Source organism: Vipera berus (assembly GCF_964194415.1).
Source record: "Vipera berus genome assembly, chromosome: W".
In the NCBI taxonomy this organism is placed as follows: Eukaryota; Metazoa; Chordata; class Lepidosauria; order Squamata; family Viperidae; genus Vipera; species Vipera berus.
Window position 1 is genome coordinate 60152326 of NC_138210.1, and position 110208 is coordinate 60262533.

A 110208-nucleotide genomic window follows, 5' to 3' on the forward strand; every position below is an offset into this window, starting at 1 on the left:
AGGGAGGCTCAGCCAATCTCAATGTATACATGGTTGTACTTTGACAACAAAGGTTCATTCATTCATCAGCAGTGTCCCAAGATCATGGGATAACCATTTGGAATCTTCCCAGCCAGCTTTCAACAAGCAAAGTCAATGGGGGAAGTTGGATTTACTTAATACAATTTGATTCACTCAATAGCTACAGCAATTCACATAACAATCAAGGCAAAAAGGTAGTAAAATCAGGCATGATTTGCTTAAGAACCACCTTGCTTAGCAATAGAAACTCTGATCTTAATTGTGGTTGTAAGCTAAGTAGTACCAATATCACGATGTACTTTTCCATCATTTCTATCATTCTGCAGAGCTTCAAAACCAGGTTGTTTCATTCTATTCCAGTGGATTCAAAAAGAAGTAAAAGAACCAGTGGTGGGATTCAGCCAGTTCGCACCACTTCGGCAGAACCGGTAGCTAATTTTTTGTTGCCCAGGCCCAGAATGGACTTCTGGAAGCGGAATCCACACAGAGAACCAATTGTTCACATATTTGAATCCTACCAATGAAAAGAACTACTACTTTCTTTAAAGCAGATGACATCATTTCATCATGGAAGGACACACTCACTACTCTCTTGATCTTAGCACTTAGCACTTCTTAGACTTACTGTATATACTACTTCCACAGTGCTTTACAGCCCTCTCTAAGCAGTTTACAGAATCAGCATATTGCCCTCAATAATCTGGGTCCTCATTTTATCAACCTCAGTGTGGTGTACTGGGTTCTTTTCTTGAAGGAAGAAACGAGGTGAGTGAATTCAGGCAGGAACATGCTTTTATTGAACATCAGGAACTGAATTGAGAAAAACAGGGCTGTGATGCAGCTATTTATACACTGGCCTCTAGGTGGCGGCCAATAGGTTTAAAGCAACCTATTGCCACCCTAGAGGCAGCCAATGGCAGCTCCGGAGATGAGTTGTTTGAGGAGCTGGGAGCCGTTAGCCAGCTTCTAGCTTAAGCAACCTTCCAGCATTTAAAACTAACGTGGTACACTCAGTAAAACAAGGCCCAATACATTACAGTCAGAAAGATGGAAGGCTGAGTCAACCTTGAGCCAGTGTGAATTGAACTGCCAAACTGCTGGCAATCGGCAGTCAGCAGAATTAGCTTGCAATCCTGTATTCTAACCCCTGTGCCATCATGGCTGTACTTGGTCAACCACTACTATAAATAAGCTAAACCAAACTATGATCAAAAAATCTTATATAAAAGCCATGAGAATTTTACATACTTTCTCAGGCTTCAGAAAATTAAAGTGTGGCATATATAAAAATAATTTTATTGTATGATATGTATAGATTCTTGTGATAGGATGTGCTTCTTTTGTTTTACATAGGTTAAAAATCATGCATTTTATTTGTTACAGTCAGAGATCAGTTTATTATACATGCTAGGCCTCAATTTTGACATGTTTCTGTCACAACAAATGATTATTTCTCTACATATTTCTCACTCCAAAATTAGGAGAGAGAAAGGATCTTCCAAACACAATCACCTAGATGTTCAGAGACCATTAATACTGTCCTTTGCATTACATAAACGACCTTTAAATGTCTCTTGAATTGGCCAGCTGCACAGAAAAACCACAATCATGTGTTGGTTGACAACTTCTTTCAATCAATATTCAGTCAGTTAATATGACTTTTAAAAATAATGAAAATAATTGTCTATAAGCATGTAGAAAGTTGGCAGAAAAAAAACAGACAAAGTGATTTTTTAACTCATGGCTGTATAATATGTATTTTCCATAACAGAACCATCCTTGCATGAACAGGGAGAGAAGGTGGGGTGGGAACAGACAACAAAAATTAGGATGGGGGAGAAGCATTAAATTATTGTGGAAAGGGAAAATTCCTACATATAATTGTGTTTTATGAGTCTTGTTTATTAATATCTAATAATGCATGTTGCTTTAGGACATGATTTGCATTTAAAGAGCCAAAGTATCCAATGCCCTCGTCCTATCAGAGGCTAAAAGAATCAAAAGAGAAAATGCTAAGTGAAAAAATGTTAATTATATATTTATTATAGTATATTGAAACGGCAACTCAGAACTCTTTCCTAACTTAGCGAATGGCCTTTGTTGTGACCTTGTTTACCTGAATGTTACTCTCACTATTTAGTGCCAACTCCCAAAGTGGCTTCTCCCAATAGCACATTCCAAGTCAAGATCCTGCAATTAGCTATAATTGAGAAGCAGATGCAACCAGGTACTCAATTATATCTTGAGTCAGACTTACAAAGTAAGTTTGGATTGAACTTTGACAAGGAGTTGATTAGTAGCCCAGAGACCAATTCTCAATTCCCTTGTCCACAGCTGTTCCCTCTCTTGCTTTGCTGTTTAATGAAAGCAATAAGCAAATATCAAGCTGCTGTCAGAAGAGACACAGAAGTGTTGTGCACAAAATTATTATGTACAAAGGTAAAGCATAGTTCAGTTTAACTTATACGCACGCACACACCTACCAACACAATGCAGGCCAGTGTAATCAGTTCTGCATTGCACACTTATGTGTTCTGACCAATCTAGGCATGGGGCAAACATCAGATTTTAGTGCAACTTAATTTTATGAAAGAGTGTATTTTTAATCAGTAATGTTCCTTGGTAATACCCATAAAGCAGAGGAATTTTCCTCTCAGAATACATTTCTTTAGATGTCAAAGACCTGAAAAGCTTTTTTCTAGTGTTGGTCAGCTTCTGTTTGTATTATGTCTACATATAAACACACAGTAAATGCATACACTGTACTATAATGAATACTAAGCAAGAACCCATTTTCTTAGGGATGTTTCTCAACATTATCTTAACATTTATTCTTCCAGTTCCTGACTTGGACATATATTTTAAGCTACACTGCCCCACTGGTTAGGCCCTGTTCTGCCTCAATGATGACACCATCCTTACAGTTTTAGTATGGGAGAATTCAAGGGCAGCAATTAATGAATTCTTCCACTGCAATTCCCCTTTGGCCCAGTGATACCTGCTAGGAGAAAAAAACCAACTAGTTTTAAAAGCATAGTGGGCCATATTGAGTGACTATGTGTGGGACAGGTACCTAGGAGAGAGGTTTATCTATCCTAAGTAATAGTTCATCCTAATGTACTCATATGAACAGGTGCAACGTTTTGCACACTGCTGGTGACCTCTCATTTGGGCAATTTCTGCACATAGATCTACTATTCTTCTGAGCTGGATCTGTTTAAGGACATGAACAGCACTCTTCTGGAAATGCATTAAATCCATACCAAAAAATATTAGCCCAGCTGATAGGTTGCATACCCAGCAGTAGGAATGCAGACTGAAGAATGAGGGAGTTGCCTCTCAAGTTCTTTCCCATTTCATTGAGTACCCTTTCATTTATGGACCTGACCTAGCTGTTTTTTGTTAACACAAGTTTAGCACTCTATATGTGTCAGACAAGCACTATATATGTGTCAGAAGTAGCTCAACTGATAGATTACAGGGGAAATATTTGCTGCATACAATGCAGGAAGTATGGGCCTAAACAGAAAAGAACAATTAGCAAACATTGCCAAGGAATAGATGTGCTGGCAATAAGTGGCCTTGGCCAAAACACCCAATTCATCTCATGACCTTTGGCTGCACCTGTCATTTGTCACTTGGATTACAAAGAGGAAAGTGCATTGCTTTGTCCGTTCCACTTTCCATTTATCCCAAACTGGTAAATGCTGAAAGAGAATGGCAATGAGTGGTCACAACTAGCAGCAGCTGGCAGCAACCCATAGAGAAATCAAAATTATGTTGAAGCAAGCAAAATGGCATACATACACGTCCTCCAAAAAATACTACCATGTGAAACCTTTGCTGGCGAAAGCAGTAGAAAATCTGTATATAAAACACTGCATATAACACAAGACAAAACTAAACAATTCTTAACTAAAGCATCCAATCCCGTCCTCTTTTCAAAAAAAGAGAAGTCTAATGCTCCTTTAAATAAATGCTAAATATATTATCTAAAAAATGTATTGTACAACTTTTCAATAAAAATAAATAAATAAATAAATAAATAAATGCTAAATATATATTTAAAAATAGCTTTTTAAAATTTTCTTTTGTTTATTAAATTTATATGCTGCCCATCTCGCAGATTAAGGTAACTCCACATGGTATACTGTCAGAATACATATCAGCTCCATATAGATAAGAATCTTATGTAATGCCTGTCAGGCATTTCATGGACAGATGATATCCACTAGAGCCAATTATTTGGTTTCTTCAGTTGCCTATGCCAAAATGGTCATGGAGCACAATGACCAAGAGAGCATGCCTGCAGCACCTAAAATGGGCAATATAAATTAGGCATATCCTAGTCCCTGATCAAATAATCCATGCTGTCTGAGGAATTCTGGAACAACTAAATACAGCCCTAGGTTTCCTCTGTGGTAGGTTCAGGATGAATTGAAGATAAGATGAGAGCAGAGCCTCTAAAATCAGCACAGCATATACACACTCTGGTTAGCAATATACAAGGTGAGCCCAAGGAGACTTCTACTTTTTCTTGTTAGCCTGGAGTCTTCCTGTCGTACCAATTTTGAATTTTAGATTTCTGGCAGACCGTTTCTCTAAATAATTCCTATGTTTGCAGATTTTTGTCCATGTGCTTCCTTTTTTCTGCCTCTTGCAAAGTTTTCTCATTCTTCCCCTTTCATGTTATAAAATTCTGACATTGCATTTTAAGTTGTAACCAATCAACAGTCATGATTATTTGTGAATATCTGTTATTTTGGCACTTCCTAGCATTTGTCCCACATAGTTTCAAGGTCTCCTTCTTTTTGCACTACTCATAGTGTCAAGGAGGAAACTTTGGCAGTTTTGTGCCTCTGCAGTTCAACTTGCCTTTAGATTAAGGGGGGGAGGTGTTATTTTCAAGTGGGTTAGATGGAGAAATAAAATGTCTACAATTCAGCTGAAGACCATGACAGTCTGAAACCTTTTCAAGGGTACCAGACCAGGTGTGGATTTGAAGCAGATGGCTCCCATAACAAAGTGAACTTATAAGACATTGGGGGTTTGGCTGGGAAAATTATTGTTTAAGTCCATGAATTGGAGTTGGAACCTCAGAGTTAGTTTTGCTTCGACATACCCACACAATGTATCCAATAAACAGTAAGATTTTCAGAGACAGAATGAACCTGGAGTTTTATTTGGTTTCTCAAGCTGGATGTTGACTCATAGTCACTCATGCCTTAGGTACCTCCAAACTGAACTGTTGCAATGCACTTTACATGGGGCTGCTCTTGTAGAGTATCCAGAAACTTCAACTGATCCAGGATGCAGTGATGTGGACAGTTATGTATGTTCTCTGAAGAGCACATAGTACACCTCTACTTTGTGGGTAGAGTAGATAGAGTAGAGTAGAGTAGAACAGAACAGAACCTTGGAGATCTTCTAGTCCAGCCCCCTGCTGAAGCAGGAGAACCTATACCATTTCACACAAGTGACTGTCTAGTCTCTTCTTGCTGCTGCCAACTTGCTTCTGGATCCAATTCAAGGTGCTGATTTTACTCTTTAAAGCCCTTCATGACATGCATTAGCTTCCCAATTACATTTGCCTATCCCATTAGATCTGGCTGGGAACCCATATTATTGGTACTCTCTTCCATGAACCTATATTCAGTGGGTCCCATAAGACAGGAATTCTCTGCCATGGCATCTGCCCCATGGACTATTTCCCCTTCCCAAAATCAGGTTAGCCCCAGCCCTGCAATCATGCTGGAAATTCCTGAAGAATTTGCTATAGCAAATGGCCCAGGAGTCCCAGGGAACCAGAGACATTCTTAGTTGGCTCCATTGTGGTTGATCTCCTGTTCTTTCAGTGGGGTTTTTATATTTTAAATTTGTTATTTATTTTTAATGACTTATAATTTTACAATCATTGGCTTTAAATCTGTTCTTATTGTTTGTTATACACTACCCAGAATCACTTCTTGTGAGATGGCTGGCTATATAAATTTGATATATTAATATATTATATTTATATTATTATATGATGCATTAGAATTAGTAATATTAGCATTATTTGATGTACCATTTCTGTATATTATGAGCAATTTGCAGTATTAATCTAATAAGATTAACAAGCATCAGTTAATGGAGCTATAATCAATAAATCTGATGTGCCATATTTGAGAATAGCATGCTCCTCCCTACTCATCCGCAAACAGGTATGTAGAGGAAGGAAGGAAGGAAGGAAGGAAGGAAGGAAGGAAGGAAGGAAGGAAGGAAGGAAGGAAGGAAGGAAGGAAGGAAGGAAGGAAGAGTTGTAGCTGATTTCTTTGCAGGAAACATACATTACCAAGAATCAAAAATAGAGAGTTATTGTAATTATTACTGTAAGACCACAAAAACCTACCCTGAATGCCTTTTCTTAAAAAAATCCACTTTTTTTAAAAAAAATAGGCCTTTACATTACACTTAAAAAAACAAAATAAGTATTACTAATGGAGGTCCCCAGGTTATGGTTAAAAGTCTTCATTTCACCTACAAGCAATCTAATTTATTTTTTTCTGGGCTTCTTTTCATTATTATTATTATTAATTATTATTAATTTAATTTCTATACCGCCCTTCTCCCGAAGGACTCAGGGCGGTGTACAGGGCAATAAAAATACAATAAAAGTACAAAATACAAAAGTTAAAAATAAGATTAAATAGAACTAGCCCATTACAATAAATAATTACAAATTACAAATTAAAATACCCCAAACCCATTAGACCAGGCCGGCTTGTTCAAATAGGTGAGTTTTCAGATCACGGCGGAAGGAGCGAAGGTCAGGAGCCATCCGGAGTTCAACCGGTAGCTGATTCCAAAGGGCTGGCACGCCCACAGAGAATGCTCTCCCCCTGGGGGCCGCCAGCCGACACTCTCTGACCAACAGCACCCTGAGGAGGCCCTCTCTGTGGGAGCGCACAGGACGAAGGGAAGTGGACGCCAGCAGCAGGTGCTCCCGTAAGTAATCTGGACCCATGCCATTTAGGGCTTTATAGGTAATCACCAGCACCTTGACTTTGTACTAAAATCAGATTATGTGTATCAAGTTCTGCACCATGAAGGAAGCTCCAGACAAACCTACTTCTCAATTTACTAGATTACAATTATCACAAATCTCCTTTATTCTTGTCCTAGTTCGTCTACTATTGACAAAATGCTCAGCAGTTTTTCCCAGCCACTGTCACAAAAGGTGTTTCAATCAACTGCTTCCAGGCATTTGAATATAGTTTTCAAAACACTGGAGTGCAGCTTTAGGCTTTCTTCCCTAATATTAATTTCGTGTGAGTTTACAATGACCTTACAAAGATGAAAAATATATCTGTATTGTAAACCAAGTGGTGCATTTTCCCTTCTCTCGTGTAGGACAATGTGCTCTGTATTACAAAAATCTGAATGACTAGAAGATATAGGAAACTCTCTTTGCTACAATTCAGTGATTATCACATTTTTTGCAGCATAGCTCTGGTAGCCTCAATAAATAGGTGGTTTAAGTTAAGATGATGTTTTAAACAAAGTTCACTTGTACGCCAATTGAAAAAAATGGTTTACATCTTTATTATTTTATATTTTTAATTTAATCCTTCAAGATTCAGTATAGCAGATTTTTGAGAACAGTTGGCTTTGTTGTGCTATGTTTTATTTATGCATTATATATAAGGGAGGGGACCTGGTCCAGGCATGGCAATACAAGTGTTAATATCTTTTTTCATCCATAGTTGCCATTCCAATTGCTTCCTGGAAACACATATCCAGAAATCTAAAAGGGATCTGCATATTACTCCATTCAATCTGCCTTTCATCTCTTGCACTATGAAAAGCAGATAATCTAACTAGAGATCTGATTTTGTCTAGTAGTTGGCACTAGGCTAGAAATCAGGAGACTGTGAGTTCTAGGTCCACTTGAGGAATGAAAACCTGGCTGGGTAAAATGGGAGGAAGAAAGAGTATAAAGTACGTCCATTGTCTTGAGTTATTTATAAAAATAATAAAACCGGGATAAAAAGGCAGGCATTCACATTCAAAAGTATGTTTTTCACAGTGTAAGAGATGAAAGGTAGATAGAATAGAGGAACAGGTAAACCCTAATCTAGATAAATTTAGATTGTGGATTTAGATTTTCTATAACCTAAATTATATTAGCTAGATTTAGATTAGCTAAATTAGGCTAGATAAAACAGATGAATATTCTTCTAATGTACTAGCCACCCTGGTATCCATTTAGCTGCATCTCCAGATATCTTGATCTGAACTCCAGGTGATATTGGAATTTCCTCACTGTATGGGGTATTAAGCTTCCTGTAATTTTTCTCAGAGAAAATTATGACATTCCTGTACAGTAATAACTCAGTCTAACCCAATTAAACCCATCATGTGAAACACCTGCCATTTATTAAAGCAAACAAAAGCCCTTCTCCTAAACTTTGGATGTAGTTCCAGAGGACTTTCCAAAATTCTCACTGAATTGCAATTTCTATTTAATAGAAAGGAGAAAGGGAAAATATTAAATGCACTGGAATAACATTATGCCCCTCTACCTTTATTGAGGTAGGCAAGAAAACATTGGGACACCAAGATCTCTTCTGAGCTATTCATATTCCTGATCACATTTGAGAAGATTAACTACTTATTCAGCTACATTCAAAAAGGCTGATAAACCAAAATTCCTCAGAAATCTGGATTTTTGTGATCAAACCTCAATATCTTGTTAGCAATTTGTTTATTTAATCTAGGTGAAATAAACTTAAATCTATTTTATTCCTATAGCAGTAAGCAATATAAACCTGAACCATTCACACACACACAAACAAACAAACAAACAATCCCCAGAACAGGGTCTAGGTAGGACAACTCACTGCAGACAACTCACTGCAGCCAAATCACTGTAGGACAACTCACTGCAGGACAAAAGTTATACAATATTGAAGAAATGGTGGAATAGAATCAGTAAAGAAAGGATACAAAACAATAGACAAAATGAAATGTGAATGACAAAAATAATAAAAAAATATTTTAAATAATTAAATAGAACTGTTGAATTGTCTCATGGCAAGTTGGCCAAGGTGAGTTGTCCTATTCCACCCGGAACATGGGCTGGGAGCTGTGGCAGCCAAAAAGAACTGGTGCATTTATTCCTCCTGCTGCTCATAAGAACAACCTTGTTTCTTACACAGTGTTATCTCTCCCCCCCACATATATAAGCTTTAGTAGTATCTTAACACAAATATTGTACACAGATAAAACTTTAAATGGCTTAAGCTTTTTGAAGCTTTTTCTCTCTGTACTATGAACCTGGCTGGTATTTGGCTACCATGGGGATACGTTATACCTTTATACACCACAAACATGCTCTCAAATGGAAAAAGCTGAGAACTTTTAAAGGTTTTTTTTCATCCCTTATCTTAGTCTCTTGTTCCCAAGGGCTATCAATTCCTATGGAACATCCATAGACAGCTTTTCTACGATGAACACCTATACAGACTCTAGATATCTACAGATCTCTGTAAAGAGGTGACAGGAAAAATTTGCTAATGAGGACCATCAGGACAAAATGCAGCTAGAGCAGAAAATAGAAACATGTCAGCTATAAAAATAGTAAATTTTCCTCATTCTCTTTGGTACTTTAGTAAGAATTTTTGAGAGAAATTAACCCAAGTCTATTTTTCCCATAAAATTTACTCATCCATTACTTTGATTTCCTTTGTTTATATGATTGCCAATCAAAGCAATCAGTCTCTCATTTCTTCCTTTTGAAGGTAGCATAGGTTTGTTTAGCCCTTAAGGGTGACAACATCAGAGGTAAGTGATTTCATTCTACTTTCTTGGCTGGTATTTGGATATCCAATAAAAATAACTGGACTTCTTTTTTTTTAAGGATATGCAATGGTAGAATGATATCACTTCAAATAAATAGATAGAAGATAGAGATTTGTAACAATTTGTGGCACGTTCCTCTGTGGCATATGATTTTGTTTAATCTTACATAATTCTAGATACTAGAGGCTCCAAGTTCTGAGACAAAAAGTGATTCCAGTTCCTAGCACTGTGCATACAGGCTAATTACCTTTCTTGAAAGTTTTTAAGAGTAGGAAAGAAAAGAGAGAAGGAAAACACAAAATAATTGCAATTGGAAAGTGAAGCTGATTGTAAAAACCTCATGAAAGTCCCTGAACAAAGAAGGTAAGTTATATAATTAAAGAAAATCAGGGTACACTTTCATAGCTCATCAATAGGAAGTCAAATGAATTTTGTCCACTTCCAGAGACTAATTTACTGCCAAGATTTACAGCATAGTATAATTCTAAAGTAACAGTGATGATACTAGTGGGAAAGAAATGAAATATATTTGGACTTTAGATGTAGTGCATGCTAGAAGTGCTAGAAATGATTAATTCTGCAAAAATGCACAGCAAAGATACATAGAGTACAATATTATTATTAAATGATTAATGTACCAGACTAGAAAGTGGGAGACCATGAGTTCAAGTGCCGCCTTAGTCATGAAAGACAGCTGACTGAGTTTGGGCCAGTCACTTTCTCTCAGCCCACCCCACCCCACAGGGTTGTTGTGGGGAAAATAGGAGGATGAAGATGTGTTTGTAAAAATAATAAAGGTAGGATACAAATAACATGACATAACAACATAACATAACAATAAATAAATACTGCATTTTTCCTATATTATAAGATGGATATATATTTTTTCATTTTAAAAAGGATACTCTAAAGTTAAAGGCACAGGAAAGACTTCCCTGCTCAAATTAATATTATCCAGTTTTCTTAACATCCTGTGGTGAAAATTTCAGAGGATGCTAAGAGGGGGTTCAGCGAACATAAACATATTACCCTGATCACACTTACATGAACACGCTACTGAAATTAACAAGTTATTACCAATATTATTGATAATTTAAGAAACAATGAAGTTTATTAAAAGGTCCAATGATCTTTACACCAAAAGATGCACAGCATTTCATTTGATCCTAGATACAATTATCTATAAAAAATCTGTATAATAGTACACATTTTTCAATGTCAAAGTGAGGTGGGCACAAAAGCTGATGATTAGGAAATTGAAATTATTGAAATGACTTCTGCATTTTTGTTATTTTCTGACCCAAGATTGCTTCTTGCTTTCCTTCCTGAGGATTTATTCAGGCTAGATTTTATTTGATTTAGCCTATAAAAGTGATTTGGAATTAGATGTGCTGATGAATAAATTTTGTAGGCAACTTCAGTTTCCTATGAAAATATCTTGGAGAAGTGAAGGGATCAAGAACAACATTTCACAACTTGCTGGATTGAAATTCCAAGAATGTCTTAATACCACAGTGGTGAGATAAATGTTGAGAGTTTCAGTCTGACACATCTGAAAATACTAAGTTTTGGAAGGGTAGTTTAAGAGTTTTGATTTTTTAATTAGATAAGAATTCACACTCTCTGAAGTCCTTCTTTTTCACTTCCCTTTGGTCTTTTCTAGATGAATGCTGAGCTGGCCAGGCACTGGGAGAATAAAAGTGCTGTGAATGAGTTTGTTTTACTGGGATTTCGTGAGCACCCCATGCTCTTCTTTGCTGCCTTTCTTGCTATCTATCTGACTGTCATTCTAGGCAATGGCCTTGTTGTGATTGTGACAACAAGAGATCCTGCCCTCCATACCCCTATGTATTTTTTTCTAAGAAGTTTATCAGGACTTGAGGTATGTTACACTTCAGTCACTCTTCCCAAAATGATAGCCAGCCTGGCCACAGGAGACCATTCCATTTCTTTGGAAGCCTGTGCCTCCCAAATGTTCTTCATGCTCTTCCTGGGTGGTGCTGAGTGTTTCTTACTAACTGCCATGGCCTACGATCGCTATCTTGCTATTTGCCTGCCCCTGCAGTATATGACCATAATGAATCAAAGAATGCTCATAGGACTGGTGTCTGGTTCTTTTGTTCTCAGTTTTCCGATGCAGTTGGTACAAATTGGACTCATCTTCTCCCTTCCCTTCTGTGGCCCCAATGAAATGGACCACTTCTTCTGTGATATGCCGGCAGTCCTCAGTCTGGCATGTGCTGATGTCTCCACCAATGAGTTGATAGTATATATGGAGAATGTTATATTTGCTCTGGTTCCTCTAGTTGTCATCTTAACTTCCTACTTCTATATCACCAGGACTATATTGCACATGCCATCATCCATGGGGCGCCAGAAGGCTTTTTCCACTTGTTCATCTCATGTGATTGTGGTCAGTCTTTTCTATGGCTCAGGAATGTTGGTATACCTACATCCCCAAACGACAGATTCTGTTAAGATTGACAAGCTACTTTCCCTGCTCTACACAGTCATCATTCCACTTTGCAACCCCCTTATCTACACTTTGAGGAATAAGGACGTAAAGGCTGCCCTGAGAAGGCTCTTTAGTAATAAATAGTCTTTTGATGTAGGCAAGGATAGTGTTGAAGACATCAGCTGAACACTTCTCTTGCTTTTAGAATCTTCAAAGCCAGCAAGATACTGTATATCTTCTGAAAAAATAAGGCAGACTCCACAGCATGCTTATTTTGCCATAGGTCTTATTTCAGTTCTAAAAATTTAATCAACCCCTTAATTCTACATTACTAGTAAAATTCAATTTGCCCTATAGCTTTAGTGTCAACCAAACATTCTTGCTAAATTAGTTCAGGCTATAGCTGATAGGGTTAGCACTGAAAATGTGCAATTACATGGAATGATAGATGCATGGGAAACTCTCTTGCAGAACCATCAGATTGGTCCAGCAATTTTTAGTGGCATTTTAACATCTGGAATTCTTCTCCTGCTCACTACTGGTTTTTAGGCCAGGATTTAAAATAAAATCTGTTCCATTGAGGCTTCATATATTAGTTGGTGTTGTTAGAGTTAATTAACTGGAGTTTTATCTGTTTTGTTTTTAAATGTTTTCTTGATCAAGGGTAATAAGAAGCAATTGTTTTAAATATGATTGGAGAGGTACCCAACCAATGGCTGGGTTAATATGACATATTAAAGCAACCCAGATACACTTCATCATGGCTTAAAGTGATGGATGAAATCAGATCACAGGAACCCAAGTTTCCATCATCTGAAATGGTATGGCCTGATTTCAGTATAAGATTCCTATGAAAGGATAAAGGTCATCAATCATCTGCTTTTGGTGGTTTCTTTTAACAAAGCAATTTGTCATATTGTAATAGCATTTATGACTTTTGTGGATGTTCCTTGTGATTCTTCATTCAGTATTTTCTCTGGGTAGGCCTCTCCAAGTGGGTTGCTATAACAATGTGTCTCAGATATTTCAAGAAGGTTAACATCTGGTAATACTGAGATGGTGTGCTCCAAAGGATATAGACTAGGGTTTTTCAACCTTGGCAACTTGAAGATGGATGGACTTCAACTCCCACAATTCCCCCAGCCAGCATCTGGGAATTCTGGGTGTTGAGGTACACAGATATTCAAGCTGCCAAGTTTGAGAACCACTGACATAGATGATGAGCAAAGATGGCTGAAATTTATCTCCCCCTCCAGTTCAGGAGATAGCAAGACAGTTTTGTGTGCAAGTCAGAAATGAAAGGTCGACCTTGTAAGAATGAGAAGACATTGGCTGAGTTCATATCTCTTCTTTTCAACCAATCCTGCTATGATAATGCTCTATTGCATATCTATGAACTCACTCCAATTTGTTAATAATGTCTTTTCTTCTAGAGTTTTTTTGTTTTTAAGTTGCAACTAAAATGGCATTTAGTCAAGGGAAAGCTTTAGCATTCTACAGATTTCTTTATCATTCTGGACATTGAATAACAAAACGTGAAACAAGGGGGCAGTAGTGGGAATAGCAAAATTAATGTTGGGATTTTTTCCCCTCAAAGTCTGTAATTAACAACAAGGGTTAGGGTTTCACATCCTTCTTTAATCTTCCATTTACGTCTTGACAACCTCAAGGTCCCTTGATCACATGATGGTGGCCTGATTCTTTTTTTCCTACTCAGTATGTAAAGTCTCATTCCTTTTCTTCTTCCTGAAAATACTGCTGAAAATACTGCTTCTTCCTGAAAATACTGCTTTTTCACACCTAAGCTGATTCCACTAAATTAATAATGTGTGAATTTTTCTTAGTGCTGTTCCATCAAATTTCAGGGTGGTCAATCGACATGATACAAACTGTAGCCCTGTGTCTTGACCAAGTGGGGGATCATCTTACCTTCCCTTGGGTCATTTAGTTCTGGATATACGAGTCATGCTACTGATCAGTAAACTGGAAATATTGGCATATAAGCAATAAAGGAATGAAAATGAAAAGAACTCTTTGGATCTTGCTCAAGAGATCCTTTGGTTTTAATTCAGCAGTGGAAACGTACACAAATAAGCAAAAGGCAATTTTGATTTTCCAAGTATTAAATATCTCTGTTTTGAGATATTTGTTTATTTGGGGTTTCCTTCATTTCCTATTTTCTGAAGAGGTTGGTACAGAAAGCCTGAGTTGACGGTCCTCCTTTCTGGTTGTATGCTGAATCACTTATAGTTCAACCAGCACCTCTTTGCAATTTTTCCCATTGAGGATTTTTTTTGCATCTGAGTAAATATTAAAGCTTGTCAGCAGAGAGCACTGTAGGACATAAAAAAAATACTGTATTATAATTACCATCAGTAAAGGGAAGTTATTGCTCAAATAAAGTAGCAGTTATCTGTCAGTTAAGGTGCTTGGTTTTTTGTTTTGTTTTGTTTTTTGTTTTGTTTTGTTTTTTGCTCCTGAACCATGACTGTAATTTTTATATCTCTGACTAAGTATACCGACAAAAGCCTCCTTCCAGCTCATTAAACTATTGTCAACCAACTTACAGGTAAGTTTATTTTAAAGAAAAATTTAAATATAAGTGTATTGGTATTTTACATTTGTACCCCCTCCTCTTGTCCCCCCACCAGAAGCTCACAATAGTATCCCAGAAAAGTTCCCAGAGTCAAGCTGGGAACTTGCTAAACGAAACATTAACAACTTAACACAAACACCCCCTATATATTGAGCCCATGTTATTTAATGCCAAAATTACAAAGGATTAAGATCAATCTCAGGAATATGCATAGCCTAGTCATGCTTCAAGAAGATTCAAAGTACGGCTATAAGGTTGGTGTTTCCCAAAGTTGAACTTTACTAAGCATCCCTTTTCCAGTGCCCCTGTGAAGCAACTATTTTTTAATAAATATTTTTATTAAAAGAAGATTTTATGTAAGATTAAAAACTGCCGATATATAAAAGGAAAAGTAGAAAAAAGGAGCTATAAAAGAAAAAAAATGAGAAAAAATTATCTGAATGACTTCCAGGCTTCTTTTCAATAGTTACAGAGTAATTTCCACCTCCATCCTCTCTTAATATATATTATAATTCTTTCTTTCCATAAACAAACCTGCTTAACCAATAAATTACAACATCACCTATTCTTTTTTATCCATTTACAACAAAAAGTCCATAAAGGGTTTCCATTCCTTTATATTGTTGTTCTGTCAATAAAAAAGTCAATTTAGCCATTTCTGCAAGCTCTACCATCTTTGCAATCCATTCTTACATTATGGGTATACTTTGTGCCAGAGGATGTGGATCTCCAAAAATGGCAGCATGCAACCTTAAAATTAATTATAATATTTTATTTGAATTAAAGCATCATTCATCTTCCATAGAGCCAGTTGTTCAAACTGTAGTTGAAGGCAAACTCTTTTTTCTCAACCTTTTTTTTAATTATAATTATTAGTGGTGTCTCCAAGATGCAAGTTCTATGTCCTTTCACCAGTCATTCAGGAATTAAAAATGCGTGGTGGTTCTCTCTAAGAATCAAAATGTCCTGTATACTGACTTAAAGCCTAAATATTTCTGATTTATAGCCTTTAATTGAGGTGTATAGCTCATTCCACCAGGAAAATGTCAATTCAGCAGCTCTTTTAACTAAAGCACCATTTTCAGAAATTTGTACAGCAATGACTTGGTTGTCCTTTTACCACATTTGTCAATAATTATATAATTGATAATTATATTAATTATAATAATTATAATAATTATATAATAGGGACGTGGTGGCTCAGTGGGTTAGGACGCTGAGTTTGTCGATCAGAAGGTCGGTAGTTTGGCGGGTCAAACCCCAAGTGCCGCGTAACAGAGTGAGCGCCTGTTACTCGTCCCAGCTTCTGCCAACCCAGCAGTTCGAAAGCACGTAAAAATGCAAGTAGAAAAATAGGGACCACTACGGTGGGAAGGTAACAGCGTTCCGTGCGCCTTTGGCGTCTAGTCATGCCGGCCACATGACCACGGAGACGTCCTCGGACAAGCGCTGGCTCTTTGGCTTTGAAACGGAGATGAGCACCAGCCCCTAGAGTCGGAAATGACTAGCATGCATGTGCGGGGGAACCTTTACCTTTATATAATTGATACATATGCATCTATTGTAACTCCTTTTGTAAAATGAGTTTTACAACATATGGTTTCACCTTATTAAAATAGGTTTGCCTCAAAAAAAGGTATAATTAAAAAATGCCTTAGCAATCATTGGCTCTGGTTCTAACACGTGTGGTTGTCTCCCTTAAAACAAACAGAGAAAAGAACATTAGATACTTAGACTAAAATTTATTTCCAGCTTGCTGTGACAGAAACATATGCCTCCATCTTCGAAGTGTCTGGTGAGGGAAACTCCCCTTGTTCTATTGTTGTTTTATTATGGGGATTTTTCTTCATTTATCTTCTTGTTTTGTCATCTCAAGTATCTTGATAGTTGTGCTTGCCACAGAAGAGGCTGGAAAGAATGAGGAAACAGACTAAAAATATAAGTAGAGTGTAATGTATTGGGCCTGTTTTGCTTGAACTGTACCACGTGTCTTGATTGCTGTTGGAGATTGCTTAATCAGGGAGTTGAGTAACGGTCGCTGGCTCCTCAGACAAACAGTCTCCAGGACCACCATTGGTTGGCTCAAGGGCAGCAATAGGCTCCTTCAACCCTATTGGCTGCTGCCTAGTGGCCAGCACTATAAATAGCTGCATAGAAGCCTTGGTTAACAGTTCAGTTCCTGCATTCAATAAAGCATGTTCCTGCCTGAACTCTCTTGCCTCATCTCCTGCTTGCTGCAAAGAACCCAGTACACAACACCGAGTACCCTGCTTTCCTGAGCAATAAGAGATTAACTAATTCCATTGATGCTTCCTATATTAAACAGGAAGTAGCCTTCATCATAAATATCCAATGTTCCAATCTGTTGCTGTGTTAAATATATTTACCAATCTATTGATATGTGCTTTACATAACTTTACATAACTTTACATAACTTTATAAATAGATTGCTGTTCTTTAGAAGAACAGTAAAGGGAAGAAAAAAGTACACAGGTCCATGAAATCAAGTAGGAATTTCTGATGATTACCTAAAAGTTATTCTCATGTAATGATAGCTTGTTTGGTGACCTTTCAAACTTATTACTGATCCTTGAAATTCCAACCATTGCAGCACCCTTGTGGTCACATGACTGCAATATCACAGTATTCCAAGGTCAAGTGGTATGGAGGAATCTCCAGGTACAATAGGAGAATGAGTGAACAGGCTGGTGAGCTTGCTGAGAACAAACTAAGGCCAGCCGCCTTCCCCCCCACCCCCTGAATTCCTGAAGCCTTTATCTGGCTGTTCCCAAGAGAATGTAGTCAGTCTGGTGAGATTCTTGTAAATAGGTAGGCAACAATAAAAAGCAACTCTGATCAGCTTGCAGTGTTGTTCTGGTTTCTTGTTCCTGTAACTATTTACAAGCTTCTTGACAGTCCCAACTGCCATCTTCTACCTAGAGGTGAAAATTGTGAGAAACATTATAGATCCTGCTGAAGAATTTTTCTCTCTTTAACTCTGTGGTGAGATTACAAAAATGAGAAAGAGGCCAGCTGCAACTTTCCTTGTATTTTATACATGTGGAGAGATGTATATTTAGTTCCACAACAATATTAGGGAGTATCTTATTTTTCTCTTTTCCAAAACTGTTCCACACAAACAGAAATCAACGGTGGATGAGAGAACTGTAAAAGAAATCAACCTAATCCATAATCACACATTCACAGCAAACCAAGGTAGAGGTTACTATGTTGTTTCCATGCTGTCTAAACATGTCCATTATTGGGTAGATGGTAGAAGAGACTCTAAGAATGAGATTTGGGGGCCTAAGGAAGTTACAGGGGTCCTGGCAGACGTGCTCCAGAAGCTTCGGGATGCCAAGAATGGCGACTATGTTCCTAACCTGGAATGTTAATGGAAGAGAAAGAAAGTTTTTCAATATTTAAAACAATTTAAGACTGACGTTATTTGCTTGCAAGAAACGCATATTAGGGTTATGGACCAAAAGTACTTGTTGAATTCAAGGTTGGGTACGCAATTTATTGCTTCTGCAATGAATAAGAAAAATGGAGTGGTTATTTATGTTAAGAATACTCTGACAGCGGAACTAATTGAAGTAGATAAGCAAGGAAGATATGTTATGATAGATTTGCTGTTAGAAGGCAAAAAAACGCTTTTAGTTGGACTGTATGCTCCAAATCAACAAGCTGACTTTTATAGTTCACTACATACAAAGATTACCCAGTTGGATTATAAATCTTTTATTTTTATGGGAGATTGGAATGGTGTCTTGGATGTACAGCTGGACAAATCGGTTTTTTTTAAACATGCCCCGAGTCATGCTAGACTGCCTAAATCTTTTTTTGAAATGAAGGATGATCTGGAATTACGAGACATTTGGCGTGAAACGCATTTATTATACTTTTTTTTCTGATAGACACCAATCTTTTTCTAGGATTGATTTTATATTACTGACTAATGATTTTTTTTCTAGGATTAAGAAGATAAAGATCTGTGCAAGAACTATATCTGACCATAGTCCAGTCTGGTTAGAGATCAATAAGGACAATAGAGATAGGCGCTCCTGGCGCGTAAATGAGAATTTGTTTAGAAATCAGAGAAATGTGGAAGAATGCAAAAAGCAGATGAAAGACTTTTTTGAAATTAATATGAACAAGGATACTTCTATGGACATGGTTTGGGATGCTAGCAAAGCTTATATGAGAGGGGTGTTAATATATAGGAATAATAAATACAGACGTAATATGGAAATTAGGAGGAAAGAACTGGAGAATGAAATTAGGGAAAAAGAAAAGGCCCTAATTTTGAATCCATCGGATGTGAAGATTAAAGAGGTTATTAACTTGTTAAGAGGACAATTTGATAAGTTGATGGCTGATCAGGTGGCAACTAACTTACGGTTTGCTAGGCATAACACTTTTTGCAATGCCAATAAACCAGGTAGGTGGCTAGCTTACAGGTTAAGGAAAAAACAAAGGGCCTCTAACATAGATAAAATTGAATACAAAGGAAAGGTTGTGTTTCAACAGGATCTTATCAAGGAAGCCTTTGTGGATTTTTATTCTAAACTATATGTTAAGGAGAAGATTAATGAAACAGATATTGATGTATATTTGAAGAATGCTAGCATCCCGGTTCTTACACAGGAACAAAAGGAGGAGATTAATCAATTGATAACAGAAGAAGAAATTTTTATAGCAATTAAGGAATTGAAGTTGGATAAAGCGCCAGGTACGGATGGTCTGACTGCGGTCTACTACAAACATCTTCAATTGGAGCTGATAAAGCCATTAAGGGAATTGTTTCAGACAATTCAGAAGGGGGGAAAGGTGCCTCCGTCTTGGAGAACTGCTTTTATTTCTTTGATTCCGAAGGAAGATCAAGATGCTACTCAAGTAAAAAACTACAGACCAATATCACTTTTAAATACAGACTACAAGATATTTGCTAAGGTATTAGCTAATAGATTGATGAGGGTTTTGCAACAGATGATTCATGGGGATCAAACCGGGTTTATTAGTGGTAGACAAATGAAAAATAATGTGAGGCATATAGTTGATGTGGTGGAGTTTTTGGAAAGGAACAACCAGATCCCTGCGGCGCTAATTTTTTTAGATGCTGAAAAAGCTTTTGATCAATTGAATTGGCAATTTTTGATGAAAGTTTTAGATAAAATTAATTTTGGGGATAAATTTTTACAACCAACTAGGGCATTATATCAAAAACAAACTGCCCGAATAATAGTTAACAATAGTCTGACTGAAGTATGCAATATTGAGAAGGGCACAAGACAAGGGTGTCCGTTATCACCTTTATTATTTGTTTTAACATTGGAGATATTATTGATAAAAATATGGAACTCGGAAAAAATTAAGGGTATTCAAATTAGAGATCAGGATTATAGATTGAGGGCGTTTGCAGACGATCTGGTTGTTACGGTGACTCAGCCAGAAAGCTCTGTTGTGGACCTGATGGAGATAATAATGCAATATGGGAAGGTTTCTGGATTTAAGGTTAATGTACAAAAAACAAAAATTTTGGCCAAAAATATGACAATACCGCAAAAGGCCCTTTTAGAAGGATTAACTGGATTTGAGATTGTTAAAAGGGTTAAATATTTGGGGGTGTATCTGTCAGCCTCAAATGCAAAGTTATATAAAAATAATTATGAAAAGTTATGGGGAAAAATTCAAAAAGAATTGGAGAGTTGGGAAAAATTGCAATTGTCTTTACTGGGAAGAATTGCAGCAGTGAAAATGAATGTCCTGCCTAAATTTTTATTTTTATTCCAAATGATACCGATTCTTAAAAAAGATTCTAATTTGGAAGAATGGCAACGGGGTATCAATAAATTTGTGTGGGCAGGGAAAAGGCCACGAATTAAACTTAAGATTATGCAGGATACTCGTGAAAGAGGTGGTCTTAAAATGCCTAATCTTAAATTATATTATTAAGCTGCTGCGTTGTCAGGAATAAGTGATTGGATTAATTTGACACAAAGGAGATTATTAAATCTTGAGGGCCACGACTTGTTATTTGGCTGGCATGCATATTTGTTGTATGATAAGAAGGTAGATAATGTATTTAAAGTGCATATTTTAAGACAGGCATTGTTGAGAGTTTGGAAGAAGTATAGACATAAGTTAGACTGCAAGATGCCGTTGTGGGCAATCCCGAAACATGCAATAGAAAACATAAATGTAGGCTTCAAACATGATGTGACTACGTATAAGGAGATCTTAAGTTTGGAAAGGAACGTCTGGTGTTTGAAGCCGTACAATCTTTTGCGAGATGAGAAGATTGTTCAAACTTGGTTCCAATATACTCAATTACGTGCCAGGTGGAAAGAAGATCAGAAAATTGGTTTCTCAATGACTGATGAAAATTTGATAAAGCAAATTAGAAATCAGGGTCCAGCACATATTAAACGGATTTATCTTGCATTGATAGATATTGACTCAGAAACAGAACTTGTTAAAGACTGTATGATAAAATGGGCCCAGAATATCCAAGAGGTTATTACAATGGATACTTGGGAAAAGATCTGGGTGAGGAACGTAAAATTCACGCAAGCCCAAAACCTAAGAGAGAACTTTTATAAAATGTTTTATAGATGGCATTTAGATCCTAAAAAGCTTGCAAGTATGTATCCGAATTATCAACCTAAATGTTGGAGATATGGTGGTGAAGATGCAACGTATTTTCATATATGGTGGACCTGCAAAAAGGTTAAGGCTTTTTGGATAAAAATTTGGTGGAATATGCAGAAGATCTTTAAGCAAAGGATAAAGTTTTGTCCGCAATTGTTTTTGCTGGGCATAATTACAGATGCTACTGTTGTGGACATTAAGTTGATGTTGAATTTAATTACAGCAGCAAGACTCTTAATAGGTCAATATTGGAAAAAGGAGGAACTGCCGACTATAGAAGAATGGACTCTAAAGGTTTCTGACCTGGCGGAAATGGCAAAGATTTCGGCTTACTTGAAAGATCATTCGCAAGAACGTTATATTATGGAGTGGAAAAAGTGGATTGATTATATTCAGAACAAATATGGGACTAAAAAGTTTCACTTAGCATTTGAATAAGTTTCCTTTTCTTTTTTCTTTTTTTTTCTTTTTATATGTAACATTAGTATTGCTTGTAGTCATTTTATATGAGCTAGAGGGCGATAGAATTAATAGTTTATTGTTTTTAGCATATGGATGTTTATGATTGTTTTTTGTTTTTATACCTTGTACTTAGCTCTGGGAAGTCGGGGGGGGGAGGGGGAATGGGGGGGAGGGATAGGGAGGGTTAGGTAGGGGTGGGGGGAGGGGGGATTGTTAAAGATAAAATGTACTGTAAAACTTTTCAATTAAAAAAAAAGAATGAGATTTGGGGAAGGGGAACATTTTACTCAGAAAGTCCTTATCTCATGGCACCCAGCACTTCTTTTTTGCCTGTAATGATTCAAGGAAACCATCTGAGGGTTTTTTAATATTTTATTTATTATCAAATGTATACCTAAGTCAGAATTCTGAAAATGATTAATAAGAAAGAGGTAACAGGAGGTTAATGTAGTCAGATCTCCAGGAAATTTTCCACTATGCACAGTGGGGGTTATATTTTTGCCTTTGAAACTAGGTATTTTTACATTGTATTTGAATTTCCAACAAATTATAAGTGAACAGCACTTATATGGAAAGTGCTCAGGAGAAAAATTAATAACGAGAAGACAACAGAAGTCCCACTGGGATGAGGGACACCACCACTGGAAGCTGAGTTCTTTTCTATAGTGTGTTGAATCCAGTCCATATAAGAAGTTACTCTGGTGTAGACTCCGGGTCGGTTGGGTTCAGAACAACCTACCCCAAAGCTCACAATGCCAGCTAGAAACCACGTACCATTCACCTTGCAGGCCAGGGGTCCCCCAGAGTCACCCTAAAAAGAAAGACAGGGGTTAACTAGGAACACTCTTCTAGTAAGTAAAATCTAAGGAAATAATGTGCATTTTGAGTTTAAATTTAAGCAGATGAGACAAATGTGGCTATTTACCAGTTCTTCTTAATGTTATTTAGCCAAGCCTTTTCCATTACTGAAAAGCGGGAAATAATAATGGTGGAAACCATCTTGTGGGGAATCAATGTTGTATCTTAAAGGTCTTTGATATGGGTTTGAAGGCTAGCTAAGGATTTTGTCCACATGCTTAGAAGCCTTTGCTGCTCTGCTTTCAGTAATTCATGACATCACTGGAGACATACTGAAGAAAATTTCCTTGCTGCTTTGTTGCACCATCTGCCTCAGAAGGACTATGCAAAACCGAAACTTTGGATAAATTGTTTTATGGGACGAAATACACTGCCATTAAGAATGTACTGCAAGAACAGTACATTCTTTAGACTGAGAAGCTGTAGTTTAATGTCAACCTTCATCACATAACTTATCAAATTTACTTTAGGCTGTCATTATTCTAAGACATGTTATAAATATCAACAGGAAACAAAATGAAACAATTCTGCCATTATCTACTTAGAGGAAGATTGAAATAAAGAAAAATGTTTAAAGTAATTGTTCATTGTTAAAAAAATTTGGAGGGGGAACTAGATTAGTCTCATTTTAAATGGGTAGTTACAAGAATACTGTATATGTGCAAAAATGTGTTATTGTTGTTAAAATCCTCATAGTTTAGGAATTGAATAAATAAACAAAATTATTTAAAAAAATATTGGGGGGAGGAGCAGGTAAAGACTTAATGACCTGAAAGCATGCTCACTGATCACACAACACTATAGACAGGAGGGGAAAAATGGATTGGTGGAATGGATCTAAACAACTAACTTAGTTTTTCTTGTAAATACAGAAAACCTTTTGCTTCTTAATTGTAATAAATTGCTATTTTCATGCATTTAGCCAACTAAGGATCAACAATTGGCCGGTGTAAGCAGCCATTTTTTTTATCAAAGGCCGTATTCAAGAAATAGCTCATTTCTGGGGCCTCACTGAAAGAAATAGGAAGCTTGGCAAAAAAAATGGACAGTTCAGACTGAAATTAATGCTACAGTATCAGTCTTTCAGTTGTATTAAGTTGCTTATTTCTATTTTCATGTCCAGCATTGCTGCTACTTGTCAATTGTTAATTGTCAATCATAGTTACTCATATTACTGGTGAACCCTGACTTACAAACTGAAGACCTGTTTTTATTATGATCGCTATGATTCATGGTCAATATTAAGATTCCAGTGATTTCTTTTCCCATCATATATTACTTGGATAACCAGTTTGGTATAGTGATCAACCTAGAAATTGGGAGACCATGAGTTCTAGTTCTGCTTGCGCAAAAAGCCAGGTGGGTAACCATGGGCCAGTCACTTTCTCTCAGCCCTAGGAAGGAGGTAATTGCAAGCCACTTCTGAAGAACCTTGCCAAGTAAACTGCAGGGACTAATAGGCAGTCTCCAAGAATTGGGCATTATTGAATGGAAGAAAATATTAATTTGCTGGATTCACACATTTCGCTCAGCATGGTTATATAATAAATTACAATGGCCTAGTTCCCAGAACATGCTGTAAGGTAAAGGTAAAGGTTCCCCCGCACATGTGTGCTAGTCGTTTCCAACTCTAGGAGCCGGTGCTCATCTCCATTTCAAAGCCGAAGAACCAGTGCTTGTCCGAGGACGTCTCTGTGGTCATGTGGCCGGCATGACTAGACGCCAAAGGCGCATGGAACGCTGTTACCTTCCCACCGTAGTGATCCCTATTTTTCTACTTGCATTTTTATGTGCTTTTGAACTGCTAGGTTGGCAGAAGCTGGGATGAGTAACAGGTGCTCACTCTGTTACGTGGCACTCGGGATTCAACCTGCCAAACTGCCGACCTTCTGATCGACAAGCTCAGCATCCTAACCCACTGAGCCACCGCGTCCCTTCAAGAACATGCTGTAACTCATGATAAACAAGCAAATTCTATATGTAATATCTGCTACAAGTCATAATTGGTCCATGGCTCTTATCCCCTATTTTTACCTGGCAAGAATCTTTCTTTCCTTCTGGATATCCAGCACAGATCATGTCATCATAGATTAGCCTATAGTCTTTTGGCAGAACTTCAGTATCTGTGTCTGAGCTGCTGGAGTCATTATGGTACATTTCATCACACTTATCAACATCTAGGATTGGCATTTCCAATTTCTGCAAAATCCGAGTGACGAAAGAGGCTGGTGCAAAAAAAAAAGGGAGATTCTGAGACTGAACATCAGCTTCTAAACATTTAAGGGTGGAGTCTTCCTCCATGTGCTTTTAAAGATCAAAGGGGTAAGTGGAAGTATCTGTGATGTTTTGATCTATGAGCCTCATTTTAAATGTCTCCCAACTCCTCCAGTCCATCTACCAAATGTTTGGGCTCCACACCCTTTGCAATAATGTCTTTGCACCAACATCTACATTCTTGATGCCACTAAGTGGCTGATTAAAAAACAAACAAATACTGCAACTGCAAAAATAATGGGTGTAATTAACTATGTTATGAGGACTGTAAGTCATGGGTTACATGTGCCATAGAACTCATTTATTACAGAGCCAGCCAAATCATGGCATCACAATTCACTGTCAAATCACTACTGCAAAAATAATATTTTTACAGCAATAAGCAATAATATAAATGTGTGAACCCTCCATAAAGTTTCACGCAGCTTAATGCCTTCAAAACATGGGGGGGATCCTCCACCCCCAAATGGAGACCACATTCCTTATACCTTGCAGAAGCCTAACTTATGCACTTGATTTAAGAAGACCCCACCTCTTTCTTACCATCTGGATAAAGGTCCCCCCAGCCAGTGACCCAGCATATCATCCCTGCAGGGAAAGGTTCAGGATCAGCAACAGTGGATAAGCAGACAGGCAAGATGGTTCGGGAGAAATGGACAGGCTCCTCTAGTTTCACCAATGCAATATCAGCACTCAGCCCAACTCCAGCATAGTATGGATGTACTACAATCAGGCTTACAGCAGATGAGACCATGGTGGATGCTGGTTTGGGGAGTTCGTACTCCCCCAGATGCACTCGATACTTAGATGTAACTAGTGGCCTATGGGAGCCAAGGGGGAAAAAATCAGTCTTCTATAATCCTTGCTCAGCTTTGAAACTCAACAGGAAATCTGGGGCTCTCAAATGAAGGTGCTTCAGGCAATGTGTTTACCATGTAGTTGCTCTGTCTCGTTCATGGAGCATCATGGAGGGCAACATTTATATATTTATGCCGTCAAATCAAATTTTTATTATGATCAGTGAGCATAAGGAGGGAAGGGTACAGTCAAAGTCGAAATTCAGATTTCTAAGATTGGCCCTTCAAGTCTCAAAATGTATCTCTAATGCCACCGAGACTAGAGACAGGCCTCATGAAAGTAGAGACTAGATGTGAGCAAATGTACTCAAACTATCTTTTTTTTCCCCTTGGCCTTGACCTATGAAGCATGACTTTCAGTCCTCGTGGAAAAAGGCAATGGCCACTAAAATCTCATCCTTGGGCTTCTCCTCAGTCTTCTATTCAGCGTGGGATACAATCAGGCCAAAGCGCTCATTAAACAGTATGTGACAGAAACAGAGCAACAACTGGATTTAGCCAGGTCTCCAACCTTTTATTGTCAATGAATCCAAGGCCTTCCCTATCACATAATTTATTTATTTGTTTGTTTGTTTGTTTGTTTGTTTGTTTGTTTGTTTGTTTGTTTGTTTGATTGACTTCTATACCGCCCTATTTCTGAAGGACTCAGGGCGGTTTACAGGGCAAAGTTAAAAACAGTTAAAACAGTACAAAAGTTAGAATACAGTTAAAATTAAAATAGAATTATATAACGTTAGCCCAAATTTAAAATTTAATTCAACTAGCCTCAAAGAGCCTAACTACTAGAGGCCATTACTTGTCATGCACTTCTCTCAGCTGTCTTTTGAGGCCGATACAGGAAGAGAAACAATGCCCTGTGACTCTGATGATCCTTAAATGAATCTGCACTCATCAAACAAACGCCACAGTCATTAAGTGAATCATATTTTAGCTTTTGATGTATTTTTATGCTTTTTAATTGGCTATATGCCTCCCTCCTGGGTTTTGATCCTAATAAGTATTTGATTATATTCTTGTTATCTTCATATAGCTGCCCGACCAGCTACATACAGTAGCAGGGGAGGAACTAATGCTAATGCTATCTTCATAAGAGCAAGATAAAGTTGGTCCACTGCCAAATTTTTGAACTTAGTTGAATTGCCATTGTTCTCTAGTGCTATAGCTCCGTCTTCAATTACTGATTCCCTTAAAGAAGAGAAATTGGCTGAGATACAGTCTCTTTAATGCAAATCTGCTACTTACCCGTCAAAGCAATGAGCAGCTGTCACCACCCACTGGGAGGAAATGAGGCTTCCACCACACACGTGAAGTCTGTTTTCTCGTATGCTGACCTGCCATGGCCATTCCCCATCTTCAGCATTCTTTCCACCAACAATTCGAGGGGAATGTACTTTGGGGCGCCCACAGACTATAAAAGAAAAAAGAGAAATGTGAGAAGTAGATGAGAACGGTAGGAAATTTTTGAGATCATATTACGGTTGATGCTATTGCTTTTCTATAACCAATACAGCCAATCTTCTCATAATTCAGCAAACATATTATTGTTGTTGTTGTTGTTGTTAATCATTGCACAGTCAGCCAGATGTTCAGACTGGATTTGGCACTTTTGTCTACCTATTTATTTATTTATTTATTTATTGAATTTGTATACCGCCCTATTCCTGTAGGACTCAGGGCGGTTTACAGGGCAGTTAAAACCATAACATACAAAAATTAAAATCAATTAAAACAATTAATTAAATTCAAGCCCCAAAAGTAAATCTAAAACCCAATTAAAATTAAAAACCCCTCAGTCTGGGCCAAACAGCTCGAAGAGCCAAGTTTTCAGGTCCCGGCGAAATGAGCGAAGGTCAGGGGCAGTCCTAAGTTCCGTAGGTAGTTGGTTCCATAGGGCAGGCGCACCCACAGAGAACGCCCTTCCCCTGGGAATAACCCATCGGCATTCATTAACCATCGGTACCCTGAGAAGGCCCTCCCTGTGGGAGCGCACAGGACGATGGGAAGATGATGCTGGCAGCAGGTGTTCCCTTAGATAGTCCAGACCCAAGCCATTTAGGGCTTTATAGGTCATTACCAGCACCTTGAATCTCACCCGGAGGGCAACCGGAAGCCAATGCAGCTCACGGAGAAGAGGTGTTACACGGGAGTATTGGGAAGCTCCCATCACAACTCGCGCGGCTGCATTCTGCACCAGTTGAAGCCTCCGAGTGGTCCTCAAGGGCAGCCCCATGTAGAGGGCATTGCAGTAGTCTAACCGGGAGGTCACGAGCGAATGAGTGACTGTGCGTAGAGCATCTCAGTCCAGATAGGGCCGCAACTGGCGCACCAGGCGAACCTGGGCAAAAGCCCCCCTGGTCACGGCTCCTATATGATCTTCAAAACTGAGCCGTGAATCCAGGAGGACGCCCAAGTTGCGAGCCCTATCAACGGGGGGTAACACCTCACCCCCTATTGTTAATGATGGAAAAAGCTGGTCAGTCCGAGATGCCGGAATGAACAGCCACTCAGTCTTGGCAGGATTGAGACGAAGCCTGTTTCTCCCCATCCAAACCCGGACCGCCTCCAGGCAACGGGACATCACGGCGAGGGCATCACTGGGTTGGGTCCAGTGATGCCCTTGAGTCCTTAGCAAGGACCCCTGGGACAGGCAGATCTTGAAGTTTGATGGTGTTACAGCAGGATGGAAGCTGTTCCTAGTAAGGCCACCTTTTGCAGTTGACTGATGGCAAATTTTCAAATGCCAATGGTGTTCAAGTGGTGCTCCAGTTGTTTTGGGATTGCACCCAAGGTGCCTATTACTATTGGTACCACCCTTGTTTGCCTTTGCCACAGTCTTTCTATTTCTATTTGTAGGTTTTTGTATTTTGTTATCTTCTCCAGTTCTTTCTCGTCTATTCTGCTATCTCCAGGCACTGCCATGTCCACTATCCAGACTTTTTTGTCTTTTTTATTGACAATTGTTAAGTCCAGGGTGTTATGTTGCAGTTGTTGTTGTTGTTGTTGTTATTGATCATTGCACAGTCAGCCAGATGTTCAGACTGGATTTGGCACTTTTGTCTACCTATTGAGTCCTTACCAAGGACCTGGGATAGGCAGATGTGGATGTTTGATGGTATTACAGATATCGTCGCAGGATGGAAGCAGTTCCTAGTAAGCCCACCTTTTGCAATTTACTAATGGCGAATTTGTCAATGCCAATGGTGTTCAAGTAGTGCTCCAGTTGTTTTGGGATTGCACCAAAGGCACCTATTACTATTGGTACTACCCTTGCTTGCCTTTGCCACAGTCATTCTATTTCTATTTGTAGGTCTTTGCATTTTGTTATCTTCTCCAGTTCTTTCTCTTCTCTTCTGCTGTCTCCAGGCACTGCCACATCCACCATCCAGATTTTTTTGTCTTTTTTATCGACAATTGTTAAGTCTGGGGTGTTATGTAGCAGGTGCTTGTCTGTATTGTTGTTGTTGTTGTTGTTGTTGTTGTTGTTATGTGAAGCCACAAGCTATTTGGATGAGTGAAAATAACATATTATAGGTTTCCTTCAAATTCTTATTCTTTTATCCATGATTGATAAATAGATGATATTTTTCACTTTCTGTTTCAAAATATAGCTGGAACAGAAGATCTAAGATTTAGATGCTGAGTGTTTTCATTTCAATTCAATCCTAAAGCATATTATAAAGGTAAAGGTAAAGGTTCCCCCACACATGCGTGCTAGTCGTTTCCGACTTTAGCGGTGCTCATCTCCGTTTCAAAGCCGAAGAGCCAGCATTTGTCCGAGGACATTTCCATGGTCATGTGGCCAGCATGACTAGATACCAAAGGCGCACGGAACACTGTTACCTTCCCACCGTAGTGGTCCCTATTTTTCTACTTGCATTTTTACGTGCTTTCGAACTGCTAGGTGGGCAGAAGCTGGGACGAGTAACAGGCGCTCACTCTGCTACGCGGCACTCGGGATTCGACCTGCCAAACTGCCGACCTTCTGATCGACAAGCTCAGCGTCCTAACCCACTGAGCCACCGCGTCCCACTATTATTATAGGTAAATTTTTATAGGTAAAGCATATTATAGGGAAAGCTTATTCCTGATCATTTCACAGGCACATCCAGACAGTTTTCAGGGGTAAAAATATGAAAATGGATCGCAATTGTCTTTTGCTTTTTTTCATCTTCCCAGTTCCTGACAGTTTTCCATCCAAGTAATAAGCTGGTCCTATTCCACTTAGGTGGACACCCTACATATCATAGTGAATTTGTAATCAGATGGTGGAAGCATGAAATGATTAGAATGAATCAACAAAATTAAAGGATTGTGATTAGTTACAGCATGTGATGGAGTAGTGTCAAGCACCAGAAAAAGCAGGAGATCCAGACATTTCAAATGGGTATAAAGATTTATTATGAGCTTGAGCTCTCTACAAGAATCTGAACTACTAAAGGCCAAGGGAAATTAGCAGGAGATAAGAGTAGAAGGAATTCAAGGTGGGCTGGACTTGGATCCCTTGTGGACATGAAGGGACTCATGACTGATGACACATTTGACTCCTCCCTCAGGCTCAGCCTGGTTATCTCTTACAGGTAGCAAGAGCTAAGGATACTTGTTAGGGTGAGGAAAGATATCCCAGATATATAGATAAGAAAAATGATTACTAGGAAGGCATACGAGAATAGCAGTAGATTAATGAGCACATACAGTAATACAAATATGTTAAATATGTACCTGAATATGTTATCATTTATTGATAATCAGCAGGAAAACCTTTGCTTATAGGTACAAAAGAAAAATAGGGGCTCTCCAATTAATTTTATAATGATAGAATACCTGGGGTCTACACACATCTTTTAAGAAATGGTTAGACACTAATAGACAAACTAATATCTCCTCCAAGATATTTAGACAACTCTTTTAATCACTAGCCATTCCATTAGTTGGGAATGAGGGAAAATATATTTAAAGGGTACCAAATTATCTACTGATATTTAAAAACATTTTGTGTTTGCCTAGCCAGGTGTCATATATTTTCTACTTTAGATGTTGTTGACAACTGCCATACATTTACAGAGTAGGATGAGTCATAACTAAAGGTAATTACATTGAAACAAATTATATCTATTTATTTATTATTTATTTATTAATTTAATTTATATACCGCCCTTCTCTCAAGAGACTCAGGGCGGTGAACAGGGCAATACATAAAAATTAGATACAAAAGTTAAAATTAGATTATTAAAACATAATCTAAAACTAGATAGAAAGAAAGAACTGTAGAAAGAATGTGGGTAGATGGGTGTTGATCAAGCAACAATAAATAGATGGAGGCAGGAACTAAATTTTGCTAATTACAGTTCCTATTATTCCTAATTATCATAGCCAATTATAAGGAATGCTGGAATTTCTGTTGAAATTTCTACTGGAGTTCAGCTATATTCATAGGTTCTATGCCATGCATAATCTACAGAAATGTAAACAGTGGAATTAAATGAAGAGTAGCATTTATACAAGAGAGAAAGGGGGAAGATGTGTATATATGTGTGTGTTATCTACCTAGCTCTCAGGTATGTTTATTAATATGCACAAAAGGCCCATAAAATACACAGCATCCATGCACAACTTGCCTACAGAGGGATTTTTCTCATCCATGTACAACTGATGTGCCCACATGGAAGTCTCCAGGCCCCACGCTACACTGCATTTGCAAGTATGTACATTTTTAATCTCTCTCTTTGTGTGTGTGTGTGTGTGTGTGTGTGTGTGTGTGTGTGTGTGTGTGTATACATATATACATACACACACACACACACACACACACACACACACTCTTCTGTCTCATGACTATTTCTGCACTATATTGAAGCATATGCATTCTATAAATGCTCATCTTGAAAATGAGTAAGTTTTTGCACCAAGTGGAAAAAGGAGGCTCAAATATGTATGGATTTCCTACTAAACTAAAGAAACCTTTATAAACTTCCACACTTTCTAAATTTCCGGGCCATAACCTAAAACTTATGATAAGAAAGAAATATTTTAAAAAGTGTAAATAGAGAAGTGTCCATGTTCAAATTTATATATGTAAGGGTTTATTTATAAGTCTGAAAATTATTCCTTATGTTACATATTATGTTAGCTATGAATACAAAAGAAAGAAAGAAAGAAAGAAAGAAAGAAAGAAAGAAAGAAAGAAAGAAAGAAAGAAAGAAAGAAAGATAACCTTTATTGTCATTTTTTACTGTGGGCACAATTGCACACATTAAAAATGAAATTTAGTTGCTTGCCCTCAAAGTATACACATACATAACACACATTTAAACACACTATATACAAGATATGTATAGACCTACACCCTTACATATAAGCAGTAGTGGGATTCAAATATGTGAACATATTCTCTGTGTGGATGCTGCTTCTGGAAGTCCATTCTGGGCCTGGGCAACAAAAAATTAGCTACTGGTTCTGCCAAAGTGGTGCAAACTGTCTGAATCCCACCACTGCATATAAGTAACATATAAATATTAATCACTGCCATCTTGAATACATAATGGAAGGAGGAAGCTTTAGATATTAAATATGATGCATAAAGTATAATATATTAAAATAAATCATGGGTATAGTGGGGCTATAGTACAACCATATCTAGCCTTTTCCTGAACCCTCTGGGAAACTCACGTTGCTAGAATGTGTGTATTACTGACAACAGAAATCCGGGATATGTGTATGAGTGAATTATTGCTGATGAATACCAAGTGGAATATTAGTGACCATAAGGAATGCAATGGATTGCATTTTTCATGGAGTCATGGAACAGGGAGTAAAAATGTGAAGTTATTGACAAGACCCGGGCAAGATGTACCATACATATGGATTCATAGTAAAAAAGCTGGGTATAAAGAAAAGAGTGGAATGAACCCAGACCCCTGAAGTGTGAGATGACTCTTGTTGGAGCAGGGGACATCCTGAGTCTGTTTCCCAGCCCACTCTAACACGGCCTGATCACCTGTGTGGACAGTGTATGTGAGTATTGTGTGAATGTGTAGCCTACTTGGGCAATAATACTTACAGCAACTTGAGTAGCCTTGTTGGGCATAGTTCTTTGAATAGCCTTGTTGGGCATAGTTAACTGAATAGCCTTGTTGGACACAATAACCTGAATAGCCTTGTTGGGCACAGTAACCTGAAAAGCCTTGTCAGGCGTAGTTATTTGAATATGGGCATAGCTTATTCTAATAAGATAACTTTGAAATTAGACAAGTATGTGTACACATATAAAAGAAATAATTAAGCTTAGTTGCAAACTTGCTTTGCTTTTTGTCTGAATAACACAAGAATAAAACAACTATTGGAAAACTCTATTTTGAGAGGCTTGAACTCAATTTTATGACATTATCCCTTCTTTAGGCTTTCCCTTCCCCATTATTAGGTTGACTATCCTTTACTCGGAGTGTGTTCTTACCTTTTTGAGCATCAGTGTGTTCCACACCTAAAAAACAGAATAAATAAAGTCAAAGAGACGGAATGAAAAACCATTACTATTAGTAGATAGAGATCAGGAGTTAGATTACCAAAAAACACTAGGTCAATATTTTTACTTCCCAGAATACACTATCGACAACAGCAAGGTTGCTATCCTTGTGGGGGGGAAAGAATTATAATCACTTTTATTATAAAACAGCTGAATAATAATTCTTTAGGAGAGTGGTTCTCAACTTTTTCTTCATCACGGACCCCCCCCCCTTAAATACCTTTTGTGGGCACAGGCTATGGTCACAGACCCCAAGACATTGCACATCTTCAGAGGTCCGTGGACCACAGGTTGAGAACCACTGCTTTAGGAGCTATGGCAGCCTGTCTAATAGTTAAACAGGACCACATGTAAAATGTTTAACTGGGTCAGTTAAAGACCTAGTAGTCATAATTATACAAGAAGATAAGGTTAAAGGTAAAGGTAAAGGTTCCCCCGCACATGCGTGCTAGTCGTTTACGACTCTAGGGGCCGGTGCTCATCTCCGTTTCAAAGCCGAAGAGCCAGCGCTTGTCCAAGGATGTCTCCGTGGTCATGTGGCTGGCATGACTACACGCCAAAGGCGCACGGAACGCTGTTACCTTCCCACCGGAGTGGTCCCTATTTTTCTACTTGCATTTTTACGTGCTTTCGAACTGCTAGGTTGGCAGAAGCTGGGACGAGTAACAGGTGCTCACTCTGTTACGCGGCACTCGGGATTTGACCCACCAAACTGCCAACCTTCTGATCGACAAGCTCAGCGTCCCAACCCACTGAGCCACCGCGTCCCTAAGATAAGGTTAGCTAGTGTTAACGTTTGTTTGTTTTTTAGTGGCTTTGGGTTATGAAAACCCAGATTTGGTTAGCTTGTTATGCAAAGCCAGAGAAGTTGTTAAATCTGTAAACAGATTAAGCATCTTCTATGAAGGCTCTCTGCATGTGTAACCAGCTCATCTGTGACATAACACTATGTCGAGCTATTTCTTTGTTAATGAACTCAATTTTTGATTAATTTACATTGTCACTTCTCCTCTTACCATTTCCTTTCTCAACAATATCTGTAGGTATTTCTAATCCATGCTACAAACCTTTTAGTTGTTTTTGATCCAAAAGGCTAACATGAAAGATCAGATGGCATGGGTTTACATTCTATCAAAAGCCTGCAGAGATTTTTCCCAAACTGGATTCCTAGGGATATGTAACTGAGTCTAGGCCTGAAATATGGCACATAAGACCAATTTGGTAAAAGAGATGCTACTAAGAAAATTCCTTGGTCAGTAACTGCAATAGATCTTTCTCTGAAGACTGATAAGCAGCAAATCTGATCTCTCTAACATATTGTCATAGGAATATGGGAAGAGAACAATAGAAATGGGAAGAGAACAATAACCCAAACCTCTTTTGAACCCACATACACACAATCTATTTCAGTCTAGTAATTGGTCAATTGCAAAATACATCAAAGTGATTGTTATGTAATGGCTACAGGGAGACAAAATAAAACCCATCTGCATTCCAAGTGTAGAAATCTAGATATATACGCACATTCCTTACAAAGCTGGATTACTACCTGTATCTGACAATTGAAATACAGCAAAAAATTTTCCTTAACATAATCAGAAGGAAAGCAATACTTGCTAGATGTTTCAGCTTCCATGCTCCAGATTTCCTGGTTCTAATGCACTGCAAGAATCCATGTTTCCCATTTTTCCCAGAAAGCAATGCTTCAAATGTCTCAGGTTTTAAAACTCATCCCACATCCCTTGCTGTAGCTCACCAATTTTTCAGATTTCTCCCAAATATTGTCATCTTTCTCTCCATCTGCTCAGAGAACCTACTGGTTTAGCATCTTTACTTTTCAATAGAGGATTTGGTGGCTCAAATGGAACAGAGGCTGTGTCTGCATTCCCCAACACTAATATATACTACTATACAAAATACCTATACACCCTCTCACACATTCACACAGCGAGAATGATGACTTTCTGTCCTGGCTACCCACCTTTCAGCAACAGAAACAGAAGCACAATCTGGGAGCAACAGAGACACAACATTGTCCAGGACTAGCAGCATTCAGTCATCCAGCCCTAGTGCAGATCAGGTATAGAGGAACAGCACACTGGACTGTGATGTTCAAGTCAAGCACCTTGCAGACTTGCAGAGGACCAAAGGAGCAATCTCTTGAATGTTGCTCAATATCAAGCAGACTGCCAAAGAGACCTAAGCAGGTGTGTATGTCCTTCTCTCACTCCACCCCCAGCTTTTCAGTGGGGCAAGTTGAGCAACCTACTCACAGGCCGGAAATCAAGTATCCTAACTATTCTATCTCCACCTCTGGGTGGAGTGAAATGGTGTAAGTAATTTGGAGTAATATGAACAATTATCTTATAGCAATCTGCTATTGAAGGTAAGATAAAAAGCTGTATCTCTTACAATTTCTACTTCAAGAATTAGTGTTATACTGTTTTCAGGCACCATGGAGGGTGCTGATAACGTTTTTAATTCCTGGAAGATGTAGTCTAGGTGCGCGTAGAACTTGCAAACTCAAAGATGAACAGGATCCAATCTGGGTCAGTCACTAGGACCAGAGGTTTAATCTTCCGAGCTTTTAGACCCGTGCTAGAGCCCATCCTCAGGGGACTTCTATCTCACCAGAAGGTGTGATACACGTGGGACACATATATTTGCCTTAATTTGTTAAAGATGAACAATCTATTCCTAGAAAACCTATCCCTTTTTAAGCTCAAGTCATAATGAGGCATGGTAACATGGCACTAACACCTAATTCAGATATCATACTAAGCAATAATTAGTTGGGACTCTATAATAATTAAGCTATCATTTATAGACCACAAAAACTGAGTTCATACAACCAAGCCAACGTTCCATGAAATATTAAGCTTCTGGTATGTGTTATATGTGTTCCATGAAATATTAAGCTTCTGGTATGTGGGCTAAGCTGGGCTGAAAGAAAATAACTTGACTGAATTTCCTATATCTGTCAGCCCTGTGAGGTAGGCCAGACCTGGAAATAGGCACTTTTTTATTAAAGGGTATAATAACGGAAACTTGCAAACTTGACAAGAGATTCTATCTCCCCCTCTTACACCAATGAAACTCAAGACAGAACAAATCTTGAATTTCCTTCTTAACTCTTCCTCCTTTTCAGTTGATGCTATATAATGCATACCTTCTTCAATGCTATCGCTGTGCTCAATATTACCATGTCAGAGAGTAGATTTGAATTTGGGTCTCTTCAGTCTGTTACCTGCACAAATGTTTTTCCAACTTGGCAACTTTAAGATGTGTGGACTTTCAAATCCTAGAATTCCCCAACCTACCTGTTATAGGAATGTAGCTGAAGGTATCTTTGACCATGAATAGTTGTGTCCTCTTCTTCGTTAAATGGAGGGTAGCAGCTGGCTTGCATATCACAGATTGTCCATAGCTTAAATCTCTCTGTAACTACCAACTCAGTAATGACCTTTTACAAAGCATTATTTTCTCAGCCTCAATTATTTCACTTCAACCCTGTTTGTAATATAATATCCTATAAGCTTTGCTATCAAAGAATTGGATAACCTATTGGAATGAATCTTAATATTCTTTAAATTCAATTATTAGACTTATCATACTCTAGAACAGAGAACAGAGGTAAGCTGAATTTAAGCTTGCTGAATAGATTTCTCTTTATTAGAATACTACAGAAACATAAAATATGAATTAGGTAAGCAAACACAAACTAAGAATCAAGGAACACACTCAAATGATCCTTTGAGTAATTTTTTATCCAGGAATGAGTTTTTGTTTTTGTTTTGAGAACTGAATTCATGGTCTTTTTCTAACACAGAGATCATTTAGTTTTGCTCAGTTGCCAATTATAAAACTTTTATTCATAAAACATGAAACTCAGTCAACTGAACACTCAAATTGACTGGCACTAATGGTTGACACGGGCTGCAGCAAACATCCTAGGTATCAACCAGGTATCTCCTTAAAATGTAAGATGTTCCGAGTAGAGCAGTTTTTTGTAGCTTTGCTGGAGTTATTGCAGGAAGTTGCAATCTCTTGATGTGTTTTGTAAAGTTTTTGGACATGGTTCCCAGTGCCCCGATGACAATGGGTATCACTGTTACGCATTTCATCCATAATCGCGTAGTTTCGATGGCCAGGTCGCGGTATTTCATAATTTTTTTCAGTTCTTTTTCTTCAACTCTGCCATCTCCTGGTACAGCAATATCAATCAGCTGTATGCTTCGGTTCTCTACAACTGTGATATCTGGCGTGTTGTGTTCCAAATGACGATCTGTCTGTATTTGGAAGTCCCACAAGATCTTCACCCTCTCATTCTCGACAACTTTTTCCACCCTATGTTCCCACGACTTTTCAGACATAGGCAAGTCATATTTTTTACACAATGCCCAGTGGATTCGTTTAGCAACTCGGTCATGTCTAGCTTTGTAATCAGTTTGCGCGATTTTGCTGCACTCACATATTAAATGTGAAACAGTTTCAGCTTTGTTGTTGCAAAGTCCGCAATTTGGATTGTCAGTAGATTTTTGTATATTTGCTTTCATGGCATTAGTTTGTAGTGCTTGTTCTTGAGCAGCCAGTATTAAGCCTTCTGTTTCTTTCTTGATGGTTCCCATCTTAAGCCATGCCCATGTCAGGTTATCACATTTTCCTTCAATGTTTTTCAAATGTTGTCCATTCAAAGCTTTGGTTTTCCATCTATTTAATCTATCATCTAGCCGTTTTTCCTTATATTCTGCCTTTGTTTCTGTTATTTTGATAATGCTCTCTGTTTTCACAGACTGCAGCAATTTTTCTCTACTTTGATTCACATAGTCATTCAAACTTCATTTTTCTTCTTCTACAATTTGGTGGATTTGCATTAGCCCTCTGCCCCCTATTCTTCTTGGCAGGTACAATCTGTCGATGTCACTTCGTGGATGTAGAGCATGGTGCATGTTCAAAAGTTTACGTGTTTTCCGGTCTAGGTGTTCCAATTCGGCAAATGTCCAGTTGATAATTCCAGCTGGGTAGCATATCACTGGGACTGCCCATGTATTAATGGCTTTAATTATATTTCCACCATTCAGCTTTGATTTTAGTATTTTGCACTCTTCTGATGTATTCCTTTTGTGTTGACTCTTTGGCTTTTCCATTCAAGATGTTATCTGCTTCCAATATGCCTAGGTATTTGTAACCATCATCCTTTGCTAATGCTTTCATTGTTGTTGTTGTTATTATTGTTGTTGTTGTTATTGTAAAAATAAATTAAGAATAAGAATAAGAATAAGAATAAGAATAAGAATAAGAATAAGAATAAGAATAAGAATAAGAATAAGAATAAGAATAAGAATAAGAATAATAAGAATAAGAATAATAATAATAATAATAATAATAATAAGAAGAAGAAGAAGAAGAAGAAGAAGAAGAAGAAGAAGAAGAAGAAGAAGAAGAAGAAGAAGAAGAAGAAGAAGAAGAAGAAGAAGAAGAAGAAGAAGAAGAAGAAGAAGAAGAAGAAGAAGAAGAAGTTGGAAGGGACCTTGGAGGTCATCTAGTCCAACCCCCTGCTAAGGCAGGAAACCCTATACCATTTCAGGCAAATGGCTGTCCAGTCTCTTCTTAAAAACCTCCAGTGTTGGAGCATTCACCACCTCTGGAGGCAGGTTGTTCCACTGGTTAATTGTTCTAACTGTCAGTAAGTTTCTCCTTAGTTCTAGGTTGCTTTTCTCCTTGACTAGTTTCCATCTGTTGCTTCTTGTCCTGCTTTCAGGTGCTTTGGAGAATAGCTTGACTCCCTCTCCTCTGTGGCAGCCCCTGAGGTATTGGAACACTGCTATCATGTCCCCCCTCACCCTTCTCTTCATTAAACTACACATACCCAACTCCAGCAACCATTCCCGATATGTTTTAGCCTCCAGTCCCCCAATCATCTTTGTTGCTCTTTATTTATAAAAATAAATAAAGCTCTGCTCAGAACGTGACCTGCAAACTACCTAGAATTTCAAACTTGGCTGCTAGTTTACAGTATTGTGGATAAAGCCAGATCAACCAATAAGCAGACTCCTTGATATTACATTTTTAGGTTAGGGTTATGTCATCTCTAACTAAGATCTGAAGGTAATTAGCTGGCTCCTAGGGTTCTGGCTCTGTAGCCTAAAAAATCTAACAATATTTGGTAAAGCAAAACTTTTATTTTTTTCCTTCAAGAAAATAAGACCTTATACCTTAGGAGAAGGTAAATAAACATGCCCCAAATGGCATATTTATATATTATATATTATCCAATAACATATGTCAATCTTCACAGTTCACACCATAATTCATACCAAAAAACAATGGGTTTTTTCTATACCATAATTCATAAAAAGTAGTAATCTTTTAACCACATACTATCTGCCCCTTTCCCCCTTACTTCCTCTGACTCTCAGTTATATTTCTAGACCTTGCTTAAATGACTACTTGAAGCTCAAGAGTTCACTAACAGTTCAATCAATTCAGACCATTCATGACCACTATCTAATTATTATATATGTGGACATTTCCACCCATCCTTTACCAGAATTAGTTTTCTGTTTCTTTCACTTAAATCAACAGCACAGAGTTACTATGCATCATTACCCAAAAACTATCTTGAAATCACTGTTCCTCCAATGCAATGTAAATAAAAATTCAATTTCCATTCTGTTCCCTCCCTATCCTAACTGACCTCCCAGGAGAGCAACCAAAATCCAAAGCACTGGAAGAGCAGGTTTCCCATCAACTGTGCTGCTAATTTGGAACATTAGCACCATGCCGACAGTGCACATTGAAAAGTCTATGAGTCATATCAGCACGCAGCCAAAAACTGTCAGCATACATTATACAGAAAGACATTAACATCCGAGTTGGTTTATGTTCTTGAAACTATATCATTCTTGCGACACATATAATATACTGTTTATATACATTTTCTGTTCAATTTTATTTCAAGGAATGATTTACTCATTTAGGAACATACAAACCCAGTGAGGTTCTAGTAAATGTTTAAGACTTGGCTCTGCCAGCATCATTGCTACTCTGTGTTGTATCATTAGCCATAGGCACGGAAGCTCAGTTCAGCTCTTCTACTGACTCACAAAATTCCAGAAAATTTAACAAATTTAACTCATGATCGGATGCAAACCGACACTGTACCCTCAACAATTTGCATTCTGCGATATCAAAAATCACTGGGCCCTGGCAGAGTGGCCCACAAAACTATAAGAGCCCTGCTGGATAAAACCATTAGTTCATCCAGCCTGTGTAAACATTTAGTAACCACTAATCCCAGCCTTGTAGAGATCTGTCTAGTGCCATTTTAAAACCACTCAAATCAGCTGTCATTACCACAATTATGACTAGCAAATTCCACAGTTTAATTACAGTACTGTAAGTGCTGTGTGAAAAAATATTTTCTTTGTTCAAAAAGCATTTGATTTCAGCTAGATGACCCATGACCCTCTGTGTCATCCTTTCAGGGATACTTCCTTACCTAAACAGAGAAACTAAATGACCACTTGGCAGGCAAAAAAGCAGTGGGGGTAGGAGCAACTTTTGACTTCCTGCAAGTTTTCCCATTGACTTTGTTTATTGGAAGCTGGCAAGAACATCAGAAATCATGATATCTTGAACTGTGGATGACCACAATGATACTGCAGTAGCCACAAGTTTGTGAATACAACTGGTGTGAAGATCCTTGAAATTTCAATTATATGGGAATGGGACCTGGACTTTGTACATATTTAAATCATAGGACTTGAGATATCTTGATTCAAAAATGTTTAAACTACAATTCACTGTTTGGGCTCAAACGACAGGAGAGTTTTGACAGCAGATAGATTTCAGTTGGAAATTCCCAAAAAACCTTAACAATGTTTTGTTGTAGCAATAAAGGAATTGACCACTGTATCTATTACTTTTTAAAGCAATCTTCCCCAACTTTGCTGTACTATGGAAAAGTTCAGTTTTATTCTCCATTAGTCATTGACTATGATGGGCTAAGAATGATGGGAGCAGAAGCCACATTGAAGTCACCAACCTAGGAAAGGGAATTTTATAAACTGTGGTTTGATTTCTAATACCATTCTAGGAATGGATTATAATTATTGAAGTAAGATTTATGGAATAAGCTATTCACACAATATTTAGCCATAAACAAAAGTCAGTTGCTGTCAGGTGGTGCCTAAATTGAAAAAAATAAATACACCAAAAATAAATACACCAATAAATACACCAAGCAAAATAATGTGTTCATAGATATCAAACCATAGTTTGTTTTACTCATTAATTTAATATGGATGAGCTCAGTCAATGGTTTATTCCATTAGTTCAACTTTTGCAGAGCCCTGATTTCAATGTCTCATAGAAAATAGCCAAAGAGAGCTATTATATAATTTGTTTGAGTTTGGCTTAGCATCTTGTGTGAACTTACAGTTTAGTATTTGCAAAACTACACTTTGGTTAAACAGCTGCCTGCCACAGGAAGTAAGATGGTGGTGCAAAAACCTTACTAATCTGGTTTGAAAGCTAAGCATGCCATGTTAAAAGCTAATATCTAAGGAATCTCCTGAGTTTCTATCTGTTTCTTTAGTACTGTCAGTACTTTTAACTACATAATTATTGTAATTTGATGATATTTTTCTCTCCTGCTATAGACTGATTCTGTAATCTTAATCTTGTGGGTTTTATTCTTTACTGGTACACAGCTGCCTTCTAAAACCAATGCTTCAATATCAAAAAGAGCTGATGCACTTTCTCATACGTGTACATTTTAAGCTCACAATCGTACCATGTTTTTATAATAGGGCTGAGAAGAAATTCTGCAGGGACCATACAAATTCATGGGGCTATGATAAACCAGGGCTAGCCCAAAACTGTTGTCACATTAAAGACAAGACAGCATCTTCTTCCATTACAGATACAGAGCCTGATAAACTACTAGCTGAATCCTATTTTAGTGATGGAGAAAGAGGATGCTCAAAACTCAAGAGAAAAGGACATACTCTAATTCAGCTATATTACAATTTTAAAAAGAAAAGAGAAGAGGATGATTAGCAGCAAGGTGGATGCACTTGATTAGAATGGTAATGGGTGTGGAAGATCTCAAGGTCCAAACTGGAAACAGATCATCCTGGAAAAGGTGTATGAGGCTACTAAAAATCAACACCATCTTGAAGTCAATAGTTTAAAAAACAAGGTAGTAGTGGGCACAACAGGTTGAATTTGCACAATCATTAACCTACATATGGTTTCTTTGATTATTAAGATGTTCTATGAGCTATTTTCCAACTGAACTTGCTTACAGTGCCAAACTAATATTAAACCAATTTTATTGACTTTCCTTATTTTGATGACATGTGTGAAGCCTGATTCTATCACACATCTGTACAAATTCTCAAGAATGTTTGATTATGGGAGGCCAGCTTTCATCTAGCATTCTGGCACAATGGTGTAGGTCTTTAGCATCATTAAGGATTCCAAAGGCATCTACATACCATTCTCTATTCTCTCCATGGACCAAGACGCTGACATGACATGGCAACTTTCATCACACATGTCCATCTTATCTCCAGCCCATGAGTTAATGAAGTTCAAATCAGATTTAGTTAAAGTAGCATTTTGTATCAATGTGCAGGATTTTGTATTCAAGGAGGAAAGATGTCAGCAAAATTATTTTATGCTTAAAAATTGAAAGGTTAGACCAGGGGTCAGCAACCTGAAACAGTAAAAGAGCCACTCGGAACCGGTTCCCTCACAAAAGGAAAAACTGGGAGCCGCAAAAAATGTGTGCACATGTGCGTACATGCGCGCATGTGCAGAACAGGGTTTGACTGAAGAGTGGAGCCAAGGCGAGATATGCACCTACCCTGCATATTTGAATTGATTGTTTGAACTTTTTTAGTCCCACTTTTTTTTTGGGACTGCACATGGCAGAGGACTGGGAGCCGCAGGAGATGGCTGAAAGAGCCGCATGCGGCTCCAGAGCCGCGGGTTGCAGACCTGTGGGTTAGACACTTCACACAATGGAGGAATGGTTGATGAAGATGATGGAACTTGCAGAGATGGCAAGAGATAACTTTTTTGATTAAAGAAAAGACAATTCCTGTATTTATGGCTGACTTGGAAACTTCTTGCATGAAACAGGAAAAAAATGCAGTTGTGATTTGATGATTTAAAGTTGGATAACAGAAAAATGTAGGTATTTTGTAGTCATAGAGTAATCACACTTGTATTTGCTGCAAAGGAAATCAGAAACTTCTTGTTTCTTTTTCTTCTTTATCCTTTCTGCACTTTTTTTCTCTCTCTCCTTGTTCTGCTTATTCTGTATCCATTTCTGTTAATTTTTATGTTCTTTATATTAAAAAAAGATGAAAAGATGCTTCAGAACACATCTGTCAGCAACTGTCAGCAACTCCATAAAACCAAAAGTGCCTTTTTCCTGGGATTCCACTGCTACGAAAAATCATGCCATTCTGTAAATGAGGCCACTGCTTTAACAAGTTGCTGACAGACACAACCTGAGTGTCCCTGTCTACTTCCTCGCCCTTCAAATCCAGTGTTGCACAAACCCCTTATTCTTTCACAGTCTAGGTGCATTCTCAAAGTGGGCAAATGTGCTTATTTAAGAAACAAAGAAGGTAACTGTAGTAACTTCATTTATTTATTCAATTTCTGTAGCTTCCCACCTCAATCAATGATTCTGGGTGGCTTAAAATTCAAAAAATATAAAGCTAAAGGCCAAGGTTTCCCTTGTCCAGTTGTGCATGACTCTAGGGAATGGCACTCATCTCCGTTTCTTAGCTGAGAGAGGCAATGTTGCCCAAAGACATTTCCATGGTCATGTAGCCAGAATGATTATACACTGAGGATCATACGATACTGTTACCTTCCCACCAAAGTGGTACCTATTTATCTACTCACGTTCGCCTGCTTTCGAACTGCTAAGTGGGCAGGAGCTGGGGCAAGGACGGGAGTTCAAACCATCGCACAGCATTCAGGTCTCAATCCCAGGCTGTCAGCTTTCCAGCTGATAAGCTCAGCATCTTTAACTGCTGAGCCATCTCACATCCTTCAAAAAAGATATTACAATCCAAATATTAAAACATTTTAAAATAATAAAAATAGAAACATCCAAATAAATATACATAGCAGCCAAGATACTTGGCAAGTTAACAGTACAGCCAGGAAACTGGGCCCTTATCACTTTCAGCACCCCAGGTATGGGAAAATAGTCAGATTTTTAGGCTTACAAAAGACTAACAGGGTTGGGGCCATTCTAATCTCTGAAGCAAGGATGTTCCATAGATCAGGGAACACTCTGGGAAAAGACCATCTTCCAGTCCCTGCCAGTCTACACTCTTTGGCTGACAGGATCTGCAGCATGCCCATCCTGCTAGATGTGTTCGGATGGGTAGACTCTTCAAGAAAGGAGATCCTTCAGATTGCAATTTGAAACAGTTGCAGTCAAGGGAAGACTCAGACTGGTTACTGGACACCAATTGTCATGCTGACTCAGAGATGGTGGAGGCTATGGCCTGCCATATAAAAATAAAAGACTGTAGAAGCAGAAGGGAGGAAGAAAGAGGATGTGGAATTCTAAGCCGCCCAGGGTCATTGATTGAAATGGGTGGCATTCCTGTCTTCATTAAACATCTGTACAGGCAGAAATCAGGGCATAGTTATTTTAGCGCCCAAATTTCATTTTAAAAGGTAAACTCACCTGGGCATTGTGCCTGCTGAAAGATTGAGTTTATCCAGATCTTTGAACTATCCATATTTTTTTGCTGCAAAGTCATGTCCGACCCATTGCGACCCTATGGACAACGTTCCTCCAGGCCTTCCTGTCCTCTACCATCTTCTGGAGTCCATTTAAGCTCACGCCTACTGCCTCAGTGACTCCATCCATCCACCTCATTCTCTGTTGTCCCCTTCTTCTATTGCCCTCAACCTTTCCCAGCATTAGGCAATTCTCCAGTGAGTCCTTCCTTCTCATTAGGTGGCCAAAGGATTTGAGTTTTAGCTTCAGGATCTGGCCTTCTAAAGAGCAGTCAGGGTTGATCTCCTCTAGGACTGACCGGTTTGATCGCCTTGCAGTCCAAGGGACTCACAGGAGTCTTCTCCAGCACCACAGTTCAAAGGCCTCAATTCTTTGGCACTCAGCCTTTTTTATGCTCTTATAGGATACCCGATTTTTGGTCAATTGTAACATATGGGTGAAGTCTGTTCCAACAATAGGTCTGTTGGGGAGCGGAAATATGCCCGGAACAGATTATCCAACTACAGGCATCATTTCAAACATTGTACACAGCAGCATCAGTAGTGGGTTTAGGCAAGCCGAATGTATTATACACAGAAACTCACACCCAACAAGAACTATACAAGTCAAACTGCACCTTCGGTGGATTATTAGCAGATTATCGCGCAGCTACGAAGTTCTGAAAGATCCAGTTCGTGCAAGCGGTAGGCGGGATTAATCTTCCTTCCCCCTTCAGCGAAATTCCTCGCTGAACAAAAACTGAAGTTACAGGACCCACTGCTTGAGGAAGACTGAATCTCCGTTTCGCTCTGGGTAAATAACGTGGTAGATTTTGGGCTTCACCTGCTCCCAAATCCTGACAGCAAAGCCTGTGAATGATTATGGGAGCTGTCATCCAGACGTCTTTGCAGCAGGGCCGAGGATCGTCAAATATGGGAACTGCAGGATATCGGTTGCACGTCTTCCTTACCAAAGCGAGAGGGAGAGAGAGAGAGAATAAGACGCCTCTGGGGAGGTTGCAGAGCCCCTGGAGGAGGAAAAAAAATGGCACAACAGGAATGAATCCAAAAGGGCGGAGGCAGCGACACGACCAAAAGGTCTTCTCCGCTGCTCCATTGGTTCCCGTCACACGCAACTTTCGGACCGAGCAAGGTTAGGATCGCGCTGATTGGAGCTTGCTTGGTCGAAGAATCTACGTATTCTATGGCGTTCTTTAGTGAGAGGAGGCCTTAACGGGGAATTCCCCGGAAAGTTTTACTTTCGCTTTTGCTTCAGGGAAGTGGGACGCGCAGCTTCCCATCTTTGAAGGCAGGTAGGCCAAGCTCCGTTGGAGGAGAGAGTTTCCCTTCCCTTTTCTAACATACCTTTTATTTCTTCCAAGGTTACTTTCTGTCCTGTTGCTTTTGCATTTTGAATCTTTAGAGAACCAAAAGCACATTTGCTTCTCCATCTGTTTGAGGAATTTTTTTTATTGCGCCGTTGCACTTAGGTCAATGGTGTCCTGTTTCCCGAATCACAGCTGACAGCTTTCTTCTCCTACTTTAGGTCCCTTCAATAAACAGGAAAAAAAATAGGCTCTATGCTAAATGTTATTTGTTCCCTACCTGGAAAGATGTGTTAGACTCCATATTTCCAGACAGTGTTGATGGAGATCAGTGCTTTTTTTGTAAAAGAAAAAGGTGCAGGAACTCACACACGTCATAAACCCTCCTTGCCTACCCTACAAGGTTCCATCCAAAAAAGGTGCTGGAACTCCGTTCTGAGAGTTCTATGACAAAAAAAGCCCTGATGGAGATGGTAAAAGTTGTTCTATAGTCCAGCATTCTTGAATCCAGGCTAATTGGGAAAGGGTGTTCTGTATCAATGGCATTGTTACAAACCTTCTAAGGATTTTTGACATAGTGACCCCCACGTAGACATCAGAGGTCCTACCAGATAAGTCAAGAGCCCCATTCATAAAAATAAAAGTGATTGCAGAGCTCTCAGATTTATCCCACTAAGCTTCAGGAGAAAACTACCTGAGCTTGAATAATATATAAAATAATTTTTGATATGGGGGACTTCCGGTGGCTGCGCGGCGCCGGAGACAGCCTTCCCGGGCTGCCCGCGGCTCAGCTGAGTGATTTTCGCCCGAAACAGCGCCGATCAGCTGTTCGGGCGAATTTGAAGCCCCCTCCTCGGGAGAAGAGGAGGGGGTGAGGCCCCAGGTAGGGGTCGAGTTCTCCGGGGCCGCCTGAGCTTGGAGCTTGGGCGGCTGAAGGATTGAACTCCCCCGTAGCCTGGGTTGCTCCCAGCTGGTCAGCGTCTCTGCTCCGGATTTCTTGGAGCAGAGCCAGGCGTCTGCGACCACCCCTGCCTGAAGGAAGGACTATGGATTAATAAGAGCAGGCAGAGCGGTACAAGAGGAAAAGGTGAAGAGGATTATTTTATTTTACTCTCGAGCTTGATGGACTTTTTAAATCTAAAGTGAAAGTGCGTCACAATTGAAAGTAAAAGATGGCGGCTAAACCTCCCCCTAAAACTCTTCGGAGCGGTGGAACGTCTCCGGTGCAACAATCATCATTGCAGGCGTTGCATCCTCCTGATGTATTGACACCGAAGGACTTACGAGATGCTCTTGAAAAACATGCCCAGGTAATTTTGGAATCAATGGGTGATAAATTTGCACAGATGGAGGAGAAATTGGAGAAATTGGAGGAGAGAATGGAAGAGAGGATGGAACAGAAGTTCAGTGTGATGAAGGTAGACATTTTGTCTTCAGTGCATAAAGTGGCGGAATGTGTGGAAGATTTGGATGAAAAAGTGGAAGATTTGACTCAAAAGAATGCCATATTAGAAGCAAAAGTATTGGAGAATGAAGATTTAAGAGACAAAATGGAAACAGAATTGAGTCTTGCTCAATATTACCAGATGCAGTTTGCTGTTAGAATCAGAGGCTTGAAAGAGAATATTAAGGAAGATTTAAAGCAGCTGGTTTCTAAGGCTCTTGAAGTGGTATTGAATCAGCCAGCATCTGAAATAAGAGGAGGTATGGATAAAGTGTTTCGTGTGAATTCATGGATTGCTAGACAGAGAAAGTTGCCTAGAGATGTGGTGGTTTACTTTGCAAAAAGGGAAATTAGAGATGAAGTTATACAAGCTGCCTATGATGCTAAAGTTGTGATTGCTGATCAAGAAGTCTTGGTTCTAAAAGAAATTCCTCCAAAGATTTTAAGGAGAAGGAAGGATTTTACATTTCTTGTGCAAGAGCTCAAGCAACGAGATATAAGGTTCAGATGGGAGATTCCAGTTGGGTTGATGGTGATGCATGAAGGTAAAAGGTACCGGCTGGTTACTGTGAAGCAAGCGCGTGATTTTTACAATAACGTTTTAAAAGCAACCCCATTAACACTTCTGGAAGCTGCAAAGGGATCTGGAGAAGGAGAACATCAAGAGGCTGAAGCAGAGGAAAACGGTGCTGGAGGAGATCAAGCCATAACTTCTTTGGATGATCCTAGAGAGCAAAGGGTAACGCGTGCTGCTTTAAAACGATCAAAAAAAATAAAAGAACAAGACCAGCAAAAGTCTTTGGTACTTCCACAACGTACTTATAGCCAAGCAGTGGGAGGAGCACGGCCTAAAGAAGATAGTCCTATCAAAGCAGTGCTCCAAGAGCTTTGGGAGGATATGCATGGCAACTAAATTTTTAACCTGGAACGTTAATGGACTAAATTCACCACAGAAGAGGAAGAAAGTTTTTCAATATTTAAAACAATTCAAGATAGATGTTATATGTTTGCAAGAAACGCATATTAGGGTTGTGGATCAAAAGTATTTATCGAACTCAAGGTTGGGTACGCAATTTGTTGCTTCTGCAATGAATAAGAAAAATTGAGTGGTTGTTTATGTTAAAAGTGCCTTAACAGCAGACTTAATTGAAGCAGATAAGCATGGAAGATACGTTATGATAGAGCTGCTGCTAGAAGGTAAAAAGACGCTTTTAGTTGGATTATATGCTCCTAATCAACAACAGGCTGACTTTTTTAGTTTACTTCATACAAAGCTTACCCAGTTGGATTATAAATCTTTTATTTTTATGGGGGACTGGAATGGTGTTTTGGATGTACAGATGGACAAGGCTGGAGCTTTTAAGCGCGTCCCAAGTCATGCTAGACTGCCTAAATCCTTTTTTGAAATGAAGGATGACTTGGAACTGCGAGATATTTGGCGCGAGAGACATTTGCAGGAGAAGGATTATACTTTTTATTCTGACAGACATCAATCTTTTTCTAGGATTGATTTTATTTTGTTGACTAATGATTTTTTTTAAGGACTAAAAAGGTGAAGATTTGTGCAAGAACTATCTCTGATCATAGTCCAGTTTGGCTAGAGATTGATAAGGAGAATAGAGACAGGCGCTCGTGGCGCGTAAATGAGAATTTGTTTAGAAATCAGAGAAATGTGGAAGAATGCAAACAGCGGATGAAGGATTTTTTCGAAATTAATATGAATAAGGGTACCTCTATGGATATGGTTTGGGATGCTAGCAAGGCCTACATGAGAGGGGTGTTGATATATATGAATAATAAACATAGACGTGCTGTGGAAGCTAGGAGGAAAGAACTGGAGAATGAAATAAAGGAAAAAGAAAAGGCTTTGATTTTGAATTCAGAGGATGTGAAGACTAAGGAGGCTATTAAACTGTTAAGAGGACAATTTGATAAATTAATGGCTGACCAAGTGGCAACCAATTTGCGGTTTGCCAGGCATAATACTTTTTGCAACGCTAACAAACCAGGTAGATGGTTAGCTTATAGATTGAGGAAAAAACAAAGGGCTTCTAATATAGACAAAATTGAGTATAAAGGAAGGGTTGTGTTTCAACAGGACCTTATCAAGGGTGCTTTTGTGGATTTTTATTCTAAATTATATGCTAAGGAGAAGATTAATGAAAAAGACATTGATATATATTTGGAGAATGCTAGCATCCCGGTTCTTACGCAAGTACAAAAAGAGGAGATTAATCAATTAATTACAGAAGAAGAAATTTTTACAGCAATTAAGGAATTGAAGGTGGATAAAGCACCAGGCACGGATGGTTTGTCTGCGGCTTACTACAAAAATTTACAACTAGAGATGATGAAACCGTTAAAGGAACTGTTCCAGACAATCCAGAGGGGGGGAAAGGTGCCACCGTCTTGGAGAACAGCTTTTATTTCTTTGATTCCGAAGGAAGACCAAGATGCTACTCAAGTTAAAAATTACAGACCAATATCGCTTTTAAATACAGATTACAAGATATTTGCTAAGGTTTTGGCTAATAGATTGATGAGGGTTCTGCAACAGGTGATTCATGGGGACCAAACGGGGTTTATTAGTGGTAGGCAAATGAAAAATAATGTGAGGCATATAGTTGATGTGTTAGAGTTTTTGGAAAGGAACAACCAGATCCCTGCGGCGCTAATTTTTCTAGATGCTGAAAAAGCTTTTGATCAATTGAATTGGCAATTTTTGATGAAAGTTTTAGATAAAATGGATTTTGGGGAAAATTTTCTACAACCGATTAGGGCATTATATCAAAAACAAACTGCCCGAATCATAGTTAATAATAGTCTGACAGAAGTATGTAATATTGAGAAGGGCACAAGGCAAGGGTGTCCGTTATCGCCCTTGTTATTTGTGTTAACATTAGAGATATTATTGGTTAAAATACGGAATTCGGAAAAAATTAAGGGGATACAAATTAGAGATCAGGATTATAGATTGAGAGCATTTGCAGATGATCTGGTTGTTACAGTGACCCAGCCAGAGAACTCTGTTGTGGACCTCATGGAGATAATAACACAATATGGGAAGGTTTCTGGATTTAAAGTTAATATACAGAAAACTAAAATTTTGGCCAAAAATATGACAGTTTCGCAAAAGGCTCTCTTAGAAGGATTAACTGGATTTGAGATTGTTAAAAGGGTTAAATATTTGGGGGTGCTTTTGTCGCCCTCTAATACAAAGTTATATAAAAATAATTATGAAAAATTGTGGGGGAAAATTCAAAAAGAATTGGAGAGTTGGGGAAAATTGCAATTGTCTTTGTTGGGACGGATTGCAGCAGTGAAAATGAATGTCCTGCCTAAATTTTTATTTTTATTTCAAATGATACCGATTCTTAAGAAAGATTCTAATCTGGAGGAATGGCAGCGAGGTATCAATAAATTTGTTTGGGCAGGGAAAAGGCCACGAGTTAAACTTAAGATTATGCAGGATACTCGTGAGAGAGGTGGTCTCAAAATGCCTAATTTTAAACTATATTATGAAGCTGCTGCATTAGTAGGAATAAGTGATTGGATTAATTTGTCACAAGAGAGATTATTAAATCTTGAGGGCCACGATTTGTTGTTTGGCTGGCATGCATATTTGTTGTATGACAAGAAGGTAGACAATGTGTTTAGAGTGCATATTTTAAGACAGGCATTGTTGAGAGTTTGGAAGAAGTATAGACATAAGTTAGACTGCAAGATACCATTGTGGGCAATTCCAAAACACGCAATAGAAAATATACATGCTGGCTTTAAACATGATGTGACTACGTACAAGGAGATCCTAAGCTTGGAAAGAAATGTTTGGTGTTTGAAATCATATAGCCTCTTGCGAGAAGAGAAGGTTGTTCAAAATTGGTTTCAATATACTCAGTTACGGGCCAGGTGGAAAGAAGACCAGAAAAATGGATTTACAATGACTGATGAAAACTTGATAAAGCAAATCAGAAATCAGGGACCAGCACATATTAAACGGATATATCTTGCGTTGATAGAGATTGATTCAGAAACAGAACTTGTTAAGGATTGTATGATAAAATGGGCCCAAAACATCCAGGAAGTTATTACAATGGACACATGGGAAAAGATTTGGGTGAGGAATGTAAAATTTACACAAGCTCAAAATCTAAGAGAGAATTTTTACAAAATGTTTTATAGATGGCATTTAGATCCTAAAAAGCTTGCAAGTATGTATCCGAATTATCAGCCTAAATGTTGGAGGTGCGGTGATGAAGACGCAACATATTTTCACATATGGTGGACTTGTAAAAAGGTTAAGGCCTTTTGGATAAAAGTCTGGTGGAACATGCAGAAGATTTTTAAACAGAGGATAAAGTTTTGTCCGCAACTTTTTTTGTTGGGAATAATTGCAGATGCTACAGTTGTGGACACTAAGTTGATGTTGAATTTAATTACGGCAGCAAGACTTTTGATAGGTCAGTACTGGAAGAAAGAGGAACTGCCGACCATAGAAGAGTGGACTTTAAAGGTTTCCGACCTGGCTGAGATGGCGAAGATTTCGGCCTATTTGAAAGATCACTCGCAAGAACGCTATATTATGGAATGGAGAAAATGGATTGAGTTTATCCAGAACAAGTATAGGGTTAAGAAGTTTCATGTAGCATTTGAATACTGTAAGTCTTCTTTCTTTTCTTCTTTTTCTATTTTTGTTTTTCTATATATATTTAATATATATATATATTATCCTATATAAGCTAGAGAGTGATGGATTTTAGAGTTTATGGATGTTAGTATATGGTTGTTTATGATTGTTTTTTTTTATATACCTTGTATTTAGCTCTGGGAAGTCGGGGGGGGAGGGGGGGAGGGGGGAGAGGTAGGGGGGGAGGGAGAAGGGAGGGGGAGGGGGGATTTTTAAAGGAAAAATTGTATGTTAAAACTTTTTAATAAAAAAAAAATAATTTTTGATATGTTTTGATTCATTCATTGACCATTGATTCATCTGCCTTCATGTATTTTAATTCTTACAATAGACCTGAAATGAGAAAAACCAAATGCTAACTTTTCCTTTCAAATTATGGTGGGGGGTATATTTTGGTATCTATTATCTTTACTTGGCCAAGTTAATAGATCACCATGAATATGTTTAATTGGAATATAAAATAGGCAAGACAATACAATGTTCATTATCTGCAAATCGCGATCTGATCAATAAGGGATGGTGGTGGTCCTCTCATTCTGTTTTCTGGTGGTAAGGAAGGCAAGGAGAAGGAGGAAGTAGAGAAGCCATTTATCCCCCACCCCTTCTTTTGCCAGTCTGGGGAGAAATGCCCTGACTGACAGGCAACTTGGACAGTGGAATGAAACTGGATTAACTAGGAAGCAATTCTTCTCCTACATCCACTACTACTGTGGAAGCTAACTGATCCACTGGGATAAAATGATGGAAGCTACCTAGTGAAACTTTATCTTGCCAACCTGAGGAGAAATGTAGATCAAACAATAGTGTGATGATGACTGAAACAGGAGGAAGTTCTGCCTGTGAATGTCAGATGAGGTACTTTTTTTTACACAAGCCTGGCACTTTTGTGGGAGACCAAGGACCATTTTTTAAAATGCCTTGGTTTCCATTAAGCCTTAGGCAGGAGAGACTCTCCCAGTGTATGGTGCCCAGCACTTTACAAAGTACCCAGCTGACATTACATGGGCAACTGCCTGAGGGCTGATCTCTGCCCAAGTCAAAATCCATAAAGGAAAATCAGCAATGACCAGAGATGAGGGGACATGCCAGCAACAGATGAAAATGGGAAGTGGGCAGGTCCTAGCACCCATAGCATCATCACCAGAGTTGCCACCAAAGTACCAGAAATTTGCATGTCAGGAGAAGAGAAAAACAGTTCTGAATCAGAAATGAAAAAATAACGTTACGTTACCTCAACTGTGGGCTGGAGATGAGATAGACTGCATTATGCAACATGTACTTGAACAAGCAAGGCATCTTCAAACCATACTTGCAGTGACATGTGAATGGCTGCTGCCTCCGTTTAACAATCATTGTACCAAAACAGGTAGGCTTTATATCTCTTCTGCAGTGGTTCGGTGATATTATAGTTGCTTACTTTTCTTCCCTTTAAAATCCTTCAAAAGATATAGCCTGTTTTTTAATTTAGTTTCATATTAAGAAATTTATACAGCCACCCATCCCCCAGCGAGCTCTGGCAATGAACAAGAATAAAAACACAACACTTTCTTTAAAAAAGGATTTTAAGAAAAAACAAGTCCCAACAAAACTATTTTGATTTATCATGATATATGTACAGGGTCAGAAAACTATCCTTTGTTAGCTACCTGATCATTGTTGTTGTTAGCTGTGAAGTCGTGTCCGACCCATCGCGACCCTATGGACAACATTCCTCCAGGCCTTCCTGTCTTCTACCATCTTCTGGAGTCCATTTAAGCTCACGCCTACTGCTTCAGTGACTCCATCCAGCCACCTCATTCTCTGTCGTCCCCTTCTTCTCTTGCCCTCAACCTTTCCCAGCATGAGGCTCTTCTCCAGTGAGTCCTTCCTCCTCATTAGGTGGCCAAAGTATTTGAGTTTTAGCTTCAGGATCTGGCCTTCTAAAGAGCAGTCAGGATTGATCTCCTCTAGGACTGACCGGTTTGATCGCCTTGCAGTCCAAGGGACTCGCAGGAGTCTTCTCCAGCACCATAGTTCAAAGGCCTCAATTCTTTGGCACTCAGCCTTTCTTATGGTCCAACTTTCACTGCCATACATTGCAATACCTGATCATAGATGTGGTATAATGCTGCGTGAAACAGATAGGTTGTTCCTTGTCTTATTTCTAGTTTGTTTTGTGCCTATCAAATCTCTAGCTAAGTGACAGAAATGCAAAACACAAATGGCTATAAATAAAGCAATTTATATCTGGAATTAGCCAGACAAGCTATAAGAAAATTACTCAGCTGAAAACTGTCCCAAAGTCTTTTCTGTCTTCTTCAATAAATTAATCAGAATAAAAAAATAGAATTATATTTTTTGTCTTCTTCAGGTGAATTCTCTCAATATGTGGCCATCAGCTGCACATAGATATGGCTTCCTCACATCCTCTAATGTGCCAGGTAAATTGAGTGTCTATGATTACTGGTTGGTAAACAGCCAGTAGTATTCTGCTTAAAAATGAAATTAAGGTGCTTTCCAGCTATAATTATGAATGTTGAGGTTTGGGGAGAGGAGAATTATGGCTTTAAGGTTTGGGGAGAGGTGTGTACAATGCCTGCAATGAATGTGGACTTGGTATCTTTAGAATTAGCTTTGAGTTCAGTTTTTTTGCTCTAGGCCAGGCTAGATATTTGAATTAACCATCCTCTTTCTGCTATTTCCACACCCCAGTGCCTTTGAAAAGCATTTCTGTGGATGTCATTATACGAGGTTTCGTGGCTGACGTAGTATCAGAACTCCAGTACCAGAATGAGGAAGAGAATCCAGTGGAGGTCACCTTTCTCTTCCCTCTGGATGATGAAGCTGCAGTTTATGCCTTTGAGGGTTTGATTGGTGGAACACGGATTGAGGCCGAGATCCGAGAGAAGAAGCAGGTGCAGAAGACTAAACATTTCAGAATACAGGGGTATAGTTTTGGGAAGGCATAAGAGGCTATATCACTGCACCCAGATTGTGACAAGAAATCTACACATCACAGTCTGCCATGCTAAACAGACTTAAATACATTTCCTTCGGGTTTGATGTATTTTCTTGATGACATTTGTTCCTCTACCATAGTGAAAAGTTAAGTGGTGGTAGGAACAGTGTAACTGCCCAAACATGTGAAAGTGTTTTTCATTTGAAAGGAATACTATCTGGAAAGGTTACTGATGAGTAAGTGCATGCAGTCTTCTTGAGAACATTATGAAAGTGAATTGCCACTGCTGGCTGGGATTATTTTAAAACCCGAAGTCCCAGAGGCTCTTTATTTGTGACCACTCTAATCAGTGATCTTGTCCTCTTTCTCCCTCTTCAACACAGGCAAAGCAAGAATACGACGATGCCTTAAGCGAAGGCCGCCAGGCTTTTCTGCTCGAGAGAGAAGAAAATACCAGTGACATCTTCACATGCAACCTGGGCAATCTTCCTCCTGGTGCGAAGGCCACACTGAAATTGCGCTACGTTCAAGCTCTAGCTATGGAACCAGATGAGGCCGTCCGTTTTGTCCTGCCAGCTGTCCTGAACCCCCGCTATGTTCCTGAAGGTAACCAACTATATTCCTAAATTCAGCATGGAGCCCCCAAAGCAAGGACTCCAATAGGCACCTTCCCTGCCTTCCTTGCTCAATGGTGTCACGCACTGGGACAGTTAACTCAGTTTCATCCTAAAAACCAATAGTTGTGGCTCTATTCATACAAGACATGAAGGCATAATGTACGATACTTGCATAGGAGTCGACGTATTCTGTACATTCTTTGGGGATGTGCAGTTAAGCAGTGTTTCAGTCACATTGTGCAAACACAGCTATAGTTTGCCGTTAGAACAATAAACTCTTGAAGTAAGAAGCTTGAGAAGGAGGCATGCTGCCATTGATCCTTTCCATTTAACTTTACCATTTTCTTTATTTTTATTCATGGATAGAGCTCAAAATGGTGTGTAGTTGCTAGACCAGACTTTTGCAAGATGGTGCCCGCCAAATGAGTATAAGAAGGTGCAAAGAATTCAGAGACCTTCCGTTATCGCATCCTATTATTTTCCTTTCCAAATTAAAAAGAAATACTGATATAAAGTGCTTTTCTTCCCTTCCTCTTCTCACACCATCTTCATGAAGAAGGCTGGGTTTGACTAGGACAAATTCTCCAATTTGAGCAGGATTCCTTGTGACTTCATGGACACTTCCTTTTCTTGGCAGGAGTGATTTCCCATTGGTTTCTTCCATGGTAGCCAAGTAGTAAGCATATCCCTCCCTGCTTAGCTTTGAAGTCCAAGTAAAGCATCTACTGGGATCCAAAATCAGAGTGAGAATTGTGGTCATACAGGGCTCTGAACCTGTCTTGGTCCAGCTCAATAATCCCAGCACCCCAGTCTGGTGGAACATGCAGAAGATTCTTAAACAGAGGATAAAGTTTTGCCCGCAACTTTTTCTGTTGGGAATAATTGCAGACGCTACAGTTGTGGACACCAAGCTGATGTTGAACTTAATTACGGCGGCAAGACTTTTGATAGGTCAATACTGGAAGAAAGAGGAACTGCCGACCATAGAAGAGTGGACTTTAAAGGTTTCCGACCTGGCAGAGATGGCGAAGATTTCGGGCTATTTGAAAGATCATTCGCAAGAACGTAATATTATGGAATGGAGAAAATGGATCGAGTTTATCCAGAACAAGTATAGGGTTAAGAAGTTTTATGTAGCATTCGAATAAGTCTTCTTTCGTTTTCTTTTTTCTTTTTCTATTTTAGTTTTTTATATATATTTAATAATGCTAAGGTTTGTTTTATCCTATATAAGCTAGAGAGTGATGGATTTTAGAATTTATAGTTGTTAGTATATGGTTGTTTATTATTGCTTTTTTTTTATATATACCTGGTATTTAGCTCTGGGAAGTCGGGGGGGGAGGGGGGAGGGGGGGAGGTAGGGGGGAAGGAGGGAGGGGGGGAGGGGGGGTGGCGGGGGGAGGAGGGAGGGGGAAGGGGGGTTTTTTAAAGGAAAACTGTATTTTAAAACTTTTCAATAAAAAAAAAAAAATAATCCCAGCACCCCAGTGCCACTTTCTTGTTTCAGGTGGTGTCCTGCTGCCCCCAGATTCAGGCAGCTATCCCCAGGAATCCCTTATCTCTTATCAGGCTCAGAAGGGGGCACCGTTACCCAGCAGATACCAAGAGTGTCTAGAGAAGCTCTGCCCTACACCCTCAGCCTCAACGCCTATGGCATCATTCGGGTGGATTCAAAATGCAGTCTTATACAAAATATGTCGGAGGATTGCACTGCTGCCCAGGTAAGGCTGCTTAGGACCTAAAGATTTGGATGGGGAGAAACTTTGGGTAAAAAAGTATTTTTCCAGCACCTACACACTTCATACACCTCATCAGTACAGGTGGCCCTCAACGTACGACCACAATTAAGCCCAAAATTTATGTTGCTAAGTGAGAATTTTGCTGAGTTTTGTCCCTTTTTACGACTTTTCTTGCCACATTTGTTAAGTGAATCACTGCAGTTGTTCAATTAGTAACACAGTTGTTAAGTGAGTCTGGTTTCCCATTGACTTTGCTTGTCAGAAGGTTGCAAAAGGTGATCACATGACCCCAGGACACTGCAACCCATCATAAACGTGAGTTGTCAAGCATCCAAATGTAAATCACGTGATCCTCGGGATGCTGCAACAATCATAAGTGTGAAAAATGGCCATAAGTCACTTTTTTCAGTGCCGTTGTAACTTCCAACCGTCACTAAGCGAACTATGGTAAGTCGAGGACTACCTGTAACCTGTATGAACCTAACAGCCAAATGAAATACAGGATTGTTCACACCATTTGAACTGACTTTTAGAAGAAAAAAACAGAAATGGGATGTGGGATTAAGACTGATGCTGAAAAGCAATGGTGCTGCTGCCCCAATAGAGGGCTCTAAATGCTTAGGAGCTGCCAGATGCAGTTCCTTTTAGAACTGCTGAAAAAAAAATGGTCTGCTGAAAAGTAGAGCTACAGATAATCCTCAACTTAATAACTCTTCATTTAATGATGGTTTATAGTTACGGTAGCCTAGAAAAGATGCTTCACAGCCATAAAGCATCTCTGGCCATTGCAAAACCCCAGCAGTCATGTGATCACTGTCTAAGTGCATGACAACCTATTCACAATTACAACCAGTTGCCAAGCACCTTCTAATCATGTACAGTAAGTGTCATTTGCAATCTTCTCTACTAGCTTTCCCAGAAAGTCAGTAGTTGCAAGCTGTTGCATCTGCCCTCTGGTTTATAAGTGCTGGCTGAAAAAACTACATTCTTGCACCCAATCAAAGGATTTCCCTTTCGTGTATCAAGGGGAACTGAACTCCTTTGGCAAACAGTTCTTTCAGCCAGCCCCCAGAGACGAGAGGGCATCAAAATCTAAGCAGAGAGGCTGTGTGGTAAGGCAAAAAGTGTGGGTGCCTGATGGATGGGAGAGGCCCAGCGCAAGCCTTGCACAAACGTCTCTTTCTTCAGGGGCTGAAAATCCTGCTTGGAGTTTGGCAGGAAAGACATTCAACTCCTGAGCCGAGAAGCAGCTTGATAAGAAAAGGAGTGAAGAGTGCCATGGGCAGGACCAGCGCATGCTGCACACAAGTGTGTCTCTGCTGGGATTGTAGTCAATGAGCAAAGCAGTCATATGGGGGTCTTGCTCAATGACTGAGATTATGACCTAATTGTGGTCATAAGTCAAGGGCTACTCATACGTGGTTTCCCAAATAATTATTTGTACATAAATAATACATATTATTTATTTAGAAATAATGAGTAAATCCCTAACTCACTTGCCTTGATGAAGTTATTTACGGCTCCAAGGGCTGACTATACAAGGCCAGAAGATTCCCAGGTGCCTGTTCCCCAATCAGGTAGTCTTTGGATATGTTGTGCTACCATTCCCATCATTCCCAGAAAGCAAGGTTTATGCAAATGGGAGAACACCGGGTTTTGTAAATGGTCTTTCTCGCAAAGAGTAGATGAGCTTGCAAGGATGAACTGGTCCTCTGAAAGTCCTCTTAGAGTGGGCCAAATGGCTAGGGATCTGGGTGATCTGCTCCTATCAGTGCTCCTATCAGAATTAAAAGGGATCCTCTGTTAATGGAAGACTTAAGGCAAGGCAGCATTTATAGCATCTTAGCGACTTAGCATAGCACTTACTTTGAGAATTCATAGCCTGGGCTCCACAGCAGGGTTAGAACTGCAACCTGCAAGCACTTTGGTTTTGCTTATCTTCCCAAAGGTCTCCTTGGCTAAAGGGCACCAATTTGACCGTGATGTGGAACTGCTGATATATTACAAAGATGTTCACAAGACCAGTGCCATTTTGGAGGCTGGGAAATCTGGAGCTGCCCCAGGTGAGCAAAGCTGAAGACAAAGGAGGGAATTTATGCCTCTTCACTATAGTACTCAGCAATCCCTCTTAGCCTGCCTATCAGCAAAGGATGCTGAGAGATGCAATTCAGCAACATATTTCATTTCATTTTATTAAATTTATATGCCGCCCTTCTCCCTGAGGACTCAGGGTGGCTCACAACAATAAAAATTAAAAAACATAGAGTAAAAAATTTAAAAGAAAATTAAACAATAAACACAAAATTACAAAACAATTTAACCCAGTAAAAGCCTAATTAAAAATCGTAGTCAGTCCAGGCCCGCTTGTTGGAACAACCACGTCTTCAGGTCACGGCGGAAGGACCGAAGGTCAGGGGCCATCCACAGCTCCGGAGGCAACATATGGAGGAACACGAGTTCTTCACCTTTGGCATAAGCTATCATGTGGCCGAAGTGGAAGTCCTAAGAATTGGAGAAGCCCTGCCTTGAGTGAAATGCCTACTGACTGCTTTTCTTTCTGCAATATATAGGTTCACTGATGGGGGACCCAGCCCTCCTGCTAAGCCTGTACCCCAAGATTCTACCTGCTAAAGCAGGTCAGCATGTTCCTGGAGAGTTTATCTTCCTACTGGATCGCTCTGGCAGCATGGGTACCATCATGGGTACCAGTTTTGGCTCACTAGCACGCATCGAGAGTGCTAAGGTACTTTAAAGGTGGATAAGTGCATGAATCAATTGGATTGTTGAAGATGGAGAATGAAAAGTGGTCTACAACAGTGGTTCCCAATCTGCTGTCCATGGATCACTGGGGGGCTGCTATGTTATCACAGGGGATTCATGAAGGCTTGAAGAAATGTCATGGTTTAAATCTTGAGTTAAGTCTTGGAGGGTCTATGGCCAAGCTATTTAAAGGGGGTCTTTAGTGAAGAAAAGGTTGAGAACCAATGGTCTACAATATTTATAGGCTACATCTATTGCCTGTGTAGAATTTCCTCAAATCTTTCAAGGTGCTTATGCTACTGTACATGGTCCTTTCCCTTTGACCTTTCAGACCCTTAAAACAACTCTGTAAAGTAAACTGGATTTAGTGTCTAGGGAAGGTCACAAAGTGAGAGCTGTGATGATAATTGGAGCCCAAATCCCTATAACTTACATCCAAACACAACAGTTGACTTTGCAAAGGGAGGACTACAGAAAAGTGGAGGTGATAAACATGGAAACATTTTGAGTCTGAAAGGATGTGCTGGGATATCTAAAGTGACTCCAGATGTTTCTCTCACTCCCCCATTCCATTTCAGGAGACCTTGATTTTCTTGTTAAAGAGTCTGCCTCTGGGATGTTATTTCAACATCTATGGCTTTGGCTTTACTTATGACTCATTTTACCCGTGAGTATTAAAAGATGTCTTTTGTCCATCTTTTTATTTTTTGGTTTCTCCAGCTCCTACTTGTTATGTAAAGAATATTTGGAAAGAATTAAATGGATAATTTGGTTTTAAAAGAAATACAGGGTTAAATAGGAGAAACTCCAAAGTCTTTAAATTAGGAGTAGAAGAAAAAAAAATTACACAATGTCTTGCATGTGCCACTTCCTTGAAATCCCTTTTCTTAACTTGAATATCATATGAAAGCTTTATCATAGACCAGAGGCATGTGGAATTTTCGGATTATAGGGCCCCACTTCACTTTTGAGAGTCTGCAATCCAAAGAGAAATAATGTGAATACAAAAACTAAATTTTACTGACATCAAGAAACATTAAGTAAGCATAGTAATTTCCTCATTTATCATGAATTATAATGAAAATTATAATTGGGTGAAAGTTCATGACCTTGAGATCTCCTATTGGGTCCTAAGGAGGTGTTCCCTTGTCTTCTTTCACCTTTTTGATAGCCATATAGAGCCCTTGGGCTCTCTATGCTTCTTAGCATATTAAGGATAATAAATTACAAAGAATGGCTTTGGTCTGTGTGATTGTGCTTTAAGGCTATGAAAAGTGAGATGATGAAGAGTAGATTCTTGTGGATATGAGGAATATATAAAAGGTTGTTTGGGAGAACTTGGTTCAGCTTAGTAATAGCTTTCACCCTCTGGTGCCTTCCACAGGCAGAGTGTTAAGTATACCCAGCAGACATCTGTCCAACGTGTGAAGGAGCTGCGTTGTGACTTGGGAGGCACAGAGATTGTAAAACCCTTGAACGCCATTTACAGCCAGCCATGCCTTGAAGAACATCCTCGACAGGTATTCAATTCTAATAAGATCTTTCTTTTTACATAGAATCAGGATTTATGTATAAGCACAAAAAGATTTATACAAAAGCACATAATAATGCCCATAACTACCAAATAAAGACTCTTAGAAGGAAGTTTTACTTTTATTATATGCTGTAAGTGTTACAAGCACAGTCGTGCTTTGCAACCTTTCAAATAGATTTAGATGAGACCAATTCATATTTTGTAACATACAATTGAGACCTTTCATCCATCATTAAATATTCATTTTCATTTCTGTATATATAGCTATTCTATTCTATAAGACCAAAACGCCTTCACTTAGATCTATTACATCCTTCTCTTGTTCTTAATTTCACAGATACATTTCTGTTTTCTTCCATTTATTTCATTAATCTGCATTCTCTATATTTACTACTCTTATATTCTTCCAAATGTAATGATTTATCACCTGGTGGGTCCATAAATATTGACCTCCAAAGCCCATCATGGCATTAGATCATTAAGGTCTTCACATGCCACTTTTAAAAGATAGGATAGAAACTACCATATTTTTCCATGTATAAGATGCACCCTTGTATAAGACACTCTGGCATGCGAGTTCCAAGCTTACAGCAAACAAAGTCAGTGCTAGGAGTAACCGCCTCCCAGCGCTCTAAATAGACGCCTCCTGGCCGGCCCCACCCACCTAACCACAGCCGGCATGATGAGCATGCATAGTCAGTTCACAGTAGCAGCCTTCCGACCCTGATAAACAAACCAGCGTGAACACAGGCATGACAGCAAGGCAAGGGAAGTGAAGGCAGGTTTTAAACTCCCCACCATTTCTCCGCGTTGATCAGCTGTTTGGTGGAGCGCCGAACAGCTGAGACGGCAAATCTGGAAGTTTGGCCTGCTACTATTATTGAGCAGGACGGCCTCGTAGCTACATTCCACAGGGTCCCTGGCCAACATACAGGTACGAGGGAGACAAAGGGCTGTTGCTGCCATCCATGCTGCTGGTTCCATCCGCTGCCTCCAGATACCACCATCCGACAATCTTGCCCCCTCTCATTAGTGGCAAGCCCACAGGGGCTTGACACCAGGCAGCATGGCAGCAGCATTTAAAGAACCCACACAGGCATGGCCTGGGCTGTGGAGGTTACCATTATTTTTTCGTGTATAAGATGCTGCACTTGTATAAGACACCTGATTTTTGAACAGGGTATTTGCAGGCAAAAATAGCGTCTTATATTTTTTATTTTTATATATTTATTTTTATTTTATTGGATTTATATACCGCCCTTTCCCGAAGGACTCAGGGCGGTTTACAGGGTATTTAAAACAAAGATCGATACAAAAGTTAAAAAATTTTAAAAAAGATTAAATCAATCCCTAAAAAAAATAAAAACCCCAATTAAAATTCTCAGCCTGGGCCGGAAAAATATGGTAGGTCAGGGGTCCCCAACCCACAGGCCCCAGCCCATTACTGGGCCATGGCCTATTCGGAACTAGGCTATGTGAGAAGTGGGCCAGTGCGCACTCGCAGCTCCATTCACACGAACACCCCAAAGGCTTCTCTCTTGCGTGAGTGGAGCTTTGTGCATGTGTGCCCACCACTCACAAGGCCAATTTCCCCTCTCCATCCCAGCCAGGCTGTCAAGCCATCTGCTCATGATGCTCCAAAAGCGGAGCTGTGAGAGCAGAGGTTGAGTGGGATGAGCATGCCCTGCTCAGCTTTGCTGACTGACTGAGACTGGCTGAGCAGGACACCCGATTCTCTTTTGGAGCATCGGGCAGCCTCAGTGAGTCTGAAAGAGCACAAGACCTGCCCTTAAAGTCTTCTCTGCACCAAAAACTTTTGCAAACAGATGAAAGGCTTCAGGGGAGTGATCTCACGCTATTTCAGGCCTTCCATCCCTTTGCAAGAGCTTTTGGCATGCAAAAGCATGAAGCAGCGTGAAACCATGCCCCAAAGGCTTCTCTTATCTCTTGCATGAGTGGACCTGTGTGCGTGCACGCACAGTACCCCACCATTCACATGGCCCAGTTCCCCTCTTTCCCCTCCCCCCTCCAGTCAGGCTGTCAAGTCGCAAAAGCTGGGGACTACTGAATTAGGTTATCAGTCTCAGTTATACTAACACTATATGCAGCATTCTTTATTAATGGTAAATACTGTTGACTAGTTTGGGCATATTTTGGTCAATATGCCATCAAGAAAACCAAGATGAAAACTAAATTTGCTTGTGCTATTGTGATCAAGTCAAATTTCTAATCTAGAGACTACTTCGCAAGCCAACATACAGTTACTCCAATCTCACCAACATTGGTAGAACAAAAACAGTAACTATACACAGAGACAGCAGGTCACCATGTCTCAAACCAAGCCATTTTGGGGGGTGTAGAGATTGTTAAGCAAAGCTTTGGCTTCATTCCAGTCCTGTTGTCTCTTTGACTAGCCATAGGAAGTTCAAATTACATTTCTTCTTGCCTGCTTCCAATCTTCTTCTCTCTGCCCTTTACAGTTTTCACTTCAAGTTGCTCTCTATCTCCACAGATCTTTGTGTTCACTGATGGAGAAGTGTCCAATACAGATGAGGTCATTGCTGAAGTTCGACGTAACAGTCATTGCCACAGGTAAGAAAAGGTAAAGGTAAAGGTTTCCCTGTCACTCGTGTCCGATTCTAGTGCACATGCTCATCTCCGTTTCTTAGCTGAGGGAGCCAGCATTGTCCGAAGACAATTTCCATGGTTATGTAGCCAGCATGGCCATATGTCAGAGGCACACAGAACGGGTAAGAAGAGAGGCTGAAATTATTTTCTTGATGTTCTTGTCACTTAGTTTCCATCAGCTTCTGCCCTCTTCCTTCCTCACCAAACAGGTGCTTTTCCTTTGGCATTGGGGAAGGGGCTTCCACATCCCTGGTCAAAGGCATTGCTCGAGCGGCTGGAGGCAGTGCCGAATTCATCACTGGCAAAGAACGCATGCAGGCCAAGGTCAGGTCTCTTCCTCTTCACGGGCTTTAGCTTTGCTGCATGTCACTGATATATAGTTCCAGGATTTAGCATCTTTTATGCTGCCACATTATTATATGTTTTTAATATTTCAGCTGCAGTGGCTTAATATCTTTGAGATATAGGGGGGCATCAGAAATTACATGGATTCAGTTCTTTAGTGCTAACAAGAACTAATGTGAAAACCCACTGTTTATTTTGATTTATAATACATGTTCTATATGAGGCACAAATATAGGAACATATTTTGGGGTAGCAGATATACAGCCTTGTCATTGTTATTTGGAACCTGGAAATTAACAACAGTCAACTTATAAGTTTAGTGACCGTTCGAAATTACAATGACATTGAAAAAAGTGACATGACCATTTTTCACACTTGTAACCATTGCAGCATTCCCATGGTCCTGTGATCACAATTTGGATGCTTGACAACTGGTTCATATTTATGACAGTTGCAGTGTCCTATGATCGTGTGATAACATTTTGTGATCTTCTCACAAGCAAAGTCAGTGGCGAACTCAAAGTCACTTAACAATCATGTTATTGACTGCAGTTATTCACGTAACAGCTATGGCAAAAAAGTCATAAAATGGGGCAAACAACTTACTTAACAATTATCTCACTTATCAGAAGAAAATTTGGGCTCGATTGTGATTGTTAGTCAAAGATTACCTGTATGACATCTCTTTCTGAACTGGAAGCCATCAGATGGGATAAAATCTATCTGTATGCTAGAAATATTTCTGAAACAATGACCCAGTCAGGCATAGGTTGTCCAGTATTAACCAAAGTTGCAAGATATAATTCATAGAATCACAGAATGTACTGTTTAGGCTATTCAGTCCAATTCCCTTTCAGAGCAGGTGCCCTCATTAAAACATCTTGCTTCACCTCCATCTGAACACATCAAATGAACAGAAGCCTATTTACTTCTCTAGGTAGTTGATTCCACTGCAGAACTGCTCTTAACTATCAGAAAGTTTTGTCAAACTTCAAATCAGAATCTGTCTTCCTGTAATTAAATCCACTATTCCATACCCTGCATTCTGGAATAAAAGATAATGTCTTCTTTGTTTCCTTCATTTAGGAGCTCAAGGCAATGTATAAATTTATTTAAATGTTTTAAGTCCACCCAATTCATCACTAATTCTGCAATCCCTTTCGGGTATTTGAAGAGTGCCACTGTATCCCTTCTCAACCATCTTTTCTGAGTTCTAAACATACTCTGCGCCTTCAGTCTGCCTTCACAGAGCTTAGATGCTAATTCCCCGATCTTCTTTCTTATCTTCCTCTGAATCTGCTCAGTTCTTTCATTTCTGCTTAAAGAGTAAAGGCCAGAACTGGACATGGCATTCAAGGTGGAGTTGTACAAAGCAGAATACAGTTGAATAATTATTTGAAAATTAATCTTCTGCAGTTGCAGCATAAATCTGCATTTACCTTCTTTGCAGCCAAAAGCTACTGTTTATCATGAGGAGTGGGAGAATAGAACACTGTGCAGTCAAAATTTTGATTGTTTTTGCAGAACCTATTTTATAATCTCAAAGCTAGAGCAGTGACAACCTTAATATTTTCAAAGTAAATTTTGCCTTTTATTTCTCAGAGCATCCTGAAATCATATACTGCTTCTTCATAAGATTCCTGTTTCCTGCAGGCTTTGCAAAGTCTGAAGAAGGCCCTTCAGCCAGCAATGACGGGGATCTCTCTGAACTGGGAGTTGCCTTCTGGCCTTGAGGCCACACTGGTCAGCGCTGCCTCATCTATGCCCAGATCTGGGGGCAACTTCAGGCAAGTGATCCACCTGAGGCCCACCAACCTGAGAAATCCTCCCTCCTGTGGTGCAGACTATATACCCTGTGCTGCCCTCCTTCAGCAGCTCTAATCCTAGAATTGTCCTGATCCTCAGAAAGAATTTCCCTTCTTTTCCCCTTCCTTCCTTTGCAACTTTTGTTTTTATACAGGCGTCGGGCACCATGGAGGGGGCAGCCATTGTTCGGTATAATTTCCAAAATGAGACTTCCACAGAAACAACCAAGTTCTCACTCCGACTTGAGAAGACAGACAGGTATAACCCAAGGCTGAGGAAACCCTTGAAAAGAGGCACATGAATGAGTCAGTGGGAGCACATCCAAAATATTTTTCTGACTCCTGAAGCAGATGCCTCTTTTTTCAGATTCACAGAGTTTCTTCATGTCCTACTCCCAGCTATCTCTTCACATACAATGCAGCCAGGAGTAGCTTATGAACCAAGAAAAAGATGAAGCCGTTTTGTTGATTCAGAGAGAGGTGCTTTTCACCTAGCAGAGCCATTTCCCCTTGGAGATGACGTGTCCTTTGTATGTTAATGCCAAGTGAAAGTAGGAAGCCACCACCTTGATCAACTTTATTGCTTAGATGTGTGTGTCATCTCTTGCCCTCTGGAGTCACAAACCTTTAGCCAAGGACCCAGAGATTTGACTAGATTCATCATTGTTCTGGCAGTTTTCATTGTGAAAACATAGTTAAGAACATATTGACTAAAGCCCAATAGCCCAAGCCAATGCAAAACAAACCACTTGTGTTCTTTTATGTTACTTCCAGGCTACAGAAGTGCTTCTCCAGGGGTACATTCAGGCTCTGCCTTTTCTCTTCTCAGGGAAGAGACAACAAGGAAAGGGTTTTTTGCTCCAGATTTTCAGCTTCATTGAGTTAAAATCCAACACAAGCACTTAGTCATTATTAACTTTGTTATATTTACTGTCAGCTGATCCTCCGGAGAGAAAGCCACGATATAAAAGGAGCTGACAACAAATTAAGACTTGGTGTGTGGCGTGATGGCAGACCTTTCTCTGCCCATCCCTCCCCTTTCTTTGTAGGCTCCCTGTTCACCGTCTTGCAGCTCAGGCGCTGTTGCAGTAATTAGAGGAGGACAAGGAGAAGGTTGAAGAAAAGCAGCTCCTGGCACTAGAGACAAGACTGAGCTCTGGGGTGGTGTGTTCCCAGACGGCTTACGTGGGTGTGAACACAGAGCTGGGCAAGCCGGTTCAAGGAGCTCTCCTCCACCGAGATGTCCCCCTTCCAGGTGAGTTGGCAGCAAAATACGGCGGATCAGTCCCAGGCCTTGAGTGGTCATTGAACCAAATGAGGGACTGATTTGCAGCTCAGTTTCTTCAGATAGCCTGGAGTCTTGCCTGGTGGAGCTTCTGTTAAAAAGCCTATCACTCCCTGGACTTTAGCAGTCCAGCAATTGGTGGAGCAAGTGGCAGGTATCCACTCTTATTGATTGCCAGGTATCGTCAACATACCATATTCTTGTAATGACCTAGCTGGATTGTTGGTTTTCTACCTCCTTCCTGAGCTGTTGGTTTTCCAATTCTGAATGGGAATTATTGATTGTAATATTATAGAAAGGAATACAATACCAGTAGTCAGTGACTCACAACCATTTGTTTAGTGGCCAATCAAAGTTACAGTACCATTGAAAAAAGTGACATATGACTAGTTTTCACACTCACAACCATTGCAACATCCCCATTGTCATGCTATCAAAATTCAGATGCTTGGCAATTGGCATTTATGACAGTTGGACTGACTCAGGGTCATGTGATCACCATTTCTAACCTTCACAGCCAGCTTCTAACAAGCAAAGTCAATGGGGGAAGCCAGATTCGCTTAATGACTGCATGATTCACTTAACCACTGTGGCAAAAGATGTCGTAAAATAGGCCAAAACTCACTTAAAAACTGCCTGGCTTAGCAACAGAAATTTTGGACTCAATTGTGGTTGTAAATCGAGGATGTAATGTTTTCTACATTAGACCATCTCCTCTTTCCTTACGTCCTCCATTTCCAGGAATCATTCTGAATTTCTCTTGTAGGCAGCTGCAAATATTTCTTGAGAAAGTTACCTCCATTTGGGGGGGCAAAAGGGCAGCCTTTTAGTGGCTCAGGGTTGAATTTAATGATTAATGGCTGGTACAAGGATTGGGCAATGATGAATGAAGCCACATAAAGCACATAAATTTAACTGATATTCCCCATTTTCCTAGGTTATGAGAGCTACAATCTCATTCTAAGAAGTGTGTGTGTGTGTGTTTGTGTCAGTGTTGACTCCTGATTATTGTCTTTTGTTTTCTTTGCAAAGTTTCAAAAGCGATCTGCCATTGCCTCCTTCCCAAGGCTAAGAGAGAGTGACTGGCCCAAGGTCCCCCAGCTGGCTTTGTGTCTTAGGTGGGACTAGAATTCATGTCCCCTGGTTTCTAGCCATTCTAAGAAGTAAGGTAGATAATCCAGGCTGCCAATAGGTTCTCAGGAAACTTTTCTGTATTCCAGCCTCAAAATTGCTGCATAACTCACACTCCATTTGCTGGGATCTAAGCTAGCATTTCTCAACCTTAGCAACTTTAAGATACTATACGTAGGTTTCTCCTGACTAGTTGAAGTCCACACATTTTACAATTGCCATGGCTGAGAAATGCTGACTTAGTCCATCTAGAATTCATGGAAGAATAGGGCACAAAGAGAAGGAAAAATTAATCTTGTCTTAATACAGTTTCTATTGCAAAATGTTTTTCCTGTACTCTGCTTTACTTTGGAATGTCTGCAGTTTTCCAGGCATCATTACAATTCTGCTGTGCCATGCCATCATCATTTAACAATCAATGGGCATGCGGCCTCCTTGAAGATTCAGGTGGGCAAGTTATTTTTTCATCGGGCAAAGTAATTCATGTTGGTCATTGTGCAAACCAAAGAAATGCTGTTCTCATTGACTTCCTTTATTTTCTGTATGGAAATAAAGACTTCTGGAAATGGCATCCATGCACTTCCGAAGGGCCGTTCTGAGCCTTGCAAAAAAGGGCCAGGGCTTTTCAGTGGGCACCATCCAGTGGTGGGATTCAGCCGGTTCACCGAATTCAACAAAAAATTAGCTGCCGGTTCTACTGACCCAGTGTGAAACGGCTGAATCCCACCACTGGATGCATTCATTTGTATCAATAAATACAACAAATAAATGTAGAATAGTATTTGTATAAGATTATTTGGGGTTATGTTGTAACCTCTTATTTTTATGAGGCTGGCAGAACTTAGGTGGAAACAACTGTTGGGAATCCAAAATTGGATCCTTAGGACAATGCCTAACATTTGTACCTCTGAAAGTCTTATTTTGAAGTTGCAGATAACAAAATGTAAATATCATGACATTGGGGGAGGAGGAAAGGCAGTTTTATAGTTAGTAATTATAAGTTCTATAAACCTGCTATTCAGTGAGTGAGTGATTATAAAGAGTAAGTTATACTTTAGTGCAGGGGTTTTTTCCACCTTGGCAAACTGAATTTGTGTGAATTTCAACTGCAACAACTTCCTATATAAGGAATTCTGGGCATTGTAATCCACACAACTTAAAGGTGCCAAAGTTGAAAAACAATGCTTTAGAGCAGGGGTGGGGAATGATGGCCTTTTTAAGACTTGTGGACTTCAACTCCCAGAATTCCTGAGCCAGCCATGAGAGTTGAAATCCATAAGTCATAAAGGGGCCGTTGTTCCCCACCTCTGCTTTAAAGCATCTCCTCTTTCCTTCAATGAACTAAACTTCTAATCGTGAAAGAAAAATAATACTTCTTTGAACATACTCAATTTCACCTTGCAGGCAGTTTCTTTTGTTTTTTTTAACCACAATCGGCAGGCATCTTTCCTTTAAAGCAGAAAGCACAAAATTGAGTGATAGTCATATTTAATTGGGGGGAAGGGAGATGAAAACTGCAATAATTGATTAGTGATGCACTGGAAGAAGAGCTAAATAATGCATATAAGACATATAATGCATATAAGACATATGCTACTGGCATCTCTCAGCTAGCCTACTGAAATTCATTTTATCTAGCGTGACCCTTGAAGATAACTTGGAAAGTAGTGCTCACAAAAATGTGGCTGCTAGATTAGTAAGCATTGTCTATCAATTTAGCAAAAACAACAAATCCTGTTTTGCCGCAACTTCCCTACCACCTATAGAAAGTAGTAAGTACCTACAAAATCTATTACGGCTTTTTGGGGCTATTTTTTTCTAGTCCCTTATTTTTGCTATTATTTTAGTACTTCTGCAGTGACTTTTATGTATTTCATCCCACTTAATTAGAAAGTCTAAGAAAAGGGGGAATCTGGGGGGGCACAACAGAGGAGTCGGGGAGGTCAAAGTTTTGAAAACTTTAAACTAAGATCAATTTATAATATAATGTAACAATCCAGGTTGTCAATAATTCTTTGGGAGTTTAACAGTTAGTGTTCCAACGTCAGACTTCTCACCTGAATCACCCTACATCTGCTGAAATTTAGACCACCCAGAGGTCAAGGAAGAATGGATGGACAGAACAAGAAGGAAAAAATTAGTCTTGGGTACTTTGGCTTCTCCTGTAAGAATTTATCTTATATTTTTTTCCCTCTAAGATGATTTTGGAGATGAATGTGCCTTAGAAAGCAAACATCTTTATGATAATGTTGAAGAACTATCATCTGAGGACGGATGTGATCCTCTAGCAGGTATGAACATCAGATCACAGAAGTGCAAGCTAGGTAATTCCTGTCAATCAATTTACAAAGCTAATGAAATAATACCAATCTCACAAACTGTTTACTGAATGGAAGAGTCAACCAAGGAATGGATTAGTTTGTTTCAGTAGTAACTCCTAAACCTATAGTGAAAATAAGGAAAGATGGATATTGTATATGTGCATTTGGTTTGGATTATATTGCAGCCACTTCTGATTCCACATTTGATCTTGTGAGAATGAGATGGAAAAACTGTAAGGGATACCTGGGATTTGTGCCTCCCAAAATCTCTTTTCTGAAGTTGCTCTAAAGGTGATTCACTTAAAAATTGTGACAAAAATGTAAAATTGAACATTACTTACTTAACCACCACCTCGCTTAGTGACAGAGATTCCGTTCCCAATTGTGGTTGTAAATCAAGAATTACCTGTAGTTAAAATTAAGTAGTGGGGGGGGACAAGAAAGAGGGGATGAAACAGGTTGTTTAATGTGTCAGATAAGTGTGAAATCTAGAAATTTTGTCCTCAAAAATCATGTTTTTAAATCTCTTTAAAGTTCCATATAGTAGCCAAATAACACAGAAAGTATTATTCCAAGGTTCCAACTTAGATTAATAAACTAGAAATGTAATGTTTCAGTAACAGGTAGTCTAGGTCAGGCATGTCAAACTGCCGGCCCACAGGCCGGATGCTTCACGCTGAAACTGCACCCACCCCATTGCCAGCAATGGGGGAAAAGTTGCAATATGTCATGTGATGTCACGTGATGTCACACGTTTGACATGCCTGGTCTAGATTAATACTTTTTTTAAAAAAAGTAAATATTTATTCTCATACCCAGTGAAAGGTCTTCTGTTTATTAGATAAATTTGTTTAGACATTGCTTCCCTTGACTAAGCTATACTGGTAAAGTGGGTTTAGAAAAATATATTTTGGATAAATATGGTTCTTAGGCCTAAAAAGACGAAGACTCCTGAGGTTGTGTAAAAAAATAGATTTACCTCTGAAGCTGTGATTTTTGCCTCTATATTTCGAGCCAGAATTTCTCAGTTCAGCAAGAGGAGTAGTTAAAATGCCATGTTCAGTATGAAGAAATCAACCAATAGGAAATTGAAGATACATACTGTATAAACCTTGATGGGTTCTCAATGTGCTGTGATGTTGAGATTATTATTTTTTATATAATTCAAGAGCCAGAACCTTGCAGACCTAAGGAGGAAGAATCTCCTCTTTTGAAGTTGGTATCCCTGCAGAATGCAGATGGCTCCTGGTCTCATGGGCCTGCCCTAGCCGCCATACTAAACCGGAATGAGGCTGAGATCTCAGGCACAGCACCAGCCCATGTAAGTCTGTGGAGACTTTATGGCATCTACTGCAGGTGGGATTCATTTGTTTGCAAGAATGCATTTTATGATTAGAAAAGGCTATACAGTTCGGAGGAATGGAATACAGGATTATGGTTATATTACACATCCTAGAACCCTCCAGATGTACTGTGATCGAAAAGGTCTGGAAGGCATAAAATTCCAGGACTTGAACTAAGCTGTTACTAAAAATGTCATGATATTGATAGAGGGTAAAACAGCATTTCTGTGAACTTGGGAGGTGTCAAAATAGGTGGGAAGCCAAGTCAATGGATGCTTAGTCTGCATTTAATCCCTGATTTTGCCATGATGGGGACAAGAAGGGCAGAACCGTCTAATGCAGTCTTTTCCCCTAAAGCCTTTAGCACAGGGGTGTCAAACTGCCAGCCCACAGGCAGGACGCGTCATCAGGAAACCATGCTCACCCCATTGCTAGCAATGGAGAAAAAGCTCTGATACCTTGTGCAACATCATGGGACATTGCGAGTTTGACATGTCTGCTCTAGCATCTTAACTTCAAGATTTCATACATAATACAGAGCATTCAGATGACCAAGCAAAGATTTCTCTATGGTAGGACATAGAATGGAACAGGAATTGAGTAATAAACAGTGCTGGAGAGGTCGTCATTCAATGGAAAATATGGAATTTAACTATTATCAATGAAAACTATGGCATCCATTACCTTCTTCAACACACTATTCTGTATTCTCTGCAACAGCCTGCATTTACAATAATATTTAGTTGTTAAATAGTTACTAAACATCATTTGGCCAAACATTATGCATACCTGTACAGGAATAATGTAATATGTAAAGCTCATTCAGAGTCTTTTCCCTACCATTGCTTTCAGGTGGCCCCAGATATATGGGCAACAGTCCTGGCTATTCTCTGGCTTCATTTGAATGCTGCAGAGCAGAAAGATGAGTGGGAGCTGCTGGAAGGAAAAGCTGTCCATTGGCTCCAAGTGAACGCAGGTGAGATACTGTGGACAGCTGTTTAAGAGAAGTCAATGCTGAGATAAGAAACAGTGGTTTGTGGCACCACTTAGCCTACCTTGAGCAACCATGAAAAAAACTAAGCAATATCAAATCTGGTTTGTACTTGTAATAATGCCGCTTGGGGGGGGGGGGGTGTGAAAGCCCTAATAAGCAGGCATATACATAGAATGAAGGCTACTGCTAAGTTTGTAAGCCGCCCTGAGTCTTCGGAGAAGGGCGGGATATAAATGGAATTAAAATAAAAATAAATAAAAATAAATAAACCTTATTTATTCCTATGTACTGTATGTACTTTATCTAAGCCCTTATTAAGAACATAATTCCTTGAGGAATCTTTTGGACCTCTCTTTGGACACTCCCACCCCTACCCAACCCCTCCCTGCATCGCACAGAATGTAACTGTCAGGACCCACCCCAACCCACGTCTTAGGAAAACAAAAACTCTTGGAGTCAGTTCTAGTCCAAAAGGAATTTTTACTAGGACATACTTGGTTGTGGAAATACAAGACAGGACTTAGTATTGTTTTACAAATTGAAACTTTATAAAGTTTCAACCCCCCTTCCCTCAACCCCATTTGGTCAGCCCCCATCATTTTACTTCATGTCATCCCTTTCGTGGGGAAAAAGGAACTTCGAATCTTTATGGTTATTGCCTTCTTCCTCTACAGAATTAAATGAAGACACAGGCCAGATGCCTTCTTCTCTAACCCTCCCTTTTGTTCCCCCAGTTCAAAAGGTTCCCTTGGTCTTTGAAATAACCTAAGGCAGGCTGAATCCACATGCGCTCCTCCTTCCTCGGGAGATGGCAGAATCCATGGGGGGGGGGGGGATAATGTTTTAATTTTAATTTAATTTAATTTATTAATATTTCTATACCGCCCTTCTCCCGGAGGACTCAGGGCGGTGTACAGGGCAAGAATAAAACACAGAAATTTACAAAAACTAAAAGATAATTAAATGCATGCCCGATTAAAATACAATTGATACATAGTAAAAACCCAATAAAAATGATAAAAACCCCACCAATCCCCCCTCAGGCCAGGCCGGCTTGCTCGAACAAGTATGTTTTCAGATCGCGGCGAAAGGAGCGCAGATCGGGCGCCGTCCGGAGCTCAACCGGTAACTGGTTCCATAGCTCCGGGGCGCCCACAGAGAAGGATCTCCCCCTGGGGGCCACCAGTCGGCATTCTCTGACCGGTGGCACCCTGAGGAGGCCCTCTCTGTGGGAACGCACAGGGCGCAGGGAGCTTGATGCCGGCAGCAGATGTTCCCTGAGGTACATTTATGAATGTGATATAAATGGATTCTGACAGTAACTGTTAAAGTAGAAAAATTGGGTCTTTGTGCATTACAGTAAATGTTGGTACAATTACCATACAAGTCAATACCCTTTTTCTTAAAAGAATAGCATACTCATATATAAAAGTTTCCTTCTGCCTGACTAAATAGTGTACTGGGTTTTGTTTTTGTTTTTTATATTTATTAACCTTTGGGCCATGCCCCAATGTCAGCCACTGGGATTTAGTGGTTCTAGTGCTAGAATAGGACCAAAGACATCAAATCTATCTTCAGTTGTGAAAGCTCACTAGATAATTTAGAACAATCACTTATTCTCAGCCTAATCTATTTCACAGGATAATTGTGGTGGGGGTCAGTTAGTCAAGGATATACACTACTTTGAATTCTATTTATCAATTTAATGTATAAAACTGTGCTATCTTGAATAGCTGTTTGGTATCCTCTGGATTAAAGAGCTCAGACATCAGAACCACCTTTATTCATTCTCCAAAACTTCCTCTGCTATCTTCTTGAACTTCTCTTGGCTGAGGCTATTAGATCTGATATGAAAAAAATCCAGAGAACATTTGTGTCTGCAAATTGTCTATGGAGATTCTCATCCTGATCATGGGTGTCCCAGAAGTGCTTTTTCAAAAGGCAACTGGACTTTGTTTTTCCTTGAAGACATTTTGCTTCTCATCCAAGAAACTTCTTCAGTTCTGAACTAAAGAAGCTGAAGAAGAACTGAAGAAGCTTCTTGGATGAGAAGGGAAACATCTTCAAGGAAAAACAAAGGGAAGTCCAGTTGCCTTTTGAAAAAGCACCTCTGGCACATGGCTGCAAAGAGAAACTGAAAGTGCTATGGTATGTTTTTTGGAATTTGGCAGCCCAGATTTGATAGCCCTAAATGTGTGTACTTTCCTGTTGACCACTTCTTGGTTTCTCAGTGCATGAACTGCTTCATTTCTCTTAAGACTATCTTACATATTAAATCCCCTTCTACTTTGATTGTTGCCTATTAATTTGTTTTTGTCTTTTAATATTTTAAGAGGGTTTAATATATTTTTTATTTTGGCCGTGTGACTAACAGAAACGATCCTTTTTTTCTACATCGACCATATCGTGGCAAAGAAAATGGGCTATTACTACCTTCCTTGGTCAGTTCCCAGAGGTCCCTGCCACTGTAGCCATTGCTTAGAGTTCTGGAAATTAAAGTCAACAAACGTGGGGTGCATCCAGATTTACTTCATTGGCATTGGAAGATGATATGCAGACGATAGCACATTAATTATAATGGGTTTTGACACTTGTTTCTTTGTTTTCAGGAGATCAGCTGGCTGAGTGTGTGAAAGCTGGTAATGCAGTCCTGGGAAGCAGTGTGAGCCCTCAGATTTGGGGGCGTTGAGTTATCCTAAGCCTTTGTTATTGCTAAAATGTGATTTGCTGCCCCCATCCTCACTACAACATTAATTATCCTTTAAAACAGCAACTCCCCAACTTTTTGGGCACCAGGGACCAGTTCTGCGGGGGGGGGGAATTCCATGGACCGGAGGGAGGGGGGCATGGTTTCTCATGCTACCTAAATACTGCACATGAACTGATGAAGCTTCTCTCACTTGTGTGACCCAGTTCCCAACGTGCGAAGGACTGGTGGCTGTCCGAGGGCTGCTGGTTGCGGACCCCTGCTTTAAAAGCTTTTAGCTCTCTTGTTTGCAAACGTGCTAAATTCCCAATCTCAATCTGTTCAATCAGTACTTTATAAGACAAGCACTCTGTTTATAAATACAGGTTTAATTGTGAAATAGATACAGACATATATCAAGTCAATGGGCAAGGTGGAAAAAAAAACCTTTCATAAAAAGCATGGAAATGAAGGCTGGTTCTTCACCTGCAAATTTTACCTTTTAATTTGCAGTTTAAATTCTGTAATATCAACAGTGCTTTGGAATATGCATTCGTAAACATTGATTCTTCTGATAAATAAAAATAGGGACTTTTCTCCAATCCCTTTGAAGCATGAAATTTGAGAAGGACCCACTTTGAGTAAAGAATCAAAAAAAGATGGACAAAGAGGAGCATGAGTTTCTTGACATCAACAGAACTACAATCTTCCATAGTTGGCCTTCATGTATTTGACTTGCTCAGATCCAGGTCAAGCTAAGAGAGCCTGATAGTAATTAATGTATATTCTTTACCTCAAGGGAAATATGCATAAATAAATGCTATGCCAGTTAACAGCTGAAACCATGATTCTAATCCTTTAATAACTGCCATTATGGAGTACAACATATAGGCTGTATGAACTGAACTGCTTAGTTATGAAGTTAATAGACTTTTGAGTCATTAACTATCAAATCTATGGACTCCCAAGCTGAAGTTTATGCCAAGAAGGGAAGTTTCAGCTTGGTTTTAGGAAAACACCATTTCTGCTACTGTTAACAAATAATGCTGTGTATCAAACACTGAAGCAAACAAAAGTAGATGGATCTTAGGCTTTTTTGCACACTTTTGCACACTTTCATAGAATAATTTCCAGTCAAGAAGGTACGGACTCAGGGTAAACTATCCAATCTAAAAATCAAGAATGAAATCATAGTTGTTTCTAGTTCAGTAGACAGAATAGTAGACCTGAGTATATTGTAAATGGCATAATTCATGTACTTTCCATCTGAAGTGTGGCCACTCATACTTATTGGGTTATTGAAAGAATTAACTAATAAAGCTTCTCGAAATAGGATGTGACAAGCTTTCCATAGTTTTATTTTTGTTTGATATTTATGAATTTCTATGAAGGGGTTATTCATCTTGAAGTGTCTTTGCAATGCAGGCTGAAAATGGTTATATCAGAATAAAAGAGACTTAGAGATTAGACAATTATTGCACAGATATACTAATACTTAAAAATTGTTCCTGTCTTATCTTATGCTATCAAATCTGCTACATCTTGTAAATTGTCTTTCCTAGTAAGAAACAGGATAGTCAATGTCAAGCATCAAAATGTTGATTTAATAAGCATTTTTTTTAAAAAAAAACTATAGGTTGTACAGATATATTGATAACCCAATGATATTTACCCACTTATTAAATTTTGGCAAAAAAATAATGTAAGATTCTGGCAAATAAGTTATTCAGGGAGCAAAGAAAGGAGCACTCTCATTTGAAGCAGAAAAAGAAAAAAAATGTTTATCTAAATTAGCAGCTGAATAGGATTGTAGGTGTATTCCTAATCTTGGCTCAGATCCGTAGACCAAGGGCTCCTGTCACTCTAAAGCAGACATGTCAAACACAAGGCCCGGGGGCTGGATCCGGCCTGCAAAGTGGTTTCATGTGGCCCGCGAAGCCATCCTGGAAACAGGGTATGGCCCCCACTGCCTTGGCCCTGGCCCAGAGACCCTCCTTCTGCCAGAGACCCTCAGATCTGTCCCACTCCTGCCCAGGCCCCCATAGGCACCCTTGATGCGAACGATGTAGAGCTGACCATGCCCACCCAGTAGGCCATATGCACTCTAGCCACGCCCACCCAGTAGGCCACGCCCACCCTGGCCATACCCACCTGGCCCCTTGAGGGCAACTGCAATGCTGATTCGGCCCTCAATGAAATTGAGTTTGACACACCTGTTCTAAAGTATATAAATTATTTGCAGAATTGAAACTTGGCAAAACTGTAGGGGACTGTAGACCTCTGGAGTAGATTAAAGATTACTAATTACTAATTTTAGGCACATATCTGCTTACCTCTCTGGACAACAGTAATTATTTGGGAAGACTGAGGACCACTATTATAGCCACCATTTAAAAGAGGGGATGAGTCTGATCCAATTAATTATTACCCAATTAGTCTGCTTGGCACAATCAGAAATTTATATGCTAGACATTTGTAGTGGAACCTACTGGATTGAATGAAAAATAAGCATATCTTGCCAAGGAATTTTGGTAGAAGAGCTACTGAACATTTTTTTATACAGTAAACCAGGTGGGAAAATATACTACAAAAACTAGGGGAATGTTATGCATGACCTTTGTTGACTTAAAAATCAGTATTTGGTATCATAACTAGAAATAAATTATAAAACAAATTTTGGCCATCTATAGCTATATCAGAGGGTACTGAGGGAAATGGACAGGAAATAATCCACAATCACACGTTCTTCTGCAAACTAAAGTGACATTTAAATGCTACAGGGAAATATATCTAATATACAGTGTTCTTGGTTTAACGGTCTAATACAAATTGATGTATTGAGTTTCTTACAGTTCCTTCAAGTTCTTCATTCACTTCCTCCTTTAGCCACATAATTGATAATCAATTCTACTCAATAACAACTTTCTTTAGAATTTTCCAGGCCTCCATGAGGAGAAGATGATATGATGGGTTCAGATAGTGGTGGAGATCAGAAGATGAAACAGATCCTTTCAATAAGGTTAGGGTTAATTTATCAAGGAGGACTATCTACATTCCTTCTTCAAAATATGTGCCTAAGGAAAGTATAGTTAAGGCAGTCATCATCAATTCTATTTTTCTTAAAACAGAATATGGAGCAATAGTCTCCCAAAGGTTGCCCCGAGAGCAATTCTATGACCTTGCAAGATTTTGTCAACAATAAGTCCTTCTTTAAGGGAGATGGGCAGTTTAGAAATGTGAAATATAAATAAATAAAAACAATATGTTTTATTTCAGACAGGTGTGCAGGTTCTACTACACCTCTTGAAATCCCTGTTTAGCAAAATTGTGCAGCACACTGGAAATACATGGGGAACAGCTTATTTATTTATTTATTAAATTTATTGGCTGCCCAATAAATACCACAGGGAAAAGAAGAAATGTGATCATCAAGAATGAATTCAGGTATTCTTTGACTTACAACAGTTCATTTAGTGACCATTCGAAGTTACAATGGCGCTAATTTTTTTTTACTTCTGACAGTTTTTCACACAATTGTTGCAGCATCCCCATGGTCACATGATCAAAATTCAGATGCTTGGCAACTGACTCGTATTTATAACGGCTGCAGTGTCCTGGGGTCATGTGATCATCCTGTCAAGCAAAGTCAATGGGGAAGCCAGATTCATTTAACAACGATGTCATTAACTGAACAGCTACAGTAATTCACTTAACAACTGTGGCAAGAAAGGTCATAAAATGGGGCAAAATTCACTTAATAAATGTCTCACTTAGCATCAGAAATGTTGGGCTCAGTTGTGGTCATAAGTCAAGGACTACCTGTAGTGAACACTGAATTTGACTTTGGAAAACATTTAAAAAAGAACTTTAAATAAAAGGCTTTAAAGGAACCATAAAGACAAGCTTTAAGTGGAGAAAAAAAGAGTGTAAAAGGATCATTGATTTTCTCATGGAATTTAGCCAGCTGAACATGGAAAGCTTGAGATAATTCTTTTGGAAACTGTTAAGCCCAATCTCATATGATTTTGTTGCAGGAAACCTGGTTTCTGTAACTTATTAATTTGAAGGCTTTTACTGTTTATTCAGTCGCAGCCAAGTTTAGCGATAAGACAGGCAGATCATAAAATGATTCAAGCATATGAGTGGCTGCTAAATTGGATTCTGTCATCACCCACATAGTAAACTGTGAGTTATTATCCATGGTCATAATTCAGTCTCAAAGCCATTCCATTTCCCATTGCAGAATCTTCAAATCTTTGTGGGATCTGGCAAAAGCTGGAAAACCCAGCTTTTCATTTCATTGGAATGGAAATCTGCAAATATTAGAGAGTTCTTTCCAGTCACCCCAGCAAGGTGGCAGTTTTGTTAAATGGCAAATGGTATGTGAGGATGTAAAAACAGAACCTCTCTCCTTCTTATATACTTGTGTGCAACATTGTATCACATGTACAAAAGAAGCAGGGTTTACATCACAATATTGCTGTGCATGCTTCATAATTTGTCTTTCCTTTATATCTATGGCATTCTTTGTGCCATTTTTCAGAATAGCCAGTGATCCCCCAATCCACCTTTGCAGGAAAAGAACCAAAGTGGGCAGACAGAGGGGCAAGACTATTTAGGAGAAAAGGATTGGCTTCTCCAACTTCACCGTTGCAATATCAGCACCAAACAAACACTATCAGCACCAAACAAAAACTAAAGGTGACATGATAGCGGTATTTCAATGCCACAGAGAAGAGGCAGTCAACCTATTTTCCAAAGCTTCAGAAGGCAGGACAAGGAGCAATGGATGGAAACTAATCAAGGAGAAAAGCAACCTAGAACTAAGGAGAAATTTCCTGACAGTGAGAAAAATTAACCAGTGGAATGGCTTGTCTTCAGCAGTTGTGGGTGCTCTGTCACTGGAGGTTTTTAAGAAGAGAGTGGATGGCCATTTGTCTGGAATGGTATAGGGTCTGCTTGTGCAGAGGATTGGACAAGAAGACCTCCAAAGAACCTTCCAACTTTGTTATTCTGTTAAATCCAGAATAATAAGGGTGTGCTATGATCTGGCTGATGCTAGAAGATCCCATGGTGCCTACTGGTTAGGAGAGGTCATATATCCCCAGGTGAACTCAGTACTTGAGTGGATTCAGCAGACAGCAAGGAAACTGACTGTCCCCCACATACTAAGTCAAACAACCAATCACATTATTGTAAAAAAGCGACTATGACTCTGTCACTCTGACTTGAAATTTAGCATATTCTGTGAAATCAAGCAATGTCATGGGGATGCAGTGGTTAGAATGCAGTATTGCAGGCTAATTCTGCTGACTGCCAGCACTTCGTTTCTCATCAGCTCAAGGTGGACTCAGCCTTCCATCCTTCCAAGGTCAATAAAATGAGGACCCAGATTGTTGGGAGCAATATACTTACTCTGTAAACTGCTTAGAGAGGGCTGTAAAGCACTGTGAAGCGGTATATAAGTCTAATTACTATTGCTATTATTTAGAATATAATTCTTTATTGGCCAAGTATGGTTGGACACCCAAGGAATTTGTCTCAGTGTACATACAAGCAACAGTGATAAATCATGATCGTAATCAACATAAAAATCAACATAATCAACATAAAAATCAGACACTGATTTGTAAAAAACAGGAAGGCCTGTTTTGAAACCCTTACTCAGCAATATCATTTCTTGGGATGATGGCTGCTTCCAAATGAAGACTTTTGTCTTGCCTTGTTTGCAGAATTTTGCAAGGGCCTGCACAGTGTGGTCTTCTGCTGGCAGTACTCTTGGGTTTTCCAACTACTGTTCCTATTTTTTAGTTTCAATGGGAGCAGCCACAGCCTCTTTTCTTCTTATCCCTATCAGGGTTCTTACAACGCTCAGATGGATTAATAGAAGGCAAGCAATTGTTCCCATTATATTAACTTGATATGAAATAAACAGGGAAAATCAGTCTATTTAGAAGCTGTTTCAGCACTCTTTTCCTCTCATCCCTTCAAAGTAATGAACTGCTGACACCATAGTACTGGGGGAGGAGAAATAAGAAAAACGTCTATGACAAACATCTACCTGTTTTCTGAATGTTGGCTTGCTAGGGTGCATCCCTTCCTCCACTGTCTGCCTTCAGTAATCCAGATGGAAGGTATTTCAGGACATCCACAGACACCAGAACACAGGGGGAACAACAGAGGGGGAGGAATAAGACACCACCTATCTCCAGTTTACAATGCAGCCCTTGCAGCATTCCCAAGAAGGTTTGACACCCATTTGCACTCTGATTCAGGCACAGATAAACTCCCAAGTGACCTCAACAGCTCTCAGAGAGTGCTAACAGCCAGATGACTTCAAAGAAATACACTCCTTCCATTCCCCCCCACACACACACATCCTATCAGTACCTATCCTTCCATCCCCCCAACACTTCATCAGAAATAATGAAGCTTCTTGGATGAGAAGTGAAACGTTTTCTTCTTCCTCAAGAAAAAAACAGTCCAGTTGCCTTTTGAAGAAAAAAAACCACCTTTGAGTAAGAAACAAGGGCAGGAATTATTTTATTGCCATGCTGTAACAAACTCAACACATTCACTATGGTGCAGCTATTAGGAAAATCTCTAAGATATATTACACACTTGTGGTGATGATGAGGATGATGGTGATGGTGATATCAGATTACAAAAGTATATTAAATGGGGTGGGCGAGAGTAAAAATTATAAAATCACAACAGAATTCTTAGTCTGTTTTATGATAACTTATGGACTCACATTCTGTTTCCAAATTTACTCCAAATGACAAATCTTAATGTTCCATACTAATCAGATTTTCTTTAGAAAAAAAATCTGGGTTACAAAGGCATTTCACCAATAATGGCATGTACCACAGCAACTAGGAGAAAAATAGACCAGTGAAAAATATTGGAAGAAATGGATGCAAGAAAGCTATTAGAACAGTAGAAGGCAACTAGAAGACATGATTAAAGTACATTAAAGAAATTAATGTAAGAGACAAATAGGTTGCTGAACATTTAGATAGATAACTTGGTAGAAACCATTAAGGGGTAGACGCAGTGGTGAACTATAGCATTGGTTTTGAAAAGCTGGTTGGAGACAGAGCTCAAGGACCCACAGAAAAACAATTCAGAAACAGAACACAGCCTCAAGTTGTCGATCCATATGGTAAGAAATAAAAATAACATCAAAACATTTTTATACAATAATTGTGATGGCCAGAAGGAAAGAGTTGTTTAGGTGGGCACGCCTCAAACTTCTATTTCTCCTCTCAGATATTTTCCTCTGTCTAATTATCAGGTCTGACTGTTCTCTTCCGAATTTAATTCTTATTTTTTAAAGTGTTTCAGCACTCAAAAGTCCAACCAATTATATGTAAATGATGGAATATTAGATGTTATGTACTGGGCTTTTGGAATATCACCACATGCGTTGCTGGAGAACCGTTAGTTCTCCAGCAACCCAGACAGGATGTCTCCAGTCCTGCCATTGGTCAACTTTGGGCGGCAAGCATAGCTTCAATCCGATTGGTTAATACCATAGGGCCTGGCTATATATTGAAGCAGGGTGACTCCAATCTCTCAGTACAGTTTCTGCTTAAATAAAGTATGAGTTTGTCTGTACTCATCTGCGTGTTCTCGTTCCTGCTCATCAGAGCCCACGACATAATAGTGGCGACGAAGGTGGGATCCTGCTTCTCCGCCTGAGGGCTGAAGTCAAGAGGGGACGGCATTACTCGCTGGAGGGAAGAGGCATCTTCCCTGCCCCCCTCTCTAGCCGGCTAGTAAAGTACGCTAGCAGCCACATGCTCAGAGGAAGCGTTTCCTGAGACTAGAAGCAGGATTCAACAGCAGCACAGGAATTGAGGAAAAATGACAAAGGTCGGCAAACTCAGAGAATTTGACATTAAACACCCAGAAGATTGGCTATCTTACCTCTCACAGGTAGAAAATTACCTACGAGCTAACCAGATAGCAGAGGAAGGCCTTAAAGCTGCGACGTTGCTGTGTGTATGTGGGCCAGTGACTTTCGATCTAGCTGAGAACCTCTTCGTGCCAACGCCCATCGAAGCAGTATCTTTTGCTGAGCTGAAGAAGAAGCTGACTGGGCATTTCCAGCCAAAAATGTCGGAGATGGCATGGTGGTTTAAATTCGACCAACAAGTGCAGCTTCCCGGTGAGACAGCATCCCAGTTTATCGCAGGCCTAAGGCAGGCCGAACATCTCTGCAAATTTTCGAATTTAGAGGAGCGCCTGAGAGACTGACTCATCTGCGGACTGAGAGACAGAGCCTTGCAGCAGAGATTATTTGCCAGACCAAATCTCACATTCACCGAAGCACAAGACGATGTCATGGCTGATGAAGCAGCCGCAGGTGCAGTACAAACAGTACAGCCCACCAAAGCCCCAAAGACAGAAGATTCCGTCCACCACGAGGTCGCCATTTGCGACAGAGAATCATCAGAATAAGAGGAACCCGAAATCAACAAGTTCCAGAGACAGTCAAGCGTGCAAAACCACGGAAATCAACAAAGAGAGAACAATTACAAGGCAGTTCTCTTACCTAGATGTAAAGGGTGCGGAGGCAACCACTCCTGCGCAAACTGCAGATTCCGTTCGGCCACGTGTAGAGCTTGCAGTAGGACTGGGCACATCGCGGTGGTATGCAGAGCTCCCCAGAGAGACAGGCCACCCAAGCACCTGTCGGAGGAACCGACTAGTAAAGATACTGGGGCCCTGGGTCCAGTCAGTGTGGGGTTCTTCAGGAGCCGGAGAAGCGTTTGTCGCACCAGAGCTCGTCGTCCCCTTAAGCCTAAACTTAAGCTCTCAGTAGAGCTACAAGGAATTCCATGCAAAATGGAATTGGACTCCGGCTCGGCAGTCTCAATTATTTCACACAACACATTCAAACTTGTATGCAGACGCAGCAGACAGTGGGCCACATTAAGACCATCAGACATCATTTTAACAGATTTTCAGAATGCTTGGGTTAAAGTTAAGGGTGAAGCCACCTTATTGGTGAAATTTAAAGGGTTTTTGGGGCACCTGGATGTCATAGTAGTATAGGGCCCTAGAACAAGTCTTATAGGACTTGATTGGTTTGAGGCTTTGGGCATTCAAATAACAGGCATTAACTGGACACAGACAGCAGACCTCAAGGCTGTTTGTGAGGAATTTGCGGATGTTTTCAAGTCTAAACTAGGAACTTATACTGGGCCACCCATCTCTTTTAAATTAGATCCTAACATTGTTCCGATAAGAGTCAAACCTCGCAGAGTTCCTTTCACCTTAAAACATAAAATCGATTCTGAAATCGATAAGTTAGTAGAGCAAGGTGTATTGCAGCCTGTTGATGGGGGGGGAGTGGGAAACTCCTATTGTCACCCCACTAAAGCCCAACGGGGAGGTTCGCATTTGCACAGTCTACAAATGCACGTTAAATAAAGCCTTAAATCAACATGTATACCCGGTCCCGATAGTCAGCCATATTCTGGCCTCTTTGCAAGGGAGAACCATTTTTGATAAACTTGATTTAGCGCAGGCGTATCAGCAGCTGCCGGTAGACTAGGCCACAGCCGCAGCTCAAACAATAGTGACTCACAGAGGGGCATTCAAAGTCAAATGCTTGCAGTTTGGAGTTAGTGTTGCACCGGGCATTTCCCAAGGGATTATGGAACGCACACTTAAAGGAATTCAGGGTGTCTGTCCTTATTTTGATGATGTTCTCATTGCCGGGGAATCCCCAGAAGTATTGGCCAACAGGCTCAGGGCTGTGTTACAAAGGCTTCGCGATGCGGGCCTCAAGTTAAAGAAAAACAAATGTAGTATTGGGGTTTCTTCAATGGAATTCTTAGGTTTCCGTATCGATGCTAGTGGGATTCACCCCGCTGAGTCAAAAGTTAAGGCCATCAAAATGGCTCCTAGCCCAAAATCAAAAGCAGAGCTGCAAGCATTTTTGGGCCTCCTGAATTTTTATCACACATTTCTACCTCATAAGGCTGCAATAGCTGAGCCCCTCCACAGGCTACTTGATTAAAAAAGCCCCTTGGAAGTGGACTGAATTACATGAAAAAAGTTTTCAGGATCTAAAGGCCCTTCTTTCAGAAAAGTCCAGTGTAACTCATTACATTGAGTCTAAACCCGTATGTCTTGCAAGTGATGCATCTCCCTACGGGGTGGGGGCAGTCTTAAGCCACATAGAGAAGAATGGGAAACAAGTTCCTATTGCATTCTATTCTAGAACTTTATCTGCTGCTGAGTGTAATTATGCACAAATTGATAAAGAAGCCTTAGCCATAGTGGCTGGAGTCAAAAAATTTCATGATTATTTATATGGCAGGGATTTCACTGTCTTCACTGACCACAAACCCCTTTTGGGCCTATTCACCACAGATAAGCAAACTCCCCACATACTGTCTCCAAGAATGCTGAGATGGTGTATATTTTTGGCTGCATACAAATTTAAGTTAGTTCACAAACCTGGGAAGGAAATGGGCCATGCAGATGGCCTCAGCAGTCTATGGGGCAACAGAGTCATTATCCCCACATCATTGAGGGACAGAGTCTTACATTCCTTACATGAAGGCCATCCAGGCATTGTACGGATGAAAGCCTTAGCTAGAAGCTACTTTTGGTGGCCCGGCCTGGACAAGGCTGTGGAGGATCAAGTCCATGGTTGCTATACCTTTCAGAGGTCTAGGCCTGAAATGTCTCAGGCCCCAGTTCATAGGTGGGAAGAAACACATACAGAAATTGGGGGTAAAATGTAACTGCTGTCAAGCATGTTCACTTAGACGTTGTTTCATCTCTTTGTAGTTTATGGCATTGACAAGCTATTCTTTAATCTCTTTGTAGTCCACTCTACAAGGCACGTCTGTAAAGGTCGCGCACGTCTGTAAAGTTCTAACTATTTTGGAAAAACAAAACATTACAATTATTATTGTTATTTATTATTTTACTATTTTGGTTGTTGGGAGTGATTAATAAGCCTTGACTATTGTCAAGTTTATTATAGTCTGATCTTAGGAGGGAAGGGTGTTATGTACTGGGCTTTTGGAATATCACCACGTGCGTTGCTGGAGAACTAAAGGTTCTCCAGCAACTCAGACAGGACGTCTCCGGTCCTGCAATTGGTCAACTTTGGGCGGCAACCATAGCTTCAATCCGATTGGTTAATACCATAGGGCCTGGCTATATATTGAAGCAGGGTGACTCCAATCTCTCAGTACAGTTTCTGCTTAAATTAAGTATGAGTTTGTCTGTACTCATCTGCGTGTCCTCATTCCTGCTCATCAGAGCCCACGACATAATAAGTCTTATTGCAGAAAAGTTCAAGTAAAATGTATTAAGAAATTTAACAACCCATTTCCAGTGAAACAAAGAATAAGCAGGATTTCTGATCATACAGTTCGTATAACTTAACCTATGGCTTATTATGTTCATGGTTTCTTGATTACATCTTACGTTTCTCCTCCGCAAACTCTTTTATTTCATTCCTTTCAATAAACATCCTTTTCCATACTTTCTATAAGCTAACTGCACACACATATGGCACTCTGTAAAAGTAATCTTTTTTAATGACCACCTCATATAGTGAGCATTCACAATTACAGCAGTGATGAAGGAGAAACTTTGCAACTAGTCCTTGCATTTATAATTTTCACAGGTCTGTAAAGAAAAGGAAAGCTAAAGTAAGATCATAGGTACAGTCACTGTTTTACTTAGCAACTACTATGCTTAATGACTGAATTGCAGTCCCAATTGTGTTAAAAAACTACCTGTAATTATTTTCATTTTGTTCCATGCAGCTTTCACCTTTTAAAGTTCATTTTCCTTATTTTGTTGGAAGCTACAGAATACAGAATACTCATTCTAATCTATTCCTGAGATTATACCACTTTCAATCTAAGTTCTTTCACATATTACCCATGTCCATGCTTTCCCAAGATCCATTTTTGACATTATCAAATTATGGTCATCCTCACATTTAGAATTTTTCATTCCTCTTGTATACCTTCACTAAATCTCTTACTCTTTCAGAATAAGCAATCAAATAAATTACACCTTATGAAGCATTCCTTTTCCAGTTGTTCATCTCTAGAAACCTGGGCAACCAGAATGACTAGATAGAAAAGAAATATTATATTGATGTGATTATTATTTGCGAAAATATTAGAAAAAAAGATTATACTCAACTGTTATCTATCAAAACAATAAGAATTGTATTAACTTAAGGTTGGTAAAAGAGAACATTATGGGAAGAAGAGGAAATCAAGTAAAGCTATTATGTGGATTATAGATCATAGAAACCAATTGTTAGTGAATGTTTTTTAAATGTAAACCCAAACAACACACTGTTTACCAAATATTAAGGTGACCATGCTAAAAAAATAATAAAATATATTATAAAAAAGAGAAGACAGCTCAATTTTTTTTATTTCCAGTAATAATAAGGTTTGCCCTGCTGATATGGACTGTTCTGTAGCATATTTCTGATCGTGCAAAACTGGCTGTGATGAAAATACTGCAAGGATAACAAAATTACCTCTTGAACAGTAATTTCCTAGACTAAACTTGTCCTAATTCTAAATTAGTTTTGAGTTAGTTTTTTAAAAATCAGTTAAGTGTGGGGGATAAAGCATCAGGTTAGAAACTGGGGGTGTGAGTTCTAGTCTGCCCTTTAGGCATGCAGACATCTGGGTAGCCTTGGGCCAGTCATTCTCCATCAGTCCTAGAATGGAATCAAGGGAAAACCACTTCTGAAAAACCGTGCCAAGAAAAACTGCAGAAATTTTTCCAGGCAGTTGCCAGGTGTCATTGTGACTCAAAGGCACAAGCACACACACAAAAAAAAACAGTTTTAAAAGGATTCATATATTTAAAAATACCACCAATCTTTTTTATTTTTTTTCTTAGTTAAAAAATTATACATAATGATTATTAAGTGAATAACACACCAAAGAAACAGGGGAAAGTACTGTAGGCAAATATTGCTGCTGTGAAATGTTCAGTAAATGCCACTAGGTGGTACTCTAACCCAGGGAATGTAGGAATCCCAGCCATTTAATACAATCTGGAAATAAATAGGAATGCTATCCATATTCACTACCAAAACCAAAAGTAAAAACTTGTCCAAATCACAGAGGCAACTAGCTAGAAGGCTCAGTGGGATGTTTGGGGATTAAGCTTTCCTTCGCTTTCCTCTAAATTTATTCTAATGTTTAATTCCCAGAATGTCTGTTTATATCTATTGGTTCACACAAACATCAGTGAACCCCACAGACCTGAAACTCTTAGAAGATGCCAGCTGTGTGAATAATTCTTCCACTTAGCAAATAGGATGACAGGTTTACCAAAGAACACTACATTTGAGGAAACTAAGGGAGTGCCCAGTCTAGAACAAAATTCATCCATCCTCTCGGCTGAAAAAGCAAACGGGGTGATCTTCATGTGCCCCTTAACCACAACTTGAAGTTGATCTAGTAATTGTTTTGCCAGATCCTAAGAATCTCTTCCTCTCAGGATTAGCTCACACTTAACATTTCTTTAACCATTACAGTTTTATTTTCTCTCTTCTCTGCAACAACTGACTCTTATGGCTTGCTTCATTGATGATGTTGTGGTTGATGCCACAGTCAAGGTTTGGCATCTCTGCCCAGCTGCAATTACACATTTTAAGCTGCAGCAGGCATGACCTCTCTTCTCTAATCACTGGGCCCTTGGCCTGCAGATGAGATTGGGTGGCTGGCTTCCAGAGAAATATCAGCCTAGCTAATGCTTGCAGTGTTTGCCAGGCCTTACACAGGGTCCCTATAAATGCAGATTGAGCCTTCTCTTGAGAGAAGGCCTAAGCCTGTAGTTAAAAACAGGAGTAGCATGTTGTTGAAGGAAGATTAAGCCAGGAAGGAAGCTGGTTCTGCCAGATGGGTGTTGCTGGTTCCCCACCAATGAGATAAAACTCAAACCTGAAAGTTGCGGCCTACTGGAAACTTATGCTGAAGCATTTATCAGAGACATTCTTTTCTCAACATGTTAAGCTATGTATTAACCTTGTTAAGGGACTAAGCTGAGGGTTGTCCTACATATAATAATCACCCAAAAAGCTTCTTCTGAAGCTAAGGCCAGATACCCTAGCAATCTCTTGCTGGCCAGCACTAACCTGTTGTTATTTTCACTGCTGAATTTCTAAAACAAACAAGCTAACTAACCCATAAGGACCTGATCCTTTCTCCCTTCAGCCTCTTTACTTTCAAAATACAGACAGGAGGAGATGAAAAACAGAACTGGAAGAGGTAGTGAGATCTACAGGGAATGTCCAGTAGTTCAATACGGTGACGCAGTGCTTAGAATGCAGTACTGCGGGCTACTTCTGATGATTGCCAGCTGCCAGCAGTTCAATTCTCACTGGCTCAAGGTTGACTCAGCCTTCCATCCTTCCGAGGTTGGTAAAATGAGAACCCAAATTGTTAGGGGAAAATGCTGACTCTGTAAACTCCTTAGAGAGAGCTGTAAAGCACTGCGAAGCGATATATAAGTCTAAGGGATAGCGACAGTCAACGTATGTACTATCAGAACCCCACCTCTTTTTTGCATGTCACAAGAAGTGAGGCGTGGTTTGCAAAGCTGCAGCTGCCATTTTTTATTTCCTTGCTGTGGATACCTATGATAACACCACAGAAGAGGTTCTGCAACCACAGTTCTTTGCTGCTTATCCTACACCCTCCTGTGTAAACTTAATTATTTGCTGCTTAACTATAAAAGAGCTAGTTTCAGACCAAGCCTATGATTAAGTCCCCAGTTATACTTATCAGGATTAAGCTAAGCACATCTACATGCCATGGTTATTGTTTGTGTTTACCTTCCCTGTCAACCTGGCTGATAAGGTTTCCTGCCTGCTACCTTCTGGTGGATACATCTCCTTCAGTTTCATATAGTTCTCAAAGAGGTTTAGCTTTGCTGTTTGTGCTTTATTTGGAAAGCCAGATATAGGAAAGTCTACCTTTTTAACCATGCCAACAGTGTGGAAGCTTGGGAGTTGCCTGTTTCAAGTGCTTAAAATAATAGGCTTTCACAACCTTTAATTGCTGCAATGTTTGATATTATCAATTCCATTTTTCAATCATCCTTATGACAGGTTATGTTGGCTGGACCGGTGCATGCTTATTTACTCAGACATAAGTCCCTCTGAGTTTAGTAACTAATTCTAAAGTAAGTGCATATAGCTTTGCAACCTAAATAGTTTTCCTCCTTCCTTCCTTCTGAAACTGAACTAGTGAGTTCTTTTCCTTCCATCCATAGCACTGATGAACAGCTGATCTCTCTTTTCTTTGTGATTTTCTTTAGAAAAATGATAGCATTTCCTCTCTTCTAATACAAAGAGGCACATTTGCTTATTTATGCAAATGGAAAACTGTGTTGTCCACACAACAGATCTGCAATCTGTTGGCCTCCTAAACTACGTACAGGTGGACCTTTCATGCAAGGTGGACTATTAAGGACTCATGTTTGAAAAAGGATTTGAAAGACTACAAGAGATGACTGGATTCTACATTCAGCTGGATGGGTCACAAGACCAGAATATAACCATAAATGTAATAAAATTAAGGATAGATACTCGCATCTAGATCTTCCCAAGCCTTCTTTTATGAAGCAATTGATCAAGATATCCAACTCATTGTGACAATGATTTTTCATCCTTCCTTCCCTTATAGGAATACTAAATAAGTCTTCTGCACAGAATCTTCAGACCTGGGGAAAATGATGTACATCTGGTATTACTGACTATAAATGTGCAACCTATGATTTCCAGCACAATTGTTCTTGGCACGTAATTCAGTCTTTTTTGGCATATGAAGCTACATAACCTGCTCTCAGATACTTGAAAACTGCCATCATATCTATGCTTAGCATTACTTTCTACTAAATTAAACATGCCTAATTCCTCTATTAACCATTTTCTGTGCCTGAGTTGCTCATGCATTTTAAATCTCACATTATTAAATCCCTCTCTTTCCATATTGTTTATATGTTCTTTGAATAAAGCAATCAAAACTTGGCTTTTATTCCAGATGAGGCCTTGCCAATGCCAAGCAATCTATTTTTAAGGAAGCTGCCACATTACATTTTGTTTTAAACCTACTGAACTTTTAAATTAGATCTATATCCAATAGTTGTTACCATATTCATCTTGGACACCTAGAAATTACTATGAGGCAACTAGGCAGGGATGTTTATGTAAATATTAAAACAGTAAATTGGTTTTCTTTCCTTCCCTTTCAGGATATTAAATTTATTACAAGAACAGGTGTGGCATTCATTATCTCTGGGTCGGGCCTAATTCAGCAGCTCTAGTCATTATATCATACTAGGTCTCATAACTCTGTAAGACACTGATACGTATATAGCAGTGAAAGAAAACATTGAAAAATTGGAACTCTTCTCTTTTTTCCAAGGTTTACTGAATATAAGCTTAGCTTCCATTTGCTGTGATCATTGCATGTACAAGCTCGTTGCAAGTTACAAATTATATCTAGCAATATAAAAAAGATGATTTCACGCACATAGTCAGTTCTTTAGAGGTGTGTCTTAATCATGCATGGGTGTGTTTTCTTGCTGGCCTAGTCACCTATTAAGCCACAGTTATCTTTTAGATTCACCCACATATTAAAAGTCACATTTCATTTCATCATGTTGCTAGCCAGACCCTGTCGCCTTAGCCTAGGACAAATGACTGAAATAAGGAAATGTCACAAATGAACAACTACAGAAAGCAAGAGCTTGGTTTTTATTGTCAAATGTTTGCCAGGAAAGCAAAACCACATGGCACTGTACATCAGCAAAAGCAGAAGTCACTTCTGATGACAAGAAAGAAAGAAAGAAAGAAAGAAAGAAAGAAAGAAAGAAAGAAAGAAAGAAAGAAAGAAAGAAAGAAAGAAAGAAAGAAAGAAAGAGAAAGAAAGAAAGAAGAAAGAAAGAAAGTTTTTTTCCCTTGGGAGGAAAAAAAAGGGTAAAAGCTTTTCATCCTTTTCTTGCATTCTTTTTTCTTGCATCCTACATTTTGAACACAAGACGCAGCTTTTAGGTTGTTTTATAGCAACGGCATGTTAAGGACTCATATTTCATTGCAACTTGTTATGAACTGTAAATCTTCGTTAGTGGAACTTTGGATTGTTTATATTTTAGTTAGGTAGAAAGTGAACCTGTAAAAATGAATGCTGCAAGGAATCTTCAGCACTTAACAGGAATACCTGTTCAGAGATCTCTCTCATCAACATTGCTTCATCTCATCTTTACTTTTTCATTTTTCTTTTCAAGGTGATACCCTTGCTTATTGTACCTTTTCATCCATATGCAACTATGTGTGAAAACTCTGGGGAGGAAGCTAATTGTAATTGTTAAAATCTTGACATTTCCCTCAACAAATTGCTTCCTCCTTCTTTCTTTGGTCTCTAATCACCATGGGAATGACATCTTTCTTTTGGTCTTTCACAAATGTTACTAAGAGTACTATGCTATTGTTTAATGCACTTCAGCTTGACTTTTAATCCAGCCTTCTTTTGCAGTTTCCCCAATTTTTTGTCAAATTACTTTGGTTCGACGCTCATGTTAAAGGACAACAAACTCCAAACCACTGAACTTCCTCCATATGGCTTATTATTAGTTCCTGTTCTTTAGGCATGGCTTCACAACCAATTGGATTGTACTGTTGTATCTTTTAATTAGGGCCACTTTCCTCTGACTGTTAAAACATCAAGTGGAGTTTAACAGTTTATTTATGTCAAGATCTCTGCCCACCAAATTTGCACAGAAAGAATGAGCTAGACCAACATGTTCTGGTTCACATTATCAAGATATTCCTGCACCAATGAGATGTTTTATGTATTTACCAGCAATGTAGAGGTACCCAGTGCTTAATGGAGTTGGAAATGTCTTTTAGGACTCTAACACTGTCAGGAAAAGATGTACCTGTTGAAATGTCAATATATCCTAAAAAGACTGAAGTAATAGTGCCTCTATGCTAAAAACACATGAATTGTAAGGGTAGGACTCAACATTAACAAGAGGTTTAACTGCCAGGAGGAAGAGGCAATCTGTTCTTCATGGCATTCTCCTCTTTTCCAAATCTTCAAATTAGGAAGGTTGTTAACAGAAAATCACTGTCATGTTTTTATATTTAAAACAAGTAATGCAAATATTCCTCTCAAAATGTTAGCAATTGTTATAAAAAAAACACAGGTGAGAAATTCCTGGACAGTCACAGAATTTCAGATCCCAATAGTATTTATTATTCACCCATTTTTCCAGCCCATAGTAGAAATATACTGTTGGGCAGAAGTAGAAAACCTGTGAACAGTTATTGGTGAAATCACAATGTATTTCAGACCCATCCAGCACAGCTAAGTGGTGAAGCATGTTGGAATTTTATTCAGCATCTTTTGATTTATAGATTTCCTGATCTTGCATGGGTATCTCTAGCTCTCCAAAATTTTTCCATAGATAGCACTAGAGGGGCCTTTGGGAACTGCAGTGCAACAGCATTGGGGGGGGGGTTATTTCTATAATTTTGCTATTTATGTGAGCCTAAGTGCCATTGACCCCATAAAGGGTATAAATAAATCATAAATCTTTGTTCATCCCTTATCTTTTCACAATTAAATTGACCTGGATAAAAGTAAGCCATGTGAGTATCTATTCAGCATGAAATTGTTATGTGGTCTTTCCTTTTCCATCACAGCTAGATGTTTTCACAAGCAGCCCAAGTATAGGTCAAATCAAGCTTGTGCTGATATGAACTGTGGATTTCAGAACCACAAATAAAGATAGTCATTGACTTACACCAGGGGTGTCAAACTGCCGGCCCGTGGGCCGGACGCGTCATCCAGCAGCCACACCCTCCCCATTGCCAGCAATGGCAAAACCATCCCGATATGTTGCACATCATGTGATGTCACGAGTTTGACATGTCTGACTTACTTTCGTTTGATGAACATTCAAAGTTACAACCGCACTGAAAAAAGTGATTTATGACTGTTGTTTATGCTTTTGAGAGTTGAGCACCCCCATAGTTAAAATTTGGATGCTTGGGAACCGGCATGTATTTATGACATTTGCAGCATCCTAGGGTCATGTGATCACTTTTTGCAACCTTATGACAAGCAAAGTCAATGGGAAAGCCGGATTCATTTAACAACCATGTTACTAACTTAGCAACTGTGGCAAGAAAGGTCATAAAATGGGGCAAAACTCACTTACCAATTGCCTTGTTGAGCAACAGAAATTTGGGGCTCACTTGTGGTGGTAAGTTTGAGGACTACCTGTATTGAAATTGCCTGAGAGATCATCCATCAGCGTATAAGAATTGTTCTGCTAAATCAGACCAAAGGATCAGTTAATTTAGTATTCTTCTTCTTAGGGTATCCAATCTAAGGAAACATCCACCTAAAAGCAAAAACAGTCCCCTACAAACCCCGCTTTTGGCCCAAGGGAATTGGTAATCAGGATATTGCCTCTAAATATGGGGACCTCATAGAATTATTCTAGCCAAAGACCACAAACAAACCATACCTCTTTTGTGTGTGAACAAAACCTTCTCTGGATAGCTACTTTGAAGGAAAATAATTGCATTCAAAGAGAATCGGGAATAGCTGTGAGTTCTGAAATGGGAAAAGGCTGGGTGCTTGTGAAATTCACACAGCTGGCAAGCTGCGCTGGCTGAGTGATGAGTGATTTGATGACCTGTGACTGGACGGCTGCAACAGGACTTAATTCCTTGCTCGTGCACAACCGGATGTTGCAAGTGAGAGGATTTCATCCACCTCTGGCAAACAGCTCCATCCAAGCTTAATGCCTGGCAGGCTTAGGAGGAAGCTAGTTAAGGAAACTAGGCCCAGCCCATTCCCTGCCCTTTTTTCTCCTCCACCCTTTCTCCCCAAGTCAGAGCAACCAGATGGTTCAGGGTGAAAAATTGGGGGGATTTCCCCTTCTGCTTTGATCCTGTGGCAGCCTGAGGGTGCTGCAAGGGTGGAATAGATGGGTCCCTGGCCAGAAGCTCCTGGAAACTTGCCTCTTGGGCCAACATATTTCCAGGCTCAAGGCCAGTTCCTTTTGGATGCCTGTTCCCCCTTCCCTAAATTGCCATGGAAACCTTCCCCACACTCAGCTTCCCCTCTCAGCCACCTTGTCTTCTGAAAGGCTTTTCCTTCGAGAGGTCTTCCCTCCACAGGGCACCCCTTGACCCAAATCTCATTCAGGGGGAGTCCCAAGAGGGACCTGAACTGAAAAACAGTGTAAGAGGGTGGCTGTTTGTCAGCCTGCAAGTCCTACGTCTTGGCAGGCCAACCATGCTTCACAAAGGGGCATTGAGAAGTCTCTCACTCTCTGATTTATACACACACACACACACACACACACACAGTTTCACAGCACCAGGCATTGGATCTTTTGTTCCTTTACTGGGAAAACGCCTCACCCAAGGCACTGGCTGAGTAACCAGCCAAAGCCTCACACGGGTGGGAGGAAAGAAGGAACAGAGGGGGATTTGCAAGGGCAGCTGCCTCAGGTTGGCCTGGCACTTACTTCCCTGAAGCCTTGACAGTTGTGTGTGAGGCAGAAATTCAATAGGCAAGGCCTTTCCTGCTACAGCATCTGTTGAATTTTTGGCTGTGATGCAGTTGTTAAAACACAAGTAGGATAGCCAATAATAGAAAGATATGCTATGGACCCCGTATCCGGTCAAACGTGACTTGAAGAAACTAGATGTCCACCAGATGTCTGCATGGATTATTGGATTATTCTCTCCAGACTACATCATCAATACAAGTAGTCCTTGACTTATGACTAGGCATTTAACAGCCGTTTTGATGTCTGAAGTTACAACGGACTTAAAAAAAAAACTACTTATGATTCTACTTCACAATTTTGAATCCCTGCCCCGAAGAGATCAAATGATTGCATTTCGGGAGCTTGGCAACCAGCTCGCCTTTATGACCAGCTGCAGCATTCCAGTCACATGTCTGCAATTTGTAACTTTTTTTCCCATTTCTAGCATTTTTTGCCAGTTTTTAGCAAAAAAAAGCCCATTTAGGAGAATAGATTCACTTAACAACTATGTGATTTGCTTAATGACTATGGTGATTCACTTTATGACTACTGTAAAATGGTTTTAAAATCAAGTCCAGTCATATGGTGCCTCAATTTATGACCGCAATGAATTATGACCATATTTCTGGGCTTACTGTGGCCGTACGTTGAGTATTTTTATCGGTTTTAAGCAACTTCACTTTGTTATCGATATGAATCTCCATAAGTCCCTGAGATTTCTTAACTTTTCAAATGGATGCTAAATATTTTGCAAGGAAGCCCTTTTTTTTCCTGGTACAACAGAAAGAAAAGACGGGCTATTCATATAGCATCACATTCTAGTTTTCTGACTTAGAAACTTATTTGTTTCATGCAAAGATGGGCATGATAAAGGACCAAAAAGATCCAGCATGTGTTGGCAATTTGATCTCTAGTTTCTCTGCCTCTTCGAAATCCTGTCTGTACTTCTGTTAATTCTCGATCCACATACTGCTGGAGTCTAGCTTGTAGGATTTTAAGCATAACTTATTTGTTTCTAATATTACAAATCCAATCTCCCTGCTGACAGCATCTATAATAAGGCCTATGTATCATAGGGTCATAGTGCAAATGACACAATGATGGAATTCTGTTTTCATATTTGACACAAGTACAGACGTCTGGTTATTTACATAACGGCACTGTGTTCCACATGTCATCACTTAGTCTTTGGTCCCTTCATGAACATCCACACTCCCATATGAGGAGCCCAAACCTTGTTTTGCTTCAGTGTCTTATTCAGGATACACTGCTTTTTTAAAAAAAAACACAAAGGGAGGCCTTGCTCATAGTTACCCATGACTTGGTCACTTCCCAGTGGATTACTGCAATGTGCTCTACATTACTACCTTTGAAGATGGACCCAAAACTAGAACTGAGCCATAAAACAGTGGCATGTACAGTTTTAGGTGCCTCTTGATTTGACCATGTTATACTCCATGCTGCACAAGCTGCACTGTCTTCCCATTTCTTTCTAGATGCAGCTCAGTATTGTCATCTTTAAGGCCTGGATGGCATGGGGCCAGATTATTTGTGGGACCATCTTCCTTAAAGGTATCTACCCATACCATCAGGTCCAATAGGTGGACACACCTCTCCCTTAAATGCTGTCATCTGGCAGAATATTGGAAGTGTGCCTTCTCAGCAGCTGCCCCTGATTCCCTAAGATCCAGCATGTGTTGGCAATTTGATCTCTAGTTTCTCTGCCTCTTCGAAATCCTGTCTGTACTTCTGTTAATTCTCGATCCACATACTGCTGGAGTCTAGCTTGTAGGATTTTAAGCATAACTTTACTAGCATGTGAAATGAGTGCAATGGTGAGATAGTTTGAACATTCTTTGGCACTGTCTTTCTTTGGAATTGGAATGTAAACTGATCTTTTCCAATCCTGTGGCCACTGTTGAGTTTTCCAAATTTGCTGACAAATTTACTGCATCTTTTACGATTTTGAATAGCTCAGCTGGAATACTGTCACCTCCACTAGCTTTGTTGTTGCTCAGCTTTCCTAAGGCCCATTTCACTTCACATTCTAGGATGTCTGGCTCGAGGTCAGTGACCACCTCATCTTGATTATCTGAGATGTTAAGCTCATTCTTGTATAGTTCTTCTGTGTAATTTTGCCATCTCTTCTTAATCTCTTCTGCCTCTGTTAGGTCCCTGCCATTTTGGTCCTTTATCATGCCCATCTTTGCATGAAACGTTCCCTTCATATCTCCAATTTTCTTGAAGAGATCTCTGGTCCTCCCTATTCTATTGTTTTCTTCTATTTCTTTGCACTGTTCATTTAAGAAGGCATTCTTATCTCTTCTAGCTATTCTCTGGAATTCTGCATTCAATTGGGTGTATCTTTCTTTTTCTCCCTTTCCTTTTGCTTCCCTTCTTTCCTCAGCTATTTGCAAAGTTTCCTCAGACAGCCATTTTGCTTTCTTGCATTTCTTTTTCTTTGGGATGGTTTTAGTTGCTACCTCTTGTACAATGTTGCGAACCTCCATCCATAGTTCTTCAGGCACTCTGTCTATCAGATCTAATTCCTTAAATCTATTTGTCACCTCTACTGTATATTTGTCAGGGATATGATTTAGTTCATACCTGAGTGGCTTTGTGCTTTTCCCTACTTTCTTCAGTTTAAGCCTAAACTTTGCAATGAGAAGCTCATGGTCTGAGCCACAGTCAGCTCCTGGTCTTGTTTTTACTGACTGTATAGAGCTTCTCCATCTTTGGCTGCAGAGCACATAGTCAATCTGATTTCTGTGTTGACCAGCCTGGTGATGTCCATGTGTAGAGCCGTCTCTTGAGTTGTTGGAAAAGAGTGTTTGCTATGACCATCATATTCTCTTGACAAAATTCTGTCAGCCTGTGCCCTGCTTCATTATGTACTCCAAGGCCAAACTTGCCTGTTATTCCGGTTATCTTTTGGCTTCCTACTTTAGCATTCCAATCCCCCATGATAATAAGGACATCATTTTTTGGTTTTAGTTCTATAAGGTGCTGTAGGGTTTCATAGAACTGGTCAATTTCATCCTCTTCAGCACTGGTGGTTGGGGCATAGACTTGGACTACTGTGATATTGAATGGTTTGCCTTGGATTCGAACTGAGGTCATTCTGTCATTTTGAGGATTGTATCCCAGTATTGCTTTTCCTACTCTTTTATTGACTATCAAGGCTACTCTGTTTCTTCTGAGGGATTCTTGCCCACAGTAGTATACCTGATAGTCATCTGAATTAAATTCACCCATTCCTGTCCATTTTAGTTTGCTGATTCCTAAGATGTCGATGTTCAGTCTTGTCATCTCTTGTTTGACCACGTCCAGCTTTCCTTGATTCATGGATCTTACATTCCAGGTTCCTATGGAGAAAAAATCTTTACAGCATCGGACTTTCCTTTCACCACCAGATACATCCACACCTGAGTGTCATTTCGGCTTTGGCCCAGTTGCTTCATTCTTTCTGGCGCTACTAGTACTAGCCCTCTGCTCTTCCCCAGTAGCATATTGGACGCCTTCCGACCTGAGGGGCTTATCTTCCAGCGTCATATCTTTTTGCCTTTTGGTACTGTCCATGGGGCTTTCATGGCAAAGATACTGGAGTGGATTGCCATTTCCTTCTCCAGTGGATCACGTTTTGTTAGAACTCTCTGCTATGATCTGTCCATCTTGGGTGGCCCTGCATGGCATAGCTCATAGCTTCATTGAATTATGCAAGCCCCTTCGCCACGACAAGACAGTATCCATGAAGGGGTACTTCAAAGGAGACAAATATAATACTTATGTAGGTTAAAAAAGAATGTGGGACAGCCTTGAAGCCTGTTTGGAAGCTTCAATCAGAACAAAATGTACTTTTCTATTTGCTGACTGGTAAGCCTGGATGTAGCAGAAAAACACTGAAATTAAAAGACCTGCACTGGTTGTTAGTCTGCTTCTCAGTCTAATTTAGTATGTTGGATATTCTCTAAAAAGCCCTTTGCAACTCAGGTTCTTAGTACTTTCAGGAGCCTCTGAGCAAGGTAGAATCCATTACATCCTAGTCAAGAGGATATACAGAAAATTCACCTTCCTGTGATATTAGGGAAAGAGTAACCAGAAGCAAGTCTTCTCAGTAGCAGCCCAATTGCTCAAATAGTCTCACCCCAGTATTAGGATAGCCCCTTCTGGCTAACATTTCAGAAGGTAGTGAAAGCTTCCAACAAGCCTTCAGGGCAGAAGGTGCCAGTTAACTGGAGACAACTATCTGGGAAAGGAGGACCATTGAGTCAGATAAACGGTAAAGGGAAAGGTTCCCCCACACATGCGTGCAAGCCGTTTCCAACTCTAGGGGCCGGTGCTCATCTCCATTTCAAAGCCGAAGAGCCAGCGCTTGTCCAAGGACGTCTCCGTGGTCATGTGGCCAGCATGACTAGACACCAAAGGCGCACGGAACGCTGTTACCTTTCCACCGTAGTGGTTCCTATTTTTCTACTTGCATTTTTACGTGCTTTCGAACTGCTAGGTTGGCAGAAGCTGGGATGAGTAACAGGTGCTCACTCTGCTATGCGCCACTCGGGATTCGACCCACCAAACTGCCGACCTTCTGATCAACAAGCTCAGCGTCCTAACCCACTGAGCCACCACGTCCCTATTGAGTCAGATAATGTCCTGTAAAATTCATATTTGCTGGTGTTTTGGGGGGGAGGGTCAACCATTTAATGTAAACTACCTGCAATCTGCACAGTAGACATTTGAAAATTTAAATTCATATTCCTTGTATATCCTTTATGATCCCTGAAAAATTCACTCACAATTAGACTCTGGAACCATGTTTTGCTTTGGTAATTAAAAGAGAGGAAATATCAATTCCAAGATCTGGATTCTCCTCCTTTCCAACAATCCTTGGCCTTCCCTTCCCCAAATTAGGGCCCTCAAAATGGGCTGAGACAAGAGTTCCAGAATTATTCAATGGCCATGCTGGCTAAAAATGTTTTGAGTGTTATTGAAGGGATTTTATTGTGCTTATGATTTTAGTATTAGTTTGACATTAGCAGCTCTTTTATACAGTAACCATTAGTAACCATTTTATATTGGTATTTGTATTGTTATTATGTAATCATTGTTTTGTTATTTTGTAATCATTATTTTGTAGTCAGATGCTTTATGTATTTTGGAAAAGTAAAGGATGTAAGGTTTTACACTTAGCCTCACAATTGCCCCAGCATTACTCAGGAATTTAAAAGAGCCAAAAGAAACTCTTGAGCCGAGGTTTCAGCAAGCAAACAACTTTTATTTTGATCAAAATAGAGTTGGGTGGCCACATCTCTCTTCGTGGCTGGTAGAGAGATGAAGGCAACAACCAGGAAAGATGTCTTCCACCTTTTATACCCCTTCAGAACAAAGAGATCTGGTCTTGGTACTAGGAACCAAAAGGTACAGAAAAATAATTCCAAGATGATGACTCATACACAACCACCCAGGCTCCACCACAGCTCTTTTTCCCCTCCCCTTTAACATGAGGCTTTTACTTTTCCAAAATACATAAAGCATCTGACTACAAAACAATGATTACAAAATAACAAAACAATGATTACATAATAACAATGCAAATATCAATATAAAATGGTTAGTAGTGGTTACAATATAAAATAGCTGCTAATGTCAAACTTATACTAACATCATAAGCACAATAAAATCCCTTCACTTATCATTCTAATACATCTGAAACAACATTGTTTGGGAATAACTGTTCTAGACCCTTCATATTTTTCAGTTGAGTATGGCACCCAAGAATTTAAAGGCTCCAGATGTGCCCATTGTCATAATATTAGCAGAATTCAATAGCTGGATGGATTTATTTATATTTTGCCTGCATTATTTGTATAAATAACCTAAGATAGTAAATATTTAATACTCCTTCCTCTTCCAGGTGGATTATATGCTTAAGGTGGTACTAGAATTCAATATCTCCTGGTTTCAACCTTGAACTGGCTCAAAACTGGCTCAAAATTGCCTTTATTACTAACTCTGTCATAGTTTACATAAATGTGCAGTAAATTTGTTATTGCTTTCCCTCCCCACAAAAAACCCCCTGCAATGTCTGCAGCAAAATATGGCAAATTATGGAAAGCTTCACCCCACAGTGACATTATGTACAAGTCCCTGCTTAACATATGCTGAAGTGTCTTAGGTAAGGATCACGCGAGACAGCTGGCTCAAGTTTAACAACCTTTAATGGTGAGGAACCGGGCGCCTGACAGTCTTCCAGCGCCTGCTTTTATACCCCAGCTGGCACGCTGGCTAGCCAATCCGAACCGCGCTGGTTTCCCGCGGTCGGCGAGGGCCAATCGGCGGCGGCTGGTTTTGACAGCCGGAGCTGTCACTGTTAGCCGCGCCTGCGCTGTTTGTGAGCGCTTTGACAGCTGAGAGCTGTGAAACCCTCGCGCTTGCGCGTTAGCCCTTGGCAGCTTTTGACAGCTGTCAAAAGCTGCCGGTTTACCTCATGTACTTAAACACTTAATGCATAACCAACCATATCGTTAATAGGTAAAGGTAAAGGTTCCCCCGCACGTGCATGCTAGTCGTTTCCGACTCTAGGGGCCGGTACTCATCTCCATTTCAAAGCCGAAGAGCCAGCGCTTGTCCGAGGACATCTCCGTGGTCATGTGGCTGGCATGACTAGACGCCAAAGGTGCACGGAACACTGTTACCTTCCCACCGTAGTGGTCCCTATTTTTCTACTTGCATTTTTACGTGCTTTCGAACTGCTAGGTTGGCAGAAGCTGGGACGAGTAACAGGCGCTCACTCTGTTACGCGGCACTCGGGATTTGACCCGCCAAACTGCCGATCTTCTGATCGACAAGCTCAGCGTCCTAACCCACTGAGCCACCGCGTCCCTTGAGCCACCGCGTCGTTAATACATAACGTTAATTCGTACAGTAATACATAACACTCCTTACCCCTCCCCTGAACTGGTGGGGTTGTCGTTTACTTATGCCCCATTCATAGTCTCTTAAGTATGCCGTGGGTTTCTTGGTTCTTACTGAATGGCGAAGGGGTGTTGCTGCGTTCGGTTCCCCTTCCCTCGGTTCTGGATGCGCCATTCCTTGTGTGGGGTCTGGATCCGGAGATCCCTGGTTTCCGCCGTTGCTCGAGCTTATTGGGGGTGTTGCGCGGGGGGTGTCATTCCATTCGGGGATGGTGCTGGGCATTGGAAATGACCCGCTGTCCCTTTCCCCCATGTTTTGAGGGCCGCGCTGCCGAAGTTGGTCGATATGCCGATGTACGGGGCAATTATCGCCAATGTCAATCACGTATGATAAGGGCCCTGTTTGCTCAGTTACAACCCCCGGAATCCATTTGTTCCCTCCCCCATAGTTTCTTGCCCAGACAGTTTGACCCCTTGCAAATGTTCTGTGCGGCAGAGGTTGTTCAGGATCCGCTGTTGCCCTGTCGGGGTGCAATCGGTTGAGTCTGGTCACCAGGCATCGCCCCCAACAAAGTTCTGCTGGTGACTTCCCTGTAGCCGTGTAGGGGGTGGTGTGCTGGGCAAGAAGGAATTGGGCCAACCTGTTCTGAACCAGCCTGCTACCGGCCTTGCAATAAGGCAAACCCCTGTTCAAACAGTAGAGACTGGAGAGCGTCTAAGGCTGGAAAGCGTCTGCCAAGATTTATTACTCAAATAACAGAACAAGAAACAAAAACACTGGAACTTGAATCCTCAAACGGAAGGGTTGCTTTCAGCAACCAGCCCTTCCCCAAACACTCCTTTTATTTAGAGTTCAGGGCGTGGCCTCCCTGTGCCTCCTCCCGAGGAGTCCCACAGCCTTTCTCTGTTTGGTCCTGCTCGACTGCCTCCTGCGTCGGGCGTCCTTGAACAGGGCCAGCTGTGGGTCATCATCCTCCGCACTATCGGGCTCACGCAGCTGAGAAGAGGGCCCCGGCTGGGGGCTCTGCGAAGCCTCCAAACCATCATCAGCCGGTTCGTCTTCCACACACTCCTCCTCCCCCTCATCTGAGTCATCCGAGACATCTGAGCCGGCTGCCGGACCCACAGGCTGGCCCTGAGTCACAACACAACCTGCGGTGCCAGTTTCCCATGATGATTTTCCGTAGCGCATCTTTCGTGGATTTCACCATAACCTCAGCCAAGCCATTCGTCGAGGGGTGGAAGGGAGCCGACGTGACATGCCTAATAGAGTTCTCCCTGGTGAAAATCTGGAATTCGCGGGAAGTAAATTGGGGGCCGTTATCTGAGACCACTGCATCCGGAAGGCCATGTGTGGCAAAAAGCCCCCTCAGAACTTGTACTGTGGCAGCCGTAGTTGTGCTACTGACAGTGACGACCTCTAGCCACCTGGAACTGCTATCAAAAATACTTGACCCTGGAAGGGTCCCGCAAAATCTAGGTGCACCCGAGGCCAAGGATTTTTTGTTGCCTCCCACTTATGAACTGGGGCGTGTGGTTGTGCAGGTCTGGTTAGTTGGCAGGGGTAGCATCTGGCTACATGTGCCTCGATATCTTTATCGATGCCAGGCCACCAGACGTAGCTTCTCGCCAATGCCTTCATTTTTACTGTCCCAGGGTGTCCTTCGTGCAATGTGTGTAAAACTTTGGGTCTATGTTTGTCAGGGACTATGACCCTATTTCCCCATAGAATGCACCCCAGATGGGAAGACAGTTCCTGTCTTCTGGAGAAATATGGCAGGAATTCAAGACCGGGGGATTTTATTTGCCAACCGGAGGTGACCCAGTTTAGAACTCTGCTAATGGTCTTGTCCGTGGCTGTGGCGGTGGCTATATCCTTTGCGGATAATGGGCATTCTGGTAGTTCTAAAATGGCAAAGATGTTGCCCGCTGGGGTGGGGGCGGGATCATTGGTAGGAAGGGGAAGTCTACTAAGCCCATCAGCATGCCCCATTTCTCTCCTGGCTTGTGGATTAATTTAAACGAATACGCAGATAGAAAGGTAGACCACCTTAATATTCGGGGAGAGAGAATTTGGGGCATCTGCTTATCCCATGTAAAAATTCCTAACAGTGGTTTGTGGTCTGTGAAGATTGTAAATTGCCGACCGTATAGGTAGTCGTGAAATTTTTTCACGCCGGCAACTATCGCTAAAGCCTCCCTATCTATTTGCGCGTAATTACGCTCCGGTTTTGACAGTGTTCTCGAGTAAAATGCAATTGGTTTTTGAGTTCCGTTCTCAGTCAAGTGACTTAGAACTGCTCCAATCCCATATGGGGAAGCATCGCATGCTATGCACAGGGGAAGTTCTTCCCTGAATAGCGTTACTGTGGCATTTCTTGTGAGTAGACTTTTTAAGTGCTGGAAACTGGTGTCGTGCCGGGGGGACCAGGACCAGGGGGTTCCCTTGTCCAGTAGCCTATGCAGGGGTTCCGCTATCGTTGCCTTATGGGGCAAGAATGTATGATAAAAATTTAACAGTCCTAAAAAGGCTTGTAATTCCTGTTTGTTTTTCGGAGTGGGGGCGGATTTAATGGCTTTTATTTTTGTGTCGGTGGGGTGGATTCCTTGGGAGTCAATCTTATATCCCAGGAACTCTGCAGAGGGTACCCCAATAGAGCATTTGTCTCTTTTTAGTTTATTTATTTATTTATTTATTTATTTATTTATTTATTTATTTATTTATTTATTTATTTTTATATACCGCCCTTCTCCCGAGGGACTCGGGGCGGTGTACAGAGCAAGGTAAGTATACAGTTAAACAATAGTAAAAAACAAATGAAACCCCAAGAGCTATCAGGCCAGGCCGGACTGCTGGAACAGGTAGGTTTTTAAGTCGCGCCGGAAGGTGCGAAGGTCGGGGGCCATCCGGATTTCGGTAGGCAAGCAGTTCCAGAGGGTTGGCGCACCCACTGAGAATGCTCTCCCCCTGGGGGCCACCAGCCGGCATTCTCTGACCGGTGGCACCCTGAGGAGGCCTTCTCTGTGGGAGCGCACAGGACGGAGGGGTGTTGACGCTGGCAGTAGGTGCTCCCGTAGGTAATCCGGACCCATGCCATGTAGGGCTTTGTATGTCATCACTAGCACCTTGAATTTCACTCGGAAGGAAACTGGAAGCCAGTGCAGCTCACGGAGGAGAGGTGTGATATGGGAGTATCGGGAAGCCCCCAAAAGTGTTCGTGCAGCTGCACTCTGCACCAGCTGAAGCTTCCGAGTGGCTCTCAAGGGCAGCCCCATGTAGAGAGCGTTGCAGTAGTCAAGGCGAGAGGTCACAAGTGCATGGGTGACTGTACGTAAGGCATCCAGGTCCAGATAGGGTCGTAATTGGCGCACCAGTCAAACCCGAGTGAAGGCCCCCCTGGTCACAGCTCCTATGTGATCTTCCAAGGATAGCTGTGAATCTAGGAGGACACCCAGGTTGCGGGCCCTATCAACAGGGGGTAATAACTCACCCCCGATGTTAAGGGATGGAATGCTCTGAGTATCCTGGCATGCCGGTATGTACAGCCATTCAGTCTTGTCCGGGTTGAGTTGAAGCCTGTTCCTCCCCATCCATTCCCGAACCGCTTCCAGGCAACGGGACATCACGTCGAGGGCATCACTGATGCAGTTTGGAGTCGAGATGAAAAGCTGGGTGTCATCAGCATACTGATGGTACCCTACTCCAAAACCACGAATGATCTCACCTAGCGGTTTCATGTAGATGTTGAACAGGAGAGGCGAGAGGACCGACCCCTGAGGAACTCCACAAACGAGAGGCCTCGGAGTCGACCTCTGTCCCCCTGCCAACACCGACTGCGAGCGTCCCAGGAGAAAGGAGGAGAACCACTGCAGAACCGTGCCTCGCACTCCCAATCCCCTGAGGCGCCGCAGCAAGATACCATGGTCGATGGTATCGAAAGCCGCCGAAAGGTCTAATAAGACCAGGACAGAGGAATGGCCCCTGTCCCGGGCCCTCCAGAGATCATTCATCAGAGCGACCAATGCCGTCTCCGTGCTGTAGCCCGGCCTGAAGCCCGATTGGCACGGGTCTAGATAATCTGCTTCATCCAGGACTTGAGGAAGCTGATGCGCCACCACACTCTCAACAACCTTCGCAAGGAAGCGAAGGTTGGAGACCGGACGAAAGTTATTCAATGTAGCTGGGTCCAAGGTGGGCTTCTTGAGGAGAGGTCTCACCACCGCCTCCTTCAAGGAGGCGGGGAAGTGACCCCCACTCAGAGAAGCAGAGATGACCGCCTGAAACCAGCCTCGTGTCCCCTCCCGAGCTGCATAAGCCAGCCAGGAAGGGCACGGGTCCAATAAGCATGTGGAGGAACTCAACCTCCTCATAATCCTGTCCACTTCCTTTGGAGTCACAGGATCAAACTCCTCCCAGATGACGTCGACAAGACTGCCCATGTCCTGTTCCTCAGACTCTGCCCAGTTGGAGTCCAGGCCGGTTCGAATCCGAGCAATTTTATCCAACAGATATTGACCAAATTCCTCGGCTCGACCCTGTAAGGGCTCCTCCCTCACCTCTTGGTTCAGAAGGGAGCGGGTCACTCTAAACAGGGCAGCCGGGCGATTATCTGCGGACGCGATGAGGGCGGAAAAGTAATTGGTTCTCGCCGCCCTTATCGCTGCGAGATAAGACCTGGTGTGGATTCTTAGTCGCAACCGGTCGGATTCGGATCGACTGGATCTCCAACGGCTCTCTAGGCCCCGTCTCTGACGCTTCATCTCCCGGAGTTTCGCGGTGAACCATGAGGCTCGCTGGGATCTGCGCCGGGTCAAGGGCCGCAAGGGTACAACTCGGTCAAGTGCCTCCGTGGCTGCCCTTTCCCAGGCTTCCACCAAGGCATCCGCCGAGCTGTGAGCAGGGAGTGCAGGTGGGTTCCCAAGCGCTGCCTGGAACCTATCAGGGTCCATTAGGCGCCTGGGGCGGTACCATGTGGTTGGCTCCGCGCACCCACAGCGGGGGGTGGCAAAGCGGAAGTCCAGCCGTAGGAGGTGATGATCGGTCCATGACAGGGGCATAACGGTTGGGGAGCCCCCACCAAGATCATCACGCCGCTGCTCTGAATCTGCCTAGGACTTCGCACAATCTGTCTGCTAGGTCTGCTTCTGACTCGCCTGCTATTAGTATGTCGTCGAAGTAAGGGCAGACCCCGGGAATTCCTTTAAGGGTTTTTTCATAATTTCTTGGAAAATTCCCGGCGCTGCCGAAATCCCAAACTGCAGGCGCTTCACTTTGAATGCCCAGCAGTGGGTAACGATAGTCTGCGCATCTGCGGTTTCCTAGGTGACGGGTAGTTGCAAATACACTTGTGCCAAGTCCAACTTGGCGAAGATGGTGCCTGATCGTATAGCCGCGAGGACGTCTTTCACTGCTGGGATCGGGTAAGTGTGCGAATTCAATGCTCGGTTTAGGGTGGCCTTATAGTCGGTGCAAATTCTTATTTGGCCATTAGGTTTAATTGGGGTTACTATAGGGGTCTCCCAAGTGCCGCCCTCGACCGGTTCTAGAACCCCGAGTTCAACCAGTCGGTCTAGTTCGCTCTCAATTTTACTTTTGAGCGCGAACGGGACTCTTCTGGCTTTTAATCTTATTGGTAATATTTTGGAATTTAATTTTAGGGATACTGGGGGACCTGTATACCTCCCTAGCGATCCATCAAAGACGTCCACAAATTGATTGCATACGTCCTCGAGGCTTGCGCCCTGGGTTGCGTTAACTCCGGTTAGGGCAATTCCTAAGGCCTCGAACCAGTCGAGGCCTATTAGGCTAGTTCGGTTCCCT

At 40.4% G+C, this 110208-nt stretch overlaps 3 protein-coding genes across 6 annotated transcripts; 2 read left to right on the forward strand and 1 right to left on the reverse strand.

Annotated features, from left to right (window-relative positions):
- Positions 1 to 11527: 11527 nt before the first annotated feature.
- LOC308676344 (olfactory receptor 10AG1-like) lies at positions 11528 to 12463 on the forward strand (the record flags this gene model as incomplete). Its single annotated transcript, XM_081342153.1, has 1 exon — positions 11528 to 12463. One exon carries the CDS (start codon positions 11528 to 11530, stop codon positions 12461 to 12463), a length of 936 nt encoding a protein of 311 aa, XP_081198279.1.
- A 9930-nt stretch (positions 12464 to 22393) lies between these two features.
- Positions 22394 to 46825, reverse strand: LOC308676111 (serine protease 27-like). 4 transcript variants are annotated; one of them, XM_081341842.1, is made up of 8 exons: positions 46665 to 46825; positions 45938 to 46261; positions 44466 to 44613; positions 33468 to 33494; positions 27260 to 27425; positions 25704 to 25981; positions 24921 to 25111; positions 22394 to 22839 (listed from the first exon to the last, which is right to left on the reverse strand). In XM_081341842.1, the coding sequence occupies exons 3-8, from the start codon at positions 44536 to 44538 to the stop codon at positions 22576 to 22578; spliced, it is 999 nt and encodes a 332-aa protein (XP_081197968.1). In that variant the 5' UTR covers positions 44539 to 44613; positions 45938 to 46261; positions 46665 to 46825; the 3' UTR covers positions 22394 to 22575. The 4 variants fall into 4 exon arrangements, with proteins under 4 accessions (XP_081197968.1, XP_081197967.1, XP_081197970.1 ...); XM_081341841.1 differs by having other exon boundaries at positions 45938 to 46327; XM_081341844.1 differs by lacking the exon at positions 44466 to 44613 and having other exon boundaries at positions 46144 to 46261.
- LOC308676345 (von Willebrand factor A domain-containing protein 5A-like) lies at positions 46573 to 78055 on the forward strand. The gene is given in 20 exon segments (XM_081342154.1): positions 46573 to 46612; positions 55106 to 55175; positions 55447 to 55649; positions 56077 to 56299; positions 57880 to 58031; positions 59998 to 60112; positions 60620 to 60792; positions 61388 to 61476; positions 62194 to 62329; positions 64856 to 64935; positions 65181 to 65295; positions 66970 to 67059; positions 67277 to 67380; positions 68171 to 68210; positions 68214 to 68376; positions 69901 to 69984; positions 71736 to 71828; positions 73028 to 73179; positions 74054 to 74177; positions 76805 to 78055. Coding segments are annotated over 19 exon segments (2271 nt in total). The 5' UTR covers positions 46573 to 46612; positions 55106 to 55120; the 3' UTR covers positions 76885 to 78055.
- The last annotated feature ends 32153 nt before the right edge of the window (positions 78056 to 110208 follow it).

Bases quoted from the DNA above. Each gene is read 5' to 3' on its own strand.
- LOC308676111 (XM_081341842.1), bottom strand. From the start codon at position 44,538: ATGCTGTGCGATGGTTTGAACTCCCGTCCTTGCCCCAGCTCCTGCCCA. The intron at 25,982-27,259 runs GTAAGTAGCAGA...TGGCTCCCATAG, and splicing joins GCTGCTCATTGCTTTGACGG to GCCACTAGTTACATCTAAGT. The intron at 22,840-24,920 runs GTAAAAATAGGG...CTTTCTTTTTAG, and splicing joins GAAAGAAAGATTCTTGCCAG to GGTGACTCTGGGGGACCCCT.